Below are 144179 nucleotides of genomic sequence, written 5' to 3' on the forward strand. Positions count from 1 at the left end.
CTGAATACAAATACTTCTTTGATCATAAACACTGAAATTATCACCTTTTTATAACATTTAATTTTGTAGTTTCTTTGGTTCTAAACTTTTAAATTTAATGTTTTCAAATTTATAAAACCTTTTCTTTTATGATATGTGCTGTATAAGTTTTGTTTAGGAATCCTTCCTTAACTTGTGATTACGGAGATCTGATCCAATGAGATATCACTACTAACTGGATCTATTTCTGAACTCTATTCTGTTCTATGAATTTAGTTACTTACACTCTTTTGACAGAACCATATTGTCTTGTCTTGATTACTATAGCTATGTAGTAAATTTTGAAGTTGTAGGCGGTCTATCCACTTTTTTTTTTCAATAGTCTTTGGCTATTATGGGATCTTTTGTCTTTGCAGGTAAACTTTATAATTGGTTTCTTACATTTTTCCCATACTGTTGTTCTAGTACTTAATTTTTGACTAACTCGTCTTTTATTTATTTATTTATTTATTTATTGTAATAGGGATCGAACCCTGGGTCAGTCTACCACTGAGCTCATTCCCAGCCTCTCTACCTCTGCTATTTTTTTGGTTTTAAGACAGGGTTTTGATAAGTTGTCCAGGCTGGCCTAGAACCTGTGATCTTCCTGCCTCAGGCTCATGGGTAGCTGTGATTTTCAGGTGTGTCCCACCATGCCCAACTCCATCTTTCAAATTTTTAACATTTTCCTTTTCATATAAAAATTCTTATAGTATGTTTTTTCCCCCTGGGGATCTTTGCCTGTATTTGTGTATTTACCCATTCCTAAACCAATTATATAAGAAGTGCTGGTAAGATAGGTCTTCCCAACTTCATCTCCAAAATTATGTGCCCTCTGCAAAAAACTGCAGAAGCATATCTTTGACCTTAAATTTTGGTATGAATTTTAACAAGTTCTGTGAAAAATCTTGTTGAAATTTTAACTGTTTGCACTGTATGCATTGATAAGCTCAGTGAGAATTGAGATCTTTATAATAATTATTTTGTTTATGAATATGGTTTATTTTCCCATCAATATAATTCCATCTATAAAGGTATTATACATTTTTGTTAGTTTTATTCTTAGACACCTAACAGTTCAAAATTTGGAATTATTAGTATGTTATTTCCCTCCAAATTGGAAGGAATGCATAATCTAGTGTTTCTTGGAGTGCATGATTTTGTTTTTTTTTTCTTTTTTGCGCTGGGGATTCATCCCAAGGCCTTCTACACATGGTTATGTGTGACTAAACAACAACAACAACAAAAACAACAAAACCTGCCTAAGTCTGGAAAACGTTGAAACAACTTCCCTGCCATTATTGTATAACTCCATATCCTGCCTCTTTTTAGCGTAGGAAGTTTAATGTTATCCTTGAATTATTTGTTTTGTGAATTACAAAGGTAGGTAGGTTCTTTTTGGACAATCAGAATATAAATTTATGCCAATAAGGTAAACATTTTGAATGCTAATTGAATCCATTTGGGGGTTTAATTTACTACTAACGAATGTATTCACCATGAACTAAGGTCAAAATCTGAGGTCAAATCCTAGTCCACTTTATTCCATCATAAAAAATTAAGAAGTCCCAATAAATTACTTGTAGGTTATCCAGTTTCCTGCATCCCTTACCAGGAGATAGAGTTGTTGTAAGACATTGACACTAAAGTTTTCAAGGTAGCATTCTGTTAGCTTTCAGGATCCTCTCAGGGATGCCATGACAGTTATACAATTGCTGAGTCTCAAAACTATTTTCTTTCCTTCCCTTTTATCTTCATCCCAGACAATAACCTATTCTTCCAGACTTTGTATAACTCTCGGTATGGTCAAACATCTGACACTATAAATAACTCTTTAAGTGTTGTAATTGTTCTTAATATCTTAATTGTTGTAATATCTTAACTAAATTTGTCTGTAATATTGTGATCTCTATACACTGCCAATGGGAATTTAGTTGCTAACCCAACTCTGTGATCCCAAGTACACAGCAGTTCCAGGATCAAGACGAACAAATTAATCCAGTCTGCCTAGACTCAGGCCAAATTCAGAGACTTATCCTGGGGTTATTTCAGGACGTGTCCCTTGCTTCCCCCTACCCCCTACTAACCCCCCTCAAACCCTCAGCCCTAACTCAAGTTTAGAGCCCCATGACCCTCCTGATCTGGGGAGCTAAAGCTTTAAAGCCGTGCAGGGTTTGGCAGGGCTTGGGCTCATGCCGGGGAGGAGCCCCGCGTTTTCCAGACTAACAGCGCTCTAGGGGCCTCCTGCCATCTCTGCGGCCTAAGACCCTGGGGCGGAGCTGCCATCCCATTGTGCCGGGAGGTTAGAAACCCAGCCGGCTCCTGACGCAGCCGAGGCTCCGCCCCGGGCGTGACGCCAGCGTCAGGCCAGTCCCGGCAGCCTCCGCGGTCGACCGCGGTGGAGCGCAGAGGAATTTTCCCCGTGAGCGGCCCGGGCTCAGTTCAGCAGCTGTCCAGATCCCGGTCGGCGATAGTGTCGCCTCCAGCCCTTCTCCTACCGCCCGCCCGTCCGTTCGAGCGCCCCCAGCCCTCCCGCGAGGGCGCCCCGGGACGGAAGGAACCACCAGCCTGTCGGCGCCCGCCGTTCTCGTGGTCGCCGTCGCCGTCGTCGTTGTGGTAGTCTCCGCCGTCGCCTGGGCCATGGCCAATTACATCCACGTCCCACCCGGCTCCCCGGAGGTGCCCAAGCTGAACGTCACTGTTCAAGACCAGGAAGAACAGCGCTGCCGGGAGGGGGCCTTGAGCCTCCTGCAACACCTGCGGCCGCACTGGGACCCTCAGGAGGTGACCCTGCAGGTAACGCCCACACCACAACCCTGGCCTCTCACATCCCTGACGCGGCCCAGGAGGTACTCGCACAATCCGTAGGACCCACAGAATATCTCTTTCCCAGGCTTTTGGGGAGTGACCCTGTATTTCTTCCATCACACCTAGGAAGGTCACTCCCCTTTCCTTCACAGTTGCTTATTAAGATGCCCTGAAGGCAATTTTTCTCTTTCTAGAAGCCGCTACGTAAGTGACGCACCCATTCCACACCGGGAAGATTCGTGTTCATAGTTTGCCCCTCCTCCCACTCCCCAGACCATTCTCACTGCAAAATGAACCTTTTCCACTCCTCTTACATTGGGTCCTAGTCTGCTGCTTTAAGCATCCTCCTTCCATAAATAATGCAGTAATTAATCCTCTCTGATCTTTTCCTTCCCTTCCCCCGCGATTACTCCCTTTGATGCTTTATCCTACATTTTATCTTCCCCAGTCTTCAGATTTGTGAGATTCTCAATTCCAAACTAATAACCATGGCCATGCATTCTAGATCCGGTTTTTAGTAGCACTGTGTACGTTATTTTGCTTGACTTGATATTTCTAAATTGATATTTTTAATGTTGCCTAGTATCTGATAAAATGAGCTGTGTTTTGGGAATATTTCCTTTTCTTGAACCACTGTGTTCATAGACAAAAAACCGAAAGAATTCCCTAAGAATCTAGGAGTTTTCTAATAATGTGGGAGTTATGATTTCCTACGTGTAACATTTATTTTGAATGATTTGGTTTTAGTATTTACAGTTTTAGTTTTAGGAAATTATACCTGAAAATGAGGCTCCTTTTGTCCTTTTTCCGTGCAAATTAAAAACCAAACCAGCTATTTTAAAGGCTGGGATATTTGGAGTTTGTTTTAGATCTGAGCAATAATGTAAGAACATTTATTTGAATTAGCCAAATCATCTGCTTCATTTTGATGACTGCATGCAATAAATTGTTGAATTTATTAAAAAATGTTTAGCGATATAATTCTTTGCCAAAAGAGCCAGCCACCTATACAAAGATAAATAAAATATGATCAGTGACTAGTTCCAAGAAGGGTTCCTGAGGCTTGGGCTTTTGTAAGTGTTAGTTTCAGTTCTTATTGCCTAGAAGAGTTTTGAGCAGATTAAAAGGAACCATATGTTTTAGGAGAAAAGAAGTTAGACAAAGAATTGCGAAATTTTAAGGAGTATTTGTTGTCCAAGTATATATGAATAGTGGATCCAAAATTATTTTTGTGTATAAATAAAGAATTAATGAATTTCTTTTAAAGAAATGCCTTCCAAATTGAAACTTATTTTTTTCTTTTTTAAATCTTTTGTGGTGCTGGTGATTGAACCTGGGATGGTATGAATGCTAGGCAGAGGGCATTCTAGGCAAGTGCTCTATCACAGAGCTTATATCCACAGCTCTTATATTTGATAGTTATTTGTTAACTTATTTGTAGTTTATTTTTAGAAGATTTTAAGCTTTGTTAAAATGATATATTTTCTGGCAGTCAATTATAAATTAAATATCTTTATTGATTAAAGGCCGTGCTATTTCTTATAAACTCCAGTACTGGCAAATCATGTTCCTTTTTAAACAGTGACTTTAAAATGTAAAGGTTTGAAGATTGTGATTTCCTTTGGTGTATTTGTCTGTAGAATATTAATAATAGCTGTGGTGAAGTGCCATGTGCCAGACTGATAGGTAGGTACTATCTCTTTTTTTAGGTGAGACTCAGTGAAGTAAAGCTAGGGTATAAGTAAACAAAAAGAGAAAGGGTAGTAGTAACGTGAAACTGTTTTTGATTGTTGGAAAGTAATTACGGTTGAATCTTGGTTTCTCTGTGGCAACTTTTAGCTTAGATCTTTGTGTTCATAATATGATCTTCTAATATAATTATTTAAAAGTGATGATAAACACTATCACTTATTTTGCTCTAAGGATGATTATTAGTTAGAAATACATTTCCATTTGCAAGCAAAGCTTTTGGTTCAGAAGCTGGGACATCAATAAGATGAATTGATGACTGTTCACATCTTAACTCAGTGGATCTGCTTTCTCACATTCTAGGTCATTGCAACTCTTACTTTAATGATGCTTCAGAATTTCTCTAGTCAATCTCAATGGGAATATTTTCTTTTGAGATTTTATTTTCCTTGAACTGTAAGCTCAAAAATCATACTTTCGTATTTTAGAAGAGGAAGCATGTATTACATAGTCAACAGATTATTATAATTTTAGGACAGTTGGATATCAGTAATATAGCCTGTGGTTTTTTGTTTTCTTTTTTCTTCCTGTGCTGGGGATCAAAGCCAGGACCTTGTGCATGCTAGGCAAGTGCTTTCTAGTGAGCTATACTCCCAGCCTTAGCCCATTTTTTTTTCCTAAAATGATTAAAAAAAATTTTTAAAAAAATTTTTGGTGTATGTGCATTTAAAATGTTTTAAACTACTTTAGAAGCTTTCTGTAGTAATACTTAGCTTGTATCTATTCCTACAGGCTGAACTATCCAGAACAATCCTGATAACTAAACTATCAGGAAATCTAGAAAGAAGCAAAAGAAGTTTTGAATGCAGTCAGAATGATAGAAGGCCTAATCTTTGCACAAAACTCATGAGTACATGGAATAATAAATCTCATTTTGGATAGAATTTCTGTCCTTACAAGATTAAAAGTAAAGTATAAAAAGTGGATTTTGACTTTTTTTGGGTTGTAGTATCTGTGAATAGAATAAGACAATAGCACGAGCCATAGTGCTTTGTATTTAATAATACTTTGTTTATAAAACACTTTAACATGCATTTTCTCAACTACCCTGTGAGGTAGATGTAGATAAATACTTTTAATGTGTATTTTACTTAATGAAACTGAACTTGTGATTTGTAATAGGCAGATCTGGGGTAGGAACCCATCTTATGAATTACTGCTCTTTGACCAAGAAAAGGTTATATTTATATATTATGATTAAGGCAAGGAAGCCATTTCTGTATAAAATTAATTTCTTAAGGGAAAAAAACAGCCTTTGGCTTATAAAAAGATTTTGCTTTAATTTTCCTTGAGCATAAATTTACATTTCTTTTCCCATATGTGCCACTATTTTAGAAAAGGGATTATTTCAACTTTCCTTTAAGATAGTGATTCCTTTTGTTATGTAACAACTCTTTCCTTCACTTACTTGAGTTTGGATTTTTGACTTTTCTACATCCCTTTCTTTGGGTAGTCATTGTATAAAGGAAGAATCAAGTGTCTTAGGTCCAATAGAATAATCCTTTTTTTTTTTTTTTTTTTTTTTTTTTTTGGTACTGGGAATTGAACCCAGGGATGTTCTATTATTGAGCTACATCCCCAGCCCTTTTTAAAAATTTTTAAAAATTTTGAGACAAGGTCTTGCTAAATTGCCCTGGCTGGCCTTCAATTTGCAATCCTGTCTCAGCCTCTAGAGTCCCTGGGACTATAGGAGTGAACCACTGCACCCAACACAAAGAGAATCATTTTTATGAGACTCTTAAAATTATCTTTCCTTGTAAAAATGCTGATGAATTAGTGTTTCAGAGACTCCTTACTATATGTTGTTTTAGGATCTATTTTTTGACCAGTTAGTTTTCTCATTGACTTGTTATTTATTTTTTTGGTGGTACTGGTGATTAAACTCAGGGCTTCCTCATACATGCCAGGCAAGTGCTTTACTGCTGAGCCACATCCCCAGCCCTTTCATCGACTCGTCTCTATAGATTTTTCTGTGATCTTGGTACCTATAGGACATAATGGCAAAGGTTTGCTATATTAGTAAGACCAGTATTATGTAACATTTTAAAACTAATGTTTATTCTGCTTAGGATCTCAGTGAGATTGCTTATTATGGTCCCTTTTATCCATTTAATTTTTCAATAGCAAAATTTTAATAGTAGTAAAGAGCATGGGGTTTGAACATAGTGCTGATTTGAATCTGGTCTCAGTACTTCATTTAACTTTCCTAAACCTCAATATCTGTTACTATAAAATGGACTCAATAATATTTCTAACCCCTGAGGGTAGTTGTGAGGAGGAAATAAATAATCTCAAGAAAACTATTGCTACTGAATGCCTACTATATATTAGATGCCTAAATTAAAAATGTCTGTTCTTTGAAATTCCTAGTTTGATGGGGAAGGAGAAGACGAATGAGGAAGTATAATATAAGTCCTTTTAATATGAGTATTCAGATTTTTTCACATGCAAAGTTTATATAAGAACATTTTATAAAGTGTACTGTTCTTTTGGCTATACTACAAGTTTTTGCTTCTGTGTCCGCCTCTCCTGTATTGGGGTTCAAACCCAGGATCTCGCATATGTTGGACTAGTGCTTTCCCTCTGAACTACACGTTTTCTAACTCTTATTTTTTAGTGTACTTACATTATCTTGAAAACTAATCTTTGCGTTAGGTTGTATAGTTATGCACCAGAGTTCATTCATCCTTCCTTTTAAAAAATATTTTGGAGGTATCTACCTAATTATTCTATTACAAATTCATAACCCATGTTATTTTATTTTATGTGGTACTGGGAATTGAACCTAGGGCCTTGCACATACTAAGCAAGCCCTCTACCTCTAAGCTACATCCCCAGTCAGTTCCTTTTATTTTTTATTATTTTTGGTGGTGCCGGGGATTGAACCCAGGGCCTTGTGCATGCAAGGCAAGCACTCTATCAGCTGAGCTATATCCCCAGCCCCAGTCCCTTTATTTTAATATTGATACTTAATATTACATTGTTCTTTAAGAGAAGAATAAATTACCAGATCTATATAGTTGCTCTGTCAAGTTGTATCTCCTTTAGTGTTTTAACTTATTTATTCATGTACTTTTTTTACTGTGCTGGGGAATCTAACAATTCAGGTCCTCCTACATGCTTGTCAGGTGCTCTACACTGAGCTATATCCCTAGCCTAGTACTGTAATTTAATTATTTATTTTCTGTTTCTAAAATGATGAGTTTGTTCCTTACTTTGAACAGTAGAAATTTTTGTAACGTCTTAGGTAAATTAAACTGATAAATGTGTAAGGAGGTTATCATGTTTTAGGAATCTTGAGTCCTATAGCTACATATAAGAGGTGATAGTTTATTTTTTAAAAAATTCTTTTATTGGTACATTATAGTGGTGCATAATGGTGGGATTTGTTGTTACATATTCATACATGCACACAATAACACAATATAATTTGGCCAATATCATTCACCAGTATTTCCCCTCTCCCCTTAGTCCCTTTCCTCTAGTGATTGCCCTTCAGTTTTTCAAGAGACCACTCCCCTTCCACTTTTCTTTTCCTTTTTCATAGTTTATTTTCAATGTAACCTTTAATATCAGTGGTTAAGTTCAGTTTTCTATTTCCTCTTCCCTGCTTTTGGCGTCTCAGGATAGTAAAGTATTAGGCTGGGTGGTACAAATACTATATTTATATGGCTAAGAGTGTTTGATAAGCTCCTATAAAAAATGTGTAATGTTTGATAGGCTCCTATATGTTTAAATGATTTAGTTGATTTTTTTTAATCGCTCATGTATTAAGATGTAACTGTAGAGTCAAAAAACTAAAGTACTAATACATTTTCTGGCATTAACACTTGGGTGACTTGGACTAAGCCGACTGTTTTCTCTTTGGGTCTTTAATATGATGTGGTAGAAAAGAATGTTTTTTTGACTATTGGTTCCAGCCATTTGTAACCTTTGGCACGTTTTCAAATCTCTTTATAAAAGGGGATTGCTGTCTACCTTGGAGAGTAGTCATGAGAATTAAATGAAATACCTAAAATTATGCATTGTATACTTCAGTATTACATTTCTCCATCTCATCTCCTCTGTACCACCTTCTCTATTTGTACATGGGAAAATTGAACTGAAAGAATTTTCAACTCCTAGGATTCTGTAATTCTGATACATATTTTATCAGAAATATGATAAAAGGCATAATGCTGATTTTCAGCAGGGTTCCATTGTAAATTATAGCACAAAGTGTAGGCATGGAGATTTGTACAGAAAGCTTCAAAAAGGTTGCAGGGTTGGGGGTCCCTTAACTAAGCTTATTTTTTTATTTAAATTTTTTGTGTCAGTGGGTATCCAGTCTAAGCCCTTGCACATTCTAGGCAAGGACTCTACCATGAGTTTTGCCCCAGCCCTGAACTAAGCTTTGAAGGAAAGATTAAATTAGATAGTGTGGGAGGTCATTTCACAAAGGCAATGAAGCTAGACTATAAGTAGATGGGTGGTTTGAGCAGATCAGAGTGTGAGCAAAAGGGAAAAAAAAAAAAAGGTGTGAGAATTATTTCTGGAAAGCAGGGGTATGGTTAGATATTAAGGTTTTATGCCTCATTAAGGAGTTGGTATTTTATTAAGAACATAATGGGAAATGATTGAAAGTTTTTAAGCAGGTCCCTTGATACTGTGTATTTTTTTAAGAGAACTGATAGGTTACAATGTAGAGAAGCACTGGTTGAAGGAAATTTTTACTATTTTGCAGCCAGAATTGTTTCCCTCTATTTAATCCTAACATAATATTATCACCAAAACTTAAAATTACTCCGCCCAACATTTGAAAACCTCAGCTTGACAGAACAGCATTGGTGTGTTTTTAGTTTGTTTGTTTTTTTTTTTTTGTATTCTCTTTCTTGACACTAGTTAAAGCTTTAGTGCTGTTTTTGAAGGCGCAGATAGTCCCCAAAAACTTTACCTGTAGCTAGTTTGGCCAGTTTTTTTGACCTTGTTGGCCTCTTCTTGTCACCTATAATCATGGATGGGCTATACCCCAGCTCCCCACTAAGGCTGAAACCTCAACTGAGAGGAGAAATCCAATCAGGAATTTTGGAATCCAATCTTGGAATTGGGCAATAAGCGTTTAGAATATGGGTTTTGAGACCAGGCATGGCAGCCTGTAATCCCAGCAGCTCGGGAGACTGAGATAGGAGGATCACAAGTTCAGAGGTAGCCTCAGCAACTTAGCAAGACTCTAACAACTTAATGAGACCCTGCCTCAAAAATAAAAAGGACTGTGGATGTCACTCAGTGGTTAAGCACCCCTGGGTTCAATCCCCAATATCCCCCTCCCCCCCAAAAATGAACATAAGAACATGGATTTTGAAACTGATGGTTACCATACACTAACAGGATGCCAGGTTAATATAATGAATTGAGACCACTACAGTTTGAAAAGATCACTTAGAATAAGATAGGATGTATCAGAAAGCCTTGCAGATATTAAGTATTGTTTTGTGAAACTTGTTTCAGTTTTATATAAAATTATCTCTGTATATTACATCACATGTTAAATATATTTCTTCCTGTGGCATTGCTTTAAAAAATGGTTTTAGCTGGTGTGTGGTGTTGAGTGCCTATAACCCCAGCTACTTGGGAGTCTGAGCGGCAGGCAGGAGAATCCCTTGAGCCCAGGAGTAGAAGACTAGCCTAAACATCGTAGGCAGATCCCTTCTCAAAAAAAAAAAAAAAAAAAAAAAAAAATACAAAAAACAAACAAACAAACAAAACAAAACAAAAACAAACAGAAACCCTTGGGATACTGTGTGTCAGTCCAGATAAGAGGTATTAGGGCCCAAATTAGGATAGTAGCCTTAGATGGAAATAATGGCAGATTTGACATTTCAGAAAATAAATGTGTGAGACTTCTTGCAGGTGAGGAAAGAGGGAAGATTTAAGGGAGGGGTTGTGTGTGTGTGTGTGTTTTGTGAGTAGCAAAGATATGGGAAGTAATAGAAGACTTAAGGAATCATAGAGTGTATTTTTCTTTTTTAGTAATGGAGATTGAACCCACGGCCTTGCACATGCTAGACAAACTACTACTGAGCTACAACCTCAGTCTGGTTGTTTTTCTTGATTTTGTTTTGATATACCAGATTGACTATAAATGAAAATTTTGAGGTAAAACAAACATTGAGAAATATTTATGAAATGTAATTGTACCTATGTTACTCCAACCCTGGGAAAGAACATGTTTCTGGTATTTCCATAGCATCTTCATTTCCCTCCCTGGTCTTAGTCTCTTCCTCCCTCTAGTGGTAACCACAAAAGTGGTTTTCTTTCTTTAAACAAGATAGAACGTTTTGGATTAGTCATTTTTCATAAATGAATTCTCTGAGAAAATAATATGCCAAAATGTATGAAGGTTCTTTTATGAGACTATGCAAACAACACAATCACTTTGTTTTATGATCACAGTATTAAAAGATATATCACAGTATTAAAACTTTGAATAGAAGGAAAAAACTTCCTGTTGTCCATATTTCTGTTCTCTGTTCTGTTCTCAGATGTTATGTTCTGATTTTTTCTGAAACATTTTGCATACTTGAAGTCATATGTACAACTTTGTATTCCTTTTTTTCACTAGCCTTTCATAAACATTTCCCCATGTTTGTATGGTATTGACTAACTTGCTAGCTGCAAATGTATTCCATCATGTTAAACATCATTTGACCTAATTCTTAAAATGACGTTGGTCTGGGACTGTAACTCAGTAGTAGAATACTTGCCTAACATGCCTGAGTTCTTGGGCTCATTCCCTACCACCACATGGAAAAAAAATGACATTGGTTTTTTTAAATTTTAGTGTGCAAAAAAGTAGAAATGCCTGTATTTTATCTATATCTGTTATTTTTTGTTAAAAAAAATAAACACATGCCCTTAATATTTAAAATACAAGGCATAAATGAAAAGTGAAAATTCTAAATCAACTCTAAATCATACACCTGAAGGTAATTTCGTAAACAATTTCATTTGTCTTTCTAAAAAAATTAGTAAATTACAGATTTAGTTGGCACATATCTGTTCATAAATATCAGTAAATGTAACAGTATTTTTTTGTATATGTAACTGAGTTATCCTGTATCTTGCTTTTAAATATAAAACATCTTTGGGCTGAGGATGTAGGTCAGTGGTGGAGTTTTTGCCTAGTATTTACAAACCCCTGCAAAATTAAAAAAACAAAAAACAAAAAACAGATATCGTCTCTGGTCTTTATAGATACTAATCAGCCCCATTATTTTTTTTTAACGTCATTGAAGCTGTTTTATTTTTTTGGCTATTAAAACAGTATTCCAGCAAACCACTTTTATACATAAAATTTGGATCAGTATTCTAAGTATATCCATAGTGTAAAGTCTCAGTTGAATTTAAAGTTTACAAAGTGTGTCCATTAGGGTTCTCCAGAGAAACAAAATCATATATATATGTATATGTGTGTGTGTATATATATATATATATATATGTAAAATATATATGTATACATATATGTGTATATATGTAAATTGACTTGTGCAGTTTTGGCATTTGGCAAGTATGATATTAGTAGGGCAGGCCAGCAGAGTGGGAATCAATCCTCAGGTAGGAGTTTTTAAGCAGAATTTCTTCAGGGAAGCCTGTTTTGTTTTATTGCCTTTCAACTGATTGGATGAGGCCATCCCCATTACTGAGAATAATCTCCTACATCTAACGTCACCTAATTGTAGTTCTAACTGTTCTACAAATATCTTCCCAGTAGCCCCTAGATTAAATGTTGAAAGAGTATCTAATTTTCTCTTATTGAGGTAAATTACATCAATTTAAAAATTTGAATGTTAATAAAACATTCTTGGAGTAAACCCCATTTGGTTGTGATATAGTCTGCTTTTGCTAAACCACAGTATCAATTGTTAGTATTTTAGCATTTTTACAACTACGTCCATGAACTAGATCTGTAATTTTTCTTGTAATATCCTTGACAAGTTTTGATATCAATTTGGGAGGTGCTTTTTTTCTTTTTTTATAAGAATTGTTTATAATAATATATGTGTAGGATCTATAATGAAGTCTACTTCTTTATTGCTAATTTTTTTGTTTTGATAAATTTTGCTAAGAAGTTTTCAACTTTATTGACATTTTTTACAATTTATCAACCTTTTCAGATAATAGTTTTTCCTATTGGATAATTTTGCTCTCATTTCCTTCCTATTAATTAATTAATAGTAATGGGAATTGAACCCATGGGTGTTTTGCCACTGAACTGAACTACATCCCAGTCCTTTTTATTTTTTATTTTTTTTGAGACAAGAGTCTTGCTGAATTGTTCATGAACTTTCTATCTTCCTGCCTCAGTCTCCCAAGTAGCTGGGATTATAGGCATAAGCCACTGTGCCTAGCCCTAACCTTTTTTTTGGTTAGTGAGCTTTTATTTTCTAGGCTTTTTTAGCTGGAAGCCTAGATTACTAATTTTTTGCCTTTGTGTGTGTGTTGGGGGTTGGGTACTAGGGACTGAATCCAGGGCCATACTCATACTAGACATGTACTGTACCACTGAGCTACCCCCAGCACCTAATTTTTACCTTTTAAATTTCTGACATAGTTACTTATTTATAAGTACCCATAAGTTTTGATATGTGTCGAGAAAGGCAGTCTCTTGTGCAGGCTTTATAGTCTCTTACAACGTAAGAATGGACCATGAGCTGAGTGAGATGGTTCACTTATAATACCAGTAACTTGGGAGGCTCAGGCAGGAGGATCACAGTTCAAGACCAACAACTTAACAAGACCCTGTCTCAAAGGTAAAAATAAAAGAATTGAGATTGTTGCTCAGTGGTAGAGTGCTGCTGGGTTCAGTCCTCAGTCTCGCCCCCCCCAACAATAAAAAAGAACGTACTGTGCTCCTGATATACTTCCTTACTAAGAGATAGTGTCCTCGCAGCCTGTGCTGAACTTGTCACATTATGTGGCAGTGTCTTTCCCTGTTTCAGACTCAGTGTGTACTCCTTTGTTCTGCTTAAGATGTATGTCACATGTCACCTGGCCAACCTCACTACTGTGTCTGCCCTCTGTGGGAGATGATGAGGTCCTTTTGCTGAAGCATTAGAGGAGGTTGTATAGGCCAGTAGTCTGCATCTGATTCTATGAGGAATCTAATAGCTATGGGGTACTGACAGCCACTACTGAAGCTGGTCTTGCTCTGTCTCTTCTCTTTGTGAGTAAAGCATTGTTCCTTAGTGCTTTACTGCTCATTGTGTTTTTCCTTGGTGACTCAGATACCAAGATAGAGTGAGCTGACATGCTCAGACTTCTGCTCTTGATAATGTACAACAGATGCCACTTGCCTGATAATATGTGTTATCATTCCGTTAAGAATGTTTTCTAATTCCCATTGTGATTTTCTCTTGTCTCACAGTTTACTTAGATGTGCATTCAAATAATTTCCAATGAATTTGTGATTTTAAAAGTTTAAAAAAATTTTTAAAAGGTGTATAAAACCAAAATTTATCATCTTAACCATTTTAATTTTGTATGTGTGTTGTTGCTGTCTAGCCATATCCAGTGTTGTTGTCTAGCTCGTACCCACTATTTGAGAAAATACTGATTTTTAAGGTTTTGGTATTAATCGAGGCTTATTTTATATTCAAGCCTGTAGTCCATATTGGTAACATTTTATGCAACCTTGAAAAGAATGTACATTGTGTTGTTGGATATGGGGATATGGTTGGTTTTGTTTTGTTTTCTTTTTGAAAATCAGGTCTTAAGCAGTATGCTCAACTTTCCAACAATTATTATGGGGTTTGTTTAGTTCTGTTGGTTTTTGCTAGATATGTTTTGAAGCTGTGTTGATATGTCCCTTTTTAGGTCTAATATTTTGTTAAGATCTGTTCTATCTGATGTACGAGATTTCTGTCAGTTTTTATTTTGCATGTCTTATGTGAAGTAGCATTTACTAGTTCATCCCATACTTTTCATACTTAATCTTTTACTTGAGGTATTGAGTTCTTTTGCATTTAATTACATAATTAATTTTTCTTTCTCTACTGTCTTTTTTCTGTTTATCCCATCTATTTTGTTTCTGTTTGTTACCTTCCATTTTCCTTCTTTTGATGTTTTCCAAGTCTCAGAGGAATTCACATTGTAATTTGGTACCAAAAAAAAAATTGGTATCATTAGATAATTTATTTTTGATATTTAGAAATTTTATTATGGTATACCTATGTAGTTTTCTTCATGTATTTTGGGCTAGAGTCTTATCAAGCTTCTTTCTTAGATCTGAAAAAGTCTGACCATCATATTCTTTTTATTTCCTTTGCAGATTATCTGTCTGTCTTGAACTTTTCTCTTAGCCAAAGCTCTCATTTCTTCCCCCAACCCCATGCTGGGGCTTGAACATAGGGCCTTGTACAAGTGGCCTTGGGTATGCTAGGCAGGCTTTCTACCACTGGACTAAATCCTAAGTCCTCAACATTTTTATTTGTTCCTTCAAATAAAATCACTTGCCAAAGTCCAGTATGTAAAATAGATGAAAACAGAAGTGATGGTAGTGTGGTGCATGTATACATGCTTTTGTGTATGCTGGGGAGATATCAAAGCTTTGCCCATTTGTATTCCTATTCTATTCTTTCAGGGTTTTACATACCAGCTCAAAAATCACTGATATAGGGATTACAAAACAGGATATGAAAAAGAAAGCTAATAAGATGAGACAATTATTAAAGAGGAAATAAACCATCTAGGAAACGAAATTTACAGTACACCTCATTTGGGGGTTGGATGATTGTATATGTAGTAGTGTAATTGAAGATGATTAAAGCAAAAAGTTGAATATACCCATACTATGGGTAAATGAGAATAATATACCTTTATCTGTGGGTAAATGAGGATAGGTATATGTGTGTGGAGTTGGTACAAGAAAGCTGTCCTTATAAGAGCCCCTTAGATAATGTGTAGACTTGGTTGTAAAAAAGCAATTTAAGAATGATATCTAAGGACTGGGGAGATAGCTCAGTCGGTAGAGTGCTTGCCTTGCCATGCACAAGGCCCTGGATTCGATCCCCAGCACCGCAAAAAAAAGAATGATATCTAAAAATAGGCATTAAAAACTATGAGAATTGAAATAGTTTGAGATATTTCTACTGTTGATTACTATCAAACTTTGAGTACTAATTAACTTTTTAAAACCATGTGCCACATACCAAAAAAAAAGAAGCAAATGGTAGCTTTGAAAGCAGAAAAATTGACTATAAAATCTCAAGAAACTTGGCTGGCAAGGGAAGGAGAAAGAAGTTAGTGTCTAAATCTATTTTTCAATCTCCTTCCACTTGGATCTTTTAACTTTTTTCTCTTTTTAACTTATCTTCATGTTTTGTTTTATTTGTTTAGCAATCTGTACTTATGCTTATGAACTTATTGTTATATTAGGTAATTCTCTAATAGAAACTTTAAGGAATTTCCCACTGCTTTGGTTAGTTATATCATACAAATTAAAAATATAATTTTGTAACATGCTCAGAGAGAATGAATTGAATGTTCATATACCCATTATTCAGAATCCACATTTGGTTCATTTGTTTTTTTAACCCATTTGAATTATTTTAAAGCAAATCTCAGACCCCAGGTAATCGCCTTCCTATATTTCAGTATTCATTTGTAAAAATAAAAACAGAGGGCTGGGGTTACAACTCAGTAGTAGGGTGCCTGCTTAACATGTGTAAGGCCCAGAGTTTCATATCAAGTATCACCAAAAAAAAAAAAAAAAAAAAAAGAAGAAAACAAGCAAACAAAACTCAGATTTTTTTCCCCCACATAATCTCACAATGCTATTTTCACAAAGTTAGCATTAATTTCTAGGCATCCTTTAGTAGGCAGTCCATAATTAAATCTCTCCAGTAACCTCAAAAATATTTTAACACTTATTTATTGAATTGGGAAACAAACTAGATCTATACATTTCATTGGTTATTAATGTTTCTTAAACTTCTTTAAAGTCATATTCCAGCTGTGCCATTAACTATTGATGATTCACTTGCATAGCCAGATCTACATTCCGAATTTGTATGTTTCTTATTGTGGTTCTTTGTGCTGTTTTTTAAACCCCTATATTTTCCAAAAATCCCCCAAAGATCTAGAAACTTGATTCAATTCCAGGTCATGGGTAGTACAGTGTATTTCATATTGTATCATGTGAAGTGGTGTGACATGTTTGCTTAGTGAGTTCAGGAGGTAACTGTTTCCTATCATAAAATTCCCCATCAATCTTTTGCCTAATGGCAATTAAAGATTATTGCCTGAACAGTTGTTTCATTGGAAACAAAATATTTCCATTGTAAAATATTGAATTTTCTGGTTCTTTTATTTCTTCCACATTTGTCGGTTGATATTCTTTGTTAGAGAATTATTATAAATTAGGGCTATATGGATATTATGAAGTATAGTTCATAGAAAATGCATGAAAGGTCTTTATTTTAAAAATTTGGGGTAGTACTGGAGATTGAACCCAGGACTAGGGCAAGCACTCTTCCACTGAACTACATCCTAACCCTTTTCAATGTTAAAAAATTTTTTTTGAAACAGGTCTCAGTAAGTTTTTGAGACTGGCCTCAGATTTGGGTTCCTCCTGTAACAGCCTGCTGAGTAGGCTGGGATTACAGGCATGCCACCAGGCCTGGCAAGGATAAATTCTTAATTCATTTTATCACCAGTTTTCAGAGTAAGTGATACCTTTATTAATATTAAACAATTGACAGATTTAAAGGAATTCTTAAGTTGTTGGAGTCTGTAAAAAGTTAAGTTTAAATTGTTTTTAACAAATATATGTGTTGTTTTTAAAAATATTTGATAGGATAAAACAGGAAATTTAGGATCCATTATTAATTTACCTAATATTTAAGTGCTGTTAATGTTTAAACTAAGGCTAGGCATAGTGAAGTGTACCTGTAGTCCCACCTACTCAAAGGCTGAGGTTGGAGGATTATTTGAACCCAGTAGTTTCAGACCAGTCATAATGAGACCCCCATCTCAAAAAGATATTCAAACTAAGGATTAGAAGTGATTTAGGAGCAAAATTCACTAACTAGTAGTATGAATTTTAGGGATCAAAGTTAAAAATATAATTAGTTTTACAAATCCAAATAAATATAGGATAGGGCTATTTTGAGAGAATAATGTTGATTTTGAGAATAACTAAATTGTAGACTTTTTACTTTTTTAAGTGTGAAAAGAGAATTTGCCCAGAAGCAATGATATTATTTTTTAACTATGTTGATTTAAGCTATCTTTAGAGAAATATATTGGAAATAGTTGTTTTCAAATATTGTTGTAATATAGATTTTGTCAAATTATCACTGCTTTATGATTTCATCATGAATTATTTTACAATCTTGTGTTGAAAATCTCAGTATATAGTTAAGTACATTTAAGAGCTTTCTTTGTGCCGAGCAGTGTTCTAAGTGCTTTCATGTATATTAACTCATTAATCTTTTTAAAAAAAAAATTTTAATGTTGTGTAGATGGACACAATACCTTTTACTTATTTATTTTTATGTGGTACTGAGGATCAAACCCAATGCCTCATATGTGCTAGGCAAGTGCTTTACCACTGATCTACATCCCCAGCCCAGTCATTAATCTTTAAAATAGTGCTACTAAATAGAGTCTAACATACAGATTTAACTATGAGGAGACTGCAGTACATAGAGCTTAAGTGTTTGTCTAAGGTTACTCAGTTTGTAGCAAAGCTGGGATTCGCACTCAGATACTCTGAATCTGCAGCTCATCCCCTGACAAACTTGTAATTTTTATAAGCTAGATGAAGATATTAATGTTGATAACTGAATTCTAGTATTTAATTATTAAGTACCTACTATTAGCTGTGAAGATGGAGAAAACATGATAATTTCTGAAATTTGAGAACCTGGACCGTCATTCATGATAAGCATTTCAAGATGTTAAATAGTTCACAGTCTTCATAATAATAATGGAAATATTTTTCTATATGATGCATGAAGAAATTACAGAATAGCATGTGTGAATTGATATGGCATTGTAATAAGTGCAACATGCTTTTCAATACAGATTGATTGATTGATTGAAGTGGGGTCTTGCTATGTTACCCAGGCTATCCTTGAACCCTTGGGCTCAAGTAATCTTCCTGCTTCAGCCTCCTGAATAGCTGGGACTCTAGGTGTGTACCATTGTATTGGATTTTTTTTTTTTTTTTTTTTTTTGAGACAGGGTCTCAAAAATTCTACATTGCCAGTCCCAAAGATTCTTTTATATTAAGAAGTAGAAGAAGTAGGTGTTTTCTTTTTTATTTTTTTTCTGGGTGCTGGATATAGAACCCAGCATCTTATGCTTGCTGAGTACCTGCTGTACCACTGAGCTATGCCTCCAACCCCTAATGTTTTGTTTTTACTTACTCATTATATTCAGGTTATCTTCTGTTCCATTTTATAAAACATGTAATTTTTTTCCCCCCATGTTTTTCTTTTTCTGACAGCTCTTCACAGATGGAATCACAAATAAACTTATTGGCTGTTATGTGGGTAATACCATGGAAGATGTAGTCTGGTGAGAATTTATGGCAATAAGAATGAGTTGTTGGTTGATCGAGATGAAGAAGTGAAGAGTTTTCGAGTGTTGCAGGCTCATGGCTGTGCACCACAACTCTACTGTACCTTCAATAATGGACTATGCTATGAATTTATACAGGGAGAAGCATTGGATCCAAAGCATGTCTGCAACCCAGCCATTTTCAGGTACGTATCTTTTCTAAATTTTTCTTTTGAAAAGGAATGTTAAATGCACATAGGAAAATATTTTTTAAAACTGACTTTCTTCGAGTTACTAATTTGGTTTACTTAGAAACTTTCTTTAGAGCTATTTTTGTTTATGTCTTTTCTTAAAAATAAATTCCTTTATATTTACCATTCTCATTTTTTACTCTGTAGACAAGAGGTCTTTGATTAATTGATATAGGGTCAAGGCTTGTCCCTTAATTTTTTAAAGTAGTGTTTGAATTGAAGTGTTGGACATTTATTTTGTTAATTATTAATTGCTCATATTTTCATAGTTATTAATAAACTCCTATTAATTGTTGACCCTTTTCTGCTATTAGGTTGCTCAATATCCAATTCAGTCTTAGATTTGTTATAAAGAAAATGTCATCTATTTGATGATTTTCTAAAATCATTTGATGCTCTTAAACTCTAGAAAATGAGTTTGATTTGAAAAACAGCAGGATCATAATTCTCATTTTGTTCTGAACAAAACTCTGTTCAGAGTTCTGTTGTTTATAACTCTGAAAAGTTATTGAGCAATCCAAGAGCTTTTTTTTTTAAAAGTATTCTATTTCTTGTCTTTATTTGGGGTGGGAGGCAGGGGAGAGGAGGAAGACAGGATGAGAGAGACTCAAGTGACCTACCTTTCCTCAAGCAGGAAGTACTATCATTCTGTGGCAGGTCACCTGAAGGGACTTCTTGCATTTTAACAGCATCCAGGACTATACTGCTGAATTTGAAGTGTGAAAATGTTTGTTCCTTTTGACACCTAATGCACACTGTAATTAGGTGAGTAGGTCTGGGTGTTTGTACGGTGACAGGCAGAGTTGGCTGCATGTTCTCTGACTGGGCCAGACTCATCAATAGAGGCAGTGGGTCGGGGCAGAGGACTCATCACAGGAGCAGTGACCAAGGACTTGCAGGGGGATGGGGAGGAGAACAGATGAAGGGCAAAGGCGGGCCAGTGCTGCACATTCCGAGTGGGCAGCCCTTTGAGAAGGATTGGGAGAGTAAAGATGAAGAAGACAAGCCAAGGTCTGAGGGTGGAGGCAAGAACGGGAGGTGCTGAGGGCTAGAGATGGAGCAGTGGAGGTCCTTTAGTGACTGCTCTACCTGGAGCCACAGGGATGATGTGCAGCACTATATGACAGGAGGAGCTGAACCCCCATTACAATAGCAGAGGCCACTTAGTTCCTAAATGTGCTTTCCTAGACTCTGCTCTAGGCAGCTCAGTACCTAGAATTCCCACAGTTGTCGGGCCCACAGGGACACCAAGGGCAAACTGTACAGGCATGTGGCAGCCCTTCCATGTGGGACACTCTGGGTCAGGCAGTGGTTCCTGCAGGTGGATTGCTGGTTAGGGACCCTGCATAGCATCTGAGAACCTGAAGTTATCCCCTTTACCTTCCTTGGAATGATGGAATCTGGATGATTTGAAAATAGGCAGCCCAGCATGCAGTGGCCCACATCTTTGATGAGGGGCAGCTCTCCAGATAGGAGATGCTGTTCTTTGGGTAGGCTGCCTGACTGCTTTAGAACCAGAGCTCTTGTTTTAATGTCTCATTTATAATTATCAGTGTTTACCATATTCAAAGTTAAAACAAAATTTTAGAACACAAGAATATCTAATGGACACCCTGTTAGCATCAATATGATGACATCATCCTATGTTAGATAGCTTCTCAAACTATACTGTACACTTTGAGAGAATGAGAGTGAAAATGGTAAATAGGTGTCTTATGAAGAAAGTAGCTTTAATATTATAAACATCCTGAAAGATGTTGGGTCTGTAGGGCATGTTTTAAGAAGTGCTGACTTAACACACTGGTAAAAATTGAATGGATCAGTATCATTTGTTTATTGGGAAAATCCCTATCAGCTAATAAAATAATTTGTCATAGAAATCTATTCAAACCCTAGGTATTAGCCAGCAGGTATATTCTCTTCAAGATGTGTTGAAGGATCCTGATTAATAAATTTGTGTTTGCTCTTTTTTTTTTTTTTTCCTTTTATTTTGAGATGGGATCTCACTAAGCTGTCCAGGCTGGCTTTATACTCGAGATTCTCTTCCCTTAGCTTCCTGAGTTGCTGCGATTACAGGTGTATGCCACCACCCCAGGCTGTGTTTACTTGTTTTGTTTGTTTATTTGTTTTTGTTTTTGAGATGGAGTCTAGCTATGCTGCATAGGCTGGTCTCAATTCCTGCACTCAAGGACTCTTCTTACCTTAGCCTCTGGAATGGTAGGACTATAGATCCACATCCCCATGCCTGACTGACTGCTCTTTTATGTCAATTTTTTGGGTCTTGAGGGCTTGCATAAGTTTATTATTTATAAGTCCTTAGTCTTGTTCACCTATGGTTGAGAAATACCTGTGTAACAGTATTAAAAGTATAAGAATACATTGTGCCAAAGGAAAAACTGGGATTAGATTCAGAAACACTAATACATATTGTATGAGGTTGCTAGATAAGAGCCACATGAGCTTCCTTGCATCTAAAGTAGAGAGACAAATATTTTCCAGGGTAATTGTCCATACCCCTTCTCCTTATTCCCATTTCCACTGAAAAATAAGCCCTGATTGCCCACAGCCCAGAAGCTGCATGCCCACAAGTTTCAGTTACCATTTGGATTTTTACTATCAGAGATGGCAGCAAAGGCATCAACATCAAAAACTACTGAGTCTTGGTATTCTCTTTTAGTGTATGCAAGATACTGGCAACATTATTATCTAGCAGTGTCTTGGATGTAAAACCACCAGAACTCCTACAGGAAAGCCATAGGATACTATTTCAGTTCCTCTTGGTACTCCTTCCCTCCTTTGATTCTTCCCCCACTCTTATAAGGAGGATATATAATAGTCCTTTTGACTATTACATGACCTTCCAGGACCCAATGAGGTTATTCATATTATAGCAGCATCCACATGACAGCAATAGGATCCAGACATGTACTAGAGAAGATTTAGAGGAGGAGATGGAAACTGAGTCAAAACGGAGATAGCACTCAACTTGAGCAATATGGAACTCATCAAAGAGGTCTGCCAGTACCATGCAGAGAACAAGAGGTTAGAGAAAAAGTGATAGCTACTATACATGTGATGCCAGGATAACTGCATGAACCTTGACCAGTGCTGTATGACACCCACCAGTCCGTGGACCCCCAGCAAGCACTAGGCCAAGATGAAATGGTTGTATAGGGACAGCATTGCTGAAGTCTAAGATGCGGAGGCTGTGGTGCAGCAGTATTTGACAAACCCTGTGACAGAAAGCACACCATTTACTGTCCAGTCATTCCCTTGAAGTTCTGACCCCGGGCACTAGGATCTCTGGGAATACTATCTGAATTAGGACTACTTTCCTTTTGGGTAGTCTCTATATCTTGTGTTTTTTTCTAGGGAAAAGGAGCTTTATATTGAGAAATAAACATGTTCACCAGAGCCTCATTGGGCCTGTCAATGGAGTGGAGTGAAAGTTCAGCTGGAAGTTGGCAGACAACTGTTCCATACCAGAAATTTTGTCTTGAACATAAAATTTATAATTTTATATACACTTTTTTTTTTCGGTACCAGAGATTGAACCCAGTATTACTTTACCACTGACCACATCTCCAGTCCTTTGTATTTTTTATTTTGAGACAGGGTCTTGCTAAGTTAACTGTGGCCTCACTAAATTGCTAAGGCTGGCTTTGAACTTGTGATCCTCCTGCCTCAGCCTTCTGAGCTACTAGGATTACACGCTACATTGATTTTTTTTGATGTTGTCAATTTTTTTGCTTTACAGACACTGAAAAAAAAGTGTTCAAAAGATTTAAGACAAATGTTGGTTAAGACTAATACCAACTAAGGCTAATACTAACTAATAACCAGACTAATACTAACTAAGACAAATGTTGGTTAAGACTAATACCAACTAAGGCTAATGCTAACTAATAACCACACTAATACTAACTAAGGCAGTTAGCCTTAATGCCTTTGTAAGCCTCACATTTTTATATATTATACATTGATACTCCTGAATTGTCTTTAATATATCAAATTTATAAACTTTCAGTTTAAACTAGTAATGGTAGATACCATCTGCCAGTGAGATCAGATTTAGATTTTACTCCTTTTACTCAGTCTCATGGTGGAAACTGGATATGTGGAATGTATTTTTTTCTCTTTCATTGATGATAGTGGAAAGTTGTGGAATGAGATGCAATGTTGAAATTCAACATTAGACTGCATACTTCTTTCATTAAGAGTACATTATAGAGTGATTGCCTCAACTTTATGACCTGAATGAATTTGGGCTTAGACAGTATTAAGCTTTTTGAGCCTTTTCCTCGTCTAAAAAAATTGTAAGGATTAAATTTGTTAATACAGGAATATAGGTTTGGTGTCCCTTATCCAGAAACTTGGAACCAGAAGTATTCTCCAGATTTTGAAACATTTGCAGATATATATGATACCTTGGGGATGGAACTTAAGTCTAAATATGAAATAATATGAAATTCATTATATTCATATACAGCTTATACACATAGCCTGTAGGTAATTTTATGCAGTATTTTTACAATGTCCTTGATTTGACTGACTGATCCTATCACATAAGATTATGGTGTAGCTTTCTATTTGTGGCATCATGTTGGTCTTCAGAGTTTCAAATTTGGAGTGATGTTTTGGATTTTGGGAATTCTGATTAGGGATAGTCCACCTGTCTCTGTAAAAAGTTAAATAGTGTTTGGTGTATGTTAAATATTAGTGTTAATATATTTGGTAATATTTCCCCCCATGTCTTCTCACATTTTCCAAACTTCTGCAGATTTTCTAATAGTTTAGATAGTAACTTAGAAAATTATTAATATTTACTTAGGCAAATTATCATGGCTAGGCCTTGTTCTTAGCTTTATTATGCTTTTGGAAACCTACTAGTTATTTATTTTCAGTACTGAGGATTTCATTCAGGAGACATTCTATCTTTGAGCTACATCCCTAGCCCTTTCTGCTTTTCAAAATTTTGAAACATGGTCTTGCTAAGTTTCCCAGACTGACCTTGAACTTTCAATCTTTCTTCCTCAGCCTCCTAAGTAGCTCGGATACACGTATATACTACCATACTATGTTGAAAACGTTTATTTTTAAATTTAAAATTGAAACATAGCCAGGTACAGTGGCACGTGCTGTAATTCTAGCTACTCAGGGAGACTGAGGCAGAAGCATTGCTTGAGTCTGGGAGTTTGTCTGGACAACATAGCAGACCTGTTTCTCCCTCACCCCTGCCCTCAGTGCTAGGGATTAATCCTGGGCCTCACACATGCCAGGTAAGTGCTCTGCCACTGAATCACAGCCCAACCCTCAAGACCCTATTTCTGAAAAACAACTAAATCATTCGTTCATAGCCCCACCCCACCCCCTTTTTTTTTTTTTTTTGCTTTTGGTACTATTTACTTTGACATATAAAGTTCTTTGAAGTGATGACAGCAGCATATGCATGTGGCAAAGCAAATATTATTGCTACTAACTCCCTCTCCCTTGTTTAAGACAAATGATACTAACTAGTATTGGAACCGTTTCCTCTTAGCCAGGATTAGACTTCAGATCATTCCCAACTGTATTAGCCCAGGTTTCCATTGCTGTGCCAGAATATCTGAAAAAATCAGAAGTATCAAAGATTTGTTTTGGCTTATAGTTTCAGAGATTTCAGTACGTGGTCAGTTGACCTCTTTGTCTTTTGGCTTGTGGGTAGAACACCATGGCAGGGAGCATGTGATGGAGCAAAGAGAAGCAAACTGAATGTGCAGGCTTTTATTTTTCTGTCATCTCCTGATGACTCAGAAGCAGAGAGAGAAAGGAAGGGGACCAGGACCCAAAAATCCCCTTTAGGCATCTCCCCCAGTGACCTGGTTTCCTTCTTCTAGGCCCCACCTCCTAAAGTTTTTACCACCTCCAACAGCTCCATCAGCTGGGGCCGAGCCTCAGCATGTGACTTTGTGAGGGGGGTATCCAAACCATAATACAAACTAAGCAATTTTACTACTATTTGCTGTCCCTGAGAAATTTATTTTGCCTTTTAATAGGAGAAAGACAGCACAAAATTACTGTGTGCCTAAGTCATGGGAATATTAGATTTCTATTTTGTCTTTTCTTTTTTATTTATTTAACTTATTTGAAGAGCTTGTTCCATATTAACAATTAAGGTTTTTTTTTTTTTTTTTACTAATACTGTATATATGGTAATGACTATATTATAATTCTGTTAATCGTCAGAATTTATTCCTTAAAGATTAGAGAAATGACTTGCAATATGATGATGAGTAATACTGCTGTAACACACACGAGCTGTACTTGTTAATAATCACTTTACATATTTAATAAACTTAATGCAAAACAACCGTAGGAGCTAGGTCATATAATCACATTTAAGTAGATGAGTAAATTAAGGTGGAAATATTTAAGTAGTTTGTCTATGATCATATGGCTAGTAAAAGTACATTCTTAAAGAATACCAATGATGAGTAACTGAATCTTGAATTATTGAGAAAAGAAAAGCAAACAAATAATTGGGCTTCATTATACCGCTTATTAAAAAATAAGAAAACTTGTAGATTTAAGGTGAATAGACTGAGAAATGCTTGCAGACTTTTCCATTGATTTCTTACCATTTTATATAATAGTAATTATTAAGCCTATTGTAGTTTGTTTTTTCTTAACCAGAAATCTTTGCATAATCTTTTTAACCTCAAGTAGAAAAAATAGAATAACTATATAGCTGTCTCTTGGTATCCTTGGATGACTGGTGCCAGGAACCCCCTCCCCACCCCAATACCAAAATCTGAATGCTCAAGTTTAAGTCCTTTATATAAATTATGTAGTATTTGGCTGTAACCTATGCATATTTTCCATATACTTTAAATAATCTCTAAATTACTTACAATACTTAATACAATGTAGTACTTTATAAATAATTGTTATGGTTTATTGACAAAAATCCTGGAATAATGATTTTTAATAATGTCTGCTTGTTTAGTGCAGATGTAATCATCATATGCCTGGCTATATAGTATGTGAACAAGATATTAGACAAATATTGCTCTGAGTGCTGGAGATGAGATTGAGGGGACCTGTGGAATTTTGGAATGCAATAGCAAGATAATTCTATGTCTTTCATTGTGTGGATTCATTATAGTGCTTGATGCATAGTAAATTAAAATTTTTGTTTTGGGAACTTTTTGGAATAATTCTGAATATGTTTGATTTGTGATGGGTTAAATCCATGGATGTAGACTTGTGAATACAGAGGATTGACTAGTTTTTTTAGTCAGAACACTACAGGTGCCAGGTGTGTGGTGTGTATCTGTAGTCCTACATGCTTTGGGAGACTGAGGAAGAGGGAATTACACATAGGAGGTCTTCCTGGGCAACATTGTGAGACCCAGTCTCAAATAAACAAAACAAAAATGAGTATGTATTATGATAAACTTTAAATTTTTTTTTTTTTTTTTTTTTTTTTTTTTTTTTTGCTGGGGATGGGAATAAGAACCTCGTGCATGCTATGGCATATGATGAACTTCTAAAATAACAAATATTAAGTGGGGACTGGGGTTGTGGCTCAGTGATAGAGCACTTGCCTAGCATGCATGAGACACTGGGTTTGATCCTCAACACCACATAAAAATTCATAAGTAAAATAAAGGTGTCGATCTACAACTAAAAATAGTATTAAAAAATATATTAGTGAACAGACCATGGTTACGGGTCCCCAAGAAGAATTTAGAGATGCGGATTTGGGATGTGATTATTTAGCTTTTTTTTTCCTTAAAAAATGAGTTTTGTATGTTTATGATAAAAGAAAAAATTGATTTATTAATAGGTTTTTACCAATTTGGAGTTAGTTATATCCCATTTTGATCTTCTTGTTATGAGCTTTAGTTTTTGAATATAGTGTGGACTTTTAGGAAACTTGATTGTTAGGTCAGTCTAATGTGCAGCAACGAACTGGACAAATCATCATAGCTTCAGTAAATATTGATTGATTGTGCTTTAGATGAATGTCCACAGTACTCTTTGGCTCATCAAGCATAGTTATGTACTTATGTTATGATTATGAACAAGATTGTCCTGCTTGGGTAATATAAAAGACATTGGAATATGTTTGACCTAGTCTGGGGCAGGAAAAAGAAATTACCCCCCGCTGGTTGAGTAATTTACCATATGTGACAGACAGTAATGGGAATGAATAATCTATGTAGTATACAAAGAGCATAGTGTTCCATCCAGTGGAACTGGCGCGGAGAAAAGAGACACCACCAATCTTTAGTTGACCAGATTTATTGTGTCCTCCCTGTTTTCCTGCCTCCTTTGTTCTGCCACTATCTCCCTTCTTCCACCCTCTCCCTCTCTCCTCCCCCAGGCTCCTAGCTTATCAGCCAATTATAGCAAAGCTTTCTCTCACACAGGAGAGCATGCAGAGGAATGTCAGCATAGCACTATATGAATCACGAGCTGTCCACGCGTGGCAGGATATTGGATAGCCAATCCTAGAGCCTGGTGTTAACATGTCATAAGTCTCTAAGGAACTAGTAGGCAAGCAACCTTTTTGGGTACTTCCTTATATTGGTAGCTAGTGCCCTTTGGCTCACTGCCAGGCGCCATCTTGTCCAAGATGGCCCTCAACACATAGGAAAAGGATTTCAAAAAAGGTGTAATTTACTGTGGTATATGTGGGAAATTAGGAAATGGTTTACTGAGATCATTTGAACTGGATTTTAAAGAACAGGGCAGAGCATGGAGGAGGCGTGAGAATGTTATTGGTAAAGATAACTAGTTAGACCAAGTTAGCCATTAGTTGTACTAAGGCAATACTTAACTAGTAATTTCACTGATGGAGATTTATCATGATCTGTTTCTTTTGAACTTTCCTGTAGCAATCAAGTATTGCTGAGATTTTCAGAAATTTTTTTTTAAATTGAAAGGCATTTAGGAATTTTCTCAAATTACTTTTCAGTATTTCTCAAAATTTTGCCTCTTGTTGGGAATCTTTACTGAAGTTTAATTAAAAGCACCCAGTGACAGATGTAAGGGAAGAAATGTAGTTTGAAATTAATTGTTACAGATTTATTAGAAAGCATCTAAAGGATCTGTTGTAATTTTATGCATTTGGTGTTCTGTAAGCCTCTGTATTTGATTTTCTATTTCATTTTTCAGGCTAGGGAAATTTTCTGATATTTTTTCATCGAATAGATTGTTCATTCCTTTGGTTTGTATCTCTGAGCCTCAATCCTGATAATTCTTAAATTTCATGTTGTCCTGTAGTTCTTGGAGGTTTCATTCAGATTTCTTCTGTGTTTGGTTAACTTTATTTCAAGATATATATTTTGTCTTCATTGTCTGAGGTTCTGACTTCCAAGTGATCTAGTCTGTTGGTGATGCCTTTCCATTGAGTTTTAATTTGGTTTATGTTTCCTTCATTTCAAGGATTTTGTTGTTGTTGTTTTTTTGAGAATCTCTCTTTGTTGAATGATCTTTTGCTTCCTGCAGTTGCTCTTTCAGCTGCTTATTGCAGTGATTGTTCATTGCCTGCATTTGCTCTCTTATCTCTTCTGCTTCATGAATCATTTTAATATATGTATTCTGAACTCCTTTTCTGACATTTCTTCTACCATGTTGTCACCTGGATTCTATTAATGTAGAATCTAGGTTTGTTTGGATCATTTTCTTCCCTTGTTTTTTCATGTTGTTATGTATCTTCTCCTCTACCTGTGCAGGTCTTGGGTATTGCAGTTCCCCCCATCAGGCTTATAGTGACCCTATAGGTTTCCAGAACCTCTCTTTCAGGAGGAGAAAATTTTAGCATTGCCCAGTACAGACATATGCAGCCCTAAACCAAGTAGCCCCTATGAAGACGTTTGACATATTGTCATAATAAACAGAGAGAATGAGTTCAGTTATTTCTACAGTATAACAATAGATTTGCAATAAGGTCTGCAGTTTCTAATGGAGGACAAAGAGGATGGAGAGGGGTATAGGAGTAACTGTAATGGGATACGAAAAGAGTATATAGAAGTTTCTAGATTGTAGAAACAGTGAAAGATTAATCAAAAGAAGTTGGTTGTTAGCAGAGAAAAGGGAGAAAAGAGACTCTGAGGAAACAGGTACACAAAAGGAAAATAGAGCAAGAAAAGTAAAGAATAAAACTTAAAATTTTTCAAAGAGAAAAAAAAAAGGAAAAAAAAAAAACCTACACTATAACAGTCATATAATATTCAAATCTCCCAGTTTTCAGTAGCCTGAAGCATGAGAGGTACCTGATAATGAGCTTCCAGCCTCCCAGCTGGTGTCTCAGGATGGGATTTGCCCCACCTAAAGATGGGAGCTACTGCTTCCCGGATAATCCAAGATGGCCACTCTAGCTTCCAAATCTGTTGGCAAATAGGGAGCTGCAGCTCAGGGTGTGGGTGTGGTTGGCCAGGGGTCCTGGAGACAGAGCATGGTCAGTCCAACTGAGGGTCCTGTAGGTCCTGGCAGTTGTCTCAAAATGGTGGCAGCCACGTGTAACCAAACCTGCAGGCACTGTGACAGTGGACTTCTAGGCAACAGCAGGCAGCTGCCAATCCACTGGCGGTCTGTGATCTGTGTAGGCTATTGGCGGACAATCGGCAGGTGGACCTCCAGGAGTGAGTGATGGGTAGGTGAAAGGCAGGCGATGGGCAAGCACGAGGCAGGCAAACGGGCAATTGATGGATGGTAGGCGCCAGTCAGTGAGCAATCTGCACTCAAAAATAGTCGATATGCTGGCAGACTGCAGGTGATCTCAGTGGACAAATGGGGTAAAGAGCAGGGAATTAATAAGCAGCAAAGACTGCTCATCCGAGAAACCAGATATCCTCTGCTTGAAACCCGAGTTACTGAGTGACAAGGAACGCACCCTCCCTCTACTCTGCTGTCTTGGATCCTCCCCCACGGCGCATCCATATACATCAAACAAATCCTCAATTCCAGAAATCAAATAGACCACAACACAATCATCCTGGGTGACTTTAACACACCACTGTAACCACTGGATAGATCTTCCAAACAAAAACTAAACAAATGAAGAAACCATAGAACTCAATAACACAGACTTAACAGACATATATAGAATAGTTCATCATCCATCGAACGTGAATACACCTTTCTTCTCAGCAGCAATGGACATGGACACTTCCTCGAAAATAGACCATATGTTATGCCACAATGCAAAAAAATAGAGGCTACTACTCTGTGTTCTATCAGATCATAATGGAATAAAATTAGAAGTCATTGACAAATAAAAACAAAATTACTCCAACACTTGGAAACTAAATAATATGCTATTGAATGAAGCATGGATAACAGAAAACATCAGGGAGGAGATACAAAATTCTTAGAGATAAATGCGAATGACGATACAGCATATCAAAATCTCTGGGACAACTATGAAAGCAATACTAAGAGGAAAATTCATTGCATGGAGTGCATTCAAGAAAAGAATATAACAACAAATAAATGACCTAATATTACATCTCAAAGCCCTAGAAAAAGAAGAACAGGACAACACCAAAAGTAGAAGACAGGGAATAATTAAAATCAGAGCTGAAATCAATGAAATCAAGACAAAAGAAACAATTCAAAAATTGACAAAACAAAAACTTGGTTCTTTGAAAAAGTAAACAAAATAGATAAACCCTTAGCCACACCAAAAAAGAGGAGAGAGAAAACTCAAATTACTAAAATTTGTGATGAAAAAGGAACTATCACGACAAGCCACCACTGAAATACACAACATAATGAAAAGCTACTTTGAAAATCTATACTCCAACAAAATAGAAAATATTGAAGATATCAACAGATTTCTAGAGACATATGATCCTCCCAAACTGAACCAGAGAAGACATACACAATTTAAACAGATCAGTATCAAGGCAAAGAAATGGAAGAAAGCCATCAAAAGCCTACCAACCAAGAGAAGCCCAGGACCAGACGGATTCTCAGCCGAGTTCTACAAGATCTTTAAGGAAGAACTCATTTCAATACTCCTTAAAGTATTCCAGGAAATAGAAAAGGAGGGAACCCTTCCAAACTCATTCTGTTGAAGCTAGTATCACTATGATACCAAAACCAGACAGAGACACATCAAGGAAGAAAAGTTAGACCAGTATCTCTGATGAATAATGGACGCAAAAATCCTTAACAAAACACTGGCAAATCACATACAAAAACATATTAAGAAGATGGTGCACCATGATCAAGTGAGGTTCATCCCAGGAATGTGAAGTTGGTTCACATCTGTAAATCATAAATGTATTCATCACATCAATAGACAACGTTAAGAAACATATGGTTATTCAGTTGATGCAAAGTGTTAGACAAAATACAACACCACTTCATGCTCAAAACACTAGAAAAAAATAGGGATAGTAGGAACATATCTGAACATTGTAAAGGCTATTTATGCTAAACCCACAGCCAACATCATTCTTAATGGAGAAAAAACTGAAAACATTCCCTTTAAAACTGGAACAAGACAGGGATGCCCTTTTCACCACTTCTATTCAACATCATCCTTGAAATACTAGCCAGAGCAATTAGACCAAGAAATTAAGGGATAGTGAATAGGAAAAGAAGAACTCAAGCTGTCACTATTTGCTGATGACATGATTCAATGTTTAGAGGATCCAAAAAACTCCACCAGAAAACTTCTAGACCTAATAAATGAATTCAAAATAGCAGGATATAAAATCAAGGACCCATAAATCTGGAAGCATTTTTATTCATAAGCGATGAAACATCTGAAAGGGAAATGAAAAAAACAACTCCATTCACAATAGCCTCAAAAAAATAAAAAACTTGAGAATCAATCTAATCAAGAGGTGAAAGATCTCTTCAGTGAAAACTACAGAACATTAAAGAATTGAAAACCTTAGAAGATGGAAAAGATCTCCCATGTTCTTGGATAGGCAGAATTAATATTATCAAAATGGTCATACTTCCAAAGGTGCTATACAGAGTTATGCAATTTCAATTAAAATCCCAATGAAATTTCTCATAGAAATAGAGAAAGCAATCAAGAAATTCATTTGGAAGAACAGAGGACCCAGAATAGCCAAAGCAATCCTGGGCAGAAGAGTGATACAGGAGGGAGTGTATACAGGAGGTATCACAATACCAGACCTTAATCTCTACTATAGAGCAATAGTAACAAAAACGGCCTGGTATTGGCACCAAAATAGGTAATTCAATGGTACAGAATAGAGGGCACAGAGACAAACCCACATAAATGCAATTTTCTCATACTAGACAAAGGTGCCAAAACATATATGGAGAAAAGAGAGCCTCGTTCAACAAATGGTGCTGGGAAAACTGAAAGCCATATGCAGCAAATCAAACTAACCCCTGTCTCTCACCCTGTACAAAACTCAATTCAAAATGGATCAAGGATCTAGGAATTAGACCTGAGATTCCTTCAACAAATAGAAGAAAAAGTAGGCCTGAATCTCTGTCACGTTGGTTAGGATCAGACTTTCTTAACAGACCCCATAGCGCAAGAAATAAAAGCAAGAATCAATAATGGGATAGATTCAACTAAAAAGCTTTTTCTCAGCAAGGAAACAATAATATGAAAAGAGAGCTACAGAGTGGGAGAAATCTTTTCACACACACTTCAGAGAGAGCACAAGCTCCAGTTTATAAAGAACTTAAAAAAACTTTACAGCAAAATACAAAGAACCCAATCAATAAATGGGCTAAGGAAATGGGCAGACATTTCACAGAAGAAGACATACAGTGATCAACAAATATATGAAAAGTGCTCATCATCCCTAGTAATTAGAGAAATGCAAATGAAACCATCCTAAGATTTCATCTCACTCAGTTAGAATGCTGTTATCAATAACACCAAGCAATAATAAGTGTTGTGTGGATGTGGGGGAAAAAGACACACTTTTACATTGCTGGTGGAGTTGCAATTGTGCAGCGCCATCTGGGAAGCAGTATGGAGATTCCTCAGAAACTTGAATGGACTCACCATTTGACCCAGCTATCCACTCCTTGGTTTATACCCAAGGATTTAAAATCAGCTTACTACAGTGATACAGCCACATGAGTGTTCATAGCAGCTCAATTCACAATACTTAGATGGTGGAACCCTTCAATGGATGAATGGATACAGAAACTGTGGTAATATATACACAATGGAATTATACTTCAGACTCAGCCAAAGAAGAATAAAATTATGACATTTGCTGGTAAATGATGAAGTTGGAAAATGTCTGCTAAGTGAATAGGCCATTTCCAAAAAAACCAAAGGCCGAATGGAATGTTTTCTCTGATAAGTGGATGATGATACATAAAACGGGAGGTCGTGGGGGGAGGGAAGAAGAAGAATTGAAGGAATTTGGATGGTGTAGAGGAAAATGGGGTGGGGGACTGAAAGACAGTAGAGTGAAACAGACAGTATTACCCTATGTATATGTATGATTACATGAATGATGTGAATCTACATTGTGTACAACCATAGAATGAAAAGTTGGTACCCCATTTGTGTACAATGAATCAAAATGCAGTCTAAAATTTAAAAAAAATTTATAAAAAAAATAAAAGTTAAAAAAAAGAAAGCATGCTAAAGATACTGTCACATTGTGGATTGCATGTAAATTTGCCATTATCCCCTAAACAAAAGCCTAACAACTGTTTATATGCTATTCACTTTGTATTAGGTATTATAAGTAATCTAGAGAGAATTTAAAGTATAAGGAAGGATAGTATATGATGTATGTGATTCTGTATGATTGTATGTACAAATAATGGCATCATTTTCTCTATGAGCAACTTATTGAACATGGAGAGATTTTGTAATCTGTGGAGGTTCAGGGGTTCCTGGAACCTTTCATTTAGGACAGGAATACTAAATAAATTATTTTTTTCTACTAGAACTTAATTTAAAAGATTATGAAAGTTCTTTATTGTTGAGTTTTAAGAATCATTTTATATTTTGGATAACAATCCTTTATTGAATGTGTTTTACTAATATTTTCTAATATAACTGAATTCAACTCAGTTGAAGAGTGCTCATCTAGCATGGGTTCCATCTCTAGCACTGCAAAAACAACATGCCCCCCTCCAAAAAAAAAGGTCAAATATTTTTCCCTATTTGTCTTTTTATTCTCTTGTCTTTTTATTCACAAAACAGAAAGATTTAATTTTAATGAGTCCAGTTTATCGATTCTTTCTTTGTGGATTGGTCTTTGATGTATATAAAATGTTATGAACAAATACGAAGTTTCTGGAGTTTTCTTCTGTGTTTTTCTCCTTAAGAGTTTTTTAGCTTTAATGTTTGGATGATGGGGATCAACTCTTGTCCCTGTGCTTGCTAGACAAGCACTGTACCAGTGAGCCACGTCCTTAACCTGAAAAGTGATTGACGTTTGTGCATGAACCTCTATCCTTGCTGTGATTCCTTATTTCAGAAGTTTTTTGGTCAAAATTTTCTTCATAGATAATCATGTTATTTGCAAAGTAAACAATTTTATTTCTTCACATTCAGTATTATATGCATTTTGTTTTATTACATTGGCTAGACTATCTAGTACAGTGTTAAGAAGGAGTGGTGAGAATGTGTTTGCATTATTCCTTATCTTAGTAGGAAAGTTTCATTTCTCATTACTAAGTAGTAGGGTGTAGATATTCTTTATCATTCTACCATTAGTTTTTTTAATAGGTATTCTTTATGAGTTGAGGAAGAGCTTTCATTTCTATTTACTGAAGAATTTTGATAAATGGGGTAATGGATTTTTGTGTAAAATTTTTTTTCTTGCATTTGTCAATAGGTTCATGTGATTTTATTTTATTTTTTTAAAAATGTTTTGTAGTTGTCAATGGACCTTTATTTTATTTATTGTACATGGTGCTGAGAATCGAACTCAGTGCTTCACACATGCTAGGCAAGCGCTCTACCACTGAGCCACAACCCCAGCCCCAGTTTTTTTTTTTTTTAATAGTATGGATTACATCAGTTCATTTCCAAATGTTGAACCATTCTTGCATATCTGGGTGATTCTTGGTCATGATATATAATTCTTTTTATACTTTGTTAGATTGATTCTTCTAATATTTTGGTTAGGTAAAATGTTATAACAAGTAGGAAAATTTAAAGACTGGGGGGTATAGCTCTGCGCCTGAGTGTTTGCCTATCATATGTGAAATCCTGTGTTCAATCCCTACTAATTGGGGTGGAGGGGAGGAACATTAAGATAAACATTTTAATTAAGACATATAAAAATATTTTCTTTATTGTTTTAAAAAGTACTTACCAGTTTTTTTTTTTTGTTGTTGTTGTTAATTTTTTTTTTTTAGTTGTACACAGACTCAATACCTTTATTTATTTGTTTATGTGGTGAGAAGAATTGAACCCAGTGCCTCACTGGTGCTAGGCAAGTGCTCTACCATTGAACCACAACCCCCCAGTCCCATGTTTTTCTTTCTTATTGTACATACTTTTATTTTCCTAATAATTGGGACTTGAACCCAGAGTTCCTCTACCACTCGGATATATCCCAGCCCTTTTTAAATTTTATTTTGGAACAGGGTCTCGCTAAGTTGCCAGCCTGGCCATTGAACTTGGATCCTCTGCCTTAACCTCTTCCATAGGTGGGATTATAGGTGTGTGCCTCTGTGCCTAGCTGTCTATAAAATTTACTAATAGAAAATAAAGTGCCCTAGTCAGATTTTTTGAAGAACTGTTTCCTTTTTATGAGCATTTTATTTTATTTTATTTAAAAAATGTAAATGTGGTAAATACACATAACATTGAATTTATCATCTTCACCATTTTTAAAGTATACAACTCAGTTGTATTACATTCACATTATTGTGCAGCTGATTTCTAGGAATCTTTTCATTTTGCAAATCTGAATTTCTATATTCATTAAATAACAACTCCCTATTCCCCCTTTCCTCTAGACCCTGACAACCATCATCTACTCCATATCTCTATGAATTTGACTACTATAGGTACCTCATGTAAGTGGAATCATACAGTATTTGTATTTTTGTGGCTGTCTTATTTCACTTAGCATGATGTCCTCAAGGTTTATGTGGTAGCATGTGTCAGAATTTCCTCTTTTTAAAAAATTTTTATTTATTTTCATGCTGGGGATCGAACCCAGGGTCTTATGCATGCTAAGCATAAACTCTACCACTGATTTATATCTCTAGCCCAACTTTTACTTCCCTTTTAGGGCTTGAAAATATTTCATTATATTTATGTTACATTTTGTTTATTTGTTCACACATGAATAGACACTTAGATTATTTCCACTTTTTTGACTAATATGAATAATGCTTCTGTGAACAGAGGTGTGCAACTGTATTTTTGAGGTCCTACTTTTAGTTTTTTTTTAAACTATAAACTTGGAATTAGAATCGCTAGATCATATGGTCATTCTATTTAAGTTTTTGAGGCGGTGTCTTACTGTTTCATGGTAGCTGCACCATTTTATGTTCTCATTAATTATGCACAAGGGTTCCATTTCTCACATTCTTGCCAATAGTTTTCTGTTTTCTCTCGTTTTTGTGGTTTTGTTGATCACAGTCATCCTGATGAGTGTGAGGTGGCATCATGTTGTTCTTTGGATTTGTATTTCCCTCATAGTTAGTGTTGTTGAATATATATCATATACGTTATTGGCCTTATGTTTATTTTTTGGAGAAATGCCTATTACCGTCCAGTTCCAATTGGATTGTTTCTTTTTGAGTTGTAGGAGTTCATAACATATTCTGAATTAATTATCTCTTGTGAAATACAGATTCTTCTAGACTTACAAGAAGTTAATTATTTCTGACAAATTCATTATTAAGCTGAAAAAACATTGCTAGTTGTAAATGCATTTAATCCACCTACCCTACTGAACATTATAGCTTAGCAACACAGCATATGGTGGAATATTGATTGTTTATCTTTAGTGATTGTGTGGCCAATGGAATCTGTTCTGTGCTGCTGCTGCCCAGCATTGCATGAGTGTGTCCTACTGCATATTGCTATCCTGGGGATAGATCAAAATTTGAAGTATGGTTTATGCTGAATGTGCACTTTCACACTGTGTGAAAGTTGAAAAATTGTATTGTTGAACCATTGAAAGTCAGGGATTATCTATATGTCATTTGCAAATATTTTCTCCTATTCTGTGAGTTGCATGTTCACTCTGCTGATTTTATCCTTTGCACAGTTTTTAATTTTGATGTAACCCAACTTACCAGTTTCAATTGTGTAGCCTGTGCTTTTGACGTCATAAAGAAAACATTATTGTTAAATGTTCACTGTCATGTTTTTTCTCTCATGTTTTAAAGAGTTTTTATAGTTTTAGCTCTTATATTAGATAAGATGTATTTGAGTTAATTTCTATATGTGGTATAAGGAACGAATCCAATTTCAGTTTTTTGCATGTAGATATTTGTTTTTTCCTAGCACCATTTGTTGACCTTTCCCCATTGAATGGTCCTAGTACCTTTGTTGAGTATCATTTGACTGGATATGTATGAGTTTATATCTGAGTTCTTTATTCTAGTTCATTTGTCTACATGTCTGTAGTTGTGTCAGTACCATACTGTTTTGATTACTGTAGCTTTGTAATACATTTTTGAAAGTACAAATTGTACTACTTCCAACTTTATGCTTTTTTTTCAATGTGATCTTAGCCATTCTGGGACCCTTGAGATTTCACATGAATTTTAGGATAGATTTTTTTCTGTTTCTGCAAAACTCATCTTTGGGATTTGATAGAGATTTGATAGAGATTGCATTGAATCTGTAGGTCTCCTTGGGTTAGGTTGTGATGTCTTAGCAATATTGTTTTGCAATCCATAAACATAGAATGTCTTCATTTATTTATGTATTTCATTTTTTCAAAGCAACATTTTGTTGTTTTGGTGTACAATCCTTGTTTTTATTCTTTATGATATTATTTTAAATGAAATTTCTTTTCAATCATTGTTAGGGTAAAAATGCAACTAATTTTTGCATGTTGATTTTATATCCTGCAACTTTGCTGAATTTTGTTTATTAGTAAAAACTATTAATTTTTGTGATAGAGGCTTTCCTAACAAATTGCATGTTTTTTTTAAGCTCAGTTTACCAGAAATTTTAATGAGTGTGGTACTTAGAATTAGGACATAATTAATTTTTAAAATCTCTTACCAAAATTTGTTTTAATTATGTAGGTGATATGGTTTAATTGAACTCAGTTGTGTGGTTTAAAAAGTTATAGTCTTTTTTGTTGTTCTGGGGATTGAACTGAGGGCCACACACATGCTAGACAGGGCTCTAACCAGTGAGCTATGTCCGAAGGCCCTATATTTGTTATTTACATATGGAGACTTATTATAAATAATTGCCTTCCTTTCTGTTATGGTCTGAATGTTCTCAAAAATTGTTTTTGTTTTAAACCTAATTCCCAAAGCAGTAGTATTAAGAGGTACTAGGTATTGAACCCAGGAGGTGTTTAGCCACTGAGCTCTTTTTAAAAAAATATTTTATTTTAGAGACAGGGACTTCCTAAGTTACTTAGCAGCTGAGGCTGACTTTAAAGTCGTGGCTTTAAAGGCAGGTGTGTTTGGAAGTAATTAGTCATGGAAGAGAAATTCTCCTGAATGGCATTAGTGCCTTTATAAAAAGAAGCCTGAGGAAGTTTGTTCACATCCCTTGACCATGTAAAGGGCAACAATAAAGTGGCAAAAAACCCTTACTAGGCGTGGAATTTACTGCTACCTTGATCTTGTACTTCCCAACTTCCAGAACCATGGGAAAGAAATTTCTGTCATTTTAAAGTTATTCAGTCTTATGTTTTTGTTATAGCAGCCTAAAAGCACTAAAACACTGTTAATTTTGCTACATAAAAGATAAAAAGACTAGTAGTTCTGAAACCTGTAGAAATTGACTTGAATTTTAGACTTTGAGAAGAGGCTGAATCTAGATGTGGCTTTCTTACACAAGAAATAGGCAGTATTTCAAATGGATGATCATTTTGTATAGTTTTCCTATACAAATGAAAGGAAATCGTAATACCAGAGGTAATATAAAATTAAAAATAGGTTTTAATCAACCTGATTATAAATCTGATAGTGGAAGAATCCCTTGGTCTTTTGGTAAATTTCTCAGTGCACTGTACTGAGTCTATTGCCAGGATAGACTGCCATAATATCTGATTCATCAGATATTATGTTAATTGTTTCCTAAATGCTGAATGTTAGAATAAGTAGAATAATAAGACATGGTCTTTGCTTCTTGAAGTATAACTTAGTCATAGTATAGAGTAATAGTAATAACAGCAATCTATTATTAATAGAGATTAGTACAGTAATAGTGACATAATAATAGTAATATGATTATTACTATTGAATAGTAATATTCAGTAGTAATAATATTTAATAATAATAGAAACTACTATTACTATTATTATTATATCATTGCTGCTATTCTATTCTGAATTATATAGTAAAATATTGCCTAGTATATAAAAATAACATGGTGATTATATTTTTATCTACTTCATAAACATGATACTATTTAATATTAACTTTGCCTGTTATGTAATTAATTTTATTCTTTCAATGCATTTATAAATAGGGCAAATATATTTATAGATGATATTGAATATTAGTTCTTAAATTTGATGTTTATTTTTGCAAAAGTCAATTATGCTATGTTATGAGAATCATAAATTTTTTAGTTTTTTTCTGTTAGATTAGGCATGTATTACCTTATTCAGAAAATGTTTTTAAGGTTTTATATAACACTAAATTTCAGAAATCCATTTATAATTTTAGTAATTTGTTTGGAGGAATAATTTATTAGAGTTTTGGTTTTTTTTTTTTTTTTTTTTGGTACCAGGGATTGAACTCAGGGGCACTCAACCACTGAGCCACATTCCCAGCCCTGTTTTGTATTTTATGTCAAGAAGGGTCTCACTGCATTGCTTAGCACCTTGCTTTTTCTGATGCTGGCTTTGAACTTGCAATACTTCTGTCTCAGCCTCCTGCGATGCTGGGATTACAGGCGTGCTCTATCGTGCCCAACTGAGAAATTTTTATACAAATCACTTATTTGAAAAATTTTGCCTCTGTTACTCCACAGTTTATAGGTATGTAATCTTTACATTACTGTAACTGAGGAAATTGATGTGAAATGGGAAGCTAGCTTACAAGATGTATTGTATATGAATCTGAATGTGAAGTTCATGTCATTAGTGAATATAAAAGTTTAAATTAGATTTTTGTGTAGTTATTTTTTCCTGGTTTTCAGGAACATATGATGTTAAATCTGAAGGAGAACTTTAAAACCATGTAATTAGCCAACTCTTGTTTTCCTTATAAGGAATAAGAGATTCAGAGAAGATAAATTATTTGCTTAAGTTCAGATTGCAAATACAGTGGCAGACTCAATGTAACTCCAGCTAATTTTGTGCAGTGTTATAGTTATATTCTATAATTGGAAAGGGCTTTACTTTTGTATCAGATTATCAATTCAAATTCTGATTCAGCCCAGTTAGTCAGCTTTCTGTTAGAAAAGTCAAGGCACTGAAAATTAGTTGATATTTTATTTTAATGGCTATTCGTACTTAACAGATTCCATTATGGTGTAAATACATTTGAAGTAGTTGCCATACTATTTTATTCCTTTTTGAAGTATTTACCATAGAATTGTTACTCTCATCACTCTAGCTGAGCAAGTGGATGCCTTCTGAAATCATGTTTATAGTTGCAAATCAGGGTCTCCTGTATCCCTTAGGGTAAAAGCATAAAAAGTAGCAATGTTACTCATTTGTTTTTAAAAATCACAGCAAACAAAATTTGTTGGATTTAAATACCATTTCTGATCTGTGACCCATCTCCTGAATCATCTTTCTCACATGTTCACTAAGCATTTTTGTGACATTAGATTCTACTGGCAGAGGTTGCCCCTTGAGTTTTATGTAATGCAGATTGTTTCTTTCTTTATGTCTCCTGTTTCCCTCCTTTTCAAGTTTTCAAACCAGTTTTTACAGCTTAAAGTGTGTGTTTGTGTGTGGGTGTGTATGTATATGCATGTATGTAGTTGTACTTTCCTTTGTTTTAGTTTTATCACTACCTGCCTTTTTCATGAAGTTGCCTGGTTCGTTAGACCGTAAGTTCATTTGTGCGTAGCTTTCTATACACATGAGACTGACATAAAACTAGATTTCTTCTTTCTGTATTCTTGTAGTTAATAGCACTAATGAAAGTGGAATCAAGTCTCTTTGACTGACTTTGGATTGTCACTGTGGCCTGTGGGATGAAATGTTCTGGGCAAGTCTTGGTTATATGTTTACTCCTAAGTTTACTGGTTCAAATGAGGTACAATTAGTATTCAGGTCAGCTTTGTGTAAACCATATGAACTTAAAAAATGAGGGAGATGGGAACATCTAAGGAAAGTCAGGATTCTTGTTACTAGAATCTAGGTAGGTTAGAACAACAGTGTTCTTGATAGTATAAAAATCTTATAAAATTGTGCTATTTAATCATAGGTTAGTGAATGATTACTCTAATGGTAGATTCCCTATATGCTGTAGTTGAGTGCTTTCAAATGTTCGTATATTAAAGTCACCTGGGAAGCTTTTAAATATGTTGGGTTGATGCCCTGGCTGTACCAGAGACTAGTAAAACCAGAAATTCTGCAGGTAATATAAAGTTCCTCAGCAATACCTTGCAAATAAGAAGGAGGTGGACAGAGTTGATGGAGCATTTAGTTAGCAAGGGTTCAAGAAGGAGGGGTATCAGATGACAGAGAAGTTCCTATGGGAGAAGATGATCCCATAGAGAGAACAGAGAGGCCTCACAACCAGGAAGGACTTATAACCTAGGTAGTCATAGAATATTCCCCAATCTGGAAGGAGACTCAGGAAGAAGAAACTTCCAGCTCAGGTTTCATTTCAAAAGAAACCTGAGATTCTAGCCCAGTTTCATAGTGCATATTGAAAATTTTAAGAATCAAGATCTGTCCTTTCCAGCTTCAGTGGGTATTTGTCTAGAGTAGTGAAATTTAGGAGTCTGACTCACCAGTGAATTGACCATCAGTTGGTCAGAAGTGAAGACAAATGCTTTAAAGCTATTCATTTAGGGTCCTGCTTGAGAGGTCAAATGATGAATCTGATACTCTCTGAGTTGTGACACTGTAACTTAACAAAATTATTCAGTGATACTTAGTAAGCATGATAAAGCTGACTTTACTTAGGACCATCATGGTAGGTATAGGGACCACAGCAGTGGGATTTTGCAGTAGTTTGGGAAAAGATATTGGGCTCAACTCCAAATATAGGATTGTCTAGTGGAAATTCATAGCCAGTGAGCAGGATAGGTGAGGTTGGTGGATCAAAAATTGCTAAGAGGTTACATCAGGAGTAAGGGGCATTCTGGCTCAACCAGCCTCACACAATTCTCACTGAAGGTAGTCCAGGATAATCAGGCATCACCTAGCTGATGATGGAAGATATGAAACTTGATCAGCAGCAGATATTGAGGGTATCTGACTTAGCAGGATCTGTCTGCTAAACTGGATTTTATATGGAAATGTGTAGGAGACATTTGAGAAGTCTGACTAAAGGTTAGTTAGGTGAAAAACCTATGTCAATTTCATAAACTTTATGATACTTAATTTTTTTTCTTTTTATGCTGCTTTGTTTTGAATAGGCTGATAGCGCGCCAGCTTGCTAAAATCCATGCTATCCATGCACACAATGGCTGGATTCCCAAATCTAATCTGTGGCTCAAGATGGGAAAATATTTCTCTCTCATTCCCACAGGATTTGCAGATGAAGACATCAATAAAAGGTAAAACTAGTTTTACATTTGATATTGTTTTCATTGTTTTGCAGTTTAATAGAGACTGTAATAATAATACAGTGTTTCTATGTATGAAAATTTGATTTTGTTTCTCTGCATTGCAGTTAAAGCCTTATTCTTTGACTTTCAGATGATACTACAAAAATAACTACCTCTCTATCCCCCTGAAGATCCCACCCACCAAAGGGGAAGGGTACACAGAGGGGCAAGAGACAAATATTGAACACATATTTGGAAATAATTATAAAGATCCAATGAGTAATTACATTTTTGAATACTATGAATTTTCCATAGAGACTTTTTTAAAAAAATTCTTTTTTGTTTAAAGTTGATTTGAAAAAAGACAAGTCTGCTTTAGAACAGTATAATTAATAATTGGAATGTGCAAAAGTTTGGGTTGTCTTAGTGTACTGTGATTACTTAAATGCCAGATAATGAAGATTAAATTCATTTATTGGAGTCTAACAATTTTTGTAAGACTGACTTCCCAGGTTCAGACTGACTACAATATTTCTTTAATTTCTACATTAAAAAATTATATATCAGTATTTAGAATCTAAATAATATGAACATATATTTATGTAGTGTGGCTATTACTAATAAATAATGGAAATTTTTGTCTTTTTTCTTTATATCTTAAACATGTGAAGGCTGTATCTTTGTATAGGAAGTCATTGTTTTTTGAGAACAGTGTAGGCAGATAGGACCTATAGACTTTTTTCCTTGTTTCTTTTTATTTTTATAATTCATTAGGGAAAAATTGTCCTTGAGTTTGATTATTTCAAGTTTAATTTGATCTGCTTTGTGTGGTTGACCCTGTGTTTCCATAGGCTCTGTACCCACAGATTCAACCAACTGTACATCAAATATTTGAAAAAAAAATTACCTCTATAGTAAGATGTACATATTTTTATCATTATATAGAATAATAACTACATATCATTACCTTATGTTAAGTATTATTAGTAATCTAGAGGTGATTTAAAGCATAGAGAGGATGTGCCTAGGTAAGGGACTTGAGCATCTGTGAATTTTGGTATCCTGGAACCAATCCCCTGCAGATATTGAGGGACAGAACTGTACGTGTTTGCAAGTGGTTTGTCAAAATTGGAATATGGGGATATCATATCCCCCAAGCTCTAGAATAGGCAAATTCTGGAAGTATGTCTAGTGTGTTGATATTCTGGAAGTTACAGCAATAAAAATAAGAGAATTCCCTTTTGAAATAGCCATTTTATTGAAAGGTTTTGGGGGAAACCATTTAAAAATAATGAGGTAACCAGGCATGGTGGTGTATGCCTATAGTTCCAGCTACTTGGGAGGCTGAGACAGAAAGATCACAAATTCCAGGCCAGTATGGGCAACTTGGTGAGACCCTAGCTTTAAATTTAAAAAAATGAGATGGGATGGAGATGTAAGTAGCTTAATGGTACATCCCTTGGTAGGGTGGGAAAGAGAGAGGTAAATGGTGATGATGAACCAAGGGTTTCTTAGTTTTTTAAGTTAATGCAGAGTCAAGAGACAGTATAGTATTACGTAGGTTAAGAGCATAAGACTTGGATCCAGATCGAGATCATATCCTAGTTCTGCCAGTAGGCATTTCTGCTGTGTAACCTTGGGTGAATTTTCTGAACTCATTTTGCTTCTATAAAATTGAAATAAGAGTAGTTTATTTAACCTTGTAGGGTTTTTGTGAGGATTGAGTTAATATAGATGTAGTGCTTAATTAAGACAGTACCTGACTACATAAGTGCCAAATAAAACTATTATTATTATTCAAAGTGATTATTTAGGTCTTATATTTTGCATGTGGTGCTTAGGATAGGATGGAACCCATGCATTCTAGGTGAGCGCTGTGACTGCACTATATCTCTAGCCCTTCAGTTTGGTTTTGAGTTTATATTTCTTAGACTCTCCAAGATACACTTTATTTTTTAAAATTATTTTTAGTTGTAAATGGACACAATATCTTTATTTATTCATTTACTTTTATGTGGTACTGAGAATTGAACCCAGTGCCTCTCATGTTAGAGGCAAGGGCTCTACACTGAGTTACAACCCCAGCCCTCCAAGGTACACTTTAAATCTGTCTGGTTAGTGAGATTTTGGAAAAGCAAGTAGTGTACCATGGTAAATAAAGGGAGAAAGCACCATGCTTTGATAGAAATACACAGCTAGAGCATAAATAATTAAAATTCCCTTTTGTTTGTACATGATTATAATTAGCTTGTTTATAATCTTATAATCCTTTGAACCCTGTTATTTCCATCCAACTCTGTACTTTTTTAAAACAAAAAAATTCTTGAACAGTCATACCATTTTGAAAAGAACTTATAAGGATTAATTTTAGAAGTTGTTTGTAAAAAAGAATGCAGTAATGGGGAAAATACAGTTCAGTAATGTAAAAAAATTATATTGTAAAATGGAAAAGTAAGGAATAATTGAGAGATTTTAGAGAATCAAGAGAACATGAAGAAGGAAAAGAGTAAATCAACAACAATTTTGTAAGCGTGGTGATGCTGTTGAGAAATTAATAGCCCATTTTTGTAATCTTACTTTTATCAAGTTAATACAAATGTAGCTAGCCTAATAGTATCAAAGAGTATAGAATGAAAAGCCACAGATTCTAGTTTCTCTCATCATGCTGCCCTGCACTTCACTATTTTGAGGCAGTTTCTAGTGAGTTTGTTGTTCACATAACTAGATAATATAAATGTACTTTTATTTCCTAATTTATTAACTGTAGACAATCTATTGATATTTCTGGAAATTTATCTGATTTATATTGCATTCACCCTTCATAACTTAAAGTAGGTATTTTTAATTTTTAAATAGTTTTTATAACTTTAAATATACTTAAAACTTTTTATTAAATTCTTTGTTATAGTTTTTTATCCATAAAATGGAGATAAATGCAAGACATTTAGAATAATGTTTAGTAAATGTTAACTATTAGCTATTTCTCTTTCTCCCAATTTTGTAGTGATAAATCTTACTTTTCTGCCCAACTTTTGTTTTGTTTTGTGGTACTAGGGATTGGACCCAGGGGTGCTCTGAACCACCTTTTTATTTATTTTTTATTTTGAGACTGGGTCTTGTTAAGTTGCTGAGGATGGCCTGGAACTTGTGATCCTCCTGCTTCAGCCTCCTGAGTAATTGGGATTATAGGTGTGTGCCACCTTGCCTGACTCTGCCCTACATTTTAACTGTTGACTTTATTTCTCTTTATTCATATTTAGTTCATTATAAAGGTCTTCTGTATTTCAACTTTTGGAATACAATGATCTATTCCAGGAGCATGTCTAATTAATGGAAATAACTTACTCAAAGTAGATGTTAATCCTAAAACTTGAAAAAAATTATGATAAACAAGATATAACTCTTCTTTTAAAACTAAAAGGTTCCTAAGTGATATCCCAAGCTCTCAGATTCTTAAGGAAGAGATGACTTGGATGAAGGAAATTCTTTCCAACCTGGGCTCTCCTGTTGTGCTTTGCCACAATGACCTATTGTGTAAGAATATAATCTACAATGAGAAACAAGGTAGGTATTTCACATTAGCAGTAAGTAAAGTTGATTACTTCTATGTTCTTATTGGTTCTTTAATCTTTGCATTAATAAAAATAAATGCAATTCAAATGTAAGGATTAATAACATTCACAAAGCCTTTAAAAAATTTCTTTTAGGTTATAAAGTCATGGTAACTGATAAATTAGGAATATACTCTATATATTTGTATAGAATGTTTAAACAAATTGGTTGGTTAGAAACAGTTTGTGGTTCCTGTTGGAGTTGTAAGTGTATAATGATGAAATACTGTTTTCACCTATAATTCTCAAACGTGTTTGAGTTTTCATGATTTAAATTATACCAGCTTGTAATGGGGGTTTCAGAAAATCAACAAATTGACATTGTACAACCTTGTTTTCATATTTACAGAAAATTTCCCACTGTATTGTTAAAGACAACAGTATTAGAAACAAGTGTGTCTGTAGGTTTTCTACTACCTGTTTCTTGTGCTGATTTGTTAGACATTTTGATGCTAAGGAGAGAGCTAGAGATGGAGAAAATGTTATTAGTATTTGCTCAAATTTATAGCTGCTAAAGTAATAATCAAGAAGCTTTGGGTAATAGCTTTTAATATTTTTTGAGGTAGAAATTGATACTTTTTGGTGGAATGTTTTTTGTGAGTGTTCATATCTTGCTGTGTTTGAATTCTCTGTTTTCATATCTAAGAACACTTGATTATATTATATCATTGGGTAAAGTGGATTGAGGTTTGGTTGCTAAGTAAGAGAAAGTACTAAATGGAAATTTAAAAACACAATTTTGTTTAAAGAATTAATATTAATTACAACTATGTTGAAACTATGAAGCTATTGCTTTTCATAAGAAACTGGTTTTTGAAGATATTTATTATAGATGAAGACCATATTTTTAATCAAAAGTTTGCTATTGCGAATATACTAAAACCAAAGAGTTCTCATTAACATGGTCATAATCATGTTAAATTATTACTATGACCCTCTGTAAGTTTAGAATATTGTAATATAAGGGTTATTAACATTCATAGGTAGCTTCAGTGTGAAAACCAACCAAAGGAACACTGTCAAAGGTGGTAGACTTAAACACATATTTTCAAGAACATGTTTATATTATATTTGATATTTTAGCATGGATTAGAGATTATGTCTTTTAAAAATATAATGAGCCTACATCTTCATCTTGAAGCATCTTGAAATTTTTATGTGGTGTCATTTTTTATTTTAAACTTTGGTGCATCCTAAAACATTGGGTACTTGACAGTGTCCTTCAATGAATTATTATCCACTTATAATATATAATTGTCATAGTATATGTGTTGTATTATATATTAGTAACCAAATCTCAATGCCATTTGTGAGAAAAGAGCATTAGTTATGCATTAAAGCAATGTATTAGCTTTTAAGTTCAGTTCAAGACCTAATAACACATTTTATATAACAATTTCAAGTAAGGGACTTCATCTTACATTTGAAGTGGACACTCAGCTTTATTTTTAACTGCAAGTTAATCAAAGAGAATCTGTTATTTACTTTGGAATATAATTTTCACCTTTCATATTTTTGTTTTTATGAGTTTCTTTTGCATATTCATTTCATAGAACAAACTTGTTTATAAAACCAAAATATAAGGGACCAAAAAAATCAGATTACTTTACCTTAGGTATTTTAATTTTCATATTAACAGTTACCTATATCCAAACTATTGGTCAGTTACATGGAAAGTTCCTGTATTTTCACATAAAATCTTCATGCTTCAATTTGGTGTTTGGAGGTCAAGGTTGTCTTTTTTTTGTTGTTTTAAACCAAGAGTTACCAGAATTATAATTTTGTGTCTTGATTTTTCTCTACTTCACAGAACAAACTTTACAGCTACACAAATGTAACTATTTTGATACATATTTTAGAACTCACCCTTTTTCAGAAGTCCATGTTGTACCATTTGTTTCTTTTTTGTGATTGGTTGTGTGTTAGTTATGGAAAGGTGGTATTTATCCCCCCCATTACCAGTCAGTTTTATAATGTCTGATAGCAAATTTGTACCTTGTGGCATCCATTTGAAAAATAATCAGTTTGTATGTAATTAGTTGATATATAAGCATAATCTATTATGTCCCATCATTCTATATATAGGACATTATAAAACCTCCACAAAATCTTATAGGACACTTACAAAAATGCTCAATTTAAGTTTTTATAGCTGTCTCATGTATAGGACAATGGGACATGGATTTTGAGAAAGAAAATATGATTAGAATGTTCAGGTAAAATATCAAGAAAGTTTGGTAAGAATCTTATTCAAGTCTTTGATAATAGGTTTCAAATTAGGAGCTGATGATTTTGAAGTAATATAACCGTATGATTTATTTGAGTCTAGTTATAAGTAGAAGATATCATGCCTCATTCTGTAAATTAAATTTAATGTACAATTTAGTACAATTAAGTAAGTTTAATTCACATATGTGACTGTAGCATTGCATTGATACTTTACTTATGGTAGAAATCTCAGAATGGTTTATTAAAACTATAGATGTGGACTGCGAAGTTACTTACCTTTTTAATTGGTTACCTAAGGAGCCAAGTTGAATCTTTTGAGATTGATTGAGATAACTTCAACATAGAATTCTTAATTAAACTGTTTATTAGATTCACAAACATGTTTGATTTGTTGTTCTCCTTACTTTATTCGTGTGATTTGAGCTGAGGGCCTTAATATTTTAATACCCACCTTGTGAGATGCAAATAGATAAAAGTAAGGAATGAGAGCTTGGGGTGAAGCTCAGTGGTAGAGCACTTACCTAGATGGCTAAGGCCCTGAGTTTGAGCCCCTGCATCACCGTCCCTGCCAAAAAAACCTAACAAAAGATGAAAGCCAAGGAATTGGCCTTAGACAACATCAGGTTCAGTATTCATCTCCATATAATGTGTGAGGAAATTTCTCTCAGAAATGCAAGTTTTAGGCAAACTTCAAAACTTTATACAGGACCATCTGAAAGTCTGTCTTTCTCCCCATATCTTTATCTGTATTTTATTTTTATTGTTTTACAGTCCTGTGAATTGAACCCATGTGTGTTCTACCACTGACCCATGCCCTTAGCACTTTTTTATTCTGAGATAGGGTCTCCCTAAGTTGCTGAGGATTGCCTGGAACTTGTGATTCTCCTGCCTCAGCCTCCCCAGTCATTGCTACACAAGCATGGGTAGCCACGTCTGCCTCTGTGTGTCATTTTAAAACCATAATAGTTCAGATTTTGTATGTTTTAACTAGAAAATCTCCATAAGAAGATGTATACAAGCTAGAAATTTTGGCAAAAGCATATTTTAGTCACTTGAAGTAAATGGTATATAGACCAATTGTTTTAGATTTGATTTTTGAGTATTTGCTTTAGAATCTCCAGGGGTTTTTGGCAAAAATGCTTATTTTTAGGCCCCATCCAAGCCAACTGAACAAGAACTTCTAAAGATAGGCTTAAAAATCTGCATGTTTAACAGAGTTCCAGGCAGTTCTTGTACTATTGATAGTATAGAACTTGAGCTTACTTTGTTTTTAATTTAGAGATAATGTGAACTTAAGATGGTTACTGATGAAATTTGAGATTTCATGCATATAAAGTATATAGCACAGACCAAAGTGCTTAGCAGCTCTTTTAGTTGCGATTTTTTTCTCCTAAGGAGTTAGTACATCTTTTAGACTTTGTGGTTATACTATGGTCTCCATTAAATGTGTTCAATTCTACGTTATAGCACGAACATAGCTATAGACACTGTATTTACATATACAGTGTGGCTGTGTTCTAATAAAACTTTACTCCCAGCAACAGGGAGTGGACTGGATTTAGCCTGAGCATATATAGTTTGCCAACTGGTATATTATCTATACAGGATGCATTTTACAAAATGTGTCTGGTTATGAAAAAGTGAAGAAGAGAGTGAGCTTCATTTCTAAACTGATGATAGCTGTCAAGATTTTTGAAAAGTCAGTGCCAGGAATTAGGTAGTTGTTAAACCGTGTATCCCGTTCCTTGCCCCAAAGGATAGGAAAAGAGTACTTAATGATATGATAGAATTTGAAATAAATAAGAAAACCAAAAGCAGTGGTTCTTGTCCCAGTGCAGTAAAATAAGACTGGACTGTCACCTTTAAATTACTCAATTATTGCTGTAATAGACTTTATGCTAAGTGAACAAATTGGAATGTTGCCTTATTGATTATTTATTAACTGTCATTTTCAAATTGAATATTTTAATTTCAGTGAATCTTTTAACTTTTGATTTGTCAGACATAATTACTGAAGATTTTGAGATTGCTTTCTCATGCCTTGATGCTCTCAGACTTTTGTTTGATGACTTTCAATGGCTATTTTGTATTTCTCCCTTTCCCCATTTATTCATAAAAGCTCATATAATGATCTTATGTTTAACCGTAAGTTTCAGTAATAGCAATCACTATTTTCTCTGTCAGCAAACTAGAAGAAGTTGATTTGTTGCTCTTTAAGGAAAAAAAAGTAGGTGGAAAAGAAGGAAAGCTTTTTATTGGAATTATAGAGTAAATCAGGATTTTGTTTAGAGTTTTACATAGTAGAAAATGGTTATTACCATTCTTAGTCATTTTATTGACTGTAAATCTCACCTATTATTTTTGTTTTATTGATTTATAAGGAAATTTTCTTTTGTTTTATTTTCAAGTTTAGGTAAACACAGATCAACCCCTGTACAAGGTTTGCAGATGTTTCTTAGGATCACACTAACCTGAGAACTTGTTTGACCCCCCTCAACAAAGATAGCCTTGTTAGAGAAATATTTACATAGAAAATATTTACATAGAAAAATATAAATATATTAATTGAAGGAACAAGTTGAAATATGTACATAACCATATGAACATATTTGTGTATAAAACAAATTTATTCATACACATATGTAACCATCTACACTCATTAGAATAAAATACATACAATATTTGATACAAATGCCTACAAAGACAAGTACATATATGTATTTCCAAGAAATGAATGTACATATCTAATTTTTTTTCTCAAACATCTTGTGAAAAATTTCAAAAGCAAGAAAAGTTAAAAGCATTGTACAGTGATCACCCATGTACCTGCCACCTATATTCTAGAATTGTTGACAAGTTTGTACTTTATCATATCATTTCATCAAATCATCCATAAGTCCATCTTGTTTTTTAATTTTACTTAATTAATTATGCATTACTGAAGCTTGAACCCAGGGGTGATGTACCACTGAGCTATATCCCCAGCTCTTTTTATTTTTTCTTTTGAGATAGAGTCTCAATAAGTTGTCCAGACTGTCTTTGAATTTGTGTTCCTCCTATCTCAGATTTTGGGGTTGCTGGAATGACAGGCATATGCCACCATGCACAGCTTTATTTTTTTAAATAATATTTCAGAGTGTTGTAGACATCAGTGATCTTCATTCCTAAGCAAGTTAGCATGCATGCATAACATTAACTAAAGCTCAATATTCCCTTATAGTGTAATATACAAAACTTAATCTTACCAAGCTTGGCATGATGGTGTGTGCCAGTAGTTCCAGCCACTTGGAAGGCTGAGTCGAGAGGATGACTTGAGCCCAGGAGATTTATGCCAGCCTGGGCAATGTGGAAAGACCCTGATTTCTTAAGAAAAGGAAAATCTTGAGCATACACACTAATGAAGGATAGTTTTAAACTTGTGTTAATTTATACTTTGGACTGCTAGTTAACAGAAAGTTTAATATCCCTAAGTCAGATAATAAGAAATGTAAATTGATTTTAAAAACTTTTTTTTTTTTTTTTGGGTGGTTTTGTTTTTAAAACTCATGCATTAAGTCACTGTCTTCAATCATATACTTGGGAAAGAATACCAGAAATACCACACTTTCCCCCCTATTTTTGTGCTTGTTTTGCCTGCCCCACCTTAAACATGTGTTTTTATATATCAGCATTCTGTGCAAAACATCCATTTATTCTACTAGCATTTGAATACTTCCTGTGTGCTGGGAATTATTCTGTGGATCACTTGGTGAAAAGTGAAAGGGACCTTATTGTCCACCCCTCCAGGAGTCCATGTATCATGTAGTGGAGGAGTCAGATCACTGAAGGATGCTTAACATTTAGAATGATGAGTGCTGTGACAAAGGTGTACACAGAATACTTATTGCATACCAGACTGAGGGATGAAAGAAAACTTTCCAGATCAGAATACTCATGTCTTTCTGTGTGAGAGAGAAAACATTTTGTTAACTTTGGTCTGACAGGTTACTGTTCTCTTCCCTCCTGCCTAAGAAAGCAGAACAAGTAGCAGTTGAAATAATTTTCAGTTTCCTATATTGACAATTTTAGTTTTCATTTTTATTCACTTAAATTCTTAAGAGTAAGATAAGAGCAATCCAGACAAATGTGTCATGTGATAGTTATGTAGCCTTAGGGAATTAATTATTCTTTTGGTTTTAAAGTACTTATAAAATTGAAAGACTTTTTAATATACTGAGATTTGAACAATTTAACCCATGTGGAATTTATTACTGTGGAACTTATTACTGTGGTGAAGATGTATAAGAAATATAGTAATAAAAGACAATAATGTAGCTTTTGAAAATTGAAATTACCATTTTATCTGTAAATAATATGCTTTATCCATTATGTGTTTGACATTGTGCTAAATGTATAAAGCTACATAAAAATAGTGCCAGCCCTTAAACTATGGTTCTTTACTTTTTAGAGGTCAAGATCCCTTGAGAATCTGGAAAATTGAGACTCCCCCACTTAGGAAATGCACATCCACATATGACTTTGTATGAAATTTTAGGGAGTATTTATTCTCATTGACTTTTTACCCTTGGGGCCTCAATTAAAAATTCATGTCTTAGGAATTAAAATTGCCATATGAGTTAGTAAATTATAAATAGTCATATGAATGTACCTATATATAATAGGAAATTGTACAAATCAAAAGTCATAAGAGGGAAAAAACCCAAATGTTTTTTATTGGTAGGACAGCATTTTCCAATTCTGTAATTTGATTTTTCTGGCACCCTAAATAAGGCAGTAGGCCTCTAATTTTACTTTGTTGCAGAAGATTAAATTTAAGGTTGAGTTCCACTTTGTTTGTAATAACTTGAAAAAGAATAGTTAATGCAGATTTTTTTTTTAATTTCTTTCCTTTTAAGCTTTGTGTCTTGTAAAATGTGAGTTTGCCAAATTTTCTTCATCTGCTACAGATTAGGTATGCCATTGTTGCTGCCATGTGGCGGCGCACCCCCGTGCTTCTTAAACGCACTGACTGGAGGTTTATCGCATCACTTGTTCACATGCACGGAGCCTGGTAACAGCCTCATCTGTATCTTGTTAGCTTCATTTTCTTATTTTTTAAATTTCATTATTTATAAACTCAACATAGCATTTAAAAATAAAGGCTAGTTTTAATGAATTAATGCTACTACAAAAAGTCATTGCTAAAATTTTCATACTGAAACAGATTTTAACTTTTGTTAAAATGATCTATGTTTTAATTAAATTGTATTTACTTTACAAGCAGGCATGTTGTTACCTGCCATTTTAATAATATTCACCAAATTCTAAATATAATTTTGAAAATTGAAATTGAAGCTTTTATTTATGTGGCAAAAGTAAGTGGCAGGACTGGGCTGTGTAATTTTTATTGGCATCTAACAGTTGATATGAGCTCTACAAGAATTAGTGTTTAAAGAGCTAAAGCAATCAACAGCTGCAATTTAAAAAAATTACATATGAAAACTGTTGGCTCAATTGTGCAACTTGGTAAATCTGTGTCCTTTCTGTGAAGGTTTATGGTTGGTTATCTCTTGAATCATTGTGTTTATGCTCTTATTTATTGACACTTTTGTTTAGAAAATTCATCTTATTCTTTTTAAAAATAATACTTTTCCTTCAAAAAGTAATGTTTATTATAAAGAATTTAAAGATTAAAAAAGGAAAAAATTCACTTGTCTATTACCTTTAATAAAACCAGCTGAAACATTTTGTTTTTGCTTATTTCTATTCATCTTTTTTTTCTGTGTTATTTTTAGAAATGAGAATTTTTTATGGTTCTATTTATTTATTTACATTGATGCAAGTATTTTATAATGGTAGTGGTCTTCACCTTCTTACTCATGAGTCCTAGAAAAAAAATTTTTGAACATATTTTGATTTGTCCTTCTGCAGTTCAGTTGAAGCAATTTAGTTAACACTAAAACTTTTTGTGGAATAATGTTTGGGGAATTCAGTAATATAATACTTGTAGTTAAAGTGCAGTGATGATTTATTCTCACCAACATTTTATAATCCTACATTTATTATAACAATATTCATTCAGTTTTGATAACTGGAAGATACTTTGATCATTCTTACTTATTACTGTAGAATTGGCTGTTTTTTGGTAGTGCTGGAAATTGAACCCAGGGTCTTACATGCCTTAGGTAAGCACTTTATTACTGAGTGACATTCCCAGACCTGTTATTTATACAAATTTAAAATTATGTTCAATACAGTTATATTTTTAAAAAACTTTTGTTTTTATGTGAAATCCTACATTACATTTGCCATGACTTTTTTTTTTGTCATATAATTCTGTTTTTCTGTTTGAATATGATAAACATACTTCCCACAAGTTAGACATACAAATCTATATCAACAGAGTTCAAAAACTCTTTTTATTTGGGAAATACCAGTGCATATAGACCATGAATCTGTTTTATTACTGCAGCTTGAAGTTTAAAAGATAGGGCAACTGTGCAGTTGTTACACATTTTATGAATATAAGCAGCTTAGAAATTGTTCTTACAACCATCTCTGTTCATGTGTCCATTGTAACTCCATGCCCCTCTAAGCTTTCGAGTTTGTGTTCCCTGGTATAGATAGTTGACTCATGTTAATTTTTTAAAAACACCTGTCTAGTGTAGACAGTGACGTTAATTTTTTAAAAACCTCTCTTTTTTTTTTTTCTTCTTTTATCTACACAGAACCTGTATTTTATTGACCAAACCCTCCATAATAAGTACTCAAAAATTAAAAACTCCTAAGTAGGGGGTATTTCATTTGTACAGGGAGAACAAGATTATCTTTGGAGAACTATGAAACAATATAACATATAGGTATAACAAAATTTAGAATAGGAATCTTAACTTAGCTTACAGATTCCTTAAATTCGTAAAAACCAAAAACTGTATCTTTGCTCTTTTACAAAGAGCAATGCTGCTCTTTAATGCTGCTTAGGTATGAAAACCTTAGTTATGTAGCATGATATAAATGTAAGAGTATGAGAGCAACCAACTTCATTAAATAAGTGATGTTAATCAAGTGTTATATATTATAAAACTTCTGTAAAAATTTATAAATTCATCTTTTAAAAGTTTATATTTGATTTTCATATAGCGATAAGCTTGCCAGTTTACTGTTGAAATATAGAGTAAACTTTTGTTAAAATGGCGTAGATTATTAATAATTTCCAAAGATAAAGTTATTTCTAATTAAACTTGAATTTTTAAGTTAGTGATGCCCCCATGTGGTGAAAACATATCTTGCTTTTGTTAGAGAATGACTGTATTTTCATTTTTCTTTAATAGAGTGGACATTAGTGTTCACAAGAAGCTGTTGATAAAGAGATGTAATTTGAATTTTGTAAAGCTCATTGCCATAAAATTCACAGCCTTACCCTGTATTGTCTCAGAAGTGCATGTAACCAAGCACGTATGAGACAAAATATTGGAAGCTGTTTAATTACAAATAGCATAGGGATTTTCTGGTCTTGTATGTGATTTCTTAATGTCTTTGTTTTTGTGTCTCACATAGGTGATGTACAGTTCATTGATTATGAATATTCTGGATACAACTACCTGGCATATGATATTGGAAATCATTTCAATGAATTCGCAGGTAAAAACCAGGGTTTAACTAACGGAGTAACATATTTAACTTTGAAATGGTAGTTTCACTTCTTTAAAATGTAGATCAGCTGGGAATAGGAGCAATAATTTTCTCCCTGTTGGTGACTCTTTTTCTTTGTTTTTGTTGATTACTGGAGGAAAGAGATTACCAGATTTTCTTCTTTAATAGCCATCAGTGTATAGGAGAAATAATAATTGTGGTATCTGTTGTGATATTATATGGTGCAAGATGCTTCATAAATCTCAATTCATTTTTTCCCCCCAACATACTTACCTTCTGTAAGGTAGTATTTCCAATTTACATTTAGGGTATATAACTCACCAAGGTCAAAGTAGAATATTGAGAACTAAGATTTGAACCTAGTTTTTTTTTTTTTTAATGTACCGTGGATTGAACTCAGGGACGCTTGGCTACTGAGCCACATCCCCAGCCCTGTTTTGTATTTTATTTAGAGACAGGATCTCACTGAATTGCTTAGCCCCTCGCTTTTGCTAACTTTGGCTTTGAACTCTTGATCCTCCTGCCCTAGCCTCCTGAGCTCCCTAGCCTCCTGAGCTGCTGGGATTACAAGCATGTGCTACCTAGCCTGGCTGGAACCCAGTATTTTTTATCATTTGAAAATCTTGCTGGGGCTGAGGGTATATAGCTCAGTGGTTGAGGGCTTACTTAGCATGTGGGAGGCTCTGGTTTTGATCCCCAGCAGCAGATACAACGTGTACACACACACACACACACACACACACACAGAGAGCCATTGTTGTTTGTATTGTAAACTTGGGCTTTTGAATATTTTTAACTGAGAAGCTCAAGAATTTTCTTTTGTAACTTGGTTATGGCTGTTGAAGAATTGTTCATTTGTACTCCTGAATACTAAATTTACAATCGCATTCAAGTATAAAAGCTTATTTTTAAAAAAAATGTAAGTGGAATTAATTTTCATTTTGTGACTGCATTTAGAAGCATGAAATGTCCTAAAAGTAAAGAATTAGGAAATTTCCCTAGATGTTATACATCTAGAATATTTGATTATTGAATTTGTATTTGTGTACTTTATGTGTTCTTGTGTTTATATTGTTGGCTTCCAAACTGGGAAATATAGGTGGGAAAAAGTTCTTTTACACATTTCCAGTTATTTCTCTCTACCATGCTTATCATATATATGCCCATAGCCCCACCTATGTGCTGCACATATTTTCACATATCTGTAAAAGGGGAAATCAACTGCATATAATGAGATATCACCTTGTTAGTAATACAGAGAGTCACACTGTGGATGCGAAAGAGAAAATTACAGTGATAAGTTTTGTAAGAAAATAATTGAGTTAAAGCTTGAAAGTTAGGTAGAAGTTGGATGTATAAATAGAAGAGAAGGAAGGCACTTCAGGAAAGAGGAAGAAAACTTTGACATAAGTTGCTTGTTTTTGTGGGATATAAAATTCCTGAAGGACAAAAGAAAGTTTTAAGACTAGAAAGGTTTATATAAATTCATGAAAAACTTTGAATACAGGACAAAATAGTAGGAACTATGTCTTCTAGATGAGTATTTTTCAAACTGCAGATCATCAAATTGAATTTGTGGGGTATTAACCTTTTCTTAAAAACAAGGAATGGAAAAAATATCAGAGTTGGAAGATCTGAGGTCTCTGTAAAAAAATATTCTTTCTTTCCACAAGTCATGGTCAAAAAAGTTTTAGAGCCACAGTTTGAGGTAGTGCTTCAAATATTAGTGCCCTTAAGGATATCCTGGGGATCCTTTGTTTATTGAAATGTAGATTTTGGACTTCTGATGCATGCCAGTGGTTCAAGTTACATACTTTGTGGAAAAACTGAAGCAATGAGAATTGTTATGGTGATCATCTTTATTGTGTCTCAGAGCTTAAACTAGCATAGCATACACAAAAATAGTTTGGTTTATTATTTTAACAAATGTTATTTACCTAATGTCTAGTATTATAACCAGAAATGGAAACACTTTATTTTATGGAAAAAAAAAAAAAAAAGGTGATGGTAATGATTATTAAGGTATGTGGAAGGGTGTCAGTTTTTAAAATCTACAGTGTATTTTTTTTCCCTAAAGGTGTAAGTGATGTAGACTATAGTCTCTATCCAGATAGAGAACTACAGGGCCAGTGGCTGCGTTCTTACCTTGAAGCATACAAGGAATATAAAGGGTTTGGGACTGAAGTTACTGAAAAGGAGGTAGAAATACTCTTCATTCAAGTCAATCAGTTTGCATTGGTAAGTTTATTAAATGTAAGCAATAAATGAAAGATTCTTAATATCTTTATTTTCAGTTTTGTGAATTTTTGTTGAACATAATGAAAAAACTTGACTGTTTACAGTTATTATTACCCTAAATTGTTTTGTTTCCTTCACTACTATGTCTACAGCCCATAGACCAGTGCTTGGAAATATTAAATAATAAGTACTCAGTAATTATTTGTTCAGGAAAAGGATTCTTTAGTTAAGGTTAGGATTGATGTGTAAAGCAGTTTCTTTTATTGATTCTTTGTTATAAAAAAGCATATAATCATAGGAAGATTTATGGGAAATGAGGTTTTCAACAATATATTTAATCCTCACATCTCAGTGTTATCACAATAAAAGTAGATTGGAAGAACCAGAATGTTTTTATGATTTAATCTAGTGTATTATCTTCTTGACCTTTATTCATAAGCAATTCTTTTTCTTTTCCTTTAATTCTTTTTAGTTGTATGTGACAGTAAATTTTGACATATTTATACAAATATGGACTATTTCTTATTTTAATTAGGAACCCAGTCCTGTGGATGTACATCATGTGGAGATTCACTCTGGGGCATTCATATATTTACATAGGAAAGTTATATCAGATTCATTCCATTGTCTTTCTTATTCCTGTCCCCTCATCTCTTCCCTTCATTTCCCTTTATCTAATCCTCTGAACATCTATCCCCCGTCTACCCCTTGTTGTGTGTTAGCATCCACATATCAGAGAGAACATTTGACCTTTATTTTTTGGGATTAACTTATTTCACTTAGCATGGTAGTCTCCAGATCCATCCATTTACTGGCAAATGTCATAAAGTCATTTTTCTTTATGGCTGAGTAATATTACATTGTGTATATATACCACATTTTCTTTATTCAGTCATCTGTTGATGACTGTTGACCACAGTTTCTTTATTCAGGCATCTAGGTTGTTGGTTCCTTAGTTTGGCTATTGTGAATTGAGTTGCTATAAACATTAATGTGACTTTGTCACTGTAGTATGCTGATTTTAATTCCTTTGGATATATACCGAGGAGTGTGGGATAGCTGTGTCATATGGTGGTTCCTTTCCTAGTTTTTTGAGGAATCTCCATATTGCTTTCCAGAGTAGTGGTACCAATTTGCAGTTCTACTAGCAATGTATAAATGTATCCTTTCCCCCACATCCTCATCAGCATTTATTGTTACTTATATTCTTGGTAGTTGCTGTTCTGACTGGAGTGAGGTGAAGTATCAGTGTAGTTATAATTTGCATTTCTCTAATTGCTAGAGATGTTGAACATTTTTTCATCTATTTTTTGGCCATTCATATTTCTTCTTTTGTGACGTGCCTGTTTAGTTCTTCTATCCATTTATTGATTGGGTTTTTTGTTTTTGGGGTGGTAAGTTTTTTGAGTTCTTTATATATCCTGGAAATTAATGCCCTATCTGAGGTGCAGGTGGCAAAGATTTCTAAACCCTTCTATAGGCTCTCTCTTTACACTCTTGATTGTTTCCTTTGTTGTGAAGAAGCTTTTTAGTTTGATACTATCCCATTTATTTATCTCCATTTCTCTCTCTCGTTCTCTCTCTCTCTCTTTCTTGATTTTACTTCTTGCGCTCAAGGAGCCTTGTTGAAGAAGTCGGTTTCTAAGCCGACATGATGGAGTGTTGGGCCTACATTTTTCTTCTACCAGGTGCAGGGTCTCTGGTCTAATGCCTAGGTCCTTGATCCGCTTTGAGTTGAATTTTGTGCAGGATGAGAGGTAGGGGTTAAATTTCATTCTGCTACATATGGATTTACAATTTCCCAGAACCATTTGTTGAGGTTGTTTTTTCTCCAGTGTATGTTTATGGCACCTTTGTCTAATTGAGATAATTGTATTTATATGGGTATGTGTCTGTGTCTTCTGTTCCATTGTTCTTCATGTCTGTTTTGATACCAATACCATGCTGTTTTTATTACTGTAACTCTGAAGTATAATTTAAGGTCTGGTGTTGAGATGCTAGACATCTTATATACTGTTTCCTCCTTTAGGGAATCCTCTCTCCTTCATTGCTTGTCATTAAGAATACAGAATATGTATAAAATGATTTATAATATAAAGCCACTTTGACAAGGGGAAAATAGAATTTAAATAAGATTTGAGTATACATTATTTTATGTTATTTTTATATTTTCATTACTGTAATTTGAACCCAGGGGCACTTTATCACTAAGCTACATCTCCAGCCCTTTTGAAGTTTATATTTTATTTTGAGATGAGGTTGCTAAATTGCTGTCTCTTGCCTCAACTTCCCAAGTCACTGGGATTATAGGCATGGACCACTGCACTGACTTACATATTTTTAAATAAATTGTTAGTAGATATTTATTGTTAAAGACATGATGAAGACTTCTGAAGATTTTACTTGTTACTGATTATTCACTATAGTCGATGAGTATTGAGATAGCAGCAAACAAGTGTAGGTATCTGCATTATAAAATCAATTAGAATATGTATTTTTTTAAGCTTTGAAGAAATTTTAAACACATTCTAAGTAAAATAAAAGTTACTTAGGACTTTTTCAGAAAATGATTTATATTATTAGTTTACCATATAAAGACCTTTGAATGTTTCTTTCCAGCAAGGGTAAGTAGCTTAGAAATTAAAATGTCCTTTACCCAGTGTGATGGCACATGCCTGTAATCCCAGTGAATCTGAAGACTAAGGCAGGAGGATCACAAGTTAAAGCCATCCTGGGCATTTTACCATGACACCTGTCTTAAAATAAAAAATAAAAAGGGTTGGAGGTGTTGCTTGGTGGTAAAGCACCCCTAGGTTCAATCCCCAGTACCTCCCAAAATAATGATAATAATAAATAAAGCCCTTTAACAGCCCTTAAATTTACATAGCTTCCACATGTGAGAGACATAGTATAAATAAATCACAGGCTGTTGATTTTATTTGGACATAACTTCTCTGTTTTGGGAATGCAGATAATGAATGGGCTGTTTCCTGCCTTTTCTTTGTATCCATTTAGAGTTTAATGTTATATATAAATTTTCCATTTTTCACTCTATAAAAAATGCTGCATGCCAACGTGAGATTTTTGCAAGGTTTTATGTATCATACTTCTTTAGTGTAGAATCATTAATTTATATCACTATATGAATAAAAAATAAAAAGTGGTTGAGAAATAACAGTGACCAACTATTCTCAAAATGTGCTAGGTTGATGTTATTTTTAAGCTTAGAATGACCTCTTAATTTCTTAGTCTTTTTCACTACAGAACAAACTTAGAAGAGATTAGATACCATCTGCAGATAATTTTGTATTGCTTAAAAATACTCCAATGCGATTTATACTGGTGATTCTCAAGTGTTCTGGTCTTAAACCTTTTTTACCCTTTAAAGAAATTTTGAATACCTCCATGAGCTTTTGTTTATGTAAGCAAATTATCAATATTTATCATATTAGATATTAAAACAAAAATTCAAAATATTTATTCAACATATTTAAAGGTAAACTCATTAAGATAAATATCACTTATAAAAATAACTTTTCCAAAGCAAAAATAAACTTTTTTAGCGTGAAGAGTAGCATTATTTTACATTTTTGTAAATTTCTTTTTCGAGTGATAGATGATAGCTAGATTGTCATATATTTCTGCATTCTATGTTGTGATATATTGTTTCAGTTGAAGTGCATGAATAAAATAGTTTCACACACTTATGTTGTTGGAAAAGAGTTTTACCTTTTCAGATAATTGTATGTATTCTTTATTGATATTATATCAGAACTCAACTATTTCTTTTAAGATTAATAGCAGTGTGTAAACTGAGCATATCAATTTTTTTAAACTCTGTGACCTTAAAATTTGTTTATTTGTACAATTTTTTACCAGTATGTGATTTTATAATTTTAACATTGTTAGTTACTTAGAAAATATTGATTCATTAAATTATGTAGGACTATCAAATATTGATGAATCTTATATCAAAAAATCATACACATTGATAAATATAACTTATTATCAGGAAAGTTGATAGTACTGTATTGAGAAACTGTTAGGTTTACAGAATCAAATGTGTCTTTTCTCAAGTTCTAATTTTAAGGTGAAAACTGAAGTTTTTTTCATTGGCAACAAATGCTATCAGTTATTTTCTTTCAAAAGACAAATTCTTTTTTATATTTAAGAAAATACCTGCCAGATGCTCAAGTCCAAGAATTCTAGTTCTTATATCAGTCATTTTTTCCCTAAGTTAAAATAGTGTTTTATTAAAAATGTGCAAATTCAACTCATAGCTCAACTACATAAGTGCTTTTCCTTAGACAACCATTATACTGTGATATATAGGTAACCCTGCTTGTATATTTCTTATTTCACCCCATAAAATATTAGAACAATGTTTACCCTGAGGAAGAGATTTGATGAAATTACTAGTTTCAGTGGCTTCATATTGGACATCCTTTAGTGTGTTGTGGCAAAGAAAAAGACCTGTAATAGTACAGTTTCCTGCTGCTGTATTGACTCATATTATGATTCCAGCAACTTTACCCATCATTGATTCTCCTTGCCCTTCCCCACTGTTGATTTTGAACTATCAGTGCAAATATTAACATAGTGAAAAAACAAGTAACATATTATTATTAAGGAAATAGTTCTGGATCTCAGAAGCCTCCCATGGGTTCATGCACTAGTTGCTCAATTTACTTTTCATATGTGTCATTTGTTGTACATAAATTTTTATATATTGTCATTTGTGTCAACTCCTATGGGACACTGGGGTTGAGAACCACTGATTGAGATACTTAAAAGAATATCATCTGATTATTCATTTCTCAAGATACTTCCTTAGGTAAAACCTTGAAGTCCATTTTTGAAAATCTTCACATTTTTATCATTCTGATTTTGTTTAATAACAATAGCTAATACTCTCTTGAATGTTCTTTACATGCCAGCTACAGACACTATTATACCTGTTTTTTACAGGTGAGGAAACAAAGGCAAAGAATGGTTAATTAGATTACTCAAGGCTACACTCCAAAGCCTAGCTTTTCAAAAACTGTTATGCTTCATGTTTGTGTGACTTTAGCTGATTACAGTTTGTACATTGTTTATTCTTTTTGTATCTGTATTTGGTAGGAAGTTATCTATCCTGTTACTATTTTTTGAGGAAGGCAAAGTAAATAGAGGTCTTCAACTTGAAAAACTTTTTAAACCATATATGATTTCCATTTATCTTTAAAATAATCCTGTATGGAATACTGAATGACTGATAATAAATCTTACAAATGATAGTTCTGACACTAAAAATTTGTGACTTATTAAAGGTTACCAAGTGAGTTAGCCAGGACTTGAACCTGTGCATCGTATAATATAAATTAAGAATTCTTTCTGGTACGCTGCTGCTTCACATACAAAATCAGGTTTTTAAAAGTAACAAGGTTGGGCCTGGGGATATGGCTCAGTTGGTAGAGTGCTTGCCTCACAAGCACAAGGCCCTGGGTTCAATCCCCAGCACCATAAAAAACAAAAACAAAAACAAAACAAAAAAAAGAAGTAACAAGGTTCAGAGCTATTAAGTAATATTTTCCTAGAGGCCCGTTACTGCTTTTGCTATAGTGAATTTAACTGAAATAAAAACCTTTATCTTTAAGATTTTTTTTTTTTTTTTTTTTTTGGTTACAGTTAGAGTATTTCTAGTTAGAATAGATTCTTACTTTTGGGAAAGTAAAATCTTACCAGAATTTAAAAAATACTATTAGGTCTAATTGGAAATAGATTGCACAGTACACACAGTTATTTATAGTTACTATTTACATGGTAATTTCTCTTTAAGTCTTAAGATAATTTTTTGCTGCCATAAAGTTTGTTACTTTTTGTTATGGTTGGTTATGGAGAGATTTTTCTTTTTTTTTTTTTTTTTTTTTGCGTTGCTGGGGATTGAACTCAGGGCCTTGTGCTTGCGAGGCGAGCACTCTACCAACTGAGCTATCTCCCCAGCCCTATTATGGTTGGTTATACAGAATTGACCATTAAAGTTATTTTCAGATGTCTGTTGCTCCTAGAACATTGTTCTCATTTTAAGTATATTTGTTATTTCTGAGGTTTGTATTTTCATGTCTTTATGTCAAGAAGGAAAGACCTCTAATAATATATGTTATAGGAAAGCCTGTTAGCAGTTATAGCCATCATCTGACTGTGCTGATACAAAGCAAGGTACAGGAATTGGACTTTATTTTTTAAGTGATTGTAATTTACTGTAACCTCTTTGATTATAGATGAGTAAGAGATCTGTATCTATCCAATAACTATATTGTCCAGTATTTTCTGTGTTTTTAAGATAATTTGTATAAAAAAGAACAGTAAGAAACTAAGTATTGGGGCTGGAGAAGGGTGTAGCTCACAGGAGATTCTAGATTTAATTCCTAGCAGGAGAGAGGGAAGGAGGGAGAGGAAGGAAGGAAAGAAAGACCATGCATGTAATTGATGAAGAGAGTAGAATTAACATTTTTATATTAGTTTTATAAAGAAATCCATTAATGTAATTCTTTATTTTTCTTTTCCCCTTTTAAGGCTTCTCATTTCTTTTGGGGATTGTGGGCTTTGATTCAAGCCAAATATTCTACTATTGAGTTTGATTTTCTTGGGTAAGTTCAATTTTATTATATTTATTGCATTTGTCTCTACTTTTGTTTGAATTAACATTTAGGACTCATAGGGAACATCATTATAGTTATTTTCAGTCATTACAAGGGCTGCATGCATTTAATAATTTGGTTTGTAAAGAAATCTGGTAGAAGCTGTTAAGTGCTCTCTGTATTAGAAGTGTCCAGTAGGTGGTGCAGTAAACTAAAAATATGTCCTTTGAAAATCTTAAAACTTATTAAAAAAAAAAAACAACTTAGAAGAGTGAGTGGAAATTAAAGAAGGGATGATATTAAGTTTTTTAACTTTGACTGATATTGTCATTATTCTCTTTTCTCACTAGGTATGCAATTGTTCGTTTTAACCAGTACTTTAAAATGAAACCTGAGGTTACTGCATTAAAAGTGCCTGAGTAAAGAAGAGATTTAATTATTCTCAAGTAGCCGAGCAATGCTTGTGAATTGTTTTCTTAAGAAATTCCAAAAAGCCAATATTTGTTAAAATTCTGTTACTTAATTTGGTTATCTTGCTTTACAAATTATGCCTCAACCAACCGATCTATTTTTTAAATAGACTGAGCAGTGTCACAAAGTATACGTACCTACTGCTATCAGTATGTGGTGGATTAGAAATTTGTTAAATCTGCAAAAGGTATAAAGATGTCAGTTTAAGCCTTTCTGTGATAATTTAATCTGTTATATGTGAATTATTTATTATAAATTTAACATGATCTGTGACTTCTTTCATCTGATTCATCTGTTTGTTGAGTGTATGCAATGAAAATGTTCCAGAGAAATTTAAGTTTTATGTTAATAAGATTAATTTTAGAAACTTTCTGGTTGTTCATTGTAACCTTTTTATCTTGATTCACTCGAAGTAAAATGAATTACTTACTCTTGAAATATCAGTCATTGATTGGTATAGATAATGTTAGGGTGTTCATATAAAAATATCTGCTTAGAAGGGAAAAATGCATTTACGATTCTGTTGGTGGTTTGTTTTGAATTGAATATTGGAAAACATTTTCCTTTGGGGAATTACAACTTAGAATTAAATTCTTGTCTCTTTATGTGGTCTGGAAGTATATTTACCACATAACTCTGGAATAAGAATAATGACTTGATGTTACCAAAATCTGTAGTTTGTAATGTTTTCAAATGTTAAATGTGGACATTGAAGTTACTAGTTTCAGGTTTTAAAATTTCATGATATCAAATTGTTTCTAACCCCAAATTTTGTTTTACTTAATTGAGATACTCTGTTTTCATTTATTACATAATAGCTTGTATTGTTAGTTTTTGAAACAAATACACAAAGTTGTTATTCTTGTAAACAAGAAAATATCATTTAGATTGATTCTTTTTTAAAAATCTGTTCAGATTCATTCCTTTTTTGGTTTCATGTTTTACTTTGGGTCCTGTCTTTAGAGTGATAGCAGATAAATTACTTGATACCTGTAATTTCAGAGTAATATGTTGAGGCAGTTAAATGAGTTAAATAAGGAATATGGAGGACACTGATCTCTTGTATACTTAAAATCTGACAAACAACAAAATGTGAATTAAGCAGAAAGACTTGTGATAAGAGGGCTTCTGTTGTTTTGATGTGTCTTTTTTTTTTAAGTACGTATTTGTTTTGGGGTGAGAGGGAGGCAGTTATATGGAAGAAAGTTAGATCTTTGGGGGTAGATAGGAAGGCTTCAAGTTTTGAAGACTGCTCTGTGGAGTTGAGCAGTCATGGTTAACTTTACTTAGAAAATTAGTCTGACAGGCTTTGCACTTTCGTCACGTAAGTGCTCATGTACAGAGTTGGCTTACTGGATCTGCATATTTAAAGTATGCAACTACAAATTTATCCTCTGAGAAATCTTCTGGGGAGTCTGATATATTATTCCAAATGACTTATATTCTCAGACAAGTGCTTTAAAATACTTGGATTATCTCAAGATAATAAAGTAAGTAGAAACACTTAAAGGCCATTTAAAATGGTACATTCTAGTTACATAAATAGAATCTTAAAATATGTTTGTATTTGTAACAGTGTTAGAGCAAAATTTGGTTTCTACCTCCCCAATGTTATAAATGTTCACTTTTGTTTTTATAAACCATATTATTGTAAGATCAATAAAATTTTACTTAGTTGATTAAATGAATGGAACCAATTAAATAATTAATAGCTTTTTATAATGTTAAAATGAACTCAAAAATTGTTTTTGGGTGGAATTTTCATCTGTTGTTGGAACATTAGCTTAGAATGATGAAGAATATGTAATGCTAATGTAATTGATTTTTTGCTTTCTGCCTTTTAAAGTCCAAGAGTATATATCTTGTACTACTATGGGAGGAAATAAGATCACTTTTCTACCTTACTTCATAATCTTACTTCAAACTGTTTATTGAGTGGAGATTCACTGAGCCTTTGTTGGTAGACTGTGCTTAGCTGCTAGCTGTGATACTAAGGGTTTCAGAGAGATCCGTATAGGGTTGAATGTAGTCAGGAATAAAGGCTGTCACTTTAGTCCTGGAAGAAGTATGCATTGGATCTTGGGAACAAGTTAGGATACTTAAACTGATGCCCTCATTCTGTCTAAACTTGGGGTGTTGTGATGCTCCTTCTTCCTGTACAGGTTTTGGGGATCATGGTGCAGACTAACAATAGGGTTCAAAATCGCTTCTCTTTATATTGACCATTTAAGGGATTCTAAAGAAGAGTAAATCTCAACAGCACTCTAAAATCATCCCTCCAAAATTTGTCTTGTGGCTTGCTGAGATATCAGTTGCCTTTTTTTGTTAAGCTAAGGAACTTGAATGCCTTACCTAATCACTCAACTGGTAGTAAGCTCATTTTGTATATATGAAAATGGTTGTTAGAAGTGGCTTTCATATATGTTCAATGTTAGTCAATAGACCATAGTGGCCTCAATGCTTTTAACAAGCAAAATTCCACCCCCTCCTTTTTTCCCCCCTTATATATTTGTATGATCTTACCTAACCAATGATATTTGATTTTTTTTTTTTTCCTTTCCTGACCCCGTGCTACCAACATTTTCTGGAAATCAAAGAGATGTGGTAGCAAATCATACTGTTGACATGATCATATGAGATCAATATGAGCACAAAACTCATCAACTAGGTCTGCCTGGAATGTGTATAAAGCAGTGTAAATAAAAATTTGTAAATAAGTGTGAATTGTATCTTGCATATGAGATTGTGTATTGTTTTGCATTCTCTTCCCTTTTGTAGACATTTTTCTGTCAGGAAATGAATCTAGTTCATTGCTTTTAGACTGAAAATAGCCAACAGTTATGGCTGAACAGTAAGGTAACAGGAACTGGAAGTAGGGTTTTATCAGCTTTGGTTAATGTCAGTAATTATTTATTTAGCCTCTCAGTGCCTAATAAGACTTTTCTCCATTTTTTAGTTGGCCGTCAATTATTGTAAGGTTAGCTTCCTGGAAGCAGTGGATTTATGTACTGTTACATTATTAGAGTTTCATTCTTTGAGTCATGATTCTACTAAACTAAAGGAAATTGAAAATACAGCTTAATGATTACATACTGAAGTATTACCTTTTCCTGTTTGTGGAAATATTTTTGTTAATATTTTCTACAAAAAAAAAAAACCCTTTGAAGTTTAATGTGACTCTAAATCCCATAAATAAAGAGATGGCAAATAACTGCTCCTAAACTTAATCATTTCTCAGGTGACTTCTCTAAAGTTGTTCATTGTAGAATTATAAAAGATAAGATATAGGTAATCCTTTAATGACAACTATATCCATTGTTTTGCTAAAAATATATACTTTAACTTCATAAGTATGTTAACTAAAGCTTAAAGTTCCCCCAAACACTCTCAATTAAAAGTTTAAAATCTCCACTTTTAAAATTATTCAGATATTTCCTTTTTACATTATATAGAGAACTTCTGTACCATTTTTTAGTTCATTACTTCATAATATAAATGAAAATATTGTCAATTTGTTTTTCTGTTTTAAATTGTTAATTGTTTTTAATTGTTGCATTCCAAAGTAATAAAAACATCAGCTTTTAATATTAATGAGTCATTCAGTTGGTAGACAAAAGTAAACAATGCTTTATGCTAGGAGAGTTTTGTTATTGGCATCATCTTGTACTACTTTACACAGAAGGCAAATGCTAGTAATCATTATGCACAGAGAAAAATGAATTAAAGTATGTGGTAATGTAGCTTTGCCCTTTTTTTGGTCCATTAGATATCAGAATGTCCTTTTGCTAGGAAATTTAGTTACATATTAAGGCACTCTTTTATTTTCACTTCTTAAAAATAAAAAAAACTAGTTATGTGTTATATTGAACTACCTTTTTTTCCTATTACATATCACTTGTGTGATTACAGTGTTAACTCTTGGGTTTGATGTCTTAAACAGAAAAGTGTATCAATTATTTTAAATGAATTTTCCTCCAACTTTGTAACTTAGTCTGTAAAAGTTTTGCTGTAAAAGAAAACACTTGATTCATACTGCTTTTGAATACCTGAAATCTGAAATTAATAAGATGTATTACCTAATGAATTAGTTTTTTTTTTTTAACAATTAGCTTTTTAGATTGAAAATTTATTTCCAGATTAAAAATTTGATCTGGAAAGAAAATCTGAACTATTTGGGTGGGAAAAAATGATGGTGCTTATAAGCACTATAGAATTCTTTTGAGTTTCAGGCATCATCCAAAACTTTTTTAGGTTTCTCTCCTGAAATTTTGTTTCCTATACGTCATGCACTTACTGTACTACTGACATTATAAACCAGCAGGGTTAAGATATTATATCTGTATTCATTATGAATCCTATAACTTTTCTAGTTATGAAAACATTGCTTTCTAAAATATTCTTAATCTCTTTTTAGTTAATATCTTATCCATTAATGGTATTTTGGATACCATTAATCCTCTTAAGGAAACACAGGATGTTTATAAAATTTGAAAACATTATACGTATTATATTTCGCCTAGCTAGTGAAGAGTAAGGAAAAAAAAACTTAACTGATTGGAATTGTAGGCGCTTTCCATTAGTTAAGTTTCAAAACTCTTAATAAGAAACTTTCAGAGATAGATAGAAACCCAGTTGGTATCCATGTAAACTAGCTCCTGTGACCTGGAAAAGGCCTCCTAAAAAAGCAGTGGAGGAGATGAGAGTGTTCACTTACCATGGTTTTAGTTGTGGTATGCTCCTACTTAAATATAGGTAGTGACATACTAAAATTTTTGTTGTCCAATAATCTGATGTAGTTTTCTGTATTTAACTGTACTGAAATAACTGTAAATTAATGGAATCTACAAAGAAGAAACTTTTGACTCTACTGTATTTAGGAACCTTTGTACAGTTAGGTCAAGTTTCCATGATAGAAAGTATTCGAATTTTAAAACATACTATTATTCTAAGGAAGAAGATGTGGCTATCCCATGTGCAAGAAAAAAAATGGAATGAGTAATTGTCATTGCATTAGCTGTTTGTTGAATTGGAAATTGTTGCATAAAGCTTAAATTTGTGTTTATCAAATGTGAACTATAGTAGTATAATGCTGCTTTGTATATACTGTAAGTGCTACAAATAGTCTCAGCACTGAAAATGTATTGATACCTCTCAAATGAATGCAACTTTTGATGTAGGTGTTTTGATAAGCCTCAGAAAGTATCTGAGTGTCTGAGAATTTGTTAATCTGTTTGCTAATGGAGATACTTCCTGTTTTTTTTTTTGTTGCATAATTCATGTTTAAAATTTAATTTTTACATTTTTACTACTGTTAATTTAAGTAAAATTTCTTCTGTGGAAAAAATGGTATTGCCAGTGAAGAAAATTAAAAACCGCCTCATTCATATAACTGCTTAAGTAAAAATACATTTTTGCTATATGTTCAATAACTTTTAAAGAAGCAGTTTGTTTTTCTGTTTTATTATAAGTGATGTTTAGCCTTTATTTCTGTATTCATAAGGCATTTTACCATTGATTAAATGAAGGAATGTATCTTTTTGAAGAGATTTATATTCTGTAAATAAAAATTGGTTGTAACAATAAAGTTGGGTTCTAACTACAGTGTATTTATAAATTTTTTAATTCAACTCATTTTTGAGATTTTTCTTTTTGTGTAAAATATCTGAATAGGTAAGACTTCTCAATTTAAATTTGGAGTGATAATATTTATCATATTCTGATTTTACAATAATACTGTTAAAAAGTTTACTTTTTGGAATTTGGTTGAAATGAGAGTATGGAATATAACTTAAAAAAAATTAAGTTCACTTAGTTTCAAAATTTGTTACTTTAACCACCCCATTATTTTTGTGTCTTTAGTAGTATTCACTAAGTTGTTGAAATAATCAGATATTGATATGGTAGAGACACAAAGATTTGTAAGATATGTTCTCTCTGTCTTCAGATGGATCAGTTCTCTATAACAAAAATAGTCAATAATTAGTGTGTGTATAGATTTTCTATAGGATGTTTTCTAATTTTGATTTATCTGTTATTTTCTAATGAAGCTTAAGGATATATGTTCCCAACGAACATACTTCAAAAGTGATGGTAGGGTTGTTAGAATTTCACATCTGAGGTGAGGAGCTGGTTGTTGATCTTGATTTTAATTGCCTGGTTTAAAGTATTGTTTTCTCTGTCTTTGCTGTATAGCTGTTTTCCCCATTGCAACTAATGGGCAATCTCTGGGGAAGGTACTTCTAGATTATGTAAGTACTTTGCCCCTTGTCAAACATCTCAAAATAATCTTAATTACAATAGTTGCAAAAAAAATTTCAATTCTGTTTTGTGTTTCGCAGTTATCATCATTTTACTCTAAGGAATTGACCTCTTGTATATATGTATCTTTCGATTTAGCTGTCATCCTTGATACTGTATTTAAAGTGTAGACTGATAGATTTCTGTTTCGAGTAAGTTATAATCTGTTACTGTATTGATTTTAAAATTGTCTGAGATTAGACTTGGGAGAGTCCTATCAAATAGGATCGTGTGTCCTATTGTTAGACTCACAACACTTTCTGAGCACTTCTTTCTTTTTGGCAAAACAAGATATTTGAGACTCATCTTGTACCTTCTCTGTCTTATCCCTGGTATCAACCATTTCTCCAAGGAGTGTGGTTCTTTAGAACTTGGTATGCTTCTTGTTTTTGGGATGTCATTGATTTTAGGGTCTTTTTGCTGACAAAGTAAGAAAAGATGGACATGAACATTTATATATAAATACATACTATTTCAGAAATTGAGTCCATTTTGATACTTTTATTTTCTGTGTTTGATCTTGGAATGATACATCTAATTCAACTGTAGAGTTTTTCCTTGCTTTCCATATTTGTCCCTTTATCTTTACTGAAATTATACAATATATGTGTGTGTTAAGAATGCCATAGACTTGATATGACTCTTTCAGTGTATCATAGGAATGTGTGAAAGATGTTAATATGTAAATTACTATAGGTGAAATATCCCTTCTCTGAAAATGCTTGAGAATAGAAGTGTTTTGAATTTCAGACTTTTTCAGTTTTGGAATATTTGCATGTATGTAATGAAATATTTTGGGAATGGGATGGGATAGGTCTTATACACATACCATGAAGTTAGTTTTATGCAGTATTTTAAATTTGTACATAAAAAAGTTTCATGGCATGGAATTTTCTACTAATGGTGTCATGTTAGTACTTAAAAAGCTTTGGATTTTGTAGTGTTTGGATTTTGTAGCATTTGGGGTTTTGGATTTTCAGATTAGGGATATTAAACCTATAATGACTTACCCTTACTCACTTGATTGAAATGGTGTTCACCAGATTTTCCCTTTTTAAGTAGTAAACATCTTGGGATGGGGGATACTTTCAAACTATGCAAGTCTTGTACCATAATTTTTTACCATCTATTGATGAATTTGTCTACAGTAATTATTGTGTTTGCCTAATGTTGATTTTCTATTTCCATCTTTCCTTCTACATTTATAAATTAGAATTCTGCTCTAAGGAGCTATGCCTTTTTTAACCTTACTTTTATTTAGTAAGAATTCAGATATTTAATTATATGGATTATAATCCATTACCATGATTCTGTTGCCCAAGTTGTTTTCTAATTTACAATTAGGAGATCCTTCAAGTTGGCTTCTTTTACCTTCTTTGCCCCAACTCTAAATATTTTTCAAGGATCCCTGATTTTTTTTTTTTTTTTGAGTAGTATGTAGAAACCAAATCTGAACTTAATTATAATAGCTTCTTTAAACTCCTTATTCATTAATTTCAACAACTCAGTCATCCAAGGAGCCATCTCCTTTGATTTGGTTTCTTTTGGGAGTGGTTCACATTGTCCTGTTTCTTTGTGTGTCTGATAGTTTAGATTTGTATCCTACACATTGTGATTGATATGTTGTAGACTCTTGATTCTATTATGATCTGGAAAGTATTAATTTTGTTTTAGCTGGCATCTAGGCATGCATTTTCCAACTTAACTGTTATGATTGCCTTGTCTGTCCTCTGGCTTTTCAAGTCAGACTGTAGATTTTTCTGAGTTTGAACTGCCCTACATGCTTCTGACTTTTGGCCTACCCTCAAGATTACTTTATGAATCAAATTGTTTAGATATTTTATACCGTTTCTTCCTTCATAACTTGTTTGGAACTAATAATACGTTAAAGTCTCTAATTACTAATGTGTGGTTCTATCAATTCTCTTCTAACCCTTATATTTTCGGCTTCATTTAAATTGTTTTTGTGTTATTTGGTGCATGACTTATGCTTTCATTGTATATTGTGACGTTTAGCATTCATTTCATTTAATGCTTTTTGGTCCAAAGTCTGCTTTGATGTCAGGTCCTAACCCAGTGTTTTTATTATTTTGGATTACTTGGTTTATCTTTGTTTCACTCCTTTAGCTTTTTTGAGTGACTGTTCTAAGATGTGGCTCTTATGTAGAGTCAGTAGGCGAATTTTGCCCTATGAAACGATTTTAATTTTTTTCATTTTAATAATAAATCCATTTTTATTTTTTATGTGACTGATAAAATTGGATTCACTTCCAGCCATATTAATCTGTTAAATTACAGTGTATTATGTTTATTTTTTCTCTCGTGTCTTTGTTATTTTGTTATTCTTTATATTCAATAAAGTTTGTATTTTTGTTCTAGTGGTTTCTTTTGTATATACCTTTTTAGGAACCTTTTCTCTTAGCTTTTCCTGTCTTGCCTTTTGGTTTTAATCTGTTCTTTGTTTCCAGCTTGTTTATGTTGAACAGTCAATAATGTTATTCTACTTTTCCTTTTCTCTATCTTTATTTATATTCTCTTCATGTCAGAACATACAATATTTGTGTAATATTCTTTCACCCATGCCTATACCCTTGTTTTAGACTTAGCGTCACATTTAAATATATTAAATGTATTAATTGTATGAGTCTTCTAAAAAAAAGTTTTTTTGTTCTCTCTTGGTTAAATAAAAAGCACATCTTTTAGTATAGCAGTTGGCAAACTGTGGCCTGCTGACCAAATCCAGCACTTTAGCTAAGAGTGATGTTACATTTATAAAGATTGTTTTAAAAAAATCAAAGATCATGCACAGAGATCATAAATTACCTGCAAAATCTAAAACATTTACTCTCTGGCATTTCACAGAAAATATTTTTGGACCCTTGCTCTAATAGATTCCTTAGAATGTACACTTAAATATTGTATTCTTGAGTACTTATACAATCAAATAATTTCTCTAACTTGGATGCCTAAAACTTGACTTGTTATAACATTCTTGGCTTGTCAGTTACTTTCCCAAAATGTTGTTTATTTGAAAATTCTAACACTGTCTTAATTTTCTTATCATTATTGATTTTGATTATTATTTTCTGCTTGTAAATCTTGAATTTTTTCCCCTTTATCCTTCAAGTCTAATAATTTTACTGAGATAGTTCCAAAGTTGATTGCTTCTGGTTAATTTCCAAGATACATGTAGTTTCTTTCAAAATTCTCTTTATTATTGTTATTATTATTTTTTGGAACTTGGGATCAAACCTAGTGCTTCGTGCATGTGAGGCAAACAGTTTACCACTGAGCTGCACCCAACCCTTTGTTACCCTTCTTGATGTTAGTTTTTGTCTCCTCAAATTTATCTTCCACAGGCCTCTACAGTGATCTAACTTTAAAAATCTGAATTTAAAACTCTGAAGTCTTCATATGACCAGGAATATGGAACTAAGGTCTTTAAAATAAGATTTCCAATGTTTGGTTTCAATCTTCCCTTCAATCTCATGTCTTCTGCTTTGAGATAACAGCGCTGTCTGTTAACAGTTCTGGCACACATCCATCTTATTCAAATATGTGTGCTTTCTTTCATGCTTTTCTTCTCATTCCCTTGACCAGACCAATTCCTACTGTTAAAACTTCTAAGGACTCTGCCCAAACTTCTTAGGAAATATCACTTCCAGAAAGCCACCTTTCTTCTTGGTCAGTTGTTCCTTCTGTACCACCCCTCCACCACCACTAATGCTTGAGGGATACCTCTTGTCAGTATACACTTAACTCATCATATTCTAATCATTTATGAGTGTGTCTCTGTGCATAGACTAAATGCTTTTCCTGTGGATGTGCACGTTATTTTTATAGTCTCAGAACTTTACCTATGTTAGGAACACAGTGAACTTTGATATATGTTTCTTGAATGAATAAAAATACTGAACATTTGAGAAATATTTCCAATCAAAAAAAATAAATAAATAAAATAGGAAGACAGAATTTGATCTTGGACAGAGGTAAAAACTCTGGAAATGTTTGTCCAGAAAAATCAACTTTGAGTTGATTTGATAACTACAAAGCTGTTTCATTGGAGAATATGTGCTTCACTACTTTGTAAGTAAGTCATATACTTTTACTTTTTTGTACAGTTTAGTTTTAATTTATTTGTACTCTAGTTGAAAGAAGTATGTAAATATTCTGTTAACTGCCTTTGATTTTTCAGAGGTGACCAGAATTCAGTATTCTTAGAATCTAGTAACCTAACAGCTTTTGAAGCCCCACTAGTGTATAAGGATTTTAAAATGTATGCCCATGCCATTGAAATAGCAGCAAATGGTATTTTTTCTCTCTGAATGAGTTGTAGCCAAAATCTGTAATTGTTTTTCTTATACTATTATATAAAGGTCAATAAAACCCAAGCCAAGCATTATTGACTTACACCAGAAATTTATTTTAAAAAAGTCTCTATTGTTAATAATTTGTTATGCAGGCAAGAATCTTTTTTTTTTTTTCTCCCTAAAGATTTGGCAGTTGCATTGGATTATCTCCTCTGACCCCTTCACGCAACCAGAATCTCACAAAATCAGCCTAAAACTCATTTTGACATATCAGGTATTTTTCTGTATTATTTTAATTCTACACATGATCATGAATCAGACATCCCAGGTTCTGCTAAAATTTCTCTTGTTGATTTTCTTAACTATTTTATGAATCATAATAGTTGAAATATTATTTAAACTTTTTGTTAGTAATTTGTTGTTGAAGAATTGCAGTTTTAATCTTACCACATTTTAAAAGAATTCAAACTTCTCTTTTTTCTGAGTTTTGTGGAAAGAATTTAAAATGTTACTGTGCTTCTTCCTTTTTCATGAAAGCAGAAGACTGTGTAGGTGCTTTGTAAAAGGCTGTCTTGGTGACATCAATAACAGGAATCTAAAACAATCCAGCTAAAAAAGATTTTTGAGTTCCAACTTTGGAAAATTCTAAACCAGAAAAACGTGATTGACAAGAAAGGAAATGTAACTACTTGACCACATTTGATAATGAGTTTCCTCCTTGGTTAGAAGGAGCAGAATTCTTTTCCTTTGTCTTATGTGACCTGGTACTATCTTGACAACATCAGTTCATTTACCTTTTGCAATAAAAATGACAAATAAGGAGGGTTGCTTATTGCATCAGTCTTTGTGAAAGTTGAATGGAGTTTAGTTTCTGTTCTTCTCTTTCCTTGTCAATCCAGAGTAGCTCTTTGGAGATAGTCAGAAAGTAGAGGTAAGGTGGTGGATGATGGAAAGGTCCTTTTCAGGAGCAAGAACTCGTGATGATGACAATGGGTTTTGTGGGCCTGTGTCATTTGGAAAATGATCAGATTAAGATTAACTCTGTGCGTCTTCTAGTTCTAAAATGCTAAGATACAGTAACCAAAAGTACTTTTGAAAATATTTAACATAAAAATCAAGGTCTTTTGATATTTTCCTAACACTTTGGCATACTATTTCTTTCCCTTTGTTTTGCTTCCTACTTAAAATTTTCACTTCATCAGAATGTACATGAGCTGACTGTCCTAGTGACTCCACTGTCTGAACACTGTCTTGGAGATACCTTGTGTGTGGAGGTCTAAGGCTTTCAATTTTACTCTCTGAAATATTATATAGGCTCTTCCTGAAAAGGTGCTATTTTCACTCTTAGCATTTGGATGACAATATGAACAATGTTTATGCCCTCCTGAACTCATATTCTGAAGTCCTAACACCCAGTGTGGTTATATTTGGAGAAGGGATTTCTGAGGAGGTAATTAAGGTTAGGTAGGGTCATATGGGCCCTGAGTTAATAAGATTAATGTCTTTCTAAGAAGAGGCATCAGAGAACCCCTACCCACTCCCCACACATTGAGGACCGGCTGTGTGAACACACAACAAGAAACCATAGAAAAGAAAAGTTGTACCTCATTTGTGTACAATGAATAAAAATGCATTCTGTAAAAAAAAAAAAAAAAAAATTTAAAAAAAGAGTAATTATTTGTAGTCCAAGAAGAGAACTTTCACCAAATTGGCTGGCACTTTGATCATGGACTTCTAGCCTTCCTGTTGTTGAAACCACCCAGTCTGGTATTTTGTCATGATAATCCATGCAAAATGCAGATGGTAGAACAGTTTCTGTTCTTTTGACTTTTCTCCTGTAAGTACATGAGGGAAAGGTATATGTTAGGGGTGGTGTGTAAGAGATGGGGGCATGTAAATATTTAAAAAGTGACCTACCTTTCTTTCTTACTAAACTGTGGACAGTGTTTTCCTAAGCAAAACTCATAGCCCTCCAAGCAAAGACTATGTTCTTTCATTATCTGTTTGTCCAGGTCTGAAGGCTTGCCTTCCCTGCTCTTTCTCTGTCAACAAACACTTGCTGTGTGTGAAGACATGACACATGGCTATGACCCCTGAACTTGTCCTTCCTACTGTCTTTATACTCTGCTCACTCCTGACTTGGTTCAATCCAGACCCAGCCACTTCTCTCTTATCACCACTGCTGCTATCACATGCAGCTCAGTTGTCCTTTAGAAGGCCTCCTTCAGCAACTCGGGCTCCAAGTTCCCTGGCCTCTTCGTCTTTTAGTGTTTTCATTTCATATCAACATCCCATCTGCATGGTCATAGTCCTGATTAATACTTGAACACATATCTCTGAATTGTACAGACTTTATTATTTCAATATTTGGCATAACTTTCTTGTTCACCCAACTGTTTTTCATTTTCTTCCCTCACCTTTTACTTCATTCAGACCTGGGACTTGGACCTCTTCCTTCTTCCCTTTCTAAGTATCACCTTCTGGCCTATTTTTATTATCTAGCCTAGACTCAAAGAGTGCCGCCTCAGGCCCTGCTGCCAGCATGCTTAACTTAACCACCTTCATTTTTCTCCCAGCACCATCCAGCCAGTTCTTAGGCCCAGATATATCCAGAAGCCTAGGTCACTGTGCCATTGTCTAGCGGCTGCCTGGAAAAAAAATGTGATGTGAATTTGAATGATAAAGCAGAGCTTGAAGGAGCCAACAACTGGAGCCTATGAACTAACCGCTCCACACTTCAAGTTTTTCACTGGAAGGGGTTCTGATCATTCCCACTTTGCCACTTGAGCAGAGGACTGAGTTAAAGCCTTATGTTAAAGCCTTAAAACAGCATGATTATTGCTGGCCCTTGCAGATCCCTTCTAGTTTAGTCATTAATTCATTCCCCTTTTATCTGTAACTTCAACTTTTATTCCCGTACTCCTCATAAGCAACCATTTCACTGCTATAGTTTTACCATATGTGTATTGTTTTGTGGTGACTTGTCTTTTTTTTTTTAAATTCCTATCATCAATTATTTATTTTCTTAATTCATTTTTATTGTAAACAAATGGGATACATCTTTTTTCTTTGTACATGAAGTAGAGGCATACCATTTGTGTAATCATACATTTACCTAGAGTAATAGTTTTTGCTTCATTGTTATTATTTTTTTCTCTCCCTCACCCCTCCTATCCTTCTATACAGTCCCTCCGTCCTCCATTCTTGTCCCCCTCCCACCTGTGACTTGTCTTTTAATGCACATAACTGATATGATTTGATTCATTCTTATTCTCACTTTTTCCTCCAATAACATTTTAAAGATTAACTTGTGTAGTTAGGTGAATGTACATCTCTAAGGTACTATTTTTGTCAGCTGCATAATATATGTAGTATGCACCCAACACATTCACCTATCTTTCTCCCAGTGGTGGACACTTAGGTTGCTTTCAATACTCTGTCACTATAGACAATAATACAATAGCCGCTAGTCTCATTATATATCCACTACTGGACCAGTGTAATAATTTTGCTGGGATATATCAAGGAGGAAAATTACTAAGGGTGTACATATATTTATTTTGACAAAATACTGCTGAATTACTCTCTGGGTTATTCTGATGTTCCTTTTATCCGTGTATGTAATGTTCTTATTAAATAACATTGGAATTTCATAAGGAATATATGTATTATATATATATAACTATATATATATATATATATATATATATATCAGATATTAAAGCTGTGACTATAGATATCCTTGCTTTATTTTGGCTCATATTTGCCTGGTATATCTTTTTCCCTTGTTTATCTTCAACCTTTCTGTGTCTTTTGATCTTAGCGGGTAGCTCTTGAAAATAACATTATTGCATGTAATTTTAAAAATTCATTCTTGAGTCTCTGTCTTTTCATCTATAAGTTAATTTACTTTTTTGTAATTATTAAAACAGTTCTTAGTATTTTATATTGTTCTCTTTTTATTCCCTACTTTCTATTATATATGTGAAATTTACAATGAGTTAAAAGTTACACATTGCATTTTTCTTATGGTGGATGCTCATAATTTATAAAACTTGCTTTTATTTATTTATCCTAATGAGGTAAGTACTTGAATTTATCAATTTTTGTATATCTGTCAATATCTGTGGTGGATTTGGAAATGTACTTAAGTACTTGAATTTATCACTGTTTGTAAATCTGTCAATATCTATGGTGGATTTGGAAATGTGCTACTCATATTCCCCTCCAGTTAAGTATTTGTTTCATCGAAAGAAACAATTAGGAATGTGAAGAGAGAACCTAAAGAATGGGAGAAAATCTTTGCTAGCTACTCTTCTGACAAAGAATTACTATCTACACTATATAAAGAACTGAAAAAGTTTTACAACAAAAAAGCAAATAACCAAATTAATAAATGGGCAAATGAATTAGATATGTCTCATAAGAAGAAATACAAATGGCCAACAAATACATGAAAAAATATTCAACATCACTAGCAATTAGGGAAATGCAAACCAAAATTACACTGGTTTTACCTCACACCAATCATCAAGAATACAAATAATAATAAATGCTGGAGAGGATTTGTGGACAAAAGGAACACTTTTACACTGTTGGTGGTATCATAAATTTGTACAATGACTATGGAAGTCAGTTTGGAGGTTTCTCAAAAGAGTAGACATGGAACCACCATATAACCCAGGTATACCTCTCCTTGGTATTTATCCTTAAGAACTAGTTATCATACTACAGTGTTGCATGAATATTTATGTAGCAGTATAATTCACAATAACCAAATTATGGAATCAGCATAGGTGTTCATCAATGGATGAATGGATAAAGAAAATGTGGTATATATACACAATGGAATTTTATTCAGCCTTAAAGAAAAATGAAATTATTTCATTTGCAGGAAAATGAATGAAACTAGAGACCATAAATTATGTTAAGTGAAATAAGTCAAACTGAGAAGGGTAAAGGTTGTATGTTTTCTCCCATATATGGAAGCTGGAGCAGAAAAAGGAAAAGAAAGGTGGGTTGGATCTCTTGGAAATCAAAGGGAGATCAGTAGAGGAAAGGCTGGGAGTGGGGAGGAAGGGAAGGTGTTGGGGAGTGATATTAGTCAAATTTTCTTGTTTTATGTGCATGTATGAAAATGGAATCATAACTCCTATTATGTACAATTATAATGCATCAATTTAAAAAATGGAAAGAGAAAGCCAAAGACAAAAAACGACAGTGAATCAAAATGCAGTGTGTAAAACAGAAACAAAAACAAAACAAAACAAAAAACCCATCTTGCTTCATGAGAAGTATGGTTATCTCATAGGTTCCAGCTATTGGCTCTTTCTGGATCTGCCTTACCATTCAACCTGACGTCACACTTTTTCCCTGGTGACCCATAGTCAATGGTATAGTAATCTGGTCATTTCTACCCAATATGGGGCTCCTGCCATTGGCAGTCTTTGCCTCGGAGCTCTCCACTGGTCATGTAGAGACTTCCTGGGTCTGCCTCATAGTCTGGAATATCTCCCTGAGCAAGTCTCCGGCCCCCTTTCTTTCATAGGTGTTATTCCTCAACAGATTTTTTTACATTCTAAATTCTTGGGATCTGTTTCACTGAAACCCAATCTGCAGCAGTTGGTGACAGAAGTGTTCCAAGAAAGCAGACTATTAAGATAGGAGTTTGGAGGTGATTCACTCACCATCCCAGACTGTTTGGTGGTACAGACAGACCCTGGCACTAGGTGGCAATCTAAATAATATATACACTGTACTTCCCTGCTAGTAAACTGGAATGGTTCTGGGAATTGAAATCCATTGGTCCAGTAAGATTAATCAGGAGTTTGAAGTTCTGAGTTTCAAACAGAAGAAACAGAGGTAATGATAAATGTGAAGATAATTGAATTGGAATATTATTACTAAATTGCATTTATACCCTGAAGATGGAAAATAAACACTTAAGATTAATTTACACACAATGGAAAACTGAGTAATAGAGTGAGTCTATTTGGTAACTTAAAATGAGTTTGTTGACACTAGAGAAATCTCTTAGGATATGCATTTTAACATTCTAGTAATGGCTCCAGGAGATGATGGAAACTTGCTATCACTGGGGTTCCTAGAAACAGGCAAAAAGTATGACCTATGTGAGGTGGAAATGCTCAAATTACTATGACAGACCATTAGAAAAAAGTATCGTAGGGTCCTAGAAGTGGATGCTGGGATCAGGTAAAATACATGACGCCAGAAGACTCATCATAAAATTAAGTTTCACAGGGTGGTTTAAAGGACACATCATTCACTAAGACCATTGGGAATAAACTGAAATACCATCAGCCAAGAAGTTCAGTGATGACTTCTGTGTAAGCCATGGCTGGTGGTAGATGTTATCATAGAAATCTCATTTATTTATACCAATGGGAGAGAGAGTGCTCTGAGGTTTAGAAGCCAGATAGATGGTGGTGCTTAATTGCCAGGAACCAGTTCATGGTTACTGGTCAAAACAACAAGTAAGTTGTAGTAATAATCTTGGCAACTTGACCAGTTGAAAATTATGAAACTCATCATTATCATTAGATGTGAGCAAGCAGAGCCCCTGCCATGGTCTCCCTGCTTCAGAGTATCTTCTAAGTAATTTAAATTCTTCCTCTGATGTTGAAATCAGTAGGAAATAGGCCTGCCATCCAGGTCAGTTCTTAAGACCAGGCCAAGACCCTCATGTGCTCCAGTTTCTATTTTTCCCCTTTGAGAATTCTCTGGCCTTCTATCCTGCATATAGAACCAACCAGATACTCCAACAAACTCAAGGACTCATGTTTATGGGGTTGTCCTGCTTGGAACTCTGTGACCAGGTCCCAGTCCGGGAGACCAGCCAGATGAGTGGATCACTCCTGGTTAGCACAGTATTTATCTTGTTGGGTCAAGTCAGTGGTGTGCTCCCACAAAAAAATCCCTATAACATTTGCCAAACCATGGTATAAATGCTTTTATTGTGGCTAATTTCAAGCTATTAATGTGATGTCACTTAATTGCAAAGTAGGGTATAGGGGCTATCTATGGCTTTCATAAGGTGGTACTCAGCGCCAGTAAATCAATAGATTCCTCAAGACTGAACTGACTGAATGGTTCTGAAATATTGGTTTTGAAATGACGATCATGTTGGACACAGAGTAAGTCAGGGATTTGGGCTACCAGTGGCTTACTGACCAACTGGCCTAAGGATCCTGGGCTTAAACCCCATGTAGTCCCATGCATTCTCATCTAAATATGTTTTGGACATGGTACTACCTTGGTACTATAGCACCAAAGGCAGTAGCATGATTTCAGTCATCCTTTACTCTGTGTGTCTGTGTCTACCTGCCTGTTGCATCCAGAGTGGGTACTCCATCCCTCTTTAGGTTTAGGCAGTTAGTTCTACAAGGGTGATTGTACTTTTCTTTTTTTTTTTAATACTCATTTCATTTATTTAGTTTATGTGGTGCTGGGGATTGAACCCAGTGCCTCGTGCATGCTAGGCAAGCACTCTACTACACTACCAGCCCTGTACTTATTTTCTTAGAGGGCTTTTAAGGCTATTGCTCTATGATGCCATGGACCCTTCTGATTGACATCTTCTCTTAGCCCATGACTGATGTGGGTCACACTTAAGCCAAATGAGGGACAGATATTCTGTGTACCAATAAGACTACTATGCTTAATCCATGCATGGCCCCCACCTGTGGGTGCCTCATTACTTTGTCTGCTGTTGGTAGTGTGTGGAGTGTGTAGAAGGCAGCAGCACAGTCAATGTTAAAAGAGATCCACACATTCTAAGAAGGTAGTGAATTATGTCCTCAAAGTCTGAGAAGACATGGTTGGAAGGTATTTTATTCTATATTAAAAAAAAAACAAACCACCAAATCATAAATTTAAATGACCCCAAACCAAATAATTATTCACATTTTTTCTGTATATTCTGGCTAAGACCTGCATTTGTGGTTACCATAAACAAGGCACAGGAACAACATTGAGAAAGTCACTGGAAGTTAGTATTCATGGAAACCACAAATGATTATGCAGGATCATAATTATTTAATAAGCATTATATGGTATGAGACAACTGCAGCCAAAGGCAAGAAGATCTTTATCATTTCAATGCAAGCAGATTTTTAAGAGCCATGGCATTATGATTCATAACAGTGTTACCTCCTTTTCCATATGATGGGAGATACAAAGTTAAGAAATAACAGTAAATTTGAGAAAAAGAACATTGAAAGACCATCTCTGGAGCTACATACAGAGTTGGTTCATGGACATACAAAGAATCTTCACATGCAGTCTTTGGACAGGAAATATGTAATTGCCTCCACTCACTATTCTAAATTGTCATTGATATACCACTATATTATACATGGGCCATGAATTCTGTAATACATTTTAAGTCAAATTATTTATACAGACAGGGCTACACAAGAAAAAAATTTACTATAAGCTACACATAACGGGACTGGGTCTTGGTGGAGATGGTTAATAGAACACAGCAAAGGAGATGAGTAACATATACTGATATATGTAAATAAGAGCAAGAATGGATGAACAGAAGACTGAGGGAAGTCTTGCCAATAAAAAGTTGCAACTGACAAATTTCCAAACGTTCCAAATTTCAAGCCTGGAATCCTTTTGCAAAGGACTTGGTCAGGTCCTCAGGGGAAAGGTCAGTGCAACCCTATAGTAAGTAAAACATTAATGATAATACTGTCCTTTTCCAAAGAGACAGCTATTGAAATTGCATAATGAAGGAAGAGGAATACCTGGACATTTGTAATCTGTTAGATGTGGGTTCCATGTTGGCATTGATGACTGCAGACGGAAGCATCATTTTGGCTCCCCCGATAGACTGTGGACGTTTGGGGGTTAGATTTCAAATGAAGTCCCAAAGATTTGGCTTATTGTATCCATTGAGTTCACAAAATTTTCTGGTGGTCATTTTTCCAGTCCCCAAATGAATAATTAGGATTAACATACTTGGAGATTGAAGTCATTTCCACATTGGGTCCTTGGCCAAAGAGGTAGAAGTAATCATAGTGTAAGAGTCCATGGGGAAACCTGTATCTGCCTTCTCCCAAGTCAATAAAAAACAACAGTATTGCATCCTGAGGAGGATGGTGGAGATGCATTCTACCCTCTTTGTTGTTTTAAAAGCTAGGGTCTTCCTATGTTGCCCAGGCTTGTCTTGAACTTCTGGGCTGAAACCATCCTCCTGCCTCAGTCTGCTGAGTAGATGAGGCTACAGGCACACAGAACTATGTCAGGTTTGCTCCATTGTTAAAGGCCCGAAGAATACAGTCAATTTAACCCCTGTAGAAAGTAGGTCTTGAAGAAAAAGTGTACTACCACAAATTTTCCTGAGTAATTGTATCAATAATAGCTGCCATGCCAGTGTGGTATATCTATTGGGTCAGATTCATAGGGTCACAGATATGTGTTGTGCAGTAATTTGTTGGACAAAAATGTTCCTTCTGTGAAGTATGTTCAGTTCCTTTGCCCTTTTATTGACTGGGTTGTTTGGGTGTGTTTTTTTGTTTTTGTTTTTTTGGTGTTTTTTGAGTTCTTTTTATATCCTGGAAATTAATGCCTTATCTAGGGTGCAGGTGGCAAAGATTTTCTCCCATTCTATAGTCTCTCTCTCTCTCCACTCTTGATTGTTTCCTTTGCTGTGAAGAAGCTTTTCAATTTGATACCATTCCATTCATTATTATTGATTTTACTTCTTGCACTTGAGGAGTCTTGGTCAAGAAGTCAGTTCCTGAGCTGATAATGTTGGAGTGTTGGGCCTGTGTTTTTTTCTAGTAGGTGCAGGGTTTCTGGTCTAGTACCTATGTCCTTGATCCACTTTGAGTTGAGTTTTGTGTAGGGTGAGAAATAGGACTTAAATTTCAACTGGATTTCTAGTTTTCCCAGCACCAGTTTTTTTTGAAGAGATTATCTTTTATCCAATGTATATTTTCAGAGTCTGTGTGTAATATGAGGTAACTGTATTTTTTGGGGTTTGTCTCTGTGTCTTCTATTCTAAAATATGAATAATCAACAAATATAAGAAGAAATGTTCAGCATCTCTAGAAATTAGAGAAAATGCAAACTAAAACTACACTGATATTTCATCTCCAGTCAGAATAGCAATTATCAAGAATACAAGCAACAATAATGTGACTAGGATGTGAGGAAAAAGGTACACTCATACATTGCTGGTGGGACTGCAAATTGGTACATGCACACTGGAAAGCAGTATGGAGATTTCTCAAAAAACTAGGAATGGAATTATCATATGACCAAGCTATCCCACTCCTCAATATATATCCAAAGAAGTTAAAATCAGCATACTACAGTGAGAAATTCACATCAATGTCTATAGTAGCTCAATTCACAATAGCTAAGCTATGGAACCAACCTAGGTACCCTTTAGCAGAACTGATGAAGAAAATGTGGTGTGTGTGTATATAGGTTGGTACCTTTTATATATATATATATATATGTACACACAAAAAATATATATATACCCCAAAAAAATGGAATAATGGAATATTACTCAGCCATAAAGAAGATTGACTTTGTGACATTTGCCAGTAATGACTGGATCTGGAAACTATCATGCTAAGTGAAATACGCTAGTCCCCAAAAACCAAAGGTTGAACGTTTTATCTGATTTGTGGAAACTAACCCACAATAAGGAGGGGAGGGGAAGAATAGAAGTTCAGTAGATTAGACAATGGGGAATGAAGGGTAGGGAGGAGGGATAGGAAAAGGAGAATAGAATGAATCTGACATAATTTCCCCATGTAGATATATGAAATCCATCACAGTGAATCCCACCACCATGTACATCCACAAGAATGGGTCCTAACAAGAATAAGATATATTCCATGCTTGTATAATTATATCAAAATGGATTCTGCTATCATGTATAATTAAAAAGAACCAATAAAAGAAGAAATGATCTGACAGAAAAAAATGTTCCTTTTAACCCAGTCATGAAAAAGGATCAGAAACTATATCCTTCCACACAGAAGGGACAATAGACGTAATTTTATTCCAAGACTTTGTTATGTTTCTCATGCTGTGCCATAATATAGTCCAAATAGATCTAAACCAGCTAGACATTCCACAAAATGCCATATAACCCAATATTTCAATGACATCCTGCTGATCAAGCAAGATAAAAAAGAGGTAGGCAACGCACCAGACACATTGGTAAAAAACATGTTAATCCATAAGATTTGTAGACCTATAACTTACATATTTAGGGGAATCCAGTGGTAAGGAACAATTTGGCACATCTACAAAGTAAAAATGTTTCATTGTGCATATTGACTAAAGTGCTCACAGTACCTAGTAGGTCTCTGAGTTCCAGAGGCAACACATTCCATATTGAGGAATACTTCTGGGGCACTGCAGTGGATGGTTTGGAAGACCAACAGCTCTGAGTAGGTCTTGGAGCTGTTAAGACATCTGCAACAAGTTGAGCCTGTGGTGGTACAAGTAGCCTTGCCGCTTAGATTATATGGTTTGGTAAAATGTATGCGTGTTGGTTTATAAAGAAGATGTAAGTTGCGTAAGAATGGCAGCTGAATTACCACTTCACTCAAGAGTGGTCTTGAAAGACAGTTGTGAAGGAAAACAGTTCCCATGGACAGTTTGGTTGGTATACTAGGCTGTCCACTTTGGGGAAGGAGGTTACACTAGATAAGGACTCAGGGGCAGGGATGAGCTGGCCAGAGATTGAAGGAAAAATGATTTGAAGATCAGCAAACATGATCTAGGATAGAAGCATATAGTTGGACATATGGGAAGGAACACAAAGTCTGAAGGTCTATCTATTACCTCTTCTACCATGGAAGATAAATGATGGCCATCTGATGCAACACAGCCTTTATCAGTGGCCATGCCAGGGCTGGTGATGATGGGTGTTTGAATGAAGTGGCCACATTAGCAGTGGTGGAGGCTGTGGGTGGGATCGATAGCATGAACTCCTGCACACTCAGCTGGATCTGCTGCTTCTGAATGTCTGGCAAGCCAAGAGTAGAAAACAGCGCTGAGGTCCTCAGAGGATACTTGCTTACTCACGGGTTGTATTCCATGTTGAACTGCTGTGCCCTCTACTCGGTCCCAGTGGCTGCTTCCCAGAGAACACCACCTGTGACTATACCTTTCCCCAAAAGACGTTATCTACTGTGAGTTTTCCAAAAATATCTGATGCTCCCCAAACTACTATCTCCCATATCCACCCCTCTAACAATTGATCTTGCCTGTCATTTAATAATCTAAAAGAATTCCCCCCACAGTCCCACCCATCCGAGAATTTGGAGAATTAGCATTCTACAAATACTGCACATCATTCTCATCATCTATTTTCCTGGAGCTTGTGAAGTCAAGATGCTCTTTATTCCATTCATTACCAGTGCCTCTCTGTGTCTTGTCTTAAAATATTCAAATATTCCTTTTAATAAGTTTCTCATAAGATATGAAGATGCTGAAGTTTCTTCTTTCCTTAAAACAAATATTCCTTAAATAGTTCCCTTTACCTGCACCCTTCTCTTCTACTCTGAAGTTTTTGAAAAACTAGTGTACTCTTGCTGTCTCTGTTTGCTCACCTTCAACTTCCTCTTTCTTTTCTTTTTTTTTGGTACTGGGGATTGAACACAGGGATGCTTAACCACTGATCCAAATCCCCAGCCCCTTTTTATATTTTATTTTGAGACAGGGTCTCCCTGAGTTGCTGAGCCTGGCTTTGAACTCCTGATCCTCCTGCTTCAACCTCCCAAGTTTCTGGGCCCAGCCTCAACTTCCTCTTTGATCCATTATGGGTTTAATGTTCTTTTTTGTCTGAACAAAAAGAAATTTCAAAACGAATATTTTATATTCATTCTAATGATACCAGAGATTATTTTTATTGAATATTGTTTTCACGGGGTGGAGGGGGGAAAATTAGTGGGAAATTTCTAGGTAATCTAAACTTTAATAAATTCCCAAGATCTTGGAAAAAATCAGTCTGTCTTCTGGTTAGGGATGGGAGCCCAGGTCTAATAATGCAGCTGCAGGTAGACTGGGCAGGCGTGGGGCAGAGACATTCTTCATGTACTACTTTCACAGATATACTTTCTATTCTGCACAAATAAGGAAAGTTTTTAAAAATTCTCTGAGTCCCTGTAGTAAGACATGGTGGTAGGGATGGGGCAACAAAGGAAAAAAGGGTTATGTGAATAGTCTGACCCATGATATTGACAGATATCACCTTTTCCTCCCACCTCCCTCCTCTCCAAATAATTTCCATTCACTGACACTGACCTCGAGTACATATTGATCTGACTACTTGACACTAAGGCACATGTGACCAGTTGGCTTAACCTTCTGTAAAACTCCATGGGTCCTTCTGTTATTAAGATTCTGGTGCTCTTTTAAATGCTCTCCTTTCTCTATTGCCTCAGGGACTCAGCCTCCTTTCTTTTCTTCTTCTTCTTCTTTAAAAATATACCCTTTAATTTTCCTTATTATTTAAAGGCAATACCTGTTCACTAGAGGAAAATCAAAAGCTAAAGAGAAGCCAAAGATTAAATTATAACTGTACTTTAGTTTTACTATATATTTATATGTATATACATATATATTTTTTCAATCTTTCAACCTCTGTACTAGTTATATATGTACATAAGTCATTGCATCAGTCTATGATAGGAATTAACACACACGCTATTGTGAAATTGACCACAGTTGTTTTATACATGCAGTTGAGTTTTTTTTCCCCCAGTGCCAAGGATGGAACCCAGGGTCACACAGTTGGTAGGTAAGCACTGTACTACTGAGCTACTTTCCAAGCTCTCAGAATAATTTTAAATTTCTTTTTTAATGACTGCCAAGAATTCCATTATAGATTTTATTGGAATTCACTTTGGAGTTTTTATTCTGGATATTTTTGATTCCTAGTCTTTTCTTTTTAAACCATATTAATAGTATGGTGACACACATTCTTATATCTAAATGTTTTATTTTTCAGTTTCAGTTCCTACAAATGGAATTCTGGTTCTAATGTATATATTTTTGATATGTTTTGATGTGTTTTCTTTCAGAAGACTTGAAAAATGTTTTATTCTCACATGAAGGTTAAGTGAAATTTCTTGCTAATACTGGTGAATTATCATTAAAAATACTTGTCCCAAGTGGTATCTTCTTTTCTTCATTAAAGCTCTGACCATGCACTTTATCTTTTGGAGGTCAGATCCCCATGCACAGCTGCAGAGCAGAAGGCAGCTAGTATTCATTGCATACCCAATGAGTGAAACTCTGAGAATGTTGAAATAAATACAACACAGTCCAGTCTACCTTATGATTGAATTTAAGGGGACTGCAGACAGGTGATTAGAGAGAGCCTAGTAAATACATTATTAATATATAGGGACTTGAATGCAATGGTGTGAAAATACTAGGGGAACACTCATTTGGGGAGTGAGGCAGCCACATGTTAAGTGTGAATTAAGACACACCAAGATTAGGAGTTAACTGGCATAAAAGTGGGTTTTCAGACATGGATATCACAGTAGGAACTCACACAGGCTTGTGGATGGAGATGAGGGAGAATTTAAAAGACAATAGAGTGCATGCCCCTCTGCCATGATATTCTGCCTCACTGTGTGTCCAGAGCAATGGAGTCCGCCATCTATGGACTGAGACTTCTGAACCCATGAGACACTCCTCTTAAAATTTTCCTCCTCCTCCTCCTCCTCCTCCTCCTCAAAAAAAAAAAAAAAAAAAAAAAAAAAAGAAAAAAAAAAGAAAAAGAAAGAACAATAATGGTATTAGTAATAGTATTTGGACTTGTTACATATGAGAAATGGAATGTTCAAGACTGGGTTATCTGGCTGAATAGTGGAACCATGAGCCACAGATGGCCTTTGGTTCTACATTCTGCCATCCTATCCTGTCTCATGGTGCCATACTATATGAATACATCATGCTGCTTAGTCACGTACTGCAAGAAAGAGAACATCTGTGGAGTTGGAGGAGGTAAGAGAAAGTCTCAAAGAGATAGAAAGTAAAAAATGAAGATTAGACTGGAGAAAAAAGCGGTGAAAAGAAAATATGATAAAACCAAAGACAAGAGGTCAATAAAGGTTTGTACAAAGCAAAACAAGGATTTGTTCATAAAACCCTGAAATAACAATTTAAGAATTAACCCTGAATATATAAAGTGGGAATTCTGGGGCAACAATTAGTAAATACTGAGTCCTGTGACAACAAGTAGAGGTAGGATCTGAAAATATTAGGAGAGCTAAGAAAGTTCATGTCACAAATAAAATACCTCAGATAGAAGCTTAGGTATGACCTCTAATGCAGTTACAGCTGGTGCAAGCATGGGCACCATACCCCCGCAGATGCCTACGGGTGTGAAAAAACATCATGGTGTGAGCATTTAGGGGCAATATCCTAAAAGACCACAAGGTGGTAATGTAATTTCACAAGTCTGTCTTTGAATCTGTGTTACTTTCACTCTAGTTGCTGCTTCTGTTTGTGTTTATGCTTTCATGTCTCTGTGTTTTAGTCTTTTAAATTTTTCTGCCTTTTTCTGATTTATGTATCCTCCTTTCAAAATGTTTTCCTCCATTTCCTTAACCGTTCATTAGAACTAATGCAATTTTCCCATTCTTCACTGAGTGAAATTTCCTTTTGTCATTCATTAAACAAAACTTATCATAGAAAAACTGAAATCTATGTGAAAATGCACAGAATAAGATATAATGAATCCCTTTGTACCACTAATCCAGCTTCAGAGTAATCAGTTCATGACCCTCTTATTTTACCTGTATACATCCCACCTTCCTACTTCCTAGACGCTATTATTTGGAAGCAAGTTCCAGTTCTGTTACAAGTTCCTCTGTAAACATAAACAGTTCCTTATTATTACAAAATCCAGTTAATATTCAAATTTCCAATGATCCTTTAGTGTCAATTAAAATTTATTTTATAATTTTCTCTCCGAAGTCAGGTAAATTTCACTTACTATGATTGGTTGATTCTTTTCTTAATAGTGTTAATTCTATATGTTCCTGCTTTCTCGCTCTCTCTTCTCTTCAATTTGCAATTTATTTGTTAAGGGAACTAGTTATTTTTCTATAATTTCCTGCAGTCTAGATTTTTCTGATTTCTGTCAACTCTCAAAATGGAGAGTGAAGTGTTTCTTCATTTTCTAAAAATATTAAAATATTTTAAGATGAATCTAACCATCCGCTGTCTTGTTGGGCTTCTCCAATCTCAAGTGAATTATCAGTAGTGCCATCTTTAACTCTATACTGGTGAATTCAAAATCTTTGAAACCAGTCTCAACACTTGTGCTCCAGTCCCAAACTTTGAACAGCCTTATACATATGTCAGTCTAGAACCGCAGATACTTCACAACTCTTCTCTGTGTTACATTCCTGATCTCTGTCGCCATCCATGGATGGGTACAACACCTTTATTTTGTTTATTTATTTTTATGTGGTGCTGAGGATTGAACCCAGTGCCTCCCATATTCAAGGCAAGTGGTCTACCACTGAGCCATAACCCCAGCCCCCATTCACTTTTCAAAGTTAGAAATTTTAGTTCTTTCAAGCATCCCATTCTCTAATTTATTAAATCCAATCAATCCTAAATTCCTTTGTGTTTACTTCATTCATTCTAAATATGTTTCTGGGGGTTTTGTAGGTAATGTTCTTGGCACTAGGGATTCAGCAAAACCCCCGACCTCATAGAACTTATGATCTAGTGAGAGACTGAAGATAAACAAATTAATGAGCACATACATGGTGATAAGTGGCATGGAGAAATTTTCACATGTTCTTGTCTGGCCTCTCCTTTCCATTTGCACTGCCGCTGACTGGCTCAGGCCCTCTGTACCTATGTGCGGCTTCCATTGTTGCCCTGGCGGGCTAACAGGCGCTCTTGCCTCGGGTCTGTCCTCACTGCACTCCATTATCCATACCTCTACTTGGCTAATATTTCTAAAAAACCTCTGAAGTCAACCTTAGTAGTGCAATACTTTTGCTCAAAAGCATTAGACTCCCTTACCAAAAAAGTAGTATCTAGATTTGTGAGCATTGCAGTTAAGGCTTCTCTTAGTCTCTTTTGTCTCCTGTCGCTCTCCTCCCCTTTCTCCTTCCACTCTCCTGGCCTCTGTCAGTGTCATGTCAAGCTTTTCCTGCTCCATGACCTCTTCTAACACTATGCTTTAGTACATTTCCTGTGCGGCTGTCTTGACTCTCCATCACGTTCAAGGCTTGGATGTCACTCCTCTGGGGAGCCTTTATTCAATCCTCTCGACAGAGTTAGCTATCCCATCTCCCATGTTGAATCACCACCCATCTCTTGGCTCTATAATAGTTTTTTAAAAATATTTTTTATTTGTAGATGGACACAATAATTTTATTTATTTTTATGTGGTGCTGAGGATCAAACCCAGTGCCTCATATGTGCTAGGTGAGTACTCTACCACTGAGCTACAATTCTGCCCTGTAATAGTTTTTAATGTGTTTTTCTTGGACTTGAAGCCCCAGGTAAGGGTGGGCAGAAAGGTTGTCTAACATAACCAAGTCATCCACTTGCCTTTAGGACCCAGCACAGGGCTTCACCCGTGAAGCAGAAGGCAGCCATCTGTGAGTTTGGCCCAGGCTCTGGAAGGAGACTGACCAGGGTCTGACTTGGGTCTTGCCACTCAGTAGCTTGGGGCAAATTACATTCCCATGCTTAGTCTCCTCAGGTTTGACTGTACATTAGTAACTCAGCATTTCTCAGAGACTTGTAGTAAAGATTGTTGATAATGATGCAAATACATTGCCTCTGACAGTTCTTGGTAACCAGAAAGGCTCAGTCATGCTAAGTCTACCAGAGGCTGAAAAACTGAACGCAATTGATTTGACCCATATTCTTATGATTCCCCAGTTAAATGATTGTACAGTCAGCAAGTGGCCCCCAAGGGGAAAAGAAAAGCTCATTCACTACTGTTTTGGAGAATTTGAAGGGAACAGTTCCATAAAGTATAATCAAGGGAACCTGGGAGTACTTCAATGGGGCACTTGCTGTTTTATGTCTCCATCTGGGTCCAACCTGTACCCTTTAGTGGGAAGCAAAGTCTCGGTGGCACTTTATTTAGGGCTTCATCGGGCCTGTTATGAACTGAGGCAGAGTTTGTTTTGGAGGAATAGTGGAGGTAGAGGATCTGAGGGGACCATTAATGAGCCCAGCTGCCATTTCAGATGCAAGAAGGAGCAGGTTCACAGCATGTGTCTCTCAGGGAGGGAAGAGAAAATGTCAAGGATTGTACTGGGAAGGTGCTGGAACATTTTGTGTGAATGTGGATATTTGGATGAAATGCCTCTAAGGCCCCAAGATAGCACCACAGGCTGTAAATTTAGCCAAGGGAGAAAGGAGACAGAAGAGCAGGATGCTTCTCTAGAAGTATCAAGACTGTGTACAACTCCAACAGTGCAAGTGTCCCTGGCATAAAAATGTTAGCTAAAGTCCTTTTCCCTGAACAGCATCACAGAACAACTATGACTGATTCACTCTGGTCTTCAGGTTTAATTTTGTGACTGCTGCTGCTGCTTTCCAGGAGGATTAAAAAAAAAAAAAAAAGGCTGGGTTGGTGAATTCTGTTTTACATTTGGAGGTCTGATCCACTGGTACTGGGGAAAAAGAGATTTCCTATGGATGCTCTAAATTTTACTTGGAAATGTTTCATTAGTATGGAGAGTATCAGGGTGTGTGTTCTCTTAGGTTGATTAGCAGCTGATTTATGCCTTCATGTGGGGCAAACGTCTGTCAGCCTCTCCCCCAGACCTTAGATACCCACTATTAATCACGGGTGTTGATGTCACCCACTGGTGTTCAGCCTGGAAGAATCTGCAAAAGGTTAATCTTTCATAGTTTCTCGGGATTTGTAGGGCAGCATTCTGAAAACCTAGTTTTAATTTTGATAAATGAATTTAGCAAGTACTTAATCCCTGAAAAGGTCCAAGATTTACAAGTCAGTCAAGAGATGAAGTTAGAAATTTATTACACATGTGGGATGATCCAATCCCAAAAAACCCCTTTAAGCCCTTTGATGAATTGAATGAATAGTAATCAAACACCATATGCAGAGAGAAATGTATGACTAGTATTTGCCCCTCCTCTCTGCAGACGTGTCTTCTGCCTTCCCTTCATTAGGAGACCTTTTTTGGCAAACCCTACTGTGCGCTGGCCACTCTGTTTTGAGCTCTTCTAGCTCTTAGTGGACTGCTTAAAATAACACAGAGGATCCATGGGAAAAAGTTTGCTCAATCTTACTGTCAGGCATGATTTTCTTCTCTTGAAGAATTTTTTTTTTTTTTTTTTTACAGTACTGAGGATAGAACTCAGGGCCTTGTGCTTACGAGGCAAGCACTCTACCAGCTGAGCTATCTCCCCAGCCCCTCTCTTGAAGAATTTATCCTTGAATATAATGACTTTGTAACTGACCAAGTTTCTTTCATTCCTTTGATTTCAAAGAAATTTAAGAATGATGTTTTATGATCACCAAAAACAACAGAGGAAGTGGTATGGATTTTGGTGTGCTATATTTTATTCTCTTCTATATTTTGATTTCTGCTCTTCCTTAACTATATTATTTAAAAAGTCACAGGTGTGTATTTGTGGCAGGCTGGAAGAGAAGGTCTAGGCTACTTGTTTTCTGTTCCCAAGCTGTATTTCTACACATACAATAGATATTCAGTAATGTTGTTAAAAAATTCTGAGAACATGCCAGTATATTGGATGAGTGGTGTCTAGAGTCATTATATCACACTCTCTCCTTTCAGCCCACAGGTAGAGGCTTGAGTAAATTGCCCCATTTTTCTTTCTCTTTCTTACTGCCCCCTGGAGTCATTGTTCTCAATTGCAGATTCAAACATTTGATTCTAACATTTGTCCTTGTTCTTAAGGAACCTTCAATCCTTCCATGGTTTCTAACTGTTGCTAGGATAAAGGCCACATGCCATATGTGGCTTACAGAGTCCTATGTGATGGCCTTTATTTCTCTAGCTTTCTCCCACTCGATGCCACCTGTCATGCTATACATCAGGCATTTAAAATAATTTGTGGCTTCTGGTCCCTAGTCTGTTGAATTTGTGTTATCAAAAGGGAGACTATTGAAGGAGGGCTTGACCTAATTGAAGGCTTTACATGACGTGAGAAAATCTGAAGCATGAGAGAGACTCTCCTGTTGGCTTTGAAGAAGCAAGTTGCAAATTGTAAGAGGGCTCCCAGGTCTGTAGCCAGGTCTGAGAGCAGCCTTTAGGAGCTGAGAGCAACCCTCAGCCCGAACTCAGTTTGTAGACTGTAGCTTAGTCCCACAATCACAAGGAACTAAATTCTGCCAAAAACCTGAAAGAACTTGGATGAGAACTCTGAGTCACAGGTGATATCAGACCCCTGGCCAACGCCTTATGGTTAGCCTGGTGAAACCCTGAACAGAGGATCAGATTAGACTGTTCCTAGGACCCTGACCCATGGAAACTGTGGAAAAATAAATTGTTTTGTTTTAAGATGCTGAATTTTTTGTAATTTGTTATGCAGTAATAGAAAACCAATACAGAGAACAGGATTGAAGTATTCTGTGACTAAAGAGGAAGGATTGAAGGAAGGAAGGAGAGAAAGAAAATGAAAGCGAAGACGAAGGAAGGGAGGGAGGAATAAAGGATTTTTGGTCCTAATTTCTACTTCTTTGTTCTATTTCCTTGAACAGAAAACATAATTTGTAATTTGTACATCTTTGAGAGAGTAATAAGCAAGTCTCCATGAAATCCTATGTGGTTTTAAAGTTTCTACATTATACTTTATGGGTTTAGCAAATTTACTAAATAGTTTAAGTGTGCTACCTTTCTTTGGCTTATTTGTTTTAAAGTTGAGAAGCTCTAAAAAATTGAGGTTTCTAAAGGAATTAGCTTATTCCTTTCCATTCTGATAAACTTTAGATTTTTACTTCTGTATTGGGCTTTTCAACATCCTTCTGTACTTGCCTTAAAATTTTTGTTTTAATGATTAAGTTATATCATATATAAAATGGTATGCATGTCTAGTTTTAAAGATATTAGTAAAATGAACATTTAGATACAGATCAACAATTATAAAAAAATTGATCAGGGTCACAACCCCTACATCTCCCTGTTTGCTCATTCCAGATTATACCCTCAACCTTTACCCCATAATTTTTGTGTTAATAATATCTTACTTAATTTTTACATTTCCATATATCACTAAATAATATATTATTTGATCTTATCTGTTATGAACATTTACAGTAAAGTTTTCACTATACATACTTTATTGGTGCATTATAATTATACACAGCAGTGGGATTTGTTGTGATTTTTTTTATTTTTTTGATTTGTGATTTATCTGTACCTGCAATGACATACACTGTTCTGACTCATACTACCTATTTTTCTGTACCTTGCTTTATTGTTGGCTCAACATTACATTTCTTGAAATACATGGGGTCATAGTTTATACACTCCAGTTATATTTTATTCAGTTACCATCATGTGTGGCGTAACCTTTCAGTGACAGCCTGCACATATGACTATGTTCCCATAAGATTATAAAGAGCTGAAGGATTCCTTTTGCCTACTGACACTGTAGCTATCATACTGTCCTAGTTCAATGCACTACCTACATGTTTGTGGTGAGGCTGGTGTAAACAAACCTACTGCACTGCCAATTTGTAAAAGTGTAGCACGTGTAATTATACACAGTACATATTACTTGGTAATAAATGACTATGTTCATGATTTATGTATTTGCAATGATGTTCTTTTAAATATTATTTTACTTTTACTTATAACAAATTTAGAAACATGCTGGGCATGGTGGTGCATACTTGTAATCTCAGAAACTCTAGAGGCTGAGGCAGGAGGATCCCAAGTTTGAGGTCAGCCTCAGCAACTTTAGTGAGATCCTGTCTCAAAATAAATCATGAAAATGACTAGGGATGTAGCTCAGTAGTAAAATGCTCCTGGGTTCAATCCCCAGTAACCTCCCCCCAGAAAAAAATAGAAAAAGTATGTCATGTTTTGTGTGCAGCTGCCTCATACATCTCGTGTTTACTGTGTTTCTTGATTACATCTTCTCTTGTGATTAATTTAACCTCATGTTATTTTGTTCCTCATGACACACAGAATGTGTATGTATACATGTATATAATCTAGACTAGGTATGCAGTAGGCTCTACCATCTAGGTTTCTGTAAATATACTCTAGGGAGTTTGCACAATGACAAAATTGCCTAAATACACAGTTCTCAGAACACATCCTCTTTTAAAATAATGCATGACTTATATAAAGAAATCACAATTTTACCCATTCTACTATAGCAGACTTTGGGATTGTTTTTTGATGTGACACTTTTTTAAACATTTTTATTATTTCAAGCAATTCTGCTATGAAATTCATATGCACTTGTCACAAATAAGAGTTTTTCTAAGCCAGGCAGAGTGGCATGCACCTGTAATCCTAGATACTCTGGAGGCTGAGGCAGGAAGATCTGAAGTTTGAGGCTGACCTGGGCAACTTAGCAAGACTGTGTGTCAAAATAAAAGTTAGGAAGGACTAGGGATGTAGTTCAGAGGTAGAGCATCCCTGGGTTCAATCCCCAGTACCACATACACATACACACACACACACACACACACACACACACACCCAGAAAAAAAAAACAAAAAAAAAAAACAAAAAAAAAAAGAAAGAAAGAAGGAAATTTTTTCTAGCATGTATGCTTACTAATGGATTTGCTTGGTCACAAAGCAAATGCATAATTCATTTTATAAAGTAATGCCATATTGTTTTCAAAATTGTTACACCAATTCTATAATTCATATTTTATTACATTTCTATGTAACATATCTATGTCTTTATCCATTCACTAATATACGTGGGATTTTAAAAAATTAGCTATTAATGTCCCACAGAACCCTTATTGGACTGGGATTGACTATAGAATGAGTTGGAGATAATTGACATTGTTCTGATAAATATGCATTTGTACAATCCATGAGCATGGTATGTCTTGTTTATTTAAGTTATCTTTTATGCCTTCTAATAAGATATTGTATTTTTCTCAATAGAGATTTTGCAAAGTTTGTATTAAATTTATTCTCATTTTATTTTTTTTAAACGTATTTTTATTTATCTAATTGCATTTTAGTTGTAGATGGACATGATATCTTTATTTTTTAAATTTATTTTTATTGTAAACAAATGGATACATGTTGTTTCTCTGTTTGTACATGGAGTAAAGGCATACCATTTGTGTAATCATACATTTACATAGGGTAATGGTGTTTGATTCATTCTGTTATTTTTTTCCTTCTTCCACCCCTCCCACCCCTCTTTTCCCTCTATACAGTTCCTCCTTCCTCCATTCTTGCCCCCCTCCCACCTCCCATTATGTGTCATCATTCCTTATCAGTGAGATCATTCATCCTTTGGTTTTTTGAGATTGGCTTATCTCACTTAGCATGATATTCTCCAATTTCATCCATTTGCCTGCAAATGCCATAATTTTATTCTCTTTATGGCTGAGTAATATTCCATTGTATATATGTATACCACAGTTTCTTTATCCATTCATCAATTGAAGGACATCTAGGTTGGTTCCACAATCTGGCTATTGTGAATTGAGCAGCTATGAACATTGATGTGGCTGCATCTCTGTAGTATGCTGATTTTAAGTCCTTTGGGTATAGGCCAAGGAGTGGGATAGCTGGGTCAAATGCTGGTTCCATTCCAAGCTTTCTGAGGAATCTCCACACTGCTTTCCAGAGTGGCTACACTAATTTGCAACCCCACCAGCAATGTATGAGTGTACCTTTTTCCCCACATCCTCTCCAACACCTCTTGTTGCTTGTATTCTTGATAATTGCCATTCTAATTGGGGTGAGATGGAATCTTAGGGTAGTTTTGATTTGCATTTCTCTTATTACTAGAAATGTTGAACATTTTTTCATATATCTGTTGATTGCTTGTAGATCTTCTTCTGTGAAGTGTCCATTTCCTTAGCCCATTTGTTGATTGGATTATTTGAATTCTTGATGTAAGGTTTTTTGAGTTCTTTATATATTCTGGAAATTAGTGCTCTATCTGAAGTATGAATGGCAAAGATTTTCTTCCATTCTGTAGGTTCTCTCTTCGCATTGCTGATAGTTTCCTTTGCTGAGAGAAAGTTTTTTAGTTTGAATCTATTCCAGTTATTGATTCTTGCTTTTATTTCTTGTGCTATGGGAGTTCTGTTAAGGAAATCTGATCCTAAGCTGACATGTTGAAGATTTGGACCTACTTTTTCTTCTATAAGATGAAGGGTCTCTGGTCTGATTCTGAGGTCCTTGATCCATTTTGAGTTGAGTTTTGTGCAGGGTAAGAGATAGGGGTTTAGTTTCATTCTGTTGCATATGGATTTCCAGTTTTCCCAGTACCATTTGTTGAAGAGGCTATAGTTTCTCCGTTGCATATTTTGGCACCTTTATCTAGTATGAGAAAATTGTATTTATTTGGGTTTGTGTCCATGTCCTCTAGTCTGTACCATTGATCTACCTGTCTATTTTGGTACCAATACCATGACGTTTTTGTTACTATTGCTTTGTAGTATAGTTGAAGTTCTGGTATTGTGATACGCCCTGCTTCACTCTTCCTGCTAAGGATTGCTTAGCTATTCTGGGTTTCTTATTCTTCCAGATGAATTTCATGATTGCTTGCTCTATTTCTGTAAGGTACATCATTGGGATTTTAATTGGAATTGCATTGAATCTGCATAGCACTTTTGGTAGTATGGCCATTGATATCTTTATTTTTTAATGTGGTGCTGAGAATTGAACCCAGTGCCTCACATGTGCTAGGCAAGCATTCTACCACTAAGCCACAACCCCAGCCCCTAAACTTGTATTTTTAAAAAGTTACATATTCTAAAGTAGGTAAAAATATAATTGAAATTTTAATATTTATTTTAATTCTAGTAAATTTTTTTTTGGTGTGTGTATGTTGTGCTGAAATCAAATCCAGGGCCTTGTGCATGCTAGGCAAGCTCTCTACCAGTGAGCTATATCCCCAGACTAATAATTTTATATCCAACTACCTTGTTAAAAATATTTTTATAATTCTAGCACTTTTCTATATATTCTTTTGAGCTTTCTCTACATATGACTAATCATATATCACATGAATAATAATTATTTTTTCTTTTTCAATCTTCATGTTTTTGACTACTTTTTTTCCTTCTTATTTCCTCTGTAATATGAACATAAATGGTGATATGAGGCATTTAACAAATTTTTTTTAGCCGGGCATGGTGGCACACACCTATATTCCCAGCTGCTTGGGAGACTGAGGCAGGAGGATTTCAAGTTCAAAGTTAGCCTCAGCAACTTAGTGAGGCCCTAAGTCGCTTAGAGAGATGTTTTCTTAAAATTAAAAAGGAAATAAAATAAAAAGGGCTGGAGATGTGGCTCTGTGGTTAAGTGCCCCTTGGTTCAATCCCTGGTACAAAAAGAAATTTCTTTTGCATCTAATTTTAAAGTTAATCTCTTAATTTTTGCACCATTGTTTGATACTTGCTGTAGATTTTATTTTGGAGTAGGGTTGGATAGTTTTGTTTTTAGCAAACTTATCATTTATTTTTAAAGTAAATTATGACTTTGTGCAATTCTGAATGTTTTGGTGTTTGAAATCATAAATATGAACCTATTAGTTTCTTTTAGGATGGGATAAAGTTTCTTATGGAAAGTTCTCTCTTTCATACTTTATTTATTTATTTTTTTTAGCCATTCCTCATGCTCTTGTCCCCAACTACCACATTGATCCTTAGCCTAATATTGTGTAAACACTCAATAAACACCCATCGATTAAGGCCAAGCTTTTTAAATGCTTCTAGTCCTGCAAGTTGATGGTCCATTTTGCAATCTGCTATTCTTGTTCATCCTAAAGTAAATATATTTCTTGAGTAAAGTTATAGCTGTCAATTTGGGTCTTTATAGTTCAGGCAAAGCAAACACCAAAAAGAGTAATTAAGAATATTTATAGTTCTTTGTAGAACTCATTTTGAATAAAATTGTTAACTTTCTTCAGTGACAACAGTCTCAATACTTGAGACAAATAGTATGGGAAAACTGGGAATATTTTGGAATTTAATTCAGTGATGAGCAGCAATTCTGTCTCTTTGTCTTGGTCTCTGTATTAATCAGTTGTTGCTAAAATAATGCTGTATGCCAAAATGTCCAAAACTCAGTGGCTTACCACAAGCACTAGTTTTCCTGGCTCATGGGCCTGCAAGTCTGTTGGGACATACCTGCTTCAGGAGGCTCATTGGTTTGTTACCCTTGGCTCTAGGCTTCAGGTTGAGTTTAGGTCTACTCTATACAGTTCTTGTGCTCTTTGGGCCAACACCAATCTCAAGAATGAAAGATGAAAAGTCAAATTATGTGATTTAAGAAGTTACAAAACAAAACAAAGCAAAAGGTGGGGGGAACCCAAAACCAATACCTCTATTTGTTACATGTGCTAACATCCTGTTGGTCCAAGCAGGTCACATGGTCAGGCCCAACATCAGTGGACTGAGGAAGCACCCAGTACTGTGCACTATAGGTTACATAAACACAGGAAGGAAATGAAAGAAGACCAAAGAACTGTAACGCACCACAGCCATATATGATAATTAAATGAAATAACACTTACATAGTGCTTAAGACATGGTAAATGCTCAATAGAGTGGCAGGGTACTGTTGCTGCTCTCTTATTTAAAATGAAGATATTATAAGTTGATTTTATAATCCTTGTTATATCCAAATTTTCATGATTTTTCTTTCCAATTCACCATTTAAGATTTCTTCTCTTATTCCCCTTCTATCTTACTGTTCTTTTTCTATTATAGTATCAATGACAATAACTTCAGTTTTTTTCCTAATTTTGGCTTTCATTAACAAATCACTTTGGCATTCTTAGGATTATTGACTTGTAATCTTTAATACTCTCAGAACCTTTAACTACTACTATGAAATTCAGTACTGCTCTTGGTTGAAGAAACATGGGTTGTTTATTTACTTTTCAGTGTCTGCACTGGTCTAATGTTATTTTGTGCAGATAACTGCTTTTGATTCAAACAGGCAACATGATTTCAGACCTAATTACTACAGAAGTAATTGCTCCTTGGCAAATGGGACCTGCTGGACTGCCCAGACTTCAAATGTCAAAGAGCCAACTGAATGCATGGCATGTTCAGATCATCTAATGGGAATCCATTGACCCACTCAATGTGGCAGTCCAAATGACCAAGATTTTAGTCACTGAATTGTAAAATGGGTCGCTTCAAATCCTGTTTCTTCAAAGGCCTCAAGACAATAGATACACCACATGCCATTTTGAGAAGATGGTAAATAAAATGATTTTGCAGCTCATTTACCTATAATGTAAGAAAGAGATATTGGTTAGAGAGTAAAGAAAAAAAAAGTTTTAGAGAGAATTTTTAATATGCTGCTCTTACCTATCACTTATGAAAGTGAGTTGGAGGTGGCTTTCTCTTCACTTCAGTTTGGGGAAAATATGTCTACAGGGATAAATTGAAAATTCTAACATGGTTCCCTGCTGTTTGGGGACGCAATGAACTGGTATTGACACATGCTTGAAGCACCTAATAGCTAGAAGCTCTGCTTAGAGCTTCCTCTTTTGCTGGTGGAAAAGGAAATGACCTGGAATCTTTTCCATGGATAAAATGTGGGCCACATATGAGGGAGAAAACCGCCTTTAACTGCTTCAGGTCCTGCAGTGGGCAGAGAGGGTGAGAGATCTCATCTGAGAAGGCTGCAGGTATATGGCGGATGTGAGGCAGTGAGGGAGGAACTGTAAGCAAATCACCAGGTTCTTCAGGTGAGAAATCTCCAGTGATAGCAGGAGCACTTGAAGGAACTTTTTTTAAAAAGTCTTTTTAGTTGTAGATGGACACAATACCTTTATTTGATTTATTTATTTTCTATGTGGTGCTGAGATTTGAATCCTGTGCCTTACAGGTGCTAGGCAAGTGCTCTACCACTGAGCTACAACCCCAGCCTTCAAGGAACTCTTGAGGCATCTCATGAGCAAGAGTCAACTTTATACATCAGCTAGTCAGAGGGAACCTGTGTCAGATTGCATCAGTGTTGGTCAGGCAAGACCTTTCTCTCCGTACCCTTACCTCTTCTCCCTTGCCTACCCCAGCCTCCAGTTCCACTTAAAATCTTGTACTGGGGAGAGGAGCTGATTGAGTGAGACGGAAGAAGGGGAGAAGCAAGAGAAGAACTGAGAACAGGTTGAAAATACAAAGTCAAACTGAGAGAATGGGTTTCCAGTGGGCAAAGGGAAACTTTACACTCTATAATTTGACTTGACTTTTAGCTATATCATAAGACTCTTGTTCAGATAAAATGACTTTATTCATCAGAGAATGCCTGGAAAAACCAGTTTTACCTACCCAGAATTTCCACCAGGAACAGAGAAAGAACTTGCTCTAGAGAATGAACCAGGGTTGAGATGAATGGTGAAGACAACTGGTTTATAATTGTACCCCACTGGTTCTGCATATTCACATAATCAGAGAGGGAGGATTCTTTTTTCCCCTGTAGGCAGTTTCCTGACTTCATTCCAAAGAGCACTGTTTCTCAATTTGAGTCTTCTACTCACCTAGGTATTTGTCCTATCTGTTTTGTATTGCTATATCCAAATATTCAAGACTGGATATGTAATAAAGAAAAACGATATATTTGACTCATGATTTTGATGGCTAAAAGATCCAAACATCATGGGGCAAGCATCCTGGTGAGGGATTTTCTGCTTGTTTTACAACGTGGAAAAGAAATTAAAAGGGAACCAGCTGTAGCTGAAGGGCCGAGTACATAGGGTATCCTTTATAATACAAGTTCTCTCACATGAGACTTCATATACTCCAGGTCATTCATTGATCCATTCATGATGGTGGAGTTCCTATGACTTAATTATCTTGCACTACATCCCACCTCTTAAAGTTTCCATCACCTTGACATTGCCACATCAGTGTCCAATATTCCAACATGAACTTCTTGGGAACAAATTACATCCAAACCATAGCAGTACTGTAACCTATCCACCAAGAGGCATATAAGAAACTTGGGAGTGGGTACAGAGGACCTATGTAGACTGAAAAGCTACCCAACTGATTAGTTCCACATCCAGGACCTCATCTTAAAATTCTTCCCACAGATAGACCCTAGTCTTATTTATGATCACCAACACAATCATCTGCAAAAATTTTTTTTACTTTTATTTGCATTTATTTTACACTGAATTTATTCCCATGCAATAAATTTTTGTTTCTTTAGTTTCTTCTGGGATATCTTTTTTCTTCTGTGCAACCTCCTTCTGGTTTAGGAACAATTTGTTCCTTTTCAGTGAGGATCATCTAAATATGGCAGGGGGAACTCATGTATGGGTTAATCCGACCATGAACTCTAAGTACGGTGGCGCATCTTGAGTGCTTCGTTCACCAGGATATGTTCAATGTCCAGAGAATCTACATCTAAATTCTTAAGCTCAGTATTACTGTCTGCATTTTTTAGCATGTGCAGCAAAAATTCAGCACTCTTTTTGGGCCACTGTCCCTATGTCCAGTGACACTGTTTGGACATACCTCCTACTCTACCATTGTAACATAGGAATGGCAAACATTGCTTCTTTAAAGTGACGTCTTTTGGGTACCTGGTGGCTTCTCAGATACGCATACCCTTGATGGCTTATTCAGTTTCAGGATGTTCTTAACGTGATCATGAAGATTTGAATCTCTTTATTTGGATGATTTTGTGGGGTTTTCTGGGTCAAGAGAGTAGCAGACCATTTTCACAGATCATCTCAGTCTGCTTACAAGAAGAGGAAGATTACAAAAATGTTTACGAATTTTGGTCCTAAGCTCCACCCTGTCTGCTGACAGATCCTCTGGGAAGTTGGGGAGAATCTTTGAAGTCTTCCAGGTACTTGTGGTCCAGGGGGCTCTAAGCTTTGGTATTTGGGAGGTCAAAGGGTATATTTTGAGGGTGCTAGAAACTGTGATAAATTTATTCCCTAAAAAGACCAAGTATTTGAATGTGAGGAGTTAGGCTTAGTTTCTGCTATGTATTTTTCTCTTTCCCCCCTTACATCTTTAGAACATTCAGAGTGCTATTTTAAGCCACTAGATAGATGTTAGAGCATTTACTGGGCTGGTCTTTTTCCATTGTATTGGGACTTTGCTTCTGTTCTAGTGGCTTCTTGGCCATCTGGTAATTCTGTTGCTGGGAGCAAAAATGGAAAACAGAGGGCACTATTAACCCACAACTCCAAAACATAACAGTTGTCTGACTTTCCACCAATCCTGCCAAAATTAGGCCAATGACAATATTGTTTCTAACCCACATGCCTCCCTCAGGCCAATTTGGAAACCCATCCCTTGCAGCAGAACAAGTCTGCTGCTGATGGAAAAGGATCAGTAGGTTAAAAAATAAGGATTACATCCAGGAGGTTTGCCAGCATCAAGAAATGTGCTTCACCATTAGGGTTGGGGATAGGATCATGATAATTCTAATTTTCTTTGTCTATTTCTTTGGAACTCTTTGCAGTTGTTGAATAAGGACCAAATGAAATGCATGTTCTATTAGTGTTCTCTTAGCCAGTATACTAATTATTTTTCCTGACAAATGTCTGCAAGGAGGGTGTTATAGTAGCCTGATTTATGGCTACTTCACTTTGCAAGTCATATGCTCATGTTAGGATAGCACAAATAGAAGAATATTTTAAGTGCCAAAAATATGAAATGTTAAACTTTATTTCTGAGTGATTTTATTTTTGTTCTTGAATTAGAAGCATTAATGTATTTTCTTGACAACTGAGCAGTGAGGGAGATCTCTTGCCTGGTGTAAATACCTATATACTGAAGTGGAATGCATTTATCTATTTACTGAGTTTGGAGTAAATAGATGAGTTGAGAAATTTTAGATCAGATACCCCTATATCTAAGTAACTCTGGAAAATAGGAGGCCTAAGAAATGGTCTTTTATTGTGCATGGATTGAAGAGATGAGAGTTGGTATTTTTATTTTTTTGGAACAGTGAGGGAAAGAAAGTGATTATTATTAAATGACTGAAGGGTTGTCATAGGGTCTTCTGTCCAAATGGCAGCATACTGCCCATACTGAATACTGCCCTCACTGCCCGTACTGAATTTGTCATGAACACTGGTGACAATTGTATTCCTTATCTCTCATATCAATTCATCTATATCCTCATTTTTAATTTTTTTGGTACTGGGGATTGAACCCAGAGGTACTTAACCACTGAGCTATACCCTATCCCTTTTTATTTCAGTTAGTTAGTCTCAGTTAGTTTCTGAGACTGGTCTCACACTTGCATTCCTTCCACCTCAGTCTCCTGAGTCTCTGGGATTACAGTCATACACCACCACGCTTGGCAATATCCTCACTTCTACTGGCTTAGCTTAGCTATATTTTCTATTACGGGAGGAAGAAACAGAGAGAGGATAGGAGAAAGGATAGGGAAGAAACTAACAGATGTTTAAGGTTTCCTTTCTCTTTTCCTCTGATTCATTCTCTATACCAATGCTCTTCAAGTTCAGATGGGGTTACTTCCTGATAAACCCATTGTAAGTTGGAAATACATTCAATACATGTCCCTGACCAAGCATCATAATTCAGCAGCACAGTACATTGTACTTGCCCCCTGTGATGGTGTGGCTAACTGGGAGCTGCTCTCATTGGCACAACCCAGCATTGTGCAAGAGAATCATATTGCTTGTGGATAGCCTGGGAAAAGACCAGAATTCAAAGTTCAAAGTCTTCTACTAAATGCATATCACTTTTGCATCATTGTAAAGTAAAAAAATCTTAAGCCAAACAATTGTTTAAGTTGGAGACTATACTTCAGTCAGAGAAATCTTCAAATCAGAAAAGTAATCATGATACTCCCTCATGTAATGTTCTTTGCTGCTTCCCTACTGCCCAGATATTTAAGTCTGAACTCCTTCTTGTGGTGTACAAATCTTTTCTTAATCTGCTTCTTACCGATGTTCAGTAGTTTTGCTTCTTTCTCACAGCTTTAAAAAAATTTTTTTTTATTTTTACAGACTGCATTTTGATTCATCGTACTTAAATGGGGCACATCTTTTCATTTCTATGGTGTGAACGATGTAGATTCATACCATTCGTGTAATCATGTATGTCTTTTTCCACCATTTTTCATACCCCCCCTCATTTCTCGCTACGTAATCTCAAGTTCCTCCATTCTTTTCTCATCCTCTGCCCCTCAACCCCCATTATATATCATCATCCACTTATCAGGGAAAACATTCAGCCTTTGGTTTTTTTGGGATTGGCTTATTTCACTTAGCATGATATTTTCCAATTCCATCCATTTATCTACAAATGCCATAATATTATTCTTCTTTATTGCTCATTAATATTCCATTGTGTATATATATATACCACAGTTTCTTTATCCATTCATCTATTGAAGGGCATCTAGGTTGGTTCCACAATCTAGCTATTGTGAATTGAGCTGCTGTAAACATTGACGTGGCTGTGTTACTGTAGTATACTAATTTTAAGTCCTTTGGGTATAAATCTAGGAGTGGGATAACTGGGTCAAAAGGTGGGTCCATTCCAAGTTTTCTGAGGATTTTCCACACTACTTTCCAGAGTGGCTGCACCAATTTGCCACTCCACCAGCAAAGTAAAAGTGTGCCCTTTTCCCCACATCCACGCGAACATCTATTATCGTTTGTGTTCTTGATAATAGCCATTCTAATTGGAGTAAAATGAAATCTTAGAGTTGTTTTAATTTGAATTTCTTTAATTACTAGAGATGTTGAAAACTTTTTCATATATTTATTAATTGCCTGTATATCTTCTTCTGTAAACTGTCCAGTTCCTTGGCTCTTTTCCACATGCATTTCAGATAGAGCACTGATCTCCAAAATTTATAAAGAGCTTACAAAACTTTACACCCAAAACACAAAGAACCCAATCTCACAGCTTTTTATTTTAGATATACTAAGCTACTCAAAGTTTTCTAACTCTGCCTTGCTCTTCAGTGCTTCTGTGTTTGTATCCATGTGTCTCCTGGTGCCTGGAATGTTCCTCCTCTTGATTTCTCTTCTTCTTTTAGGACTCTCTGATACCATGTTCTCTCTGAGACCCTCTCTGACATCCCTTAGCAGAGTTAGCTGAAGGCTTCCTCTTTGTTTCTTACAGTTCTGTACATCCACACCCTGGCACTTATTAATGCCAGTCCCCACGCCCATGACACTGTGGGTTCCCTAAACGCCGTCATGTCTATAACCCCAGCACACTGTGTATCTGCAATGGAACCATGATGAAGTTACTTATTGGTGGCAGGGTTCATCTTAATAGGAGTTACAACTTTTTGACAATTACAGCTGCTCAGAAATGATGAGGCTGCCTGACACAGAGTAGGTACTTAACAAATAAGTAGAATATTGAATGAGCCGTAATCACTTGAGTCTTCCTGTGACTAGGAAGAACTCAAGTCAAGTTTGACAGGCTCATTCAAGCACCCTAAGACGTCCTTCATGGTGAGCCATTGAAAAATTTCCACCCAGAGTCATTAGAATGTACACCCATGCACACATGTAAAATACATCCACATATGTATTTTAGGCCACTTAGATAGATCTATCTTTGTACATGACCATAAAATATACCATTTTTTTTCTGGGTCATAATTCTCTTTTTTCCTGTGTGAAGATAATCAATGGTGAATATTATTTAAAACATTCTTTCTTTTAGTTTCAGCAGTTAGGGCTGCTCATTCCTTTTCAGTTCCTTTGAACAAATCTTTAGGGTAATTCTTAGGGTAATTCTTGCATCTATTGACAACTGAAGGACCTACATGATGAAATAGATTGTAAAACGTGAATAGTTTGGAGGGAAAAGTAAATTTCATATTTTTTTTCTTTAAAGCTAGAAAAATTATGCAAAAATGGGAAAATGGCAGAAAATATATGTTTTATAATTTTTTAACACCGACATATATTGTTATGGTTTTGATGTGAGGTGTCCCCCAAAAGCTCATGTAAGAAGGTTTAGAGGAGAAACCTTAACCCAATCAGTGAATTAATCATCTGATGGGATTAATTGAATGGTAACTGAAGGCAGGTGGGGTGTGGCTGGAGGAGGTTGGAATTAGAGGGGTGACTTTGGGGTATATAGTTGTATCTGGCAAGTGGAGACCTCTCTCTCTGCTTCCTGATCATCATGTGAGCTGCTTCCCTCCACCACACTCTTCCACCGTGATATCCTGCCTCACCTTGAGCCCTGAGGAATGGAGCCTGCTGTGTATGAACTGACACCTCTGAAACCGTGAGCCCCCAAATAAATTTTTCCTCCTCTACAGTTGTTCTGGTTGGGTCTTTTAGTCACAGTGGCAAAAAAGCTGACTAAAACATATATGATTATTTATGAATTTATATCTTTTGATACAGCATATTATATGACTTTATTACTTACCCAACTTTTAAAAATATCAAAGTTTATGTAGGTAAGGTACTACCTGTTGTTATGATGTACCCTCAGTGCAAGCAAATAAAACTTAATATGAAGTGATGATCTTGATAGCATTTTTGAGAAACCTCAGTGAAAAGAATCTTCTCTGACCAGAGGTCAGTATAGTAGAGGTACCCTGGCGGTAGGTTAAGCTGGTGAAACAAAGAAGCAAAGGATACAAAATCTCAAGCAAAGAAATTTATTTCTCCATCACAGTAGCGGATGGAGTTAGGTAGGTGGTCCTGGGAGCAATGGGCGACTCCTCCCAAGCATAGTCAGCCAACTAGGTTGGAACTAATGATTTGAGTCCTCAGGGCAACTATTTTTAAGTGTTAGCATGTATCAAAATTCCTGGAGGCTTTTCTTTTTTTATTTCTTTTTTCTTCTTTTTTTTTGGTACCAGGGATTGAACCCTGGGGTGCTTAACCACTGAACCATATCCCCAGGCCTTTTTATTTTTTATTTTGAGACAGGTTCTCACTATTGCTTAGGGCCTCACTCAAGTTGCTGAGGCTGGCTTTAAGCTTGTGATCCTCCTGCCTCAGCCTCCCGAACTGCGGGAATTACAAGCGTGTACCACCTCACCCAGCACCTGGAAGATTTTTTTAAAACACAGGGCGTTGGGCCCCAACTCCAGAATTCCTGATTCACTAGTAAGGGATGGGGTCCAACAATGTTCATTTCTAACAAGTTCCCAGCAGCACTGGTGCTGCCCTTGAAGACGCCCACCCTAGATGCTGTCCTCATCTCACTAGCTCACAGGGAGAGTAAAACGGAAAGTGAAAAAGATTCCATCCAAAGACACATGTTTCTCTTGCTGAGATTATTGTAGGCAGAGCAGAGTTAAATGGTCTCACCTAAACCCAACAGAAACTAAAATGTAGTAACTTTTATTTTCTAATGGAAAGAGAAATCAAGCTGGGCACAGTGGCACAGGCCTGTAATCCCAGCTACTTGGGAGGTTGAGGCAGGAGAAACACAACTTCCCCAGGTCACCGTGGGCAACTTAGCAAGATCTTGTCTCAAAATTAAAAATAAAAAGTTTTGAGAATGTAGTGATGTAACTCAGTGGTAGAGTGGCCCTGGGTTCAATCCCCAAAGCAAAAAAAGAGAGAGAGAGAGAGAAACCATTTCAGTATTGAGTTTTTTGACCTATGAATAGACATATCTTTCCAGTTACTTAAGACTTCTGTAATTCTCTCCACAGTTTTTTGTAGTTTTCAGTACATAGAGTATGTAGGTCTTTTACATCTTATCAGGCTTATTTTTAAGTATTTTATATTTTGATGTTATTATAAATAGTATTTTAAATTTTGAGTGTTTGTTGCAGATATATAGAAATACAATTCAATGGTCATTTCTTTACAAATTGACCTATAGAAATAATACAAATCCAATAAGAATCTAGCAGTCTTTTTTTTTTTTTTCTCTTGGTAGAAATTGACAAATTCATTCTAAAATTCATGTGGAAATGCCAAGGACCCAGAATAGCTAAAATATCTTTGAAAATGAAGAAAAAATTTTGGAAGGCTAATACTACTTGATTTTTAAAAATTATTTTATAGTTGATGGACTTCTGTTTTATTTATTTACATGCAGTGCTGAGGATCAAACCTGTACCTCACACATGCTAAGCAAGTGCTCTACTACTGAGCCACAACCCCAGTCCTACTACTGGATTTTAAGACTTAATAAAAAGCTACTGTTATCAATACTATGATTACTATAAACTGAATATTTGTGTTGCCCTAAATTCCTATGTTGCAACCCTTACTCCCAATATGATGGTATTTGGAGATGGGCCTTTGGGAGTAACTGGAATGAGATGTGGTCTGAGGATGGGGTCCTTATCATGGACTAGTGCCTTTGTAAGAATGACATTGAAGCGCTTGTTCTCTTTCCTTGCCGCGTGAGGAGGGTGAGAAGGCAGCTGTCTGCTGGTCACAACAGATTTTGCCAGAGACTGACCATGCTGGCACCTGAATCTCAGACTTCTGCCTCCAGAACTGTAAGAAAATAACTTTCTGGGTCTACGGTACCCAGTCTATGGCACTTTGCTAGAGCAACCCAAGCTGAATAAAACAATGTAAAGACATCAGGATAGATAAATTGATCAATGAAATAGAATAGAGTCCAGAAATAGGCTTATGTATACATGGATTTTGACAAAGATGCAGAACAAACTCAGCATGTTTATTACAGCTCTATTCAAAATAGCCAAGAAATGGAATCATCATTGTGCTGAAACAATTGAATATTTATATGCAAAACAAGGAACAAACAAACATTAAGCCTTGACCCACATACAAAAACTAATTCAAAGTTAACTCAACTTGAATCACAAATCTAAATGTAAAACCCAAAACTATAATACTTCTAGAAGAAAAAAGTAAAAATCATTGTGACCTTGGTGAGGTGACTATTTCATAGGTATGACACCAAAATCATGATCTATAAATTATTGAGAAATTAGACCTCATCAATGTTAAAACTGGTCCTTTCTATAGGACACTGTTAAAAGAATGAAAGGATAAACTACAAGCTAGGGAGGAAACATTTGCAAAGCACATATCTACTAAAGGTACAGATCCACAATATAAATATAATATGGAAATAATACAAGAAAAAAGGTAGCAGGTTTATAGAACTTAACTAAAAAGATATATGGATGGCAAATAAGTACATGAACAGATGCTTAACATTATCATTCTAGGTTTAATATCTAGACTATATAAGGAATTCAAACAACTCAGTGGCAAACCAAATCAAATAACTGATTTAAAAATGAACAACAGCTGGGTGTGGTGGCACATACCTGTAATCCCAGCATCTGGGGAGGCTGAGGCAGGAGGATCATAAGTTCAAAGCCAGCCTCAGTAAAAGTGAGGCACTAAGCAACTCAGTGAAACCCTGTCTATAAATAAAATACAAAATAGGGCTGGGGATGTGGCTCAGTATCGAGTGCCCCAGAATTCAATCTCAGTAAACTCCCCTCCCCCCAAAAAAAGAACAGACCTAAAGAGACATTTCTCAAAAGAATATATAGGAATGGGCAAAAAATGTATGAGAAAATGTTATTGACACAAATCATCAGGAAAATGCAAATTACAACCACAAGAAGATATTGTCCCACTCCAATTAGAATTATTATAATCAAGATGACAAAAGATGAGTGCTGGAGAAGATGTGGAGAAAAGGGAACTCTTGCACAGTGTTGGTGGGAATGTAAATTAGTATAACCATTGTAGAAAACTGGATGGAGATTCTCCAAAAAATTAAAAATGAGATACAACATGATCCAGCAATTCTGCTGCTGGGTGAATATCCAAAGGAAATGAAATCAGCATGTAGAAGAGACATCTGCATTTCCATGTTTATTACAGCTCTATTCAAAATAGCCAAGAAATGGAATCAACCTAAGTGTCTATCAGCTGATGAATGGAAAAAGAAAATGTAGTACATGTACATAATGGAACATTCTTCAACCATAAAAAGAATGAAATTCTGTCATTTGTGACAAGAATAGAAGTGCATGTCACTATTTTTTTTTTTTTTTTTTTTTTTTTGTGGTGCTGAACCCAGAGTCTCGCACATGCTAAGCATTCACTTTGCACTAAGCTACACCTCTAGACCTGGAGGTGAAATGTGTTAAGTGAAGTAGGCCGGGAAAAAAAGACAAGTACCACATAATCTCACTCATGTGTGGAATATACAAAGTTGATCTCATAGAAGTTGAAAGCACAGTGGTGCTTACCAGAGACTGAGGGACTAGGGGAAGGGAAGGAAGGGGAATATTGATTCACAGGTACTATGTTAACGTTAGATAAGAGGAAGAAGTCTTGGGTTCTGTTGCACAAAAGGGTGACTCTAGATAACAATACTGTACTATACCCCCTAAAAATGTACGACTTCAATGTATTGGTTAAAAATTTTAAAATGCAAGTTAAATACATTCAATACAAATTAAGATCATAATGAAATACTACTACACGTACATTAGAATGGCTAAAATTGAAAAGACCAGTGTATCAAATATTGACCAGAATGTGGAATAATGGAATTCTCATACTATGATGTGGGGAATGTAAAATAGTACAGCTGGTCTGGAAAAGTGTGGCAGTTTCTTAAGTTAAGCACATCTTATCATATGATCTTAACATTCCACTTTGAGGTATGAACTCAAGAGAAAAGAAATCATAGGTCCAATCTAAGACTTTTATATGAGTGTTCATACAGGCATGATTTATGATACTTCTGAACTGGAAAAAAATAGATGAATGGATGAACAAATTGTGGCATATTCATATAATGGATTGGTATTCAGCAACAAAATAGAAGGTACTGTTTGTAGATGCAACAACATGGATATATTTCAAAATCATTATCCTGAGGGAAGAGGCCAGACGTAGAGTACATGAGTACATGAGTTCATTTTTATGAAATTTTGAAAATGAGAACTTATCTATGTTGACAGAAAGCATGGTTGCCTGAAGGTTGGGTGGGAGTGAGAGGGGTCATAAAGGGCATGAGGAAATTTTGAAGGTGAGGATATGATCGCTGTCTTGAATGTGGTAATGGTTTCAAGGTGAATAGGTATATTAAAATTTTTGATATTAGATATTTGCTGTATTAATTATATGCCTATTATACCTCAAGAAAGTTATTAAAAAAGGGGAAAGAAAGAGAATATAAAGAGTGATTAGCATATGGAGTTATTGTAGATTATATTGATTTTTTAAAATGCTGAACTTATGTTGAACTGAATGGATATTTGACTATTCGAATTTCAAAAAACAAAATAAGTTCACGTGCACAAAAACATAAGCATAGATGTTGTTCGAGGGATACTTTAGTTGTGTTATCTTCATGATACCAAATGGGAATTGTGTATCTAGAATACGAATGGTTGAGAGGAAGATATCAGGAGACCAGGTTTTTAGTTTTCATTTCTCCAAATGTCTTGGAACTAGCTGATTTATTTATCCATCTTTATTTTTCCACCTGTAAAGTAGCTAAAACAATACCTAACTTGGAGGACAAGTGGAGGATGGAGATAGAATATTTAGAAAGAGTGCTGTCAGATTGTTTGAAGTAGAAATTGCTACTATTACTATATATTCCCTTTTTCTGCCTTCTCCTTAGCATTACCAGTCCCTGGAAATCTCTCTTACCATTCAGCTTCAGTTGGCATCTTTCTGATTCAAAGTAAAATGTGTTGAGTCAGCAGATTTGACTGACTTCTGAAGTCTCTAGTGACTTGAAACTGACAAACTCTTAACTCCTTTTGGCCAGAAGCTGAGACTCAGGGATTTGTTTCAGGTTGCTTTTGAGGCTATGGTGGGTTTTCCCCATGCTTGGTTTTGTAGAGGTAGCAGATTGATTGAAGAGTGAACAAATCAGTGTTTATGTCCAAGTTGAATCTGAGAAAAATCTAGTAACAGTGATTAGAGGATGAAATGCATTCCTTGACAGAAGGGGGTGCTTGAATTTTCTAGAACTGACTGTTGTTTAAGGTGAGCCAATTTAGCTGTGTATATCACTGTCAAACACAGGGACTACTCCACCAATGAAATACTTGCATGGGTGCCTCAGAAGTAGAGCATCAGCATGTCCACCGTCAACAACATTGGCATTATTACAAGTATTAAGTTTGTTGTGTGCAACCTATGAGGCCAGATAGGACATCCTATGAGGATGATGGGTATTTGTAAAATTCCGTCTACTGACCACCTCTCCCTTTCACTTCAGAATGAGGAAAGCTTTAACCAATGGAATGCTGGTAAATGTTTAATAACTGACTCTAGGATGTGGGGAGAGACTGATTTTTAGTGTTTGCCAATTTCTATGGTTTAAAGATTATCTCCATAGTCCATTTCAAGTTTCCAACATATTGTCAGTTGGCTTACAAAATTCCCCAAAATTTAGATTGGCTCTCAGAAGGTGATATGAACCAGCTACTGCCCAACACTGAATCCAACAAACCTGTGGGTATGATTCGCTCCTTAGAGACGTGACCATTCTTCCTTCCTTACCCCCAGCTCAACTTGCAGGGTAGGGAGAAATGCCTATGACAGTTCAGGAATTGATGAAGGTCACACAAACACTCAGACACAGAGGAGACTTTTCCTAGAAATGAGAGTGGATACGACATTCTCTTTTTCCTTCTCATCCTTACTGATGGGCCATCAGTATGTATTGCATGATTTGAATCACACTGGAGGGAATTTCTCAGGAGAAAAGTTCCTTTTAAGTAAGTTGATTTTTAAAAAACTTCTGAACTGAAATGATCCCTACCTCAAACGTGCTAGTTCTCAGTGGGGTCAGAGTGACATCATCTCCTGGGAACGGTTAAAATTTTGCAGGGAAGATTTTTAATCATTTCAATGATTTGGGTGTCACAATGACTCAGGAATTACAGTGGCACATGGAGGTAGGGATGCTGAACATCTTGTGTTACACAGGACAGTCTCACACAAAGAATTGTCCTGTATTCTGTGTCCTTTAAATATTCCCAAGGGTCATACATGTAGGTGGACAAAAGCTGCTTATAAATTTCTGAGCCAGATATAACAATTATACCTGTGAACACAAAGTAAATTTGTACCATTTAAACATAAGGAGAATTTTCTAAGAATGCAACTGTCATGCAAGCTAAGGAGAAATTATAATATGTTTTGCTGAGAACTTTATCAAGCACAATACAATGTTACTGAGAGTTATTCCCCAGTTTGGAAGAGTATTGTTGCCAATAAGATGACCTAGCACTAGAGGCTGTTACACATTCAGGGTGATTTTTTTTTTTTTTTTTTTTTTGTGGCGGTGTTACTGGGGATTGAACCCAGTGTTGCTCTACCACTGACCTACATCACCAGCCTTTTAAAAATTTTATTTTGAGACAGGTTCTGATTACGTTGTCTAGGCTGGCCTTGAACTTGTGAACTTGAGATCCTCCTGCCTCAGTTTCCAACTTTCTGGCATTACAGGAATACAACATGGCCCCCAGCTTCAAGGTGATTTTGAGAGTCTAGGAATATAGTTATTTGCCCTTTATTTTAGTATGTCAAATATAAACAAAAGGTATCTCTTTAAATACAGATATTTATGGCCACTAAGTGCAAACATGTGACTGTTTCATTTTATCTTCTGGTAAATTGTTTTGAGCATTTTAAAATTGAAATAATATTTTATTTATCTTTTTCCCTATCCATTTAGTCAAACTAGGCATGAAACAAGGAATAATTCCCAGGTTCCCTCTTTTTCTGCTCCTCACATTCATTCATTAAAATGTGCTGGCTCGACCTCCTAGTTGCCCTTCCCACCTTACATCAGTACTTCCCTGAGTTCAGACTCACACTCCTTGCCTAGACTCTTCCAAAGGTTACGGAGATCTTTCTAATTGTGCATTCTTTCCCTCTCCAGCCCATTCCCCTCATAAATGTTAAAATGATCTTCCCAAAACACAAATCCGGGAATGTTATTTCCTTGCTGAAAACTTCACTAGGTCCTAACTGAATAGAAGACAAAATCCAGTCTTGGGATGGTGCCGTTAAGACACTCACTGACAGTCTCCACCCTCTCAAACAGGGCTTCAAGTACAGTGACCAGACCATCAGTGCTTTCCATTTCTCTGTGGTTTGGACATACTATTTAATGTCTTTGTTAAGGTATCTTTCTCCTCACTCCTGTCAGCCTGGAGAATTTTATTCATTCTTTGTGACCAGTCCAAATTTCCATTCTAAATCTCTCTGATGTAAATGGTTCCAAATGATCCTACTACTCATCTTTATTATGATGTTTGTATACTCTGTTGGAGCAGTCCTACTACCAACAGGCACCCCCAATTCTTCTTTTTTACTACCCAATCAGTGTGAGAAGACTGAGCAAGGGGAGAAAGACAAAATGACTTTTGGTCTTGAGGGCAGTGTTGCCCCTCCCAGGTCCTGCTTCATCAGAATGTGAGAGCCAGATGAGGAGGGCTCCAACGAGATTACATGCCTCTTGAGTCCTGCCTGCATTCTTGCTGAACTGCAGAATCTATAAGGTCACCAAGTTGCTGTCATGGCAAAATGTGGTGAGGGATTTCCCTCATTACATACCTGGACTACGCAGTATTGATGACCCACGAAGACCCCTCTGGGGTAGGTATTGTGTTTTCTTTTGTAGAGACAAGGAAGCTGACACTTTGAGAAGCCAAGTTATTCTTGGTGACCAACTTGTAAATGTTGAAGTACATATTTTGTCCTGGGACTGCTAACCTGATACCCATTCTCTTTCCACCATGCCAGGCCACAGTATAGAGAGGGCAGAATCAAAAAGACCTGGTTGTTTTTAAAGAGATGACAATTATATTAAAGGTGATGAAAATAAAAATGAGACTAAGTGGGCTATTATCCTAGGTAATTTTTAAAGCCATTTCATAGCAGGCGCAGAGGTGTTTCTGTTTCTAGAAAGGACATGTAAAAATAATTTTTTGCAGAGTTGGGGGTCAAACCCAGGACCTCAAGCATGCTAGGCAAATGCTCCACCACTGAACCATATCTGAGTACTTTTTTTTCCTTTTTCTTTTAAGACAGTGTTTCACCAAATTGCCCAGGTTGACCTCAGACTTGTGATTCTCCTGCCTCAGCTTCCTGAGCAGCTGGGATTACAGGTGTGCGCCACCATGCCCAATATAGAAAGCACAGAAATTTTAAATAATGTGTTGCTAATGTTGATATTTCAGCTTGTTTTAAAATTTTGATTTCTTTTTGGTATATTAAAAGAATTTAAAACTTCATGATTTCTAGAAAATACAGAGTATACTTTTGAACTAGAAGTCCTGTTATTGTTCATTTTTATAGATTTCAGAGCACATGCACAAATATTTGCTAATAAGACCCTTGCAGTCATGGTGTGAAGTATCTTATTTTACACATGATGAGATACTAGGTGTAAATTAGAGCTACTTAGTGACCTCAAGGTCACACAGCTGATCCAAAATAGAGGTGAGATGCAATCTTACATCTTTCTTCTCAAAACCTTCCCTGTCATACCTCACCATCAACATCTTTTTTATTTATTGAAGAGATGTATTTGATGTAACTGTTTATTCAAATTTAAAAGTTGGAAGTTAAGGGTGTATATTTATTTTTGAAATTTCACTTATAAACAATGATTTTTAATATGAATCACAGTTGCATTATATGGTTGCCATAGCTAGAGTTATGAGGTTTTTTAATATTTAAATTTTTGAATAATTAAATGAACAGCAGTATGTACAATGTAAATTTCTTAAACTTAATTAAATGGTACCCCTATATAAAGCACTATTGTGAAATGTATGTATAATGATTAAAGGGTTTAGTACATACAGAGTAATTTTCTCTAGTGCTTAAAAGGTCACCAGAGAGAAAAAAGTGACAAATATGCTGTTTTAAGCTTTTTTTTTGCCACTTTAAAAATGTCACAGTGAGTGAAAGGAAAAAGCTGCCCGATAGCAGATGAATGGGTATTGACAGCTGCACCAGTGTTAAATGCTGCGTGGCAGAAAAATCTAGTGAAGAAAAAACAAACTGTATTCACGTTTCCATATTGCTTTTTATTAAATTTAAGTAAAGAAGCTTTAACTTTGATTTTTATCTGAATTTGATAATGAAGGCAGTTTGTTAGACAAATCCAATGTACGCACAGAAAAGATAGGTATATAATACAGGAAATTTTAATCATGCGCTAAATGTAAAATTATCCTGACAACACATGTGATATTTTATATTGTCCATATGGTATTGCATATGCAGCTTATAATATACAACTGGTATCTGGATAACATATGATATAGATATAAAGCACACCCTACAAGCTTAGAATCATTTGATTACACATACACACACACACACACACACACACAGGGACAAAATATTCATGATTTGTCTGTGTTGAATATACATTTAACCTCTGTGCTCATGTATTCATATTATGAAGGGCTCAAGTTACTTCTGGGGGTGTGTTAGATTTCTTTTGGCTTGAATAACTCTTTCCCCAGAAGCCTGGAAAATTCATCATGTTGGATAGCCAGGTGTTATCCATTTGCAAATATTACTACCTTATAGGATTAGAAAAAGGTTTAATTATGAGAAAGGAAAAATAAACAAAGTAGTAGGCAGAAAGTCCCACAGCAGGGAGTGTCCCATAGATCATGTTATCTGTGGGCACAGTGCAAGGGGTGGGGTACATTTAAGCTGGAAACCACTGGATGGCTGTGAATAGAATCTCAGGCTCCGTCAGACTGCTGCTGAGGATCCCTGAGACCAGGACTTCTGCTCTTTGGACATGACCATCTTCCTACAGAGCTGGCTTGACTGTTGTTTTCCTGAGTACATCATTCATTCCCTGGAGAAGCTCATCTTCCACACTCAGTCTTAATTACCACAGGCAAATCCCTTGTGTGTCTGTCTGCCCTACCAGGCTGGAGCAAAGACTCATCCTTTTCATCAGTCAATCTGCACCACCTACCTACATTACCTAGTTGGTGCTCAAAAAACATGGAATGAATGAACAATTATGATTGTATCTCTACCTAATGTATACCTATATAAAATGGAATATTTTCCTGAGGTTCTTTAGTATTGGGGGTAACTTGTCCTTTCCTTGCCAGGATTTCCAAGTACAGGAAATCTGTCTCTAATTTTCCTCAGGTTTCTCAACTTGAGGACCCTACTTCTTTCATACTCTGATGCCACAGTTTTTTCTGGTAACAATGAACCAGAAAGGATATTTTTTCTTGTCCTTGGAGTTTCTGGTTATGCAGATTTGTAAAACGAACTTGAGAAAGAATTACCAAACATCACCTTAGGCTTCATAGTTAAAATCCATAAGGAAATAGTGAAGAGTGCTGATGGAAAGCACTGGAATATGTTTTTTTAAAAATATTTTTTAAATCTTGCAAACTTCTTTGGAGGATGTAACTTAATACCAAAAAAATTACATTAACAAAATTACTTTGTTGTATAATTATTCTACTAGCATGCATAAATTTTGGAACTGAATGCTGTCATTTTTTATTTTTAAAAATATACCTTGTGATGGATGAATGATAATCACACCTGGAAACAGTTTTATAAATAAAAAAGTTAAATTGCACTAAATTACATCAAAGGTGCTAATGAGTGTCAGTATTGCTTAAAAAGAGAAAAGATGATTTTTTAGACCTCAATATGTGCTTATGTGTTAACTAGATGTATTTTTTGCAGCCAATTTTGCTGTAGTTTAAATGCATAGAGATGGCATTTATGCTTTTGAGCTGTGGTCATTTTTATTGTTTTCCATGATAACAGTTCCTCTAACCTTATTAACAAGCAAATCTCTCCCTAGAGTTTGTCGGAGCTTGAGCTACATACACTATACCAAGGCAAGCAGATGAAAAACTAAACCTCTGTCAATCTATTAATGCGTATGTGATGCCTATTAAACTAATGTGGTGTCAAACCAGAACCTCAACTCATTTTTTCCTCCCTGAATAGATGGATTTTTCAAATAAAATCAAACAAATACTCATCTACTTAGTTCCCTGTTGACAAAATTATAAGACAGGATGACTTGAAAAATCCTTTAGTACAAGATTTCTCATTCCAACTATACTGCCGACTGTGGCTACTGCACTTGTTGACCTCACCTGGCCAGCCACTTGATGCCATGTTAGTTTGCACCCCTGCAAAGAATATTTTCTTTTAGAGAAAAAAATAAACATACTTCTGAATAGTCTAAAATAATCTGGTCTGTCTTCCAGTCTTCATTTTGGAAGCAGCAGGGCTAGTGGTTTACAAGGGGAGTAACAGTAAGGTGAATTATTCATTTTCTCTTCTTCCAGCAGGAGTTGAAACTCAGTTTTGCTCCTTATACTTCACCTCCTTCTTTCCCTCTTGGAATGATCTGGGGAGAAATGAAACCATTGCAAATAAATATCTGTCAAAGTCCTGTCCAGTTGATCCTGCCCATGGAATGACAAAAGACACATCTATTGCTGAGAAGGATTAAAAAATGTACATTTTTGTTGTTGATTATATGCTGGGAGATTATTCTTCTGCAAAACTGTTGTCTTTGTATTGGGTAGGGCCAGAAGGAGTCTATTTTGGCCTCCCAGGAAAGCTTGTGGTTGGGGAAAGCAAACTAAAAGTTCAGGTGGTTGTTTTATGAAATATACCACTTATTATCTAAAGGAATGTAGGAAGGGTAGACTATAATTCTATAAGTTAGAATTTGGCTGGAATACCAGGATCGATACCTCTCTTTTTAACAAAATTACCAAGGGATTGTTAATGATCACAGGAAGTCTGACCAAGAGCAGACTTTTGGAGCATTTATTACTTACTAAAGCTCTGACTGCATAAAACCTATAAGTGAGCCATCCTTTACTTAATTGGCTTTGCTTGCCAATCATAATGGCCATTTGGACTGACTGTAGTCAATAGAGTGTATCTTTAATCGGTTTGAGTATATCAGATTGACCTTTTCCACTCTGTGGTCTGGAAGTGACATGGACATAGTGACATCAGAGTGAATCCCGCTTGGTTAGCTGGACTTTGTAGGTGGCCCAAATTACTTCTGTGAATGAGTGGAGCACTTTTGAAAGTCACGTGAACTCTTACGTGATCAGAAAACTATATGGTTAACGTGGGATAAAACCAAAGCCTAAGGAGTTGTGAGAATAATTTTTCTGTGCATCAGATAATCAGTGAACAGTACCCTAGGGGTTTGAAGAGTTAATCTAACTTCTGAAGCTGTGAGTTACTCCCAGAGAGTAGCTTGGCATGCACGTAAAGGAATTCAAAGAACCATCATAGCCTTTTACAGTATCCGAGTTTGCCTTTGAAATCTATTTTGGACTTGTTTTCTATCTCTGATTTTAAATTTATCAAGTGTGAACTTCTTGGTAGCATTTAAAATCATAGAAATTAAGATCTTAGAAATTCTTTCCCATTCTCAATATCTTTTTTGAAATTTATCATATAGTATTTAAAATTCACTATAAAAAGTTTTTTTTTTTTTTTTTTTCTAAATTTTGTTTGTATCCTAAATATTTTTCAGGAAGAAGTGACAGCTGTTTTTTGGTCCAAAATTTGTCCTTTAAAATTTCTCATAGTTAGTAACAATCTTAAGAATGCATTTGAAAGGTTATCTCAGATATATGTTTGGTGCGTTTTTAGTCCCTATTTTAATATTACATATACTTCATAAATATACTATCTATATATAATGCTATGTAATTTTGTCCTACAAATATATAGAATTGTTGATGTAGTATACACTAAGCTCATAATAATGCTTTCTTCTGGGGAGAAGGGAGCAGAATTAGACTGGGAAGGAGAATAGAAAACATCAGCTGTATATGTAAGGTTTTACCTCTTTAGAAAAAAATATGACAAAAATATTAGCATTTGTTAAAACTGTCTTGTAGATTCAGATGTGTTTATAATATTATTCTTTGTAGTTTCTTGTATTTTTATGACATTTTCAGTAGAAAAATGATTTGAACTACATCCCTTGATGTTCCATTTCTACTGAATTTTTGTTGATTGTTTTTTATTTAACATCCTAAATTCTTACTCTTTGTTTTCTTCTTTAAAATCAGAAAATGACTTTGGCATTGTTTAAAGAATGATGAAAATCTCTCTTAGATATGGGTTGAAAAGCTCTGCTAATTTATCAAGGCATTCATTATTTTTTTAAAAAGCACATTAGTTTAAGTCTGTCCCTCAGACTGTCACATCATTCTTAAGGGGCTTCTCATAGTCTTTAGACGACTCCATCTGCTCTTCTAAAAGGGGAACATCAAGCTAGTTTGTTAGACGTGACACAATTAGATCTCAGATGTTCAGTTGCCTGACCATTTGTAAAAGCATTTTCTGGAAATTAGGAAGGGACCATGGAACTCTGACTTTTTCTTAAAGGTGTTTATTTAATCTTGATTTCGTGCAACTTCTATTCTACTTCCTCTGTTGGGAACATGAATCATTTTGGTTCAAAGTTATTCTCCCCAAGTTGTGCTCCCTCAGGTAATTAATGCATGACAACTTCTTCACTTTCACATGTCTGGCCCATCTTTTTTGTTGAATTGTGTATGTTTGAATTAATGGCAATTCTCCTGCACTCAAGAGATGTTTCCCCTACCCTTAAACATTGTATAGACCTGAAGAAGCAATACATAAAGAAAATGAGCTTGTATATATTTATTTAGTTAGACACATAGTAGGGGTGACATCTTGAAAGGTGAGCAGGTCAGCACCCTTAACAACAGTCTCAGAATGACAGTACTTTGGTGTAGTCACCATGTTTTAGATCAAACTCAGCTTTGACAGTTTAGTCATATGGGCAAACTTGATTTATCTCAACTTACAAATTACTGTTGCCAATTCATTAATTTATTCAGAGAAAGCCAATTTAAAAAAATTCTCTCCTTGTAAGGGTAAAAATAAGGCATAAGATAAAATAAGGCATAAGGCAAAAGAAAGTTTGGCAATTATGGTATCAGAGCAAGAGAGTTTGGTTGAATAGCCTTGATCTGAAATATCCCTATCTAAGCCCAAGTTATTTGGACTGCTAACACCATTTGACCAGAGAGTTGCCTTCCCTGGGCTATGCTTGATAAACCGTAAGAAAGTTTTTCTCTTTGGACTCATATTTTCTAGACTTCTTGATGTTTCTTATTTTGTATTTTATTTTTTTTCAGGCTGGCTGGAGTAAAATGATGGATTTATTTTAATACTTTAGATAATGTATGTAAAACACTCAACCAATTGTCAGGTACAGAGAAATAAATGTTTGTTATGGGTGCTAGGGAATCTTTTCATCTTAGTGGCAAAAACTGGGGCTCTGTAGTCAAAGCTTGGACTTGAAGCTCAGTTCTGCCATTGTAAGTATATGGCCATAGGCAAGTTACTTCTCACCTTTATGCTTTATTTTGCTTAGGGGGAAGTTGGGAAAATAACTGTACCAATTTTATAGTTTTGTTGTGAGGGCTAAATGAGATTGAGCACAGTGGCATTGAGTATGCATTCAACTTTGCTTATTTCATTAAGATGATTGCAGTCTTTTGTTTCTCTCAAAACTCAACTAGTCATTTATAGTTTTTATCTTTGGACAATTATTTTATATGTGACCATTCCATCTTGTTATGCATTTTATGTTGATAATGAAATAGAAATTTCCCTCTAGATTTGTTAAATTCAGGTATGGAGATATTAAAAAATAAATGTAGGTACATTAAAATTTTATTGAGTTTATTTGAGCATTCAGTGATTCATGAATCAGGCAGTACCAGACCACAAATAGTTCAGTACTCCAGAAAAGGAAACATTTATAAGGTGTTTGCAGAGCCAGTGCAAAGAAAATATATTTATTGGTTAAAATGGAAAGTTCCTAGTTAGAGATTAGTTGGCAGTTTCTGATTGGTTAAGCTTAAGTTTTGTTTTGCTGTTTATATTGGGTTACGGTTTGCTTATGTAGGAAGTCAGAGCTCTGGAGCCATCTCAGACTAATGGCCTCCCAATCAAAAAAAATTTTTTTGTTTTTTTTTAAACAGGGACATACTAATTACAAAGTCTATAAGTTGTTGTAATAAAACAAGACTCCAACAAGGTACCCTGACTCATTTGATATTATGCATAGTTTTTATTAAAAAGCATGGTAATTAGGGACAAATGCTTGCTAGTTTACATGAGAGAGAACAATTTGTGCTGCTTTCCAGAGCAGGGAGGTAACCTCCCTAGCTCTCTTGCAGTTGAAAAATGGCACCCATAGTTTCCTGAGGCAAGCTCCATTTAATCATCCTTGTTCTCATATAGCTGTTCACATAGACGTACAGAGAAGTATTCTGGATGAGACTGAGCTGGAATTCATTTTCTCTCCTTGGTCCTCAAACACACCACTGTCCACAGTCCTTTCCTGTGGTCCTTGAGGGATATGAAAAATAATAACCCCCAAGAAAAAAAGGGAAGAACAACCCCCAGGGAGAAAAGAGGACAGTGTGACAGAAGGGTGTGGGAGGCAAGCAGTGAGCTCTGAACTCTGGTTGTTCATTCACCCTTTTCCAACAACAATGGGTTTTGAATTTTTGCAACTGTTTCCTGATTTGGGCTTTGAACTTGCACAACTGTTCCCCCTGACTGCCCAACCGACACATTTTACAAATAATTCGAATCTTGTTATGAATCAAATCTCACTCAAGCCCTATAAAAAATCAGACCCCTCCTGCAATCAGTTGCCATTTTCTCTCCTGAAAATGGGCTATTCTGCTACTTAATACAGAAAGCTTGCTGATCCGTTCAGGTTTGGTTATTTTTGCTTTCAGTCCTCTTCTCCCAAGGGTCCCTTCCCAGACTGTGGAAATGCACAGTTCTGGGGTGGTGGGAGCCTTTCACCTTGTCCTTGAGTGAATTATGCTTTCTGGGACTAGACTGCCTGAGAATGGAGCCCCGGCAGCAACTGCCTCCAACTTTCCATGTTTCTACCAGCCTCTAGATTGGCACTGTGGGGCTTGTGGCATGGCCCCTACCTGTCACTGCCAACCTGAGCTACTGTAATTATAGAGGAGGCACCAAGCAATTAGCCATCACATCTTTGGTGAAGAGCAAGAAACAGGAAATGACCATAACTTTTCAGACCTTGATCTCTGTGCTTTTTAAGCGTTTTTATGTGTGCAATTGTATAAAACTCAAGCTCAGGAGATAATGCTGGGGCTGTAGTTTAGTGGTAGAGCGCTTGCCTCTCATGTGTGAGGCACTGGGTTCAAGCCTCGGCACCATATAAAAATAAATAAATAAAGACATTGTTTCCATATAGAACTAAATTTTTTTTTTTTTTTTTTTTTTTTTTTTTTTTTTTAAGAAAAGAGAGGCTGGGGTTGTAACTCAGTTGTAGAGCACTTGCCTGGCATGTGTGGGGCACTGGGTTCTATTCTCGGCACCATATATAAATAAATAAATAAAGTGGAGGCATATTTTTTAAAAAAAGAATTAATATGACAGTCACTCTGATCCTTAATGATCGTTTCAAAAGAGAGACAATCTGAGTGCTTCATATCCTTTAACATATCCTTGATCCTGGGATGGAGAAGTAGGGTGAGCCACCCATCTGGGCTGGGGAGCAGGCAGTGTGAGTCATTTTTGTATCTTCAGTACTTAACTAGACTTGGAGCAGAATGGGAAACGGGGAAGGGTTAAAGTTTCGAGTGAGTAAAAGGAGGGAGCGGGGAGGGGCGACTGATTGCCGCAATCTGTGTGAGGCCCCACTGTGCCAGAACATTCTCCCTCAGATTCCAGAGTTCTTGAGGAATGGGCCTCCTGGATTGTAGCCAAGGTCTCTCTTCCAGAAAATTAGGATCCTTGCGAAGGTGCTAGAAGGGGAGGAGACTGATCTTTCACAATCCCTGTAGCCCAGCTTGATAAAGCCATGGATGATCATAATAGGACTTTATACCATTAATAGAGGGGATGGCCTCTATTTCTTACGTATTTTGCCCCGTTTGCTGATAGTTGAAACGTTTTCTTTAAACAGAAGATCGTCTTTCAGCAGAAACAGAAAGGGACAGTGTGTATATTCCTCAAGTGGGCATCTGCCTTCCTCCTCCATGCCATGTCCTCGTGGTCCAAGGCTTCCCCTTTCCTTGCTAGTCAATGACCCCAACTCTTCTTATGGACTCGCCACTCAGGAGCCTCTCAGGAGCCTCCCCTATTGCTGCAAATCACTGGGTTGCCCAGAATCTTGGTTCATGGTCTCTGAGTCAGCAGCATTAGCATCACTTACGAATTTGTTTGAAATGCAGACCCTTCAACCCCATCTGAAACAACTTGAGTCAGAATCTTCGTCTTGACAGGACATTCAGATGGTTTGTGATTTGTATAAACATTGAAGTTTGAGATGCTCTGGTCTGAAACACTTTTCTGTATCTGGCCTTAATTGAAATCTGATTTATAAATATTGGTAAATGTCACAGCACTTTTAAACAGCTCATTGGTCAACTAATTTTATCTTGTCTTCAACAAATATTGAGTACCTACTAGATTCTAGGTGCTCCTTGTGCTAGAAGTTAGAGATATAGGAGCTAGTGCTACAGAACAGCAGGATTATAGAAACACAACAAAACAAAGCAAAACACCAAAATAAAACAGTAAGATTTTGTTTCCAGATTGTCTAAGACTATGCCCTCTTAATTAATTCTTTATTTTTCTATTCACATCTTTCAATTCCCCCACCCCAAATCCATGAACTCTGTGAGAAAAGCATTTAAAACTTGAAATGTTATCCTCTTTCAACTCCTCCTCTCTCCCCATTTCATAGCTTTTTTAAAAATTTTGCCAGCATAAGCTTCTGGGAGTGGTGTTCTTAGCTCCAAATGGAAAGATTATAGGCAAAGTCTTTAAAAAAAATTAGGAGAGTATTTACTTTTCCATTTTTTAGATGATTTTCTACATAGGCATCTCATCTTCTATAGGCAATGCTTCTCTCATTATTACAAGGCATATTCTGGAATTTTCCTTGTTTCAGTTTTGGGTCTTTTGGTGGGGGGGCTGGGAATCATTGAACATATTTTTTTAACCTAGACTTGCCTAATTAATTTTTGGGAAATACCGAAAAGATGCTTGAAAATATAGTCCATAATAGTATAATAGGATGTGAGCCCCAAGGATAGCAGTACATGGGGATCTTAGTGTATTTTCATGAGCTTAGAAGAAATGACTCTGGTGACTTCAGGTAAAGTGCTGGAGAGGAGTACAAAGGAGCTAACTTCTCCTTGGGAAGACAGCTATTGTCCCTGCTGTCCCCTGGAGGTCAAAATCTATTTGATGACAGGTTAGGTCTTTCAGTCAGTATCAGATGATGTGAAACACCCGATTTTCTTATGGGAATCCACGTCTTTCTCTGTGTTTTAAGAAAGTGTTCTAGTGCATATTTCAAAAGAATTTTTTTCTCTAAATGAAATGGAATTTCCAGCATTTTGGCTTCTTTTCAGTAGGTTTTGCTGTTTTAGACTTTCACTACCTTTGTCTGCTGGAGTCTTAGCAGTCACTGTGCTGACCCAGCAGGGTGCCTGGTCTGGAGAGGAGTGAGTAGCATTTAAGTTGCTTACTCAGCATGTTATTTCTCTTGGGAGCAAAGTGCAGTTGTTTCTGGTCAATTTTTGAATTGATTTTTGGATGGTTTTAATGATTTCTAAAGTAGCATTTAATCCTATACATCTAGGCTTTGTTTGCCTTATGAAATCAGCTACTATGTGAAATTGTCTAAAGCAACATTGGTCATCCTCTAAAGACACATGCACACAATAACTGGAGAAAATTCTCTACCAGTCTTTGCTTATAATCAAAGATTCATATGTGGCTGTTTGACTTTTTGAAAATTGAATTTCAGTAATTTCATTCTGTCAAAAATTATATATTTCAAAAAATAAAAATATAACTTGTACAAATATAAAGCATGTACCAAGAGAAATCATTTATGCCTCTGTGGAATAAAAATGTACAAGTTGGCATGTAACTTCTGAGTCTGGGTTATGATCAATGGTTAACAGTAAGCAAAGAAAAAATACATTCTTATAGGGATTAAGTGAACTTTTGGCAAATATATTAGAGAATATCACAATATGACACTGAAAAGGCAAATTGTCTCCTTTTTTAGATTTATTTTGAAGTTTGAATAATTTTCCTACTTCTAAATAATTTCCAAATATTATTCTTGACCGCTAAAAGGATAGAAGGAATATGTTCTGTTGTTCTATGACAGTATGGGATAAATATAATTAACAATAATGCATTATATCTCTCAAAATAGTTAGAAGACAAGGAATTTAGTCATCATAAAGAACTGAAAAAGTTTAAGATGCTGAATGTGCTAATTGCACTGAGTAGATCACTACCCAATGGATACATGAACCAAAACATTACATCATATCTTATAAATATATATAAAGATTATGTCAATAAAAAGCTTACATTGTATTTTGCTCCTGTTTGTTAATATCAAGGTATGTTTATTATCATGAATAGGCTTCTTTGCCACATAGTCAACAAATACAGAACAAAGTGATGTTGAACAAGTATAAAACCAGAAAATTAACTTCTAGCTAGTTATTGTCTGGGTCTTCAGTTACACATATTTAGCTATTTTGGGTATTTTTCTACAAGTCTTTAAGGCTTTGTTTATTTTTTCTCTACTCTTTTATCCTCTCTCTTCTTCAGATTATCTAATTTCTATTGTCTACCTTCCAAATTTTCCAATTCTGTTTGCTTTACAAAGTAATTAAGTTTACGACAATTCAGCACAAAGCAGAAGTTATTCTACTGAGATATAGAATTTCTATTACCTGGGCAGACAACAGAAAATATGAAGAATAACTCTTTTATTGTTTCTTATTAAGGGAAGATTACTCCAAAGAACAATTTTTAATTTTAACAGAGAGTAACCTCATTCTTAGCCTTTCATCAAAGCATTACATTTTGAATTAACACATCAAATAAAGTATACCTTAATGATTTTCTTTTTACATTTTATATTTTCTTTTCTCATGTATTATTTGCAGGTATTCAAGACCATAGCAAATAATGTTTACTTTCTATAACCTTCTACAACTCTCTATATCCATTTGTTTTGTCTTTCATCATTCCTTTGTAAATTGTGAAAACACTTTGAAATCTAATCATTCTTTGTTTTCTTTGGAAAAAACCTTACACAGCTCCCATTTTCTTGCATACATAAGAATTTCTCTGTCATATTGTTTTAAGTGCAGCTTTGACAACTTTGCATTTAACCAATGTAAAAACCATCATTAATCTGAGAAAATTTGGAGGTAGGCAATTGTGAACTGTCATTCACAAGCATTTTATCAGACTGTGAAACTCACAAGCACAAGCAACCTCTGTAGTCACACATGCCTTTTGATATTTTCTCTTATTTTGGGTACTGAGGATTGAACCCAGGGGCATTCAACCACTGAGCTACACCCGTAGTCCTTTTTTCTTTTTCTTTTGAGAAAGAACCTCACTAAGTTGCCCAGGTCAGCCTCAAATCCATGATTCTCCTGCCTCTGCTTCCTGAACCTGTGGGATGATGGGCATGTGCCACCAGGCCAGTTTATATTCTCTTAAGGTAGCAAAAATGATCATATTTAACAAAACTTGGAGGCATACCCTCTCTTGCATGTGTAAAACAAGCACAAAAGTGCAAAGCTGACTGCAGTAGTCCTACTACTGAGGTGGGAGAGTCTTTTGAACCCACAAGTTTTGGACCAGCCTGAGCAACATAGTAAGACACCATGACTCACACAAAAGTATGTTTATTAAAATTACAATTTCTTAGAAATTAAAAAAAAATGCCCAAGAATTATCCATTGATTAACTCAATTTGATATTAGTTTCATATCTAAATATTAAAAAATGATTTTAAAAATACAATCTTAGTTGATGCAGTGCAAGGACATGATTACTGTTGATATGAAATGTTTATTAGAATTATAATTTATTTAGTTGAACATATAATTTTTTATTTTCTCAATTAAAAAATGAATTAAAACTATAGTAGCTTTTATGATTTTCATGAACCAGTATAAAAAGACTAGGAACTCCAGATTCTTAGTTTCTTTGTGAGAAGCAAATATAAATCTTTAAAAAACTATGCTTTCATGATGCTCCAAATTGAGAAAATTAGAGAAAAAATACAAAACACTTTTTAAGCAAAGTTATGAAAGTACATTCTGATTTGTTCAATGATATTCACTTTTATAAAAATGCTTCTGAGTTAGCAATTTCTGTTGAAGATTTTTCAATACCTTTTTTTAAAGGGTATTGTTTTTCAATACCTTTTTTTAAAGGGTAGCATATTCAGAGCATTTGAAGTTTAGTTTCTTTTTTTTATAAGAACTTTGGAAATATTAAATTTGTGCAGGCCCTTATTGGTCTCCATAAACCAAGCAGAACAGAGTCTCTTTAATTTAAGAGTTTTTATAGTCTAATGTATTAATATCCTCCAGTGGTATAAAAATATTTCGTGCTCACACAATGAAAGAAAAATGTTTTTCTTTTTCAATTACAGAGACACACAGAAAGCCTGCAGCTTCAATTTTATACCTATAGACACAGGCCTGAAGAAAACACACAAAAACCTACCAGTCCAGATCTCAAAAAGAGACTTTCTCCTTTCCAGAAGGCATAGAATTTTTCCTAAATGAGTTGAACTCATAAGCATAAAACTGAAACATTGAACAATCTAGATTAACTGTCATCTCTTACATGACAAAGAAAGGTCCCTATTATATTGACAGAAATGACCAAATGGTCATACCTTATTCCAGTAAGGAATAACTTATTAGTCATGTGTAGATCAGTCTTGTGCCTACACAAGGTGATCATTATACTACCTAATGGTCATTGTCTACTAATCTCTCAGGTGAAGGGTAGAAAAATTAAACCAAATATAGGCAGAAAAACAGACTTGACTAAGAACCAGAAACAAAAATAAAAATAAAAAATCATAAGAATGAATTCAGAGAACCAATGAAATAAAAGTTTTATTCTCTCCAGGGCAAAAAGAGATGAGACCCAAAAGAAGATGTTCCCAGGAGGAAACAGCTCATAAACGTGAACATCTTGGACAATACAGTGCAACAGGGTTCAAGGATGAGCCTGTCTTAGTGGGTGGGGGGAACTCACAAAATCTTAGAGTATACTTTTCAGAAAGTTAAAAATATGACTCTTATGCAAATATAAAGTAGAAGGTCTTCAAATGGAAAGGTTTAATTCATGCTATGCACAGTGGCACACGACTGTGATCCCAGTTACTTGGGAGGCTAAGGTAAGAGGATTGCAAGTTCAAGGCTAGCTTAAGCAATTTAGAGAGACCCTGTCTTAAAATAAAATGAAAAGAACCGAGGGTATCACTCAGTGGTAGGGTGCTGACCTAGCATTTGTAAGACCCTGGGTTCAATCCCTAGTATTGCTAAACAAGCACACAAACAAACACACAGAAAAACTATTAAAAAGATTTAACTAGTGAATGAGAAACCCAGCTGGAAGGCAAAGCTGGTTTAAGAAAAATTAGAGGAAAAACATTCATGAAAGGCATGATAAAATAAACTTGCTAAATTGAGGAAAAACAGGTTATGTTTTACAGAGCAATAAAATCATAAAAATCTAGGACTATTTTTTTCTATTGGAGAAAAATAATTTCTATTGTAGAGAAATCATCTCTTTAGACAAAAATTCACAAATTAATTTGTATCTTCATAGAGTTTAGGGCTGTAATGAATAGTAAAGAATACATCAAACAGAAATATTTCCCTAGAAATTTAAATAAAGTTTGAGTTGACCTGTTAGACCATATTACAATATGATATTGAAAAGCATTTCTGACCTTATTTCCAAGTTTTTGATTCTCTTTTTTTTCTAAACAGCTGTAACATTTTTTATAACATTAGACAGCATTTCTTAGTATCACAAAGACCTAGAGACTTGTTTGAATAACATTTATTTTCTATATCATGATATATTGCATTTAAGTTCTTGAAATACTTTAATTAATTTAATGAAGAAAATCTCGAAATTCGATGTGGCATTTAATTTGTTAGACCTTAAGTTGGTAAAGGGAGATCTATCATTTATTTGTAGTATTCAAAATTTCAATGGTGATTTTTAAAAATCTCACAAGTTGTTTGGGACTCCTTTCTTTGCTTCAAGAGGGGGAGGTTCATTCCTTTTCCCTTGTGGGTGGTCTGGATTTCATGAGTTGCTTATATCAACTTATATTGAATATAGTGGAAAGCATCACACAGAACCAATGAGACAAGGTCATAAGAGGCATTTGACTTTTTCCTTTCTCTGTTTCAAATGATTTGTTCTGGGAGAAGGCAGAGGCCATGTTGTCAGGACACTCAAGCAACCTAAGTGGGGAGGAACTGAGACCCATGCCAAGAGTCAGCAGAGAAGAGAGGCTTCTGACCAATAGACCTGCAAATGAGTCATCTGAAGCAGAACTTCCAATTTTAGTCAATCTTAGGGATAACTGCAGTCCCTAATGACACCTTTTCTGTAACTTCATCAGAGAACTTGAGCCATAGCACTCAGCTAAGCCACTACTAAGTTCCTGAATCATAGAAACTACAAAATAATAAATGGGGCTCTGCTGCTCACATTTCAGCCTGGAATGGTCATTCTTTAAGGGGAAAATAAGCTCTTACTGAGAGAGAGAGCTGAGAAGCACAACCTGCGTAAGAAAGACAACTAACTGGACTATCTATAATAGGTAGATCAGAATTAACCAAACAGATTAGGAATTTACAATATATATGAGTTAATTTCCTCAAAGAGATGAGAGAATATTGGTTACATGAAGCATAGAGCAGTTACAATGAAAAGCCAAGTGGAAACATTGAGTGTAAAATTATAAGAATTGAAATCAGGGAATTTCAATGAGTAATAAGTAGCATGAAGGTCACAGGCAAAAAAAGAAAACAAACAAACAAACAAACAAACAAACAAACCAGGAGGAGGACTCCAAATGGTAGATTAGAGAAAGTTGGTTTCCTGGGTGAAACCAAGAATTCAGACACGTAGCTTCTCAGCAAGGTGAGAAAGGGAAACTTTTCTGGGAATTAACTCTGGACATGTAAAGCAGATCAGGGACTCAGGACGTTGGATATAACAAATTAAAGAAGAAATTGCCAGAGTGCCTGCCACCAGCACCAGTGGGTATGATCGCCCCTGTGCTAAAATAGTGGAACAATAGATCAGTTAAAGGAACCCCGTTTTTAGGAGGTCTGAAATGTGTCTGGATATGGAGATCAGAGATCAAAGACACTACCCCACTAACCTGAAAGGTGTCCTACACAACAAAAAACTAATTAGTAAACTGTAAGATCAGCCCAAGAATATCTCCCAGAAGATGGCAGGGAAATTACAATAATAATAAAAAAGGAAAATATGAAGGAAAAAGTAATAATAAAGGGGAAAAAATAAGAAGTGCCTGTGTATCTATCTATAGTGCAGTCTCAAAAGGAAAAAAAAAATTAATAGAGGTGAGGAAACAATTGACAAGTAACTATCCAGGATTTTTTAGAATTAAAGAAAGATGAACAATACTTACATGGAAAGGCATATGGGAAACCAAATAAAATAAATAAGGAAAACTTCATGCCTAGTGATATGAAACTTAGAACATTAGATTCAAAGGGAAAATATTAAAAGCACCCCTAGATACAGAGAGGAGATTACCCACAAAATTAACAAAATCAGATTGAAATGAAAGTTCTTATTGGTAATACTTGATTCCAGAAGGCTATCAAATAATAGTGTCAATGTGCTAATGTGCTTAAGGAAAACAGTTCCAAACTATAGAGTATATATGTTTTTGTCTTTAACAGCTACTAAGTACATGCCACATTCCAATTAGCTTGCATACATTATCAATTGTCCTGACAATGCTGCAAATTAGATATTAGCCTTCTTTCATTACAATTGAGAAAAATGAGACTCACAAATGTTAAACAAATTTGTGCAAGGTAACAAAGTAGTAGAATGGGAATTTAAATCCAGATCTATCTAATTTGAAAGTCTGTTCAAACTTTACTTTTATGTTCAGCTAAATTATCTCCCCCCCCCCCCCCGGACTTGGGATTGAACCTGGGGCACTCTAACACTGTGCTATATTGCCAATCCTCATTGTTTTTGTTTTGAGACAGAGTCTCACAAGTTCCCCAGGCTGGTCTTGAACTGTGATCTTCCTGCTTCAGTCCCTCAAGTAGTTGGGATTACAGGCATACACCACTACATACAACTTAAACTATCTCTTAAAGGTAAGGTCACAGAAAAGATATTTTGGGTCATGACATAGTCTCAGAAATTTCAACATATAAAGTCCACATTTGAAAACTCTCCTGGAAGATGTGCTCCTGGAAGAAAAGAAAGAAATCTGGGAGTCTTCGCTTGACTTATGTGAGGTGTGGTTTATAAATAGCGTAAGAAAGCTTATTATGATTCAGACAAGAAAGATCTTCCCATAAAGACACAAATGTCTATCATAATTCAGAACTAAATTCTGGGATATTCCAGCATGACCAAGGCTGGGAGGCAAGGTACAGCAACCATTCAACTTGCACTGAATATTTGTGTCTCTGCAAAATTTATATATTGAAATCTAACCCTGGATTTGATAAAGCTGGTGGTGGAGCCTTTGGGAGGTGAGTGGGTCATAAGGATGGAGCTCTCAGGAATGGGATTAGTGACCTCAAAAGAAGAGGCCAGAAAGCTAACTCACTTTCTGCCCTGTGAGGATACAAGAAGTCGCCAGTCTGCCACCTGAGGAGGTCCTTACCAAGAACCCAACCCTGCTGGTACCTTGCTCTTGCACTTCCAGCCTCTAGCACTACAAATAATGAATTATAAACCTCAGTCCAGGCTACTTTGTTATAGTAGCCCAAACAGACTAAGAAAGAGTGTGATAAAATAACTTTTCCTTTTGTAGGAAAATATTAAATATTAGAAGCTTAGTAAACTGATGGAGATAAATGATCACGAATATAGGTCTTATCAAGATAGGGGTATCCCCCAGAGAAGACAAATAAAATTCATGACAATTTCTTTAGCAAAATAAATTTTGATGTACTGAATAGAAGACAGAAAAGTATAAAAAATAATGAATGGAAAATATGAAATGAGATGGCATAAATATATCTGATTATATTAAAAATACAATTACATATTGACTATGAAGTACAGAAATTTTAAAGTTAAAGAAATGAAAATATTTGCTAGGTAAAATTCAACTAGAAACCATTTTAATGTCATATAAATAGAATTCAAGGCCAAAGTCACTAAAGAATGAAAAGAGACATTGTACATGGCAAAAAATAAAACAGATAAAAAGATATGATGATAAACGTCAAATATCATTAACAGTATAGATTCAAAATATATAAAATATTAACTGACAGACTTAGGAGGTTAGACAGATGACTCAAAAATCATAGTTGGAAATTTTTGTTCATTTTTCTCAGAAAGCAACAATAATTAAAGAGACAATAAAAATTTAAGAGTAGAAAATTGAATGTGTAAGTTTATACATATTTAAAAATCATATGTTTATATTCAAAATTTGTACCTATATGTATAAAAATTTGAATATTTGAATATATAAATAAAAAATATATTGATGGACCTATGGTTTTATAGATGTCATATTTTGTTTGTATCTTATAAATCTATAGTATTACATAGATTTCTTCAATAAGCAGGAAATACACATTCTTGAAAGGAATGCAAAGAACATAAACAAAAATTGTACTTTTAAAGGCAATTCTAATAAATTTCAAAAACTGAAGATTGCACTGACACTTTGTTAGTCTGCCAGTCAATAATAAAAGGATAACTTTTAAAATCCTAAAAAACCAGAACCCAACAGTACTGTAAAAACTATTAGAGTAAATATAAAATATTAAGATAATTGAAAAATAATTAGAATTAAAAGATAAGAAAAATGTATACCATAAGTCATGTACAGCACCATTTAAAAGTCCTTTTAGAATAGTTTTATCAAAAACATTAAGCTAACCACTCAACTCAAGTATTTAAAAATACTAATAGAGAAGACCCAGGGAAATAGAAGAAAACAAAATGCATAAAGGTCCAAATCAATGAAACAGATGACAACAAAGAGAGATTAACAAAACCCAAAGATTTTTCTATGAAGTGATCAATAAAGCACACAAGTCTTTGGCAAGATTGATCAAAAAAATGAAAAAGAAATGCAAAGAGACAAAATAATGATAACAAGTCCACAGTTCTAGATGTGGTATTTTAAAAATCTGAACAACCATATGCTAAGAAATTTGATAATAATATAAATATATTTCTGAAAAAGTATAAAAATGACAAAATTTTAAGGATCTGATAATTTTTCTTATTGATTCGTAATAGAAAACAATTCAGAGCTGTTTAACTTATTTATACAACTAGAATGACCTGAATTCCAAAACTGCATAGTGAAAAGGTATAAATATCTATGTCTATATTTACACATACATACACCTACATATCCCATTTACTGTATGAAGATAGAAGTAAAAATCCTAAATAGTTTATTAGGTAATTGAATTGTATAATACATTAAAACCATATTATTAATATTTCATTCCAGGAATGACAGGATGTTTTAATATAAGAAAAATAATCAGTATAATGTATCTCATATGGAATAAAGAAGAAAAACTTTATCTCAATAACTGCAGAAAAAGAATTTAAGTTCATTATGGATATACAATTTTAAAAAATATTATAAAACCAGGAATGGAAGATTTTCCTTAGTTAGATAAATGACATATATGGAAAACCTTTAGATAATATTATACATACTGAAGAATTTAGCTACATTGTCATGAAGATCAAGAACAAGACAGAGATAGCCACTACCACTACAACTGTATAATGTTTTTGAAAGTCACATTCATTGCTTAAGATAAGAAAATAGAGATAAAAAATTTTGAAAAGGAGTTATTATTTGCAGATGATGTAATAATTTACATAGAAAACCTAACAGGACCAACAACAATAACAAAAAAACTACTAGAAGAAACATAGGACAGTTTAGTAAATTTACTATGTAAAAGGTTTAATCAATAGTGTAAAAAAAATCAACTAAAAATTATGGAATATAAGGTAAATTCACGTTACTACAAAGCATATTTCTATGCCACATCTAGGAATCAAACTATAAAATTATGCATAAAGACTTAGTAAAATTAACTTTGTAATCCTTGTTAAGGACATAAAAGATTATAATACATGAAATGATATTTGATATTGATGGATGAATATTGACTGAAGACTTATCAAATTAAAGCAATTCTCCTCCAATAAATACACAGATTTAATGCTGGATGCCAACATTTCTGAGGAACTTGTCAAACACATTTTAAAATATAAACACTAATAAAGAGCTATATCAAATATGCAAAAGAACAAAATGAGGATTCTTGACCTACAAAATATTAAGTGATATTGTATAGCCATTAGGAATAAAACAGTTTATTTGATTCATAATAAGCAAACTGGGTTGAGCATAGTTGCTAATGCCTGTAATTCCAGCTACTTAGGAGACTGAGGCAGAGGGATTGCAAGTTAAGGTCAGTCTGAACAATTTAGTGAGAACATGTCCCAAAGGAAAAAAAAAATATTAAAATGATTGGGAGCGTAGCTCAGTGGTACAGCACATGCCTTCACAGCCCTAGGTTCAATCTCCAGTATTGGAAAAAAAGAAAAAAGCAATCTGATCAATGTAGTGTATGTAGTATATAGAATTCAAAAATAGATTTGTTTACATAGGGAAAACCCGCTATATAATATATGCAGCGTTTGTAATGAGGAAAAATATGAACTGTTTAGCACACACAGTTTTAAAATCTCATTAAAACAGGGAAAATATTATTAGATCCTTATATATTAAAGTATATTCTATATCTTGGCATGTACAAATCCCAGAGTTTGTTTCCCAGTACCAACCAACAAACAAATCATATATATATGTATTTTTTATATAATACACATATGTAATACATATAGAATATCTTAAACATATTATACAAAACGAAAGAGTCTAGATAAGTCTAAGACTGCAATGTTAAAGGTAAAATTATAAAGCTAATGAAATAAGTTTTAGGAAAAATTTTTTTCTTTTGTGAAGTAGGTATGTAGAAAGAAGATTTCTTAAGACTGAAAAGCACAAACCATATAGTAAGAATTTAATGGAATTGACTACAGTAAGGGTAAGTGTTCCCCAAAGGCCCATGTGTTAAAATCTTGGTCTCCTGACCTGGCTATTTGGAGATGGTGGGACCGTAAATGGGAAGGTCTTAGTGGGAGGTCTTAGGTCAATAGAGTCATGCCCTCAAGGGGGAACTGGGTACTCAGCTCCTCCCTTTCTCTCTTTTGAGTCCTGGCCATGAAATGAAGGGTTTCACAATGCAGCCCCATGGTGATGTACTGCCTTGCCACAGGCCCAAAGCCTGTAGAGTCAATCCATCATGGATGGAAACCTCTGAAACTGTGAGCCAAAATAAATCTTTCTCTTTCCCAAGGAGCACTGACGAGGGCAAGCACCACCATGCCCTGCTCACTCTGTGTTTTTTGTTTTTTTTTTTTAAATTAAAATATTTTGTTTTAATTGTAGGTGGATACAACACCTTTATTTTATTTTTATGTGGTACTCAGGATGGAACCCAGGGCCTCATGCATGCTAGGTGAGTGCTCTACCACTGAGTCACAACCCCAGCCCTGTGCTCTTTTTAAGTAGATTTTGTTACAATAACAGAAAATTGGTTAACAGATCGACTATATCAAAATTATGAATTACTTTCCAGTAAAGGTTATGGCAGACAATATTAATAGACAGAGGATGAAATGGAAAAATTATCCCAGCATCTTAAATGGTCCAGATTTAATACACAAATATAGAAAGAACCCTTGAAAATAAAAAAAGAAATGAGAAGAAAAATGAGCAATATATATGAATAGGCAGTTTAAAAGTTTAAATAATCTAAATGATTAGCAGGCTGTAAACTCACCTATAATACAAGATATGCAAATTAAAACAATTATATTACTTATTAGAAAATTAAAATGTTAAAAAGATGATAAATATTAAGTGTTGGCAAAAAATGTGGAGATAGGAACTCCCTCTAACAGCTAATGAGAGTTCAAGGGGCACAGTCATGGACAGGAGTCCTCAGTGTTTAGTAAATGGCACATACTCTAAGACTCAGTCTCCAACTTGTGGGTGCTTATCCCTTAGGAGTACATTCAATGAAGGTTTAATGGCACTGTTTATGGTAGCAAGGAGTTGGTGATTGCCCATCTGTGGTAGATTGAGTGATTGATTCCCAAACCTCATTCTTCTGTAACAATGTAACACATCCACCTCCTTTCCAGGGGTAAGTTCGAGTACTTCTCACTTGCCTTTGAGTTAGACCGTGTGATGTCATCACAACAACTCTTCCCTGAATGTCCCTAGCAAATTTATTTGTAGTAGATAGAAACAGAAAAGACCGAGATGTTCCCCAATAGGCAAATGTTTCACCAAATACATTTATATCATCAACAAAAAGGAGCAGGCTATTCATATATGCAAGAACCTAGTTAAAGAAGTCAATCCCTTGAGTCGATATGTTGTGTGATTCTACTTATGTAGCATTATTGAAATGACAAAATTATGGTAATAAAGGTTAGTGTTGGCAGGGCTTAAGGAGGAAGTGTCGGGAAGAGAAAAGTGACTTGGATTATAAATGGGCAGCAAGAGAGAGCTTTATGGTGATGGAAATGTGCTGTATCTTGCTGAATCAATGTCAGCATCCTGGTTGTGATAGTGTACTATAGTTTTGCAAGATGTTACTACTGGGGAAAATGGGTAAAATGTCCTTTCTTTCTAAACTGCATATGAATCTATAATATTGTCAAAATAAGGAGTTTAACAACAAATATATATTGACTCCACTTAGGCAAAAAGAATATGAATGGGGCACAGAAATTAAGGGGGTAAAACAGTAGATAATTAGCAGACCTTTAAATATATTGATTAGTAGTATGTATTATAAGCTGATGAGAATGAGTTCCTCATTTCGGTTCCTACATTTTTTTTTCCATGGAAAACCCTTTTTTTTTCTTCCTTCCTTCCCTCCTTCCTTCCTTCCTTCCTTCCTTCCTTCCTTCCTTCCTTCCTTCCTTCCTTCTTTTCTTTCTTTCTTTCTTTCTTTCTTTCTCTTTCTTTCTTTCTTTCTTTCTTTCTTTCTTTCTTTCTTTCTCTTTCTTTCTTTCTTTCTTTCTTCCATCTATTCTTCCTTTTTCTTTTTTCTCTTATTTGTTCTATTTAGTTATACATGACAGCAGAATGCATTTTGATTCATTTACACAAATTCATTGTACAACTTTTCATTTCTCTGATTGTACATGATGTAGAGTCACACCATTCATGAAATCATACATGTACATAGGGTTATTATGTTTGTCTCATTCCACCATCTTTTCTTCCCCCAGCCAACCTCCCCTCATTTCCCTCTACACAATCCAACTTTCCTTTATTCTTCCTTTACCCCTTCCCCCACTGGATTGTGTATCAGCATCCACTTATCAGAGAAAACATTCGGCCTTTTTTTTGGGGGGGGGATTGGCTTATTTCATTTACCATGATATTTTCTGACTCTGTCCATTTACCTGCACATGCCATAATTTTATTTTTCCTTATTGTTGAGTAATAGTCCATTGTGTATGTATACCACAGTTTCTTTATCCATTCATCTATTGAAGGGTATCTAGGTTGTTTCCACAATCTAGCTATTGTGAATTGAGATGCTATGAAAATTGATGTGGCTGTGTCACTGTAGTTCGCTGATTTTAAGTCCTTTGGATATAAATCGAGGAGTGGGATAGCTGGGTCAAATGGTGGGTCCATTCCAAGTTTTCTGAGGAATCTCCACACAGCTTTCCAGAGTGGCTACACCAGTTTGCAATCCCACCAGCAGTGTTTGAGTGTACCTTTTTCCCCACATCCCCACCAACACTTATTGTTGCTTGTATTCTTGATAATAGCCATTCTAATTGGAGTGAGATGAAATCTTAGGGTAGTTTTGATTTGCATTTCTCTTATTATTAGAGATGTTGAACATTTTCCATATATCTGTTGATTGCTTGTAAATCTTCTGTGAAGTGTCTCACTTAGTTCCTTAGCCCATTTATTGATTGGGTTATTTGTATTCTTGGTATAGGTTTTTTGAGTTCTTTATAAATTGTGGAGATTAGTGCTCTATCTGAAGTGTGTGTAGTAAAGATTTTCTTGAACTCTGTTGGCTCTCTCTTCACGTTGTTGATTATTTCCTTTGCTGAGAAAAAGTTTTTTAGTTTGGATCCATCCCATTTATTGATTCTTGCTTTTATCTCTTGTACTTTGGGAGTCTTGTTAAGGAAGTCTGGTCCTAAACTGACATGATGAAGATTTAGGCC

The 144179-nt window shown here is 35.1% G+C and overlaps 1 protein-coding gene and 1 pseudogene across 1 annotated transcript; one reads left to right on the forward strand and one right to left on the reverse strand.

Annotated features, from left to right (window-relative positions):
- The first annotated feature begins 2398 nt into the window (after positions 1 to 2398).
- Etnk1 (ethanolamine kinase 1) lies at positions 2399 to 69155 on the forward strand. Its single transcript, XM_047549264.1, is given in 9 exon segments — positions 2399 to 2814; positions 19064 to 19127; positions 19130 to 19322; positions 43039 to 43179; positions 46592 to 46734; positions 56547 to 56630; positions 58720 to 58880; positions 65436 to 65509; positions 65851 to 69155. Coding segments are annotated over 9 exon segments (1089 nt in total). The 5' UTR covers positions 2399 to 2658; the 3' UTR covers positions 65924 to 69155.
- A 36764-nt stretch (positions 69156 to 105919) lies between these two features.
- Positions 105920 to 106464, reverse strand: LOC124983794 (60S ribosomal protein L17-like; annotated as a pseudogene).
- Between the last annotated feature and the right edge of the window lie 37715 nt (positions 106465 to 144179).

The sequence above is a fragment of the Sciurus carolinensis genome, chromosome 4 (assembly GCF_902686445.1).
Source record: "Sciurus carolinensis chromosome 4, mSciCar1.2, whole genome shotgun sequence".
Classification (NCBI taxonomy): domain Eukaryota; kingdom Metazoa; phylum Chordata; class Mammalia; order Rodentia; family Sciuridae; genus Sciurus; species Sciurus carolinensis.